This window comes from Ahaetulla prasina, chromosome 9, assembly GCF_028640845.1.
Source record: "Ahaetulla prasina isolate Xishuangbanna chromosome 9, ASM2864084v1, whole genome shotgun sequence".
Lineage (NCBI taxonomy): Eukaryota > Metazoa > Chordata > Lepidosauria > Squamata > Colubridae > Ahaetulla > Ahaetulla prasina.
The window spans coordinates 12677650-12820866 of NC_080547.1; the positions used below are offsets into that span (position 1 = coordinate 12677650).

General features: G+C 41.9%; 5 protein-coding genes across 12 annotated transcripts in view; all 5 read left to right on the forward strand.

The window, feature by feature from the left end:
• The window catches only part of POU2F3 (POU class 2 homeobox 3), an 89428-nt gene extending 86465 nt beyond the window's left edge, over positions 1-2963 (forward strand). For both annotated transcript variants that reach the window (XM_058194781.1, XM_058194782.1), the window contains one exon: positions 1-2963. This exon is cut by the window's left edge and continues 1058 nt beyond it. The gene's annotated coding sequence lies outside the window, so the exon portion shown is untranslated.
• A 6615-nt stretch (positions 2964-9578) lies between these two features.
• Positions 9579-23909, forward strand: TLCD5 (TLC domain containing 5). Its single transcript, XM_058194666.1, has 3 exons — positions 9579-9788; positions 13795-13994; positions 23329-23909. Exons 2-3 carry the CDS (start codon positions 13799-13801, stop codon positions 23907-23909), a joined length of 777 nt encoding a protein of 258 aa, XP_058050649.1. The 5' UTR covers positions 9579-9788; positions 13795-13798.
• A 4222-nt stretch (positions 23910-28131) lies between these two features.
• Positions 28132-33750, forward strand: LOC131203999 (TLC domain-containing protein 5-like). 2 transcript variants are annotated; one of them, XM_058194783.1, is made up of 3 exons: positions 28132-28837; positions 30563-30762; positions 31570-33750. In XM_058194783.1, the coding sequence occupies exons 2-3, from the start codon at positions 30567-30569 to the stop codon at positions 32106-32108; spliced, it is 735 nt and encodes a 244-aa protein (XP_058050766.1). In that variant the 5' UTR covers positions 28132-28837; positions 30563-30566; the 3' UTR covers positions 32109-33750. The 2 variants fall into 2 exon arrangements, 1 of the variants encoding a protein (XP_058050766.1); XR_009156507.1 differs by lacking the exon at positions 28132-28837 and having other exon boundaries at positions 29583-30762; positions 31570-32200; positions 32728-33750.
• A 10206-nt stretch (positions 33751-43956) lies between these two features.
• Positions 43957-113338, forward strand: ARHGEF12 (Rho guanine nucleotide exchange factor 12). Of its 6 annotated transcripts, XR_009156506.1 has the most exons (42): positions 60746-62929; positions 69012-69035; positions 69363-69451; positions 71745-71801; positions 77023-77121; positions 77516-77565; positions 78985-79042; positions 80073-80251; positions 80693-80770; positions 81232-81351; positions 81877-82008; positions 83826-83897; positions 85652-85744; positions 86444-86554; positions 86974-87072; positions 87829-87871; positions 88407-88512; positions 88987-89124; positions 89718-89750; positions 90332-90446; positions 91470-91572; positions 91716-91925; positions 92186-92318; positions 92578-92613; positions 93209-93363; positions 93780-93926; positions 94750-94835; positions 96013-96138; positions 97466-97580; positions 98062-98162; positions 98345-98422; positions 99534-99609; positions 99908-100075; positions 102072-102159; positions 102867-102956; positions 103105-103184; positions 103571-103783; positions 104217-104684; positions 105405-105712; positions 107916-107985; positions 108784-112294; positions 112386-113338. XR_009156506.1 is itself a non-coding variant. In XM_058194779.1 (41 exons), the coding sequence occupies exons 1-41, from the start codon at positions 45548-45550 to the stop codon at positions 113091-113093; spliced, it is 4617 nt and encodes a 1538-aa protein (XP_058050762.1). In that variant the 5' UTR covers positions 45442-45547; the 3' UTR covers positions 113094-113338. The 6 variants fall into 6 exon arrangements, 5 of the variants coding, with proteins under 5 accessions (XP_058050763.1, XP_058050762.1, XP_058050760.1 ...); XM_058194779.1 differs by lacking the exons at positions 60746-62929; positions 108784-112294 and adding an exon at positions 45442-45579 and having other exon boundaries at positions 113056-113338; XM_058194777.1 differs by lacking the exon at positions 108784-112294 and having other exon boundaries at positions 60738-62929; positions 91719-91925; positions 113056-113338.
• A 15338-nt stretch (positions 113339-128676) lies between these two features.
• Positions 128677-143217, forward strand: part of GRIK4 (glutamate ionotropic receptor kainate type subunit 4) — a 494843-nt gene continuing 480302 nt past the window's right edge. Inside the window, exon 1 of the mRNA XM_058194562.1 lies at positions 128677-128808. The gene's annotated coding sequence lies outside the window, so the exon portion shown is untranslated. The remainder of the gene's footprint in view (positions 128809-143217) is intronic.

A 143217-nucleotide genomic window follows, 5' to 3' on the forward strand; every position in this document is an offset into this window, starting at 1 on the left:
TGGGGTGTGGCTCCATGACTCAGCACTTATCCAGGCCTGCCCCTCCCTTCCTTCTGTTGCCTCCGCCTATCAAGTCTTCTGACGCGAGGGTCACTCCAGTCTGCAGCTGTTGGCAATTGACCTCCCTCAGGCTCACATGCTGTGGAGGAGGGGGAGGGGTCTAGTTGCTCCGTTTGCCTGGGCATGGAGCCAGAGCTGGGGGCTGGAGATACTTCCTCCTCTTCAGCCTGTCTGGGCATGGAGCCAGGGCTGGGGCCGGGAGGCATACTAGGACATTCCTCCGTGTTCGGAAGCAGATAAGAAGGCCCCGGCTGTGGTGAGATCGGACGAGACACAACACATGCGTGCATTGGGAACAGGCTCCTCCTGTTCCTCTGCCTCACTACTATCAGTCTCTGGAGGCTCTGGAGTCCGCACCTCACTCTCCGATGGCCCTGGCCCCACCGCTGCCTCATCACTGTCCGACTCCGTTGCCAGCTCCGCAGGCTGCTGGCGGACCACAACAATGTAGACATCTCCCTTTTTTCCTTGTGCACATGGATAGCCCTCGACTAACAGTCATAATTGGGATCGCTGCTAAGCAAGGGGAGGGGGGTTGGTAAGTGAGCTGTGCCTGATTGTACAAGCCTTTTTGCCATGGTCGTTAAGTGAATTGTGCAGTCATTAAGCAAATCCCGCTTCCCCTATTGACTTTGCCTGTGGGAAACTGACCGGGAAGGTTGCAAAATGGCACAACCCTGAGACACGGCAACCTATGGGCTGCCAAACGCCCTGATTTTGATCAGGTGACCGTGGGGATGTTGCAGCGGTCGTAAGTGTGAGGACTAGTCATAGGTCACTTTTCTCAGTGCTGTCGTAACTCTGAGCAGTCGCTAAACGAATGATTGTAAGTCAAGGGCTGCCTATGGTTTCTTTTTTTAGTACCTTTCCAGGAGAAGTTGCAGTTGACTGGATGTCCGGTCTCAAAGGGTCTGGTCAGTTTCACCACTTCCTTTGTGAGGGAAGGAAAACTTTACTCTCCAGGTGTAGCTTCATTTAGAGCCATGTGTCTCTGCTCCAGTTACGTTCCTCCGGTTTCCAAGCTTTGCAGCGCTACGTGGTGGGGAAGAACAGGAATGGGCGACTATGGCAACTTTACAATCTGTGGACTTCAACTCCCAGAATTCCTGATCCAGCCATGCTGGCTCAGGAATTCTGGGAGCTGAAGTCCATGCTGATTCAGGAATTCTGAGAGCTGAAGTTCATGCTAGTTCAGGAATTCTGGGAATTGAAATACATGCTGGCTCATAAATTCTGGGAGTGGAACTCCATGTTTGTTCAGAAATTCTGGGAGTTGAACACTATGTTGGCTCAGAAACTCTTTGAGTTGAAGTCCATGCTGGCTCAGGCATTCTGGGAGTTGAAATAAAGTTGTGAAGCCAACCAGAAGTTGATCTGGAGGATCTCCTTGGAATGCTAATTTCTTTCCTTGCAGGGTCCCTCAACCTTTGCAAGTTTGCAAAGAGTGAGATGCTGCAGGTGAGGTCTTGAAGACTGGAAAAGAAGTGGGGGAAGCTGCAGGAAGGCGGGGTGGGGAGAGGAAGGAGAGAAGGAACATGAAGTCTTTAAAAATAGCCGAAGGGAAAGACTTAAGCAGCTGCTTATCTTCGTGTCTCCTGTAGCTGCTATTCATCAAAATTTCATGCGTGTGCCCCCTGCCGTATCAGCCTAGCAGGAGAGACTGCTAAAAGCAAGCCTTCTTCTCACTTCATAACTTTCAAACATCTCGGCCTTGCGTTGCTGTTTCTGGAAAGTCGGACGTTGGCTCCAGTGGTGGGATTCCAAAACTTTTACTACTACTACTGTGGGCATGGCTTGGTGGGCGTGGCAGGGGAAGGGTACTGCAAAATCCCCATTCCCTCCCCACTCCAGGGGAAGGGTACTGCAAAATCCCCATTCCCTCCCCACCCCACTAACCTACTTTCCAGCTCCGTTCTCCTCTGCAGGGCAACAAAAGAAGACCCAGCTGATCAGCTGGAAGGCAGCAATCGACCAACCACGCCCATCAGCTGGGAAGGTGGGAGGCAGCAAACAGATTGATTGGGTGCCCCAGCCTTACAGGCTAAGCCTCCCTGCAGCCCCCTGGGAGCAAAAACGGGCTGCGGGGGGACTCATGGAAGGGGCGGGGCGGTTGGGGGTGGGGCCAATCAGAGGTGGTACTTGCCGGTTTGCCAAACTACTCAAAATTTCCACTAGTGGTTCGTCAGAATCAGTCTGAATCAGCTGAATACCACATCTGGTTGGCTCCTCTGTAGGGTGACTGGGAGGAGGGGAAGAGGGGTCCCCACCCCACCCCAAAAATTGTCTTGCTTGCTTCTTGAAAAATTAAGCTGACTTGGATGATTCTCACGCTAGAAGGGTTGTTGTTGTTGTTGTTGTTGTTGTTTTTATTTGAGCTAGCTCATTGCCAGGGAGGGAAATGAGGGTGGGCTGGAAAATTCTGCATACTTCCCACCCGCCCTCAAAAAATTGTTGATAGATTCAGATGGCTTTTCAGCCCTGCTTTCAGGACTTCTTTTAAAGGAGGGGGAAAAACTTTGGATACCTAAAATTTTAGGTAGAGTGTGAAGTTGAGGCATCCTGGTTTGCAAATGAGGGAGCCAGATGTGTGTGTGTGTGTGTGTTTGTGTGTGTGTGTGTGTGTGTGTGTGTGACTGGGTGTGAATGCCCTGCCTTTCGGCACACAGATCCTTAACCAGTGCTCTGCACCCTTCCTGTCACTGCAGTGCCACTATTTTGCTGCCAATATCCAGTGGCGCAATCTCAGAGTGTTGGGAGAGGTGTAAATGGGAAGACTGGGACCTGCGAGGATCCACAGGTTGCCTTCTTTTGATTCACAAGAAAGCTTTGCAAGAGGTCTCAATTCAACGCTACCAATCCCTGTAATGTTAACATAAGCAGATTAATAAATTTCTGCACTTGCATTTAATGCAGTCCTTGGACTATTTTATCAACACTTCCAATTGAAGTCTTCCTCTTTTTTTTTTTTCTTTTATTTATGGAGGGCAGACCATGAACAAGGGTGTCATATTTGGGCTAGGAAAAAATCCCAGCAATCACACTAGAGGGCAGCAAAGAGCTACCAAGAACTCTAACCCTTTCTGCTTTCTAAACAACGATGCAGATCAATAGGAGAGAATATTTACAGTTCAGGACTGAAATGCGAAGTCATTGGCGATCTTGTTAAAGTTGGCTGTTTTCCTGCAGACATTTCATGACCCAGCTAGGGAACACCATCAGTGCTAATAGAGAGTGGGGACTATGGGGGTTGCCCCAGGACAGGGAGGATAAAATTCACCATAGGACAATTGCTTTGAGCTCCAAATGCAGAAGGGGTTCCAGATTCCAAAGTATAGCTGAAATCAGTCAATAATTTGACTTCAAATTAGTAACTCGGATTAAAATATAAACCTGAAGAATCATTTCAGTATTTCTTTACAACGTGTAACTGAGTGAATCACTTAATTCAATAGGTTAAAGTGGGGGATGGATATAACCACATAGGAACAAGGGTAACAAAATGAATCACAGATCTACTCATGCTATGGTCCAAACCTATTTTCCATTTTGCTTAAAAAATATTGCAAAGGTATTTTAGGGCTACGTTCTAGGGTTACGTTCTAGGAATGACCTGCACTCATTCTGGTGTCCACAATGCAGTGGTTCGTCCAAGTTTTGAAAGCCCAAAGTGACGAGAGACGGAATTAAAAATTCATCTAAGCTAAACCTACATCCTGCAAAATCTTCCCCTCCCACACATCTACCAAATAGAATAGAATAGAATAGAATAGAATAGAATAGAATAGAATAGAATAGAATAGAATAGAATAGAATAGAATAGAATAGAATTTTTATTGGCCAAGTGTGATTGGACACACAAGGAATTTGTCTTGGTGCATACGCTCTCAGTGTACATAAACGAAAAGATACCTTCATCAAGAATTATAAGGTACAACACTTAACGATAGTCATAGGGTACAAATAAGCAATCAGGAAACAATATCAATATAAATCGTAAGGATACAAGCAACAAAGTTACTGTCGTCATAAGTAAAAGGAGATGGGTGATGGGAACGATGAGAAGATTAATAGTAGTGCAGATTTAGTAAATAGTAAGACTTGAGGATGGAGCAAGTGGCAAGGTGACCTGTACCAGGTGGATCAGGACGTGAGCTATATACATTCCTGCAATGTGACACGATGTTGCCTCGATCACCAGAAGTCTCTACGCTCGCTTTTGAAGGTGTACAAATACTTTGTATAGGAGTGGGTATGAGTTTAGCCATGGGTTAGTGGGATATGTGAGCCCACCAAGACTGTTGAGTGGACCCTCCAAGTTCTAAACATCACTGAGCTGCAAAGCATGTTGGCTGGGGAATTCTGGGAGTTGAAGGCCACACATCTTAAGTTGCCAAGTTTGAAAACTACTTATTTAGAGCCTGGAGAGAATCAGACATGGGTGCTAAGCCTAATTAGTAGATGCAACGATAGTCTGGTTTTGACAGCAAGTCTGTAAATTACCATATTTTTCGGAGTATAAGATGCATCTTTTTTTCCCCAAAAAAGAGGGTAAAATTATGGGTGTGTCTTATACTCCGAATGTAGCCCCGCCCAGCTTCTCAAATGGAAGTTTCAGAGGCTGAAAAAAGCATCAGAAATGAAGCTGCAGAAAAGAAGCCCCCAAATAGAGCTTCAGAAAAAAAATCCTTCAAACAGAGCTTCAGAAAAGAAGCCCCCAAACAGAGCTTCAGAGACTTTTTTTTCTGAAGCGGTTTCAGAGGCTTTCAGAGGCAGAAAAAAAAGTTTTTTTCTGAAGCGGTTTCAGAGGCTTTTTTTTTCTGAAGCGGTTTCAGAGGCAGAAAAAAAAGCAAGGCACAGAGCTCACAACCAAGGAATCGTTGCTAAAATTCACCTCTGGGAACAGCTGATTGGGGGTATTCCGGGAGGCCGATCCACCTGCCAATCAGCTTTTTTCTTATTTTCCTCCCCAAAAACTAAGATGCGTCTTATATTCCAGTGCGTCTTATACTCCGAAAAATACGGTAGTGAAGTAGGTGGAGCTCACCCTACACCAGTAATGGCAAACCTTTTTGGCACCAAGTGACCAAACTGGAAAGCACATGCATGCCGGAGAACCGGAGCACCAGAAACCCGAAGACCAGCTGACCGATGCGCATGCGCGCCAGCCAGCTGGTCTTTGCACACTCCGGAGCATGCCCACACCAGCCAGGTTATTGGCGCTCTGCCCAGTGCGTATATGAGTGCTGGAAGCCCAAAGAGCAGCTGGCGACAGGACCCGTGCCATAGGTTCGAACATCATGGCCCTACATTTTATTTATTTTATTTATTTATTATATTTGTATACCGCCCTTCTCAGGGCGGTTCACAGCCAATAAAAACAAAACACATATAATACAAATTAAAAACAATATAAAAAACTAATTTGATGAATGGCCTAAATTTTTTTAAATACAATTAAAACCCCCAATTTAAAACCCCGATTTAAAACTATGTTCAAGCTAGTCCTGCACGTCGAAACAGCAATGTCTTCAGCTCGCGGCGGAAGGTCCGGAGGTCGGGGAGTTGACGAAGCCCCGGAGGTAGCCCGTTCCAGAGGGCGGGAGCCCCCACAGAGAAGGCCCTCCCCCTGGAGGTCGCCAGCCGACATTGTTTGGCTGACGGTATCCGGAGGAGGCCCTCTCTTTCTTCCTACATACTTTCTTCCATCTCAACCAAGTCTAACACAATACATTTAGGCAATGTAGCCACTGGTTTTGGTGGAGCATTGTGTGATTACAGCCAAAGAAGGTGAAGGAAGAAGATGAAATGGACAATGGACATTCAAGAGAAGATGGTAAACGAATTGATCCTCTAGAACAGGGGTTGGCAACCTTAAACACACAAAGAGCCACAAAGGCCGTAACCGGGAAGCCCCCCATTCAATTCTGGAGCCAACTGGAAGTCCGGTTCCCCCCACCATAGTGTCTCCTCCTAGCACGGCATCCCTTTTCCTCTACCTATCCTAACTGAAAGCCCCCTATCAATTGTGGAGCTGACTGGTGACAGGGAGCCGCAGCAGAGGCATGAAAGAGCCACATGTTGCTGACCCCTGATGTAGAAGAAAAGATCAATGCGGTGTCTAGAATGATTCAACGTGTCTAATTTTGGTTTAGTATTCATGTGAAGCTTAGTCTTACATTGCCTGCTGTCTTCTCACAATATACTGACATGCAAACATTAGCCAACTAGATTTAAGTGTACTAGTTAACTAGCGTGCTGTAAACCTAGCCCGTGTGACTTATTAACGGCTCATTGGATCATGCAAATGCAGAAAATTGGGTTAATTGAGTAAACTTTGGCCGGGTGTTTACAATCCATTAAATCTGGATTAACGAACCACCATTATTACACTGTAGAAAGTGATTATCCCTTTGATCACATGCTCTGATTTTCACAACAGGCAGAGATGATGGTTGACGGTCCACAACAAATCAAAGACCACACATGGTAGCTCCAGGCAGTCAATCCAATCCGTGATTCAATTAATCGGGGCTGTACATCCTTCAGACCTGCTTTCTTCTCTTTTTTGCAGACCAAAGCAATCCAAGTTCTTTCAGCTTTCTCTGTAGTAGCTTTTGATATCATGAATGAACCCACATCTGAAATATTTTTCTACGTAAAATTTAGAATAGGAATTTATTTCTCATTTGTTAAAGAAAATGTATAAGGCCACCTAACTCATTCATGAGAACTCTGGGTCACTTGCAAAAGATAAAATTTCAGTACAAAAGTCAATAATCCCCCCATCCCCTGGTGACAATAATCTGGCCAACCACTTGATGGGGTCCATATCACTCTAGGGTCCCCAGGTCCATTGACAAAGCCATGTCTCCAAGGCCCTTCAAAAGAGTGTCAAGGTGGAAGCTATTGTGACCCAGGCCCATGTAGGTAGTAGGAAACTCAGTCGGTGTAAAAACAAACAAACTTTATTCAAACAGCTGAGAATTACTTCATTCTCAGTGTAGTTCAACTAAATTAAAGCAAAGTCCTCCCAACACAATTCCTCAGTCCTGTCACCAACCTTGGTCCAATTAGGCAAACTGCCAAAGGCCTTTCTTAGCAAAAGTTCAGAAGACACCGATACAAAACAAATGCAAGAAGACAAAGCTATCAACGTTGCTTTCCAGCAAAGAGCCCAAATGCCATTGCTGGTCTTTTAAGCCTTATGGGAGGGGCCAATCATCTCTTGGCCCTACTCCTGAGTCGTCCTCTTTGCTTGAGCTGCTCTTGCCTTCTGGCAGCTCTTCTCATGCGTGCATTAGGAACAGGCTCCTCCTGTTCCTCTGCCTCACTACTGTCAGCCTCTGGAAGCTCCGGAGTCCGCACATCACTCCCCGATGGCCCTGGCCCCACCTCTACCTCCGATGCAGAGCCCTCATCCGGGCTTTCCCCAACCTCCAGGACTGGCCCGTGTTCTTCCTCAGCCTCTTTGGCCGAAGAGGTTGTAGAAAAAATGCTTTTAAAAGTTAAAAAAAAAAAAGTTGGCCACATTACCCCACACCAAGCCACACCCACAGAAGCGGGTGGTAACAAATTTCACATTTCACCCCTCGTGTGTGTGAAAAAACAATCACAAGTCATTTATTTCAGTGCTGTTGTAACTTTGAACGGTCACTAAAGGAACTGTTGAAAATCAAAGGCCACCAGTATTTACTAAATATATCTAAAGCATAATGTATCTAAAATAAAACCAAAAAAGTTGGAAATTATACTGGGGGGTGGTCTTTCTCTTTTACCCCTTTCCTCTTCTTTACCTTATCTTTCTATCCCTGCATTATCTTGGGTTCTCTTTGTATTTTATATTATTTTTTTTATTTTTATTTTTTTTATTTGCATTTATATCCCGCCCTTCTCCGAAGACTCAGGGCGGCTTACACTGTGTTAAGCAATAGTCTTCATCCTATTTGTATATTATATGCAAAGTCAACTTTTATTGCCCCCAACAATCTGGGTCCTCATTTTACCTACCTTATAAAGGATGGAAGGCTGAGTCAACCTTGGGCCTGGTGGGACTTGAACCTGCAGTAATTGCAAGCAGCTGCTGTTAATAACAGACTGTCTTAACAGTCTGAGCCACAGAGGCCCTTCGTATATATTATAGGAAACTTCAATAAAATTGAAAAAAAAAAGAAATTGCAGGTCGCACTAGAATCTTTGTCTGCTTCAAAAGCATCTTGCCTTTTATCTGGATGCAAATCTGGTCCTTTGAATCTGATGCATCTCAGTTAATCCACAAGACACAACTTCACAACATGTTTGCAAGTTACTGTTTTTGACTGTACTATAACTACCTCTGACAGAGTCAAATTGAGCAATGTGAAGGTTGATTATCTGCACTGCACAATGGTAGCATTATTAAGGATGACATTATCCGTACAAAGATAACACTAATTAAGGGCTATTATACATATTGCTCAGTATGAAGTCCAGCCGTTTAAGAAGCTCGGCTTGCTTTCTTGTAGTTTCACTGTCGTAGAAAGAAAAGAAAGATGGATGGATAGATGGATGGAAGGAAGGAAGGAAGGAAGGGGATGAGGGAGAGGGAGGGAGAGAGGGAGGGAGAGAGGAAGGAAGGAAGGAAGGAAGGAAGGAAGGAAGGAAGGAAGGAAGGAGGGAAGGAAAGAAAGAAGGAAGGAAGAAAACCAGATAAAGGGGAGGGAGGAAGGGAGGAAAGAAGGAAGGAAGGAAGGAAGGAAGGAAGGAAGGAAGGAAGGAAGAAAGGAAGGAAGGAAGGAAGGAAGGAAGGAAGGAAGGAAGGAAGGAGGGAAACCAGATAAAGGCAAGGAAGTAGGGAGGAGGGAGGAAGGAAGGAAGGAAGGAAGGAAGGAAGGAAGGAAGGAAGGAAGGAAGGAAGGAAGGAAGGAAGGAAACCAGATGAAGGGGAGGGAGGAAGAGAAGGGAAGAGAAGAGAAGGGAAGGGAAGGGAAGGGAAGGGAAGGAAGGAAGGAAGGAAGGAAGAAAACCAGATGAAGGGGAGGGAGGAAGAGAAGGAAGAGAAGGAAGGAAGGAAGGAAGGAAGGAAGGAAGGAAGGAAGGAAGGAAGGAAGGAAGGAAGGAAGGAAGGAAGGAAGGAAGGAAGGAAGGAAGGAAAGAAAGAAACCAGATATCAAGATGGAACAGCTGTGCCATAACCATCTCAGAACAGCTACAGTTCTAGCTAGACATCCTCCCTTTTCTCGAAGTATTTGGGGCATTCAGCACCTGTTCCTGCGCCACTTTGGCAAAGTGCTGGCCCAGTTGTGTCATGAGACAGCTATGGTGCTACTAATTCCTCAGTAGAAGAAGGAAGGAAACTCCTATCACCAGAGAAACAGTCACAGCCAATCTGAAGAGCTCCACTCGGATGCTTCTGAAGTGTCATTACCAAAGAATCTGGTTGGTTTGGACCGGGTGATTGAGAGAGATAATCATTATATAAAGAAAAACAAGACAGCAGAGATACCAACCATCCAGTTGTCTCATTTCCAGAAGCTGACATCCTCCTCGGGAAGGCACCTTCGTATTGATAGATTTGGAGGTTCAGCTGTTCTTAGGGTTGTAGAAGAAGATTTGCAGATAGACAGGTGTTGGGGGATTCCAAAACTTCGTTAACAATCGGTGACCGAGGAGACCACTAATAGCTGACTGCTACATTATTTCCTGGATTTGTCCTCTTTTTTTTTCTGTTTCAAGAATTTGGGGCTTTGCTGGTGAGTACCTGGAGACAGGGGCAGTGGTGGGATTCAAGTAATTTAACAACCGGTTCTCTGCCCTAATGATTTCTTCCAACAACCAGTTTGCCAAACTACTCAGAAAGTTAACAACCGGTTCTCCCGAAGTGGTGCGAACCGGCTGAATCCAACCACTGGACAGGGGTCAACTCCCCATACCTGTTATTGTGTATAACATTTGTTAAACAATAATGAAGGTTTTAGAAATGAAGAAATTAAAGTCATAGACAGGAAGACTTAGAACCGAGGACCTAGAGTAAAGTCATTGAATAGAAGAGAGTAAAGTCGTTGAACAGAATAGAGTAAAGTCGTTGAATGGCTACAGAGATTTGGGGGAGTTGATTGCTGACTTAACTAGTTTCTAGCTGATGGACTGAAGTTCCAGGAGGCTTGCATTTCTAGCAAAAAAAACCAAAAACTTGTCATGTGGACCAGTTCTTCTTAATTCCTCTCTGGACAAGGAAAGGATTTGATATTGCCCACTATGCTCTGTGCAGTTGCTACTCTGGAAGAGACTGCAAGACAAGAGTTTTCCCGATGGGTTTAGCGTTCCGGGAGATAATAACTATCTTGCTCACCCCATCTTTAAGGATATTTGGATTGCATAACTTCCTTACTAACCGCTTTTGGAAATTGCTTGTTAATTGCTTTCCAGCCATTAGGAGCCTTTGAGTCGAAACGTTTTACAGCCCTGGCTGAGTTTCTTTCAAGCCTTGGCGAAAGATATTTAAAATACAAAGCTTACAGACTTAAAAAAAATACTTCTGGAATGAAGACGAAAAAAGGATTTCGAATTTTGATTTTGGAATTGTACAAACAGCCAAAGGGCCCTGGTGGATTAGAAATACATTTTTGCAATTAATTAGAATAAACTTCCTGTGGGATTTTTTATTATTATTATTAAATCTCTTTAAATAAAGATAGGATAAATCCAGGGGTGAAATGCTTCCGGTTCGCACCGGATCGCCCAATCCAGTTGCGATGGCGGCAGGTGATTCAGAGAACCAGTAGCAAAAATCCCTGCCCCCCCCACAACCATGCCCACCCAATCGCCCGATCTCCCATTAGCCCACTTGCTGCTTCTTTTAAAAATGCTTTTAAAAGGTAAAAAAAGGCTCTGACGATCACAGCTGAGCCGCGCGATCGTCAGAGCCTTTTTTTTACTTTTAAAAGCATTTTTTTACACTATTCAGCTGAATAGGTTGTAAAAAAATGCTTTTAAAAGTAAAAAAAAAAAGATTGCATGCCGCAGCTGATCACCCCCCTCGCGCGCTGTTCTACTTACCCCATGCCTCCTTTTGGCATGCACTGTGCCCACACACGTCACATTTGGTGCATGGTGCGCACTGCACATGTGCCCTGCAGTGCACATGTGCAGCTAGAGAACCAGTAATAAACGGTTCAGATTTCACCACTAGATGAGTCTTTGAAGGCTGGATATTAAGGGGAACCACAAGGAACTAAATATTATAATCGAAGGAGAACAACACTTAAATGTTGCTAGATGTTATAAAAGAAGAACACATGGTACTGGGCAAGACTGACACAGAACTGAAAATGGATTTTAAAATGACAGGTTACAAGAACGTTACGGAAGAAGATGCTACACTGGGCATACAAAACAAATAATAATTAAAATGGATGTACAAATAACAAAAGAAAGTAACCTCAATGTTTTTTTCTATATTGGATTTACAGAAGAGGCTTACTAAAGTTTTGAAGAATTTGGTAATAGGGGACAAAGAAAAAAATGGAGGAAAAAAACCCAAGTTCTAGGACATTATTTGAAGGGACTAATGATCAAGATTGTTAAAAGTGAACGGACATAATATAAAATTGATTTATTTGATCAAGGTTAAATTAGATCGATTCTTAACCTGTAATGGACTTCTGCCGATCAGGACCGAACAAGGAGATTTTAAGACTTTGTTTATAGATAAGATATGGAAAGAAGAGATCACTTGTTTTAATTTAAGAGAAGGAGATAAGTTAATTGTTTATACTTTTTGTGATGAAGGAGGAAATGATTTCTTTCTATATTTCTTTTTCCTTACTGAATTCTTATTTTCTTTTCTGTTCTTGTTCTGTTTCTCCTTGCTCCGCTTCCTACTTTTACTATTACTGTATTTTTCAGAGTATAAGATGCACCGGAGTATAAGACACAGCTTAGGTTTTGGGGAGGAAAATAGGGGGTGGGGAATCTGCCTACCAGGTATTCATCTGGCTAGCATCCTTAGTCTGGTCAGTTTCAGCACATTAATTTGCTGTTTTTTATCCCCTGCTTGGGGATAAAAAGCAGCTTCTAAAGCACAGCTGATCTTTGGAGAGTGAAGCAATGAGAAAAGCAGGCAAACCACGGAGATCGCTTCACTCGCTAGCGCCTCCTTAGGGCTGAAAAAAACTTCACAGCTGAGAGTCGGAGAGACCGGGAAAATCACTTCACTGAAAAAAAAAAGCTTCTAAAGCACAGCTGAGAGCTAGAGGTAGATCTAACACCTCCTTAGGGCTGAAAAAAAGCTTCGAGAAAGCTACGTTCGGAGTATAAGACACACCCTAATTTTCAGCCTCTTTTAGGAAGGAAAAAAGTACGTCTTATACTCTGAAAAATACGGTAATTCTTCTTTTGTTTAGTTTGCATTAGGTTTTACCTTTTTAATTGTAACTTTTTTATCAAAGTACCATAAAACCTTGCTATCTTGCTATCTATCCAGTGGTGGGATTCAGCCAGTTCGCACCACTTCGGGAGAACCGGTTGTTAACTTTCTGAGCAGTTTGGTGAACTGGTTGTTGGAAGAAATCATTAGGGCAGAGAACTGGTTGTTAAATTATTTCAATCCCACCACTGTATCTATCTATCTATCATCTAACTCGGGGGGGTGGGGGTGTCAAACTCAATTTCATTGAGGGCCACATCAGGGTTGTGTTTGGCCTTGCAGGGGTGGGGGGATGACATGGCCAGGGTGGGCCTGGCCAGTTCAACGTCACTCATGTCAGTTGGCCTGAGCACTCTGCCAGCAAAAACGGGCTCCCGAGCTCTGTTTTCAGTTGCAACAGCCTCCTGCAACCCTCTGCCAGTGAAAACATAGCTTGAGAGGGCTTCCATTGGCTCTTGGGAGCTCCATTTTTGTTGGCAGAGATGCTGCGGGCTAATCCTTTGCTGTTTCCAGGGTGGCCCTGGGAAGCCAGATCTAAGCACCCCGTGGTCCAGATCCAGCCCCAGGCCTTGAGTCTGACAACTCTGATCTAACTACTTCGGCTAAGTTATGCAGAGAAAAAAGAGGGAGAAGATGAGAGAAATAGGAGGGAGAGAAGGACAATGGGAAGAAAGCAGGAAGACAGAACTGTCTAGATCAGTGCTTCATAACGTTGGCCATTTTAAGATGTGTGGACGTCAACTCCCAGAATTCCCCAGCCAGTAGGCTTCATATTGTCATTGGGCTAATGTCGGGGTGAAATCCAGCAGGTTCTGACAGGTTCTGGAGAACCGGTAGCGGAAATTTTGAGCAGTTCGGAGAACAGGCAAATACCATCTCTGGCTGGCCCCAGAATGTGGTGGGAATGGAGATTTTGCAATATCCTTCCCCCAGGAGTGGGGTGGGAATGGGGAGTTTGCAGTATCCTTCCCCTGGAGTGGCGTGGGAATGGAGATTTTGCAATATCCTTCCCGCGGGAGTGGGGTGGGAATAGGTAGTTTGCAATATCCTTCTCCCTGGAGTGTGGTGGGAATGGAGATTTTGCAATATCCTTCCCCCGAGAGTGGGGAGGAAATGGGGATTTTGCAATATCCTTCCCCCTGGAGTGGGGTGGGAATGGGTAGTTTGCAGTATCCTTTGTGTGCCACGCCCACCAAGCCACACCATGCCCACCAAGCCACACCCACAGAACCGGAAGTAAAAAACTTTGGATTTCATCACCGGCTAATGTGCATATTATTTCTCTCTCTCTCTCTCTCTCTCTCTCTCTCTCTCTCTCTCTCTAGCTACAGGAACATGTCGCCCATCCTTCTCCAAGTCATCGGTAGCACCCTGGCTTGGCTTTTTCTCTACTGGGGGTTTTGGTACCAAAACAGGCATCGTGGCGCAGAATGGAGCTGTCGAATGGTCACTTTTCTACACGGCTTGATGGTCACTTTCCTTTCCGGCTACATTGTCTTCATTGATGGTCCCTGGCCGCTGACTCATACAGGTAGGAAGGCATGGGTGAAACTCCACCAGCATATATGGAAGAAGCAAGTGGTATCAGACTGGCATAATAGATCAGTGTCGTCCACACTGCCAGTGGGTGACCTAAAATTTCCACTGTCTCAGCCTTGGAACCAGGACTAGGCAAAGTTAGACTAGCAAAGGAGAAATAGCAGCTGGGCTATTTGTAGCTCAGGGTTGAAATATCAGTAGCACTTAGACTTATATACCGCTTCACAGTTCTTTACAGCTTTCTCTAAGCGGTTTATAAAGTCAGCATATTTGCACCCAACAATCTAGGTCTTCATTTTACCCGCCTTGGAAGGATGAAAGGCTGAGTCAACCTTGAGATGGTCAAGATCGAACTCCCGGCTGTGGGCATAGTTAGCCTGCAATATTGCATTCTAAGCACTGGGAAGGAAGGAAGGAAGGAAGGAAGGAAGGAAGGAAGGAAGGAAAGAAAGGAAAGGAAAGGAAAGGAAAGGAAAGGAAAGGAAAGGAAAGGAAAGGAAAGGAAAGGAAAGGAAAGGAAAATAGCAAATAGCAATAGTACTTAGACTTATATACTGCTTCAAAGTGCTTCACAGCCTTCTCTAAGCAGTTTACAGAGTTTGCCTCTTGCCCCCAACAATCTGGGTCCTCATTTTACCTGCCTCGGAAGGATGAAAGGCTGAGTCAACCTTGAGTTGGTCAGGATCAAACTGCTGGCAGTCTGCAGATGTGAAACAATAGCACTTAGACTTCTATACCACTTCACAGTGCTTTTACAGCCCTCTCTAAGCAAGTTTACAGAGTCAGCATATTTGTCCCCAACAATCTGGGCCCTCATTTTACCCACCTCGGAAGGATAGAAGGCTGAGTCAGCCTTGAGCCTGGTAAGATTCAAACTGCCAAATTGCAGTCAACCGGCAGTCAGCAGAAGTTGCCTGCAATACTGCACTCTAACCACTGCGCCACCGGCGGCTAATGGGTCCTTGATGCTCTCTGAGCTGGATTGTTTTCTTGCAGATGTTTCATTACCCAGATTAGATAACATCATGATGAGGATATCTAGTTTGGGTAATGAAATATCTGCAAGAAAAATAAAAACTAGCTCAGAGGGTGCCAAGGACCCGTCAAATCTGGTCCTTGAAGCGTTGAGACCACTGGTCTTCTCTAGGGCTCAATGTGGCATGCAGAGATATCACTCTTGCAACCCAACCTGACAGATGTGTCTTGTTAGCATGTTCAGAAGATGTGGGGAAGCCCCAAAGCAGCTGGGCTAAGCCTTCCAGAAGATACAACGCCTCTATGCTTCAAGCCACAGATTCAAGTGGAGGCTTCCCAACCTGGCCCTCCAGTTTGGCACACCTGAAGGTGTTCTGTCCCCCCCTCGCCTCCGTCCGAGCGATGGCTTAATTAGCCGGCACTGTCAGCTCTGGCAGCAAACTAGCGAGCGTCTGCCAAGTGTCTCTGTTATCTCCCTCGACGCCGATGAGTCACCCAGGAACAAACAGTACTTCAGCTCTTAGTTAAGCAGTTAATTTGCCTGCTACGAAGAGACACAGCAGTTCTTGCTGCTTTTATATCCTGTGGGGTGTGGCTCCATGACTCAGCACTTACAAGGCCTGCCCCACCCCTGCTTCTGTTGTTCCCGCCTCTCCTGCCTACGAAACCTAGGGTCCAACCAGGCCTGATTGCCATCAGCTGGGTCTGGAGGCATGGCCTTGGAGGGGGGGAAAGAGTCAGGGGACGGAGGCCTCGTTATCTCCTCCACCTGGCCTGCCTCTGGCTCCTGGAGCTGAGCCAGGGAAGCCGGTGCTCCCGAGGTAAGTCCTGACGGCCCTTCCCCCTCACTTTCCAAGTCACTTTCTGGCAGGGGGCCCAACTCGGGGGGGCGCAGACACAACAGAAGGTTTCATTGGGTTCTCAAACATCATATGACTCTTGTGCTCAGAAGTTGGCCTATGTTATTACCCTGGGGTGAGGGAAGAAGGAAGGGGGAAGGAGAGGAATGGCTGATGATCCTAAGCTTTAAATTATGGACTTCCTAACCTAAGGATCACGCTCTTAGCCTTCTTGCCCATTTGTCACTGCTTCTCCTAATCCAGGTGACCTTTGTGATCGCCACAAGTTCTCCTCCTGCACATTATCGGCTGTCAATGCGCCACCTTCCATTTTAGTTTCATCTTCCACCCAGCTCACATGACTTCTCCAGCAACGATCCACCAACATGGCTCCACCTGGTATAGAGAAACTTCCCACTTTTGCCTTTCCTTTCTTCCTCAACAACTACTCACCTCTTCCCATAATTAACACGCTCCATGGTTGGTGCAAAACAGTCAGTTAGAAGTCCTTTAGGTCCACGTCATCTGCTGGCGACTCCATGGTGGTCTCTGCAGCCCATCTTAAATGGCTCGATGTTGCCTTGTTCTACAAGTTGAGGTCCATGCGCCTTAAAGAGGACAAGGTTGGGACATCCTGGTTTGGAGCATGCAGTGCTCTCAAACATTGGAAGGGACCTTGGGGGTCTTCTAGTCCAACCCCCTTCTCAAGCAGGAGATCCTATACCAGGGGTGAAATCCAGCAGGTTCTGACAGGTTCTGGAGAACCGCTAGCAGATATTTTGAGCAGTTGAGAGAACAGGCAAATACCACCTCTGGCTGGCCCCAGAGGGGGGTGGGAATGCAGATTTTGCAATATCCTTCCCCCTGGAGTGGGGAGGGAATGGGGATTTTGCAGTAGCCTTCCCCTGCCACGCCCACCAAGCCACACCACATCCACAAAGCCACGCCCACAGAACTGGTAGTAAAAAAAAAAATCGGATTTCACCACTGCCTTAGGCCCATGATGGCGAACCTATGGCACATGTGCCAGGGGTGGCACACAGAACTCTCTCTGTGGGCACTTTCACTGTCTCCGGTTGCTCTTCTGAAATCTGGTGTGCCAGCCAGCTGGTCTTCGCACCAAAAATGCCCCCAAAACCCCCTGAACACTGTCCAAAAAACTGCCTGGAAGTGGCCCAAAAACAGCCTGAAAACAGCCCAAAAAATGGCCAAAAAACAGGCCTTCTTTCAGGCCATTTTCTGGGCCATTTGGGGGGCTTTTTCAGGATGTTTTTCAGGATGTTTTTCAGGCCATTTTCTGGGCCATTTGGGGGGCTTTTTCAGGATATTTTTCAGGCCATTTTCAGGGCCATTTTTTGCCTGAAAACAGCCTGAAAAATAGCCTGAAAACGGCCCTAAACAGCCCAAAACGTGGCTTCAAAATGGCCTGAAAAACAGCCAAAAAACAGGCATTTTATTATTTAAATTTTTATACCGCCCTTCTCCCGAAGGACTCAGGGCGGTGTACAGCCAAGATTAAAACAATTAAATATACAGAATTAAAATATCAATTAAAATACATATTCAATAATGGCCAAATTAAAACCGTCAAATTGACCCAGACTAAAATACCCCATATAAAATTACTAAAAATTCAAAATTTGAAAATTTAAAAATCAAGCCAGTCCCGCTTGGATAAATAACTAAGTTTTCAATTCACGGCGAAAGGTCCGAAGGTCAGGTAGTTGCACATGCACATGCCGGCCAATTGGTCTTTGGGTTTCCGGCGCTCCGGCGCGAGCACATGCACACACAATGCCCACACATTCCGGTTTGGGCACTTGGTGCCGAAAAAGGTTCACCATCACGGCCCTAGACCATTTCAAACCAATCGTTGTCTAACCTCTTTTTAAAAACCTGCCGTGTTGGAGCACCCACAACTTCTGGAGGCAAGTCGTTCCATCGATTAATTATTCTCGGTGTCAGGAAATTTCAGGGTGTTCCTGCTCTATCCCCCCCACACGCCAGAAATCTCTCGCCGCGCCTCAGCCTCGCAGGGTGGGGAAGACCGAGAGATCACAAGTGATCTTAGGCTCCTCAGCAAGCTGGATTGTAAACAGGGATTTGAATGTTGCATTCGGCGCTCTTAAGCCCTGTTACTCCCTGCATTGTACAGGCCCTGGTGACCCAATTAAATACTGAGGTTGCAGGTGGGCAGTGCACAGCCAGGGACAAGTTGGACTTGCCCTGCTAGGATATTTCTGTCACTTCTGAAGCATGAATCCCAGGAGTTGTTAGAGAAGACAGGGGCTCTGCGAGGTCACTATTTGACACACCGTTTTTTGGTGGCGACAATAAGCAACATGCTGGCAGGTATAAAGTCAGCCACCAGCTAAGAGCTCTTAGCTTTATCCAACCCTTTGTATATATGTTGTTTGAGGGAGGCGGTGATTGTTCATGGCATTCCGAGCCTTTCGCTAACCGAGCGGCCAACCCAGTTTCAGTCGTGAGGACTAGAAACTTCCTTCTGTAAGTGAAAACAGTGAACTCCAGGACATACCAAAAGCACGTGAGGCAAACTGAGGGAGTAACATGCTTATTTTTTTTTTTTGTCTTTTCTTCCTTTCTCCCTCCGTCCCTCCCTCCCTGCTCTGTTCTTTCCTTCCTTCTCTTTTTCCTCCCTCCCTCTTCTTCCTCCCTCCCTTCTGTCTGTCCTTTCATTCTTTCTTTTTTCTCCTTCCCTCCCTCCCTTCTGTGTTCTTTCCTTCCGCCTCTTTCTCCCTCCCTCCCTTTTCTTCTTTCCTCCCTTCTCTCTGTTTTTTCTTTTTTTCTCCTTCCCTCCCTTCTCTTTCTTCTCTTCCTCCCGTTTCTTTCTTTCTTTCTTTCTTTCTTTCTTTCTTTCTTTCTTTCTTTCTTTCTTTCTCTCTCTCTCTCTCTCTTTCTCTTTTTTCTCTTTCCTTTCCTTTCTTTCTTTCAAAAATCATCCATCTTTCATCTCTCTCTTTGTCTCTGTCTCGTTCCCTGCTTCCTGCCTTCATCACTTACTTGGTCTTAGTTATGGATTCAGTTTTGCTAGCCTGCATGTTGCCTCCTGCGTTGTGTCCTCACAAGCCCTCTCTCCTGCCTTTAGTTTAGCTCTCCTTTGCTGGGATTAGATCTTGAACCCTTTCCACGCAACACCTGCCAGCCTTGTGGGTCAAATAATTCCTTGGAGGAAAATCTTACTCTAAGCTCTTGGCTCCCTGCCCTATACAACAGGGGCAGCCTTTACAAGCCCTGTTCATTATTTGCAACGGGGGAGCCCTGCAATTACTCCAAGCGCGATAAGAACTAAACAGCAGCACCAAAAATAATATCCTGTATTTTGAGGAGTATTAAATTAATAGTAAGCTGTAGCATTTTGCCCTTTCACCATAGAAGAACCTGGTCTGTTTACACTGGGAGAATTAAGAGTGAGAAAGGGGAGGAGAATCAGGAATGCGAAGCCAGCTGGAGGAGTCGTGATCTGCAAGGTTTCTGCAGAAAGAGAATTTTTGAGTTTCAGCGTTCACCCTTCCATAAACATCCTTCAGTTGCTGTGGGGACAGTTTTCAATGTGTAGGAGTGATGATTAACTTTAGGTTCGAGGTCTCATGGGTGCTTTTTTTTTCTTTTCTTTTCTTCAAAAGGCAACTGGGCTTTGTTTTTCCTTGAAGGGGTTTCGCTTCTCATCCGAGAAGCTTCTTCAGTTCTGATGGAAGGGTGGAGGGTGGAAGGGTTTATATTCCTTGCAATCATCTGGTCATTAGTACTCTTTCTGAGAGTCTTTGAAGCCACTTGGAGGTTTATTTGTGCCCTCGGGGTCACCTGAATAGCACAAATGGGTGCGGAGCCCTTTGAAAAAGCACATTTAAGACAACCATGACCTGGATGATTGAGAAACTCCCTAGGCATTTAGGATCAAGGATGAAGGTTTAGGGTTTGTTGTCTTAAAACGTGCCTTTACAACACATGTCCAACTCTAAAGGAGCTGCAAAGGAAAGGCAGAACACTGGTGAAGCATGGAGAACCCCCAGCAGCCCACCTCTCCCCAGATCTAAGCACCCCAGGGGCCAGATCCAGCCCCTGGGGCCTTGAGTTTGACACTCCTGCCTTAGATCTTCTTGGTAGCTTACAACAAGCAGTAATAATGTTGGCTTGGCTCTGACTTGGCACGCTGCAGTAATATGAAGCCAATAGTTATGGACTGCAAAACATGGTTTTCCCCTCTTGATACGCTGTTTAAAGCCGAACGCTGCAATTTGTAAAATTATAAGTTACCGCTCAGCAAGCCGGTCAAACTCAGCCAGTTATGGCTTGTACAACCAATGATTAAAACAAACCTTTTCTTAGCGCAGTTAATGTTAAGGAAAGTGGCGGTGGGGGGGGGGGAGAAACGTCAACTCCCACTAAGAATGGAACTAAATGTATGGCAAACTCACTCGCTTAGACGCGTTACTCGCTGCCCTGATGTCATGTTTAAAAGAGAGATTTTAAAGTCTAGACAAAAACATTTTGATTCCTAGATGTGAGGTTTGATGCCGTTCCCCCCATAATTTTCTTTGAGCAACGCAGGGTAATTTTCTTGGCAGAAGGTCGATTCGGGTGACGGTGAGGGAGGTAAAAGGAACGCATATCAAACCTTAACTGGCAAATGTATTAAAGCTTCAGGATGTCAGAGGATGATCAACATTAAACCAGCTTTAAAATCTATCATTTCACTGCTTTGGAATGGGACAACTTCCAATATTTGAGGGGCTGTCACAGAGAGGAAGGGAGGTCAAGCTATTTTCCAAAGCAAAAGGAAGGAAGGAAGGAAGGAGGAAGGAAGGAGGGAGGAAAGTGGAAGGGAAAGGAAGGAAGGAAGGAAGGAAGGAAGGAAGGAAGGAAGGAAGGAAGGAGGAAGAGAGGGAGGGAGGAAAGTGGAAGGGAAGGGAAGGAAGGAAGAAGGAAGGAAGGAAGGAAGGAAGGAAGAGGAGGGAGGAAGGAAGGAAGGAAGGAAGGAAGGAAGGAAGGAAGGAAGGAAGGAAGGAAGGAAGGAGGAAGGAGGAAGGAAGGAAGGAAGAAGGAAGGAAGGAGGAAGGAAGGAAGGAGGAAGAGAGGAGGAAGGAAGGAAGGAAGGAAGGAAGGAAGGAAGGAAGGAAGGAAGGAAGGAAGGAAGGAAGGAAGGAAGGAAGGAAGGAAGGAAGGAAGGAGGAAGAGAGGGAGGGAGGAAAGTGGAAGGGAAGGGAAGGAAGGAAGAAGGAAGGAAGGAAGGAGGAAGAGAGGGAGGGAGGAAAGTGGAAGGGAAGGGAAGGAAGGAAGGAAGGAAGGAAGGAAGGAAGGAAGGAAGGAAGGAAGGAAGGGAGGAAGGAAGGAAGGAGGAAGAGAGGAGGGAGGAAGAGAGGAAGGAGGAAGAAGGAAGAAGGAAGGAAGGAGGAAGAGAGGGAGGGAGGAAAGGGGAAGGGAAGGAAGGAAGGAAGGAAGGAAGGAAAGAAAGAAAGAAAGAAAGAAAGAAAGAAAGAAAGAAAGAAAGAAAGAAAGAAAGAAAGAAAGAAAGAAAGAAATCTGAGTGAACCATGGATGGACAGAAGACACAGCTAGTCCAGTGAAGAGAAGGACCAGGGGATAGCAGTCTTCCAATATTTGAGGGGCTGCCACAGAGAGGAGGGGGTCAAGCTATTTTCCAAAGCAAAAGGAAGGAAGGAAGGAAGAAGGAAGGAAGGAAGGAGAAAGAGAGGGAGGGAGGAAAGTGGAAGGGAAGGAAGGAAGGAAGGAAGGAAGGAAGGAAGGAAGGAAGGAAGGAAGGAAAGAAAGAAAGAAAGAAAGAAAGAAAGAAAGAAAGAAAGAAAGAAAGAAAGAAAGAAAGAAATCTGAGTGAACCATGGATGGACGGAAGACATGGCTAGTCCAGTGAAGAGAAGGACCAGGGGGGACGTGATAGCAGTCTTCCAATATTTGAGGGGCTGCCACAGAGAGGAAGGGGGTCAAGCTATTTTCCAAAGCAAAAGGAAGGAAGGAAGGAGGAAGAGAGGGAGGGAGGAAAGTGGAAGGGAAGGGAAGGAGGGAGGGAAGGAAGGAAGGAAGGAAGGAAGGAAGGAAGGAAGGAAGGAAGGAAGGAAGGAAGAAAGAAATCTGAGTGAACCATGGATGGACAGAAGACATGGCTAGTCCAGTGAAGAGAAGGACCAGGGGGGACGTGATAGCAGCCTTCCAATATTTGAGGGGCTGCCACAGAGAGGAAGGGAGGTCAAGCTATTTTCCAAAGCACCCAAAGGCCAGACAAGGAATAATGGATGGAAACTGATCAAGGAGAGATTCAACCTGGAAATAAGGAGAAATTTCCTGACAGTGAGAACAATCAACCCATGGAACAGAAGTTGCCTTCGGAGGTTGAGGGAGCTTCATCACTGGAGGCTTTCAAGAAGAGACTGGACTGCCATTAGTCAGAAATGGTGTAGAGCAGGGGTGGGTTCTACTTATCTTTACTACCGGTTCACAACGGGACTGCGCGCAGAAGCTGCAGTCTTCTGAAGGTTGGTGAGCGGAGCCTCCCGCCGTTTTACGTTTTACTACTGGTTCTTGCAAACCGGTCCGAACCAGGTGTAGGGTCTCCTGCTTGGGCAGGGGAATAGGACTAGATGAGTTACAAGGTCCCTTCCAACTCTGTTAACCTGTATCTGTAACTTGCCGCGGCCAACAGTGGGAAGGGACTTTGGAGGTCTTCTAGTCGAATCCCCTGCTTAGACAAAATGGTTATCCAATCTCTTCTTAAAAACTTCCAGTGTTGGAGCATTCACAACTTCTGGAGGCAAGCCGTTCCACCGATTAACTGTTCTAACTGTCAGGAAATTTCTCCTTAGTTCTAGGTTGCTTCTCTCCTTGATTCGTTTCCATCGATTGCTTCTTGTCACCAAGAATAAAAGTAATTGAATGAAACGATTAATGGAGCGTTGAATTGTCCCATGGCAAGTTGACTGCAGCGAGTTGGCTGAGAGCTGGCCGTGGTGAGTTGTCCTAAACCAGGGATATCAAATTCAATTTCATTGAGAGCCACATCAGGGTGGTATTTGTCCTTGGGGGTGCCGGGGGTGTGTGGGCGTGGATGAGTGGTTGTGGCCAGCTCAATGTCACTCATCGAGGCTCTGTTTTCGGCCACGACTGACTCTTGTAGCCCTTTGCGAGCAAAAACAGAACTCGGGGATGGGTCATCTCTGGCAGAGGCCTGCAGGAGGCCCTTGTGGCGGAAAACAGAGCTTCGGAGGGCCATATATGGCTTTCCCTAGCTCCATTTTTGCTGGCGGAGGTACCGCGGGCCGGTCCTTCGCTGTTTCCAGGGCGGCCCTGCTTTGCCAGATCTAAGCACCCTGCGGGTTGGATTCGGCCCGCAGGCCTTGAGTTTGACCCCCCCTGTCCTAGACCCTCACTGCTTTGGAATCTTCAGAAGGGAGAAAATGCAAAAACAGGGGAACACAAAACTAAATTGTTTTTCTTCTTTTCTTTTTTTTTAAAAAAACAAAACTACCCCGTTTCTAGGCCATCCGAACACGCCGCTCCAAGAGTTTGTCCTCTGCCTGTCGATGGGCTACTTCATCTTCGACTTCTGCTGGTGCCTCCTTTTGGACAGCGAGGGCGACCTGATGCTGTATCACCACCTGCTGAGCATGAGCGGCATGTCGCTGGTCTTGGACACCGGCAAGTCGGGCCCCGAAATCTGCGCCATCATCTTCGTGAGCGAGATCACCAACCCCTTCTTGCAAATGCGCTGGTTCCTGCGGGACAGCGGGGGCTACCACAGCTTTGTCGGCGACGTGGTGGACGCCTTGTTCGTGGCTCTCTTCCTGGGGCTGAGGATCGTCGGGGGTGCCTGGATTATGCACTCCGTGATGAGGTCCCCCAAGACGTACGGGACACTCAAGGGTGGGATCCTAGCGATGTACGGGGTGTCCTTCCTGTTTTTGATGGAGATCTTCAGTTTCGCCAGGAGGAAAATCAGCAAGAAACTCCAGGCTTGGAAAAATGAAAGAACCCGAGGAGATCGCGCCAAGCGTGGCCGACATCTTCCGAACTTGGGTATCCGGGGGTCTGTTGAACCCAACCTACAAAGGAGCAAATAGATCCTGCTGAATTTGGAATCTGTTTTCCACGCCAGATCTAGATTCATGACCCAGCTCCAGAGAGCCACGCCTAGAATTCAAGATGATGTTCAAAATGTGGCCCAGATCACTGGGAAATGGCCTGTGAAAAGAGGTTTTGCGTGGCGGAAGAGGTCTACTTCTGAAATCAGTCAATCCAGTGTCAAAGGCCACTTGCCCAAGGGGGCTGCTAAAATGGATTACAGTGACGGATTACAGATCCACAGATTTGTGACAAGAAATGTTGGGTCCTTCTGTTTCGGTGATCAAGCCAGAGTCCTACCTGATTTAAAAGGATCACTGCAGGTAACTCAGGTGCTAAACAGCAGATGCTTCTCAGTTGGTCAAGGATAGGATATAATTAAACCAGATTTCTGGTTATCCCAAAGATGCTTTTTAATTCCCCACCCCCCCCAAAAAAAGCAACCGGACTTTCTTGGGTTTTTTTTTCCTTGAAGATGTTTTGCTTCTCATCCAAGGAGAATGGAAGGATTTATATATATATATATTCCTTGCAGTTGTCTGGTTTTAGCACTCTGAAGGCCGGTCACTCGCTTTCTGAGGGTCGTTGAGGCCGCTTGGGGCTTCTTTGCACCCCTCAGGCTCACCTGATTCAGGGTGCAAATGGGCGTGGAAACTTCACCAAGGACTTTGTTGTAAACAGGAGATAGGCATGGATGTGGACTTTCTCCAGAATGTGTTTTTTAATCAAGTTTTTTATTTTATTTTACATATTCATATCAGTGGGTGAACTGTGTGACATCTGGGTGCCCTATATTTCAGTACAGATAAAATAATATTATTAATCATCACATTCATCCAGTTTATATATTTCTAATATTAATACTTTGCTAATGTGATTTGATTGCTTATTGGTAACCTACGACTATCATTAAGTGTTGTACCTTAGAATTCTTGACGAACGTATCTTTTCTTTTATGTACATTGAGAGTGTATGCACCAAAGACAAATTCCTTGTGTGTCCAATCACACTTGGCCAATAAATAATTCTATTCTATTCTATTCTATTCTATTCTATTCTATTCTATTCTACTCTACTCTACTCTATTCTTTTTTAAAACCATATTTTATTAATTTTTAAACAAAAACAAAAAAACAAATACAGCAATACAAAAATTCAAAAAAGATTTTTTTTTGTGTGCAGAACTGTGCCCATTTACACGACATAGCACTAGAAAGTTTTTATACTCTATACATTTTACTTCATCAAATTTTACTATGTCTGAGTCTGTTTTATTTTTCTGTTTTCAATCCATTTGTACCATTTCTCCCATGATACATAATACTCCAAATCTGTCATTTCTTTCAATTCCAATGATAGTTTGTCCATTTCAGCACTATGCTATTCTATTCTTCATTCCAATATTCTATTCTGTTCTGTTTTGTTTTGTTTTGTTCTGTTCTATTCTATTTCATTCTACACATTTATATCAAATTATAACCTTTCATTATTTCAGGTTGTTTAAACAGACGTAATACTACCGCCATTCAGTTTCTAAACCTCCCTCTGATTATTGAACTTAACTCATTTTATAAAAATGTGTCTACCAATATATCCCCTTTCTCTTATTTCTGTCTTTATTCTAATGTTTATTCATGTCACCATTATATTAAAAGACGTTCCCTTTGTATTGCAATACTGTCCTCCATTATTTCATTGTTCAATATTTAAATACACAGTTCGAATACCAATCAAAATAGTATTTAAACATGCAAATTAATTATATTCATATTCTTTACATTCATCCAATCTATATATAATTCCACTATTGATACACCTGTTTATATTAAAATATATTCTTTCATCATTTTATGACTCGTTATTTCACTTTATTATTCCACTGCAAATCATAATATTATTTAAACGTTACTCAATAATACCATTGTTCCATCTCTAATTTTCCCATTTTTAATATTTAATTATTTATTTTAATTTACTACTTAATTCTTATTCATATTTCCCACATTTCACTCTTTGAATCTATTTATATTAAAATACTATCCTTCATTGTTTCATTATTCAAATGTTTCAATATACTTTCCACAAAATGTGAGAATGTCCATTGACACATTTCTAGCACCGTTATCTTACCTGGGTAAGCTAGAAGCTGGGTACCTACCCTACCAATCACAGGTTGTCAATTTTGGGTAAATCTATACAATGTTTGAAAGGACATGGTGGCTCAGTGGCTAAGACACTGAGCTTGTCGATCAAAAGGTCGGCAGTTCAGCAGTTCGAGTCCCTAACGCTGCGTAACTGGGTGAGCTGCTGTTACTTGTCCCAGCTTCTGCCAACCTAGCAGTTCGAAAGCACGTAAAAAATGCAAGTAGAAAAAATAGGGACCACCTTTGGTGGAAAGGGAACAGCGTTCCGTGCGCCTTTGGCATTTAGTGATGCCGGCCACATGACCACGGAGACGTCTTCGGACAGCACTGGCTCTTCAGCTTTGAAACGGAGATGAGCACCGCCCCCTAGAGTCGGGAATGACTAGCACAGATGTGCGAGGGGAACCTTTACCTTTTATACAAAATTTGTGCCTCCAGAGGGTGCAATTTCACAACTCACTCAGCCAGATTCTGGAAGCGATCATTCTATTCAAACGTTCTCACTACTACGACATCCTACTATATGGTCTCCCTCGGTCTATTTCTTCCCAGCACAAATCCCAAGGGATTCAAACCGTTTTTGAACTCCCTGCTCCAGAGTGGATTTGAGGATCTGGAAAAAACAACAGCATTCCAGCTCTTAAGTTTGCTTGCAGCCACAAATGAAAATATTTTTAAGGACTTGCAAACACAAGTTAAACAAACAAACATGTGACATAAAATGAAGAGGACAGGCAAGGGAACAACCTTCTCGGTGGTGGTTGGTTGTTTTTTTCTACTTTTTTTTTTTTGCAATATGTTGAAGTTATCCTCCTGTACTCAGGGTAATTATTAGAGCTAACCTCACAATGCTCCAGAAAGCTGCCCTTAATCCTTCTCTTCAAAACGTCCCACGGGATTCCTTGCAGAGTTTAACTGGGTCATATTTGCGGCAAGGAAAACTCGAACTAAGCCATGTTCTAACCAATTTGTGCGAATACAACAAACGTGTGAATCAAGTCATGGTGATTCGCAGAAATGATTTCTTGATATCTGTCCGTGGGAATCTGTGGAAAGGGAGAAGGTTCAAGGATTTGTTCAATTATATTCTAAGATATTTGGAATTTGTCCATCAATAATAGGTTTGCTAAGTGGGAACAGACCTATTTGATGGGGTTTAGCCTGAATGAATGTGAATTAATAAATGTACTTATTCGGTTATGAATTATTCTGTGTTTACTGATTCATAAACAGGCAACTTTCTTTTTGTATAAAACTATTTGGAGGGGGTGGGAAGGGGTTATAATATTTGGGCCCAGTGGGAATTTCCAAGCAACTAGAATAGAATAGAATTTTTATTGGCCAAGTGTGATTGGACACACAAGGAATTTGTCTTTGGTGCATATGCTCTCAGTGTACATAAAAGAAAAGTTCATCAAGAATCATAAGGTACAACACTTAATGATAGTCATAAGGTACAAATAAGCAATCAGAAAACAATCAATATCAATACAAATCATAAGGATACAAGCAACAGTCATACAGCAATAAGTGGAAGGAAATGGGTGATGGGAATGATAAAAAAAAGAAGATTAATAGCAGTGCAGATTTAGTAAATAGTTTGAAGTATTGAGGGAATTATTTGTTTAGCAGAGTGATGACGTTCGGGTAAAAACTGCCATTGTGTCTAGTTGTTCTGGTGTGCAATGCTCTATAGTGTCATTTTGAGGGTAGGAGTTGAAACAGTTTATGTCCAGGATGTGAGGAGTCTGTAAATATTTTCACAGCCCTTTTTTTGACTAATGAAGACCTCTGAAAGGCAACAAGAAAGTATCAGATTAAAAAAGCTAGGATTTCTGGTCGGGGTGAAGATGCAGGCTGCTTGCTGGAAAAAAATCAAAGGTTACAAAAGCAATTCTATCTGTCTGTCTGTCTGTCTGTCTGTCTGTCTGTCTGTCTATCTATCTATCTTTTCTAACCTTTGATTTCTTCCAGCAATTAGTCAGCATCTTTGTCGCTGAAGATTTATACAGACAGAGAGAGAGAGAGATACATATATCTGTAACATAGAGGAGTCCAGTAGTCTTAACCCATTAAAACTTGTCCTATTGCCTGTCCTTAAATGGACGTGAGCCTTCCAAAATATTTTAACTGGCCATCTACATCTTCTTTATACCCAACAAGATTTTGAAACAATTGCATTCTAACCAGGGACTGGCACAGCTGCATTGCCAGCTATAACTCAACAGCGGATGGCCCTTGGATCGGATTTCTGGCTGCTTCCTGCCCTGTTGAACTGGCCAAGCTGCAGATAGTTGTTACAGGTACTTAACTTCAGCGTTACTTGTTTGCAAGCTAAGTACAGGTGCCTCCTTCAATCTATGGCATTTACTTTACCTGCGGGACCGACGCGCTCCTTCGCCTTCTCAGTTTCGCTGCTTTTCTCCAACGACCGTCGGAAAACGGTTCTCCGCACTTGGCCCGGGACGCCTTAAACCTAGTTTAATTTAACCGTGGTCTGCCTGCCAAGTAAGCCCCCGGCCACCTTCTCCCAGCAAGCCGATCCAGCAAGGCGCCTCCTTTCCCCCGTTGCGCGCTGGACTCCTGCGCGCAATTGGCGGGCGGCGCGGTGCCCGCGGGCGCTGCCATCCGTCCTCCCCACCAGCAGGTGACCCTAAACTGGCTTCCGTTCTTCGCCTTGCCATCGTCGCTGCCCGGACGAAGCTCAGTGATCTCGGTCACCGGGAGACGCCTCGCCGCCGGGGGCGACCGGGACAAGAAAGCCCGGGGCCTGGCTTGGCCAGGTGAGCTCCGACAGGTGCGCCCGCTCGCGCGCTCTCCTCGGCCGGCGAGGCTGACTGGCTTGGCTTGGCTTGGGTTGGGTGGGGTTGGTTTGGGTGGGGCGGTGGGCGAAGAATCCGGGCGATCTCAGTCGGGAGCGCTCCAGCTCATCGGGGACGCGCTTCGGCCGGCCGCCGGAGCGCGATGCTGCGGGGGTCTTTCGGGAAAAAAAAGGCTGGCGGCGGGGGCGCGCAAGGAACGCGCCATAGGTTGCGCTTGGCTATAAGCGAGGTTGGGGCTCCGCGCGGAATTGCAACTCCCATGCACGGGATTGCCCGTGCACGGGATTGCAACTCCCGTGCGCCGCGGCCGGGGGTGGGGAGGAGGAGGCGGAGGAGAGAGGGTCTCCGCAGAGTTAGTTCCCGCGGTGGGTTTGCTCTCTAAGGGATATGCTTGGTTGGGGAAGGACCAGAAAACGCAACTCTAGTGTTGCGTTTTCAATCTTTGGCAGCTTTAAGATGGGTGGGCTTCAAATCCAGTTTTGAGTGTTGAAGTACTGCCATGTGGGAACACGTGAAAGACCAGGATTGGGACAATCTAGGTAGTTGCTAAAATTGAACAATGATGCACATCATCCATCCATCCATCCACCCATCCATCCAATAATCCATCCATCCATCCATCCACCCATCCACCCACCCACCCACCTACCCATCCATCCATCCATGCATTCATCCATCCATGTATCCATCCATCTATCCATGCATTCATCCATCCATCCATACAATCATCCATCCATCCATCTATCCATGCATTCATCCATCCATCCTTTTATTCATTGCCATTGGCTTCTCTGCATCTCCATCATGGTGTCTTCTCTGATCTGAAACAAGCCTTCAAAGAATCTCATTCCATGTGTAGGGTCCTCCAGTTCCATATTTTCTCTTTTCTTCTCAGATTGACCCTTGTGGCTCCTGACTGCTGGACCTTTGGGTCTTCTGGTTTGGGGACTGTTGGGGTTGGGTTTGTTCTAACTTCTGATGGGTTGAAGCGTATCCATGGTGTTGCTGGAAGGGCCAGCTCAATATAAGCGATATTATCAGTCAACAGACTTAGGCATTTGAAGCAGGAGTTAGCTGAGCCTTGTGGGTTGGTTGTTTTACTGTTTTCTTTTAAATGACTGTAAAATCAGATTATTTCTTTGGGCTACTAACCCATGAAATATTGATGGATTGTGGTTGTAATTCCTGGCTTCATTCATTGAATTGTTCTGCTGTTTTTGGTTCTAAATTCTTGTTTGCTGCCCAGATTTGCAGGAGTGAGACAGGCAGCTGTATAAATTGCTTATTGTTATTTTTTTTAAATTACTTCTTTTCCTTAGAATGGTGATGCAATCCATGATTTATCCATTTATCCAGAGATGTCAGGAATGTTGGCCTCCTGAGGTCTTTGTGGCTTGTTAATGGCTATCTTTGTGTGTGTTTGTTGGTTGTAGATGCTTATATTGGTTGTCAGTTATACAACTATTTGTAACATTTATGATCCATCCATGCATCCATCCATCCATCCATGTATCCATCCATCCATTCATCCATCCATCCACGTATTCATCCATCCATCCATGTATCCATGTATCCATCCATCCACGCATTCATCCATCCATCTATGTATCCATCCATCCATCCATCCACGCATTCATCCATCCATCCATCCATCTCTTTCCACATTTCCCTTCTGTTCCACTGCAGAAGGATGGTGGCCATGATGCTGTGGGTGGCCCTAAGCCTATGTGGCTGGCTCTCCCTCTACACCTGGTCCTGTCATCACTACCGAGAGCGCGCCTGTGAATGGAGCTGCCGATTGGTCACGTTGACTCATGGCGTCTTCGCCACCTGCCTCTCTGGCTACATTGGGTTTATCGACGGTCCCTGGCCAATGACTTACCCAGGTATGTCCGGTCCATTTCCATAGAAGCATACCAGGTGTGGCTGTTCTGTCCCACTCGCCTCAGTCCAAGCGATGGCTTAATTAGCCGGCACTATCAGCTCTGGCAGCAAACTAGCGAGCGTCTGCCAAGTGTCTCTGTTATCTCCCTCGATGCCGATGAGTCAACAAACAGTACTTCAGCTCTAGTCAAGCAGTTGATTTGCCTGCTATGAAGAGACATAGCAGCCCTCGCTGCTTTTATATCCTGTGGGGTGTGGCTCCATGACTCAGCACTTACAAGGCCTGCCCCACCCCTGCTTCTGTTGTTCCCGCCTCTCCTGCCTACGAAACCTAGGGTCCAGCCAGGCCTGATTGCCATCATCTGGGTCTGGAGGCGTGGCCTGGGGGGGGAAAGAGTCAGGGGACGGAGCCCTCATTATCTCCTCCACCTGGCCTGCCTCTGGCTCCTGGAGCTGAGCCAGGGAAGCCGGTGCTCCCGAGGTAAGTCCTGATGGCCCTTCCCCCTCACTTTTCAAGTCACTTTCTGGCAGGGGGCCCGGCTCGGGGGAAACAGACACAACAGTGGCCTTACCAAGGCTTTATAAAGTGATACTAATTCTTCACTTGATTTTGATTCTATGCCTCTGTTTATACAACCAGGATTGTATTCAATTTCTTGGCTGCTGCCACGCACAGCTGGCTCGTGTTTAAGTGACCGTCTGCTAGGACTCCAAGGTCTCTCTCCCAGAGACTGTTTTTGAGCCAGGTTTCGCCTAATCTGTACTTGTACCTTTGATTTTCCTCTCTTCCTTTTCTTGTCCTCCTCTAGGGTACCCAAACACGGTGCTTCAGGTCCATGCGTTGTGCATCAGTTTGGGTTACTTCCTGTTTGACCTGGGATGGTGCGTCTACTTTAAGGCTGAAGGACCTTTGATGTTGGTCCACCATTCTGTCAGCATCCTGGGCATCAGCGCCTCCCTGGCCTTGGGCGAGTCTGCCGGTGAGGTCAACGCCGTCATCTTTGGGAGCGAACTCACCAACCCCTTCCTGCAGGCCCGCTGGTTTCTGCGGGAGAAGGGGTTGTACCCCAGCCTGATAGGAGACGTGGTGGACTTCCTCTTCGTGGTGCTCTTCGCAGGCGTGAGGATCGGCGTCGGGGCTTGGCTGATGTACTGTGTGTTGTTGTCGCCCAGGCCCAGGGTCTTCATCAAAGTTGGAGGCTTCATCATGTACGCAGTGTCTTGCGTCTTCATGGTCAGCATTTTTAGGTTCGCCCGGCGCAAAACCATGAAGAAATATCAGGCCTGGAGAGCTTGGTGGAACAAAGACGTGGACTTGAACGCTAATGGATATCTCAAGAGTCACTGACCTGATCGTGGGTTGTTCTCTAAGATTTAGCATCGATAATTAGTCTGGGCTGTAACTCCAAGGCAGGGGTGAAATCCGGCAGATTGTGACAGGTTCTGTCGTGTCCCACTCCTCCGCTGACGGCTGGGTCCGGGAAATCCGAATCAGGCTTGCCTCTGCAGCTCTGCCCAAAGTCCTAGCAAAGTCCTCAGAGCAGGCAGGAGACCAGTAAGTGACTTCAGCAAGATAAGTTTGACTTTTGCCTGACTCAGAGAATGCCAGAAAGCAGATCCTTTATATAGGCCATGGGGTGTGGCTCCATGACTCAGCACTCATTAAGGCCTGCCCCTCCCTTCCCTCTGTTGCCTCCGCCTCTCCAATCTTCTGATGCGAGGGTCACTCCAATCAGCTGTTCTTGGGAGTAAACCCTCCTCAGGCTCACCTGCTGTGGAGGAGGGGGAGGGGTCTAGCTGCTCCGTTTGCCTGGGCATGGAGTCAGGGCTGGGGCAGGGAGATGCTCCTTCTTCTGCAGTTTGTGGGGGCATGGAGCCAGGACTTGGGCCGGAAGGCATACATTCCTCAGTGTTGGGGAGCAGGTAAGAAGGCCCCGGCTGCTCTGAGGGCGGGCAAGACACAACAGGTTCTGGAGAACCGGTAGCGGAAATTTTGAGTAGTTTGGAGAACCGGCAAATACCACCTCTGGCTGGGCCCAGAGTGGGGTGGGAATGGAGATTTTGCGGTATCCTTCCCCCGGAGTGGGGTAGGAATGGGGATTTTGCAGTATCCTTCCCCTGCCACGCCCACCAAGCCACGCCCACAGAACCGGTAGTTAAAAAAAAAACCTTTGGATTTCACCCACTGCGCCAAGGTCTTGTTTGAATCACCAACAGAGTGAAGGGGCCAAGGCAGAGTTGTAGGTAGATCACAGGACTACGTCTGGAGAAATCCAGGGTCCACCTCTCTGCTCAACCGTGAAACGCAATTGGATGAGGGTGGACTTGCTGCTACCGGTACTCCGAGACAGCCCTACTTCTCAGAACTGTTGGAGGAAGAAATGAGACAACTGCCGCCGCTGATGTCCTAAGCAATGTGTGGAAAGGTGGAAGATAAGTATGATGCATGGAAGGTGCATCAGATGCTGCAAGCCAGAATAGAGTCGATCCCAGTAACCCAGGAGTATTTCTAAAGAGTCTCCTGGTTGGGTTGGTTGCCACTACCAAACTCTTCCTGGTTTGGAATTTTCTCTCTCTCGTTTGCTGTCCCTGAACTAGGGGGACTAGATGAAACGTGGGTAAGATATAGAAGAGCATAGTCCATGCTGTTAAATAATTTAGAATGGGTTCTTCCTAGGTCTTCTTTGGAATACAGTGAAGTTATTGTCCATCAAGCCTTAGCTTCCGTGACAGTAAATAGATAGAAATCTGTCTGTCTGTCTCTGTCTCCCAATATATCCATCCATCCATCATCTATCTATCTATCTATCTGTCTGTCTGTCTGTCTGTCTATCTATCTGTCTATCTATATCTAATCTATTTTTCCATCCATCCATCCATTTTTCATCCATCCATCCATCTTTTCATCCAGCTATAGCTTCCATCTATCCATCCAATCTTCTATCAATCCTTCCACCCACCCACCCAATCTTCTATCCATCCATCCATTTACTCACCCACCCACCCACCCATCCATCCATCCATCTATCCATCCATCCATCCACTCATCCACTCATCCATCCATCTATTCATCCATCGCCTGTCACCTTCCAGATACCCTCCAGATCCCCTTCTCCATAGCTGCCCCCTTCCAGAAGACAAACGGGGAGCTCTTCTGCATTATCTTTTCCTTGCCAATCCTATTGCTGAATCACCATAAAACATTTTCCGTTATCATCTGTACTAAGCAAAGGAAAGTCAACTAAGGCTAACCAAAAAAAGAAAAAGAAAAAAAAAAGAAACCAGTTTAGAGACCAGTCTGGATTCCCACGGGGAGGTCGCAGAATTTAAGAGTCATCACCTCTTCAGAAAATGCAACCTGATTCCCCTTTCCATGCCGGGCTGATTTGCCTGTGGGGGAGAAAACAAACCTAAGGAGTCTTCTTGGTGTGCTAGATTTTCCACAATCAAGGAATCTACTTTGGTTTTCAAATGGAGGAACCTGCGAATATTCATCTCAGGTGCGCATTCCAGGTTTCCGAAGTAGATTTGTTTCCTTGGTTCACCTGGCCTCTCATCCATTTCTTCCAGGCGTGGTGTTCACTTACATTCGCTACCGGTTCGCAAATGTGAGCATGCGCATGCGCAGAGCGTCAAAAACAGGACGTGATGACGTCTGGGCGGGTGGCCGGAGCCTCCCACAGCCGCCGCTACTGGTTCGCGCGAACCAGATGGAACCGGTTGAATCGCACCTCTGATCGGTTGAATCGCACCTGCAAAAGGGCCAGGTTTGAGAGAAAGGGAAGCAAGAGAGTCCATCTTTAAAGAGATGACCTATTTATTTATTTTATTTATTGATTGCCTCCCGCAGCCGCTACTGGTTCGCCCGAACCGGATGGAACTGGCTGAATCGCACCTCTGATCTCTTCCTTGCAAAAGGGCCAGGTCTGAGAGACAGGGAAGCAAGAGAGTCCATCTTTAAAGAGATGACCTATTTATTTATTTTATTGATTGATTGCCTCCCGCAGCCGCTACTGGTTCGCCCGAACCGGATGGAACCGGCTGAATTGCACCTCTGATCTCTTCCCTGTGAAAGGGCCAGGTCTGAGAGACAGGGAAGCAAGAGAGTCCATCTTTAAAGAGATGATCTATTTATTTATTTTATTTATTGATTGCCTCCTGCAGCCGCTACTGGTTCGCCCGAACCGGATGGAACCGGCTGAATTGCACCTCTGATCTCTTCCCTGTGAAAGGGCCAGGTCTGAGAGACAGGGAAGCAAGAGAGTCCATCTTTAAAGAGGTGACCTATTTATTTATTTTATTGATTGATTGCCTCCTGCAGCCGCTACTGGTTCGCCCGAACTGGATGGAACCGGCTGAATCGCACTTCTGATCTCTTCCCTGTGAAAGGGCCAGGTCTGAGAGACAGGGAAGCACGAGAGTCCATCTTTAAAGAGATGATCTATTTATTTATTTTATTTATTGACAGACAGATTGACAAATGGTTTCCTTTACCACAGTTTCTATGTTGCTCTGTTCCCCAAAACTCTTCTTTTCCAGAGGGCGAAGGGCTTTGCTCTTTGAAAAGGCACTAAGAATTGTCACTAAGAGGTCAACATGCATACGTCTTCGGCATTACCACGTAACAGTGATTCCAATGTCCTACCAATGATGGGCGCAGCAAAACTGTATTGTGTTTTCTAACAAATAATAATAATAATAAAAAAGATTTTATGGACATAAAATTGACAGAGTGGTACATCTGGGGCGGGCATAACGATGTCACATGTAGAAGAGGTAGCCGGGACGGTCATGATGTAGAAAAAAAATCAGGCAACTCAGCTGGGATCATCTTTTAAAAGCATTTTTTAACAATCTCTTCAGCCGAAGAGGTTGTAGAAAAAAATGCTTTTAAAAGTTAAAAAAAAAAAAGTTGGCCACGCCCACCCAGTCACATTACCACCATCCCAGCAAGCCACGCCCACAGAACCGGTAGTAACATATTTTACATTTCACTACTGGTCTCAGGGGACAATTATTTCTAAGGCAGAAAGGGAAGGGGAGTTTGGAAGAAAGTTCCGGGAAGAAAAATTGGAAAGCTGCTGCCTTCTGGAAAGCCAAGAAAGACACATCAGTACCTCCCGTCTGTTAAGGTCAAGTTTTGTACCAAAACGTGTTTCACTTAACTATCTATTGCTATGGATTTAGTTTGCTAAAAGTGCACATCCCTCTAAGCCAAAATTGAACAAGCCACGCGGGTGAAGGGGGAAACCAAGCATCATGGTTTATGGTTTGATAGATAAATCAAACCTAGCCTGGGGTTTTATTTAGTGTAATAAATTTGTGGCTTTGTGCGGTGCGTGAAGGAGGTCGTTGTTTCTGGAGCAAATTCATTTTCCACAAACCCAGGCGCTGTGCATAATAATAATCCTAATTGTTTCTTGAAACGCGGCTATCGAAATGCTCCGTTTTCATGGCCTTTGTGGTTTCATAACCTGCCACAGTTACACTATTTTTCTCCCGCCAGTTCTCTCTACAAGAGACGCAATAATTTAAAAAGGAGGCTTTTGCAAGCTTTATTATTTTTTTTATTAAAAGCAACAACAGCTGCCTAATAATGGCTTGCAAAAATCCAGTTTTTCTTCCTGTTCGTCTGTGGCCTGGATGTTGATTAGCAAACTAAATCTTCTTACTCTGGGGTCTCTATAAAAATTGTAGCAGTTTCTATAAACTATAAAAAAATGAGAGAATATTTAAAATCCCAGAAAACCATCTATTTTGTATAGCTCGTTATACTGCAGCACTGGAATAGTGTTTCTCAACCTTAGCAGTTGGCTTCAGCCCACAATTCCCAGCCTTCCTCCCAGGGAATTCTGGGAGTTGAAGTCCACCCATCTTAAAGCGATCGGGGTTGAGAAACACCGCGCTAAAGGAGCCTGCTTATTTTGTAGGAGTGTGTAAATCGTATTTATTACAAAATAAGTGTGCTGCTTCAGTCATGCAACGCAGCCGCCTTTAATTTTAATTGCTATTTTTTATCTTTCTGTTCTCCTTCTGAGAACGTTTCTTGGAAATTTAGAGCTGCTTCCAAATGTTCCTGACATCCCAGCGGATGTTGTGCAGGCTGTTCATTTTGGACCCGAATGCTGTGAATTAAAAGAAACTCGTGGGACAATGAAGCTTTAATGGTGACAGATTGCAGCAGGAGAGAATGAACCAAACTCAGGTTGCCCATGGATTTCCTGGCAAGGGGAAATAAATGAGACAGGAGTCCTGCCATAGAAACCTTGCTGAGCCAAGCCAAAGCGTTTTCCCCTGATGGCTGTGGATCTAAAAGAGAGCTGCAAAAGTCAATAAAAGTTTGCAGTCCTTTTATTCCGAGTCGACAGTTTCTCAGAAACCGTTTGGATCCTGGACTTTTAGCTCAGCTATTCTTTTTCCCTGAGTCAATACATCGAGCGGTGTTGCCTTCGGTGAAGTATATATAGGGGAGTCGTTGCCATGCAAATGTAAGAAAATAAGCCCCCCCCAAAAAAAAATCCACTCTCTTTTTTTAGATTCATTCTTAAAAGTCTAAACCAGTGTTTTTCAGCCTTAGCAACTTTAAGATGTATGGACTTCAACTCCCAGAATTCCCCAGCCAGCTTGCTCCAACCTTGACCACTTGTGGACTTCAATTCCCAGAATCCCCCAACCAACATAGCTGGGGAATTCTGAGAGTTAAAGTCCTCACATCTTAAAGTTGTACGGTTGAGAAACAGTGGTTTAAACCAGTGGTCTCCAACCTTGGCCATTTTAAGACTTGTGGACTTCAATTCCCAGAATTCTCCAGCTATGCTATGCTATGCTGGCTGGGGAATTCTGGGAATTGAAGTCCACAAGTCTTAAAGTGGCCAACGTTGGAGACCCCTGGTCTAAACTACCATGTTTTTATTTTTGAAAACCTTCATACAGTAGAACCTCTGGTCACGAACACTTCTGATCACGACCAAATCGGGTTCCGATCAAAAAATTCATATATTTTTTTTCACAGGCAATTTCCTCTTCCGCACCATTTTTTTTTTTTGTAAGTGCCAAATTTCTAAAATTGGGTTCGGGTCATGACCAAATCGGGTTGTGGCCAAAGTTATGGAATGAATTACGGTCGTGACCAGAGGTTCTACTGTATTTTAATGCCACAAACGGAAAAGAAGATAACTTGTGTTTCAGTACTTAATTTTGCTTTTCATTTGTGAAAAACACCGCCCACAGTTAGAGCTTGAAGAAATGTCTCGCTTCTGATATATAACTTTGGATTTTTTCCTATCATTTATATTACCAAGCCATAAGGGAAATGGCATAAGGCAAATGGCATCAATAAATAAAGACTTAAGAGTCTTTATTGATTTGATTTGTTGCACATTGTGACTCTTGCATAATTCCAGCTCTTTAATTCTTATTTGTCGCTTAGCATTTTATGCAAACCTAGAGAACTTGAACTACTTAAAGTAAGGCTGTCAGTTTGAGCTCCGAGCTTGGCAATTTGATTGCAAATGTTTCATCACCATTCGAGGAGACATCGTCCGTGCGTTTTGAGTTGGGCTCGTCTGTCAGAGCACTGGTCTTTCAATACCTTTTCATGAAATGCAAATCAATCAGGCTCAAACCAACAGCCTAACTACCACCCCGACCTACTAAAACTGTATTCAAACACATTTCAGCCACTAAAGTAAAACTTAAATGAATTGTGGATAAACGCTATACGAGAACCAATCCAACCGCGAGGGGCTGTCTCAGAATCAACTTCGTGCCTTAAAACTGTAAGCTTCTAGTCCTCATGGTTGCAAAGGAAAGGACTTTTTTAAAAAAAAAAAGTCATGGGATAAACAAATTTAACAATCAAGAACCGAAAAGCAAGGCTTCTTTTGTCATCCATCTTTCCCTTTCTCTCTATCCCACGGCAAGCCAAATACCAGCGTGAAACCCACGCAGATACCATAGCTTCTTCGTCTTGCCTTCTGCGGCAGCTGGCTTTCATTCTGTGAGCAAGGGCAGAGACAGAAAACCCAACCCATTGTTTCCATGCCATGAATAAATCTAAACATATCCTTATTATGCCTTTCATAATCACACACACACAAAATGATACTTGCACACAGTATTGCATGCTCAACCCTGCAGAGTGTACAATAGCAATAGCACTTAGACTTATATACTGCACAGTGCTTTTACAGCCCTCTTTAAGCGGTTTTATAGAATCAGCCCATTGTCCCCCAATAATCTGGGTCCTCATTTTACCCACCTCGGAAGGATGGAAGGATGGAAGGCTAAGTCAACCTTGAGCTGGTCAGGATCGAATTGCTGGCGGTAGGCAGAGTTAGCCTGCAATACTGCATTATAGGAAGGAAGGAAGGAAGGAAGGAAGGAAGGAAGGAAGGAAGGAAGGAAGGAAGATAGCAATAGCACTTAGACTTATATACCGCTTCATAGCACTTTTACAGCCCTCTCTAAGTGGTTTACAGCCTATTTTCCCCAACAATCTGGGTCCTCATTTTACTGACCTCAGGATGGAAGGCTGAGTCAACCTTGAGCCTGGTGAGATTCAATCTCCTGGCTGTGGGCAGAGTTAGCCTGCAATACTGCAGTCTAACCACTGTGAAAGGGAAGGAAGGAAGGAAGGAAGGAAGGAAGGAAGGAAGGAAGGAAGGAAGGAAGGAAGGAAGGATGGATAGCAATAGCACTTAGACTTATATACCACTTCATAGCACTTTTACAGCCCTCTCTAAGCGGTTTACAGAGTCAGCATATTTGCCCCCAATAATCTGGGTCCTCATTTTGAAAGGTTAGAAGGCTGAGTCAACTTTAAGCCGGTCAGGATCGAACTAACAGATTGCAGACAGCTGGCAGTCAGCAGAAGTAGCCTGCAGTACTGCACACACACCCCTATCACCACAGTATAAAGTAATCCTCAACTTACAATCATTCGCTTAGTGACGGTTCAAAGTCATAAAGGGACTGAAAAAATGGAACTTACAAGTCAGATTTATGACTTTTGCAGCATTCCTGTGGTGACATGATCAAAATACAGGGACTTGGCAAACTGCAGGTATTTCCAATATCCAAGAATCATGCGATTGTTATTTGAGAACTTCCCACGGGTTCCTGACAACAGATTCGAATCCCTAGTGTCGCGTAACGGGCTGAGCTCCCGTTACTTGTCCCAGCTTCTACCAACTTAGCAGTTCGAAAGCAGGTAAAAAATGCAAGTAGAAAAATAGGGGCCACCTTTGGTGGGAAGGAAACAGCATTCCGTATGCCCTTGGTGTCGAGTCCTGCCGGCCACATGACCATGGAGATGTCTTCAGACAGCGCTGGCTCTTTGGCTTTGAAATGGATATGAGCACCGCCCCCTAGAGTCGGGAACGACTAGCACATATGTGCGAGGGGAACCTTTACCTTTAATGTTTCTCAGCCTTAGTGCCTTAAAGTTGCAATGGTTGAGAAATCACATTTTATGGGGATGGGATCTTTTGACCCTTTCTTAGCTAATTCACCCCTGGAGGGGTCCTCTTGGAGAAAATGTCTTACTTTCTCCTGGAGAGGAAGGAAGCTCATCTTTTCTTATCCCAAGGGTACTTTTTTCAAAAAGTAAGCAGGCTTTGTTTTTCCTGGAAGATGTTTCGCTTCTCATCCAGGAAGCCTCTTCAGTTCAGTTCAAAAGAAGCTTCTTGGATGAGAGGCGAAACGTCTTCAAAGAAAAACAAAAGTCTAGTTTGCCTTTTGAAAAAGCACCTTTGGGACAACCATGATCTGGATCGGGGGTCTCCAACCTTGGCAACTTTAAGCCTGGCGGGCTTCAACTCCCAGAATTCTCCAGCCAGCAAAGCAAAGAAAGTTGGCCGGGGAATTCTGGGAGTTGAAGTCCGCCAGGCTTAAAGTTGCCAAGGTTGGAGACCCCCGATCTGGATGATGGAGAACCTCTATAGACAGGTCTTCTCTAATGCAAGCCATTCTCCTCGTGTCCACTTTGTGTAACGATCACAGGACTTAAGACACCAACAGGATAAAACCTACCTAGAAGACACTGTAGAATGACCTCACTTACTCAGAGGGGGCAAAATTTTTGATTCACATCAAATATCTTCTTATCGTTGGGTTGCATACCCGGTGGTCTTCCGGGTGCGCTTCAAGGTGTTGGTTATCATCTTTAAAGCGCTCCCTGGCATTGGACCGGGATATTTACGGGACTGCCTGCTGCCGACAGTTACCTCCCATTGTCCGATACGTCCAGTGCGCGCCCACAGGGAGGGTCTTCTTAGGGTGCCGTTGGCTAGTCAATGTCGGCTGGCGGCCCCCAGGGGAAGGGCGTTCTCTGTGGGGGCCCCGGCTTTATGGAATGAGCTGCCGGTGGGACTCCGTCTCCTCCCTGATCTCCGGACCTTTAAGCGCGAGCTCAAGACTTTCTTTTTTCACCAAGCGGGGCTGGCCTGATTGATTTTAGTGTGGGGATTTTAGTGGGTTTTTTATAGGGTTTTACCTAGGTTTTAGTTTTGATAAATTTTAGCTAATATTTTAATGTTACAGCGATTGAATCAGTTTTTTAAATTTGATAGTATATTTTAAATTTTGGGGGATTCTTGTCGTTTTATTAGCTGTACACCGCCCTGAGTCTTCGGAGAAGGGCGGTATAAAAATATGAATAAATAAATAAATAAATAAATAAATAAATAAACAAACACTGGAATCCATGCTGGAAAAAAAATCTTGGGAGAGAGCTTCAGGGTTTCCAAGCAACCTTTCGCTTTTATTCCTCCTGGTCTTTCAAGTTTTAATTTTCTTAAAAGACTGCAGAATTGTTAACTGATCTTATTCAAACATGGCCAAGCCAAAAACACCGAGAAGGGGCAGAGGGGGAGAGGGGGGGAGAAAAGTCTCAGACATTTTAAAAATTCTGTATTTGTGAGCAAGATGGTTCTCCTGATGCATCATTTGTTTTGCCAGCCCTGCTTCCCATTTCTCGACGTTTTGCATATCATGTATGTACACGATGTATATCTGTATTTAAAGAACCAGTTTTGTGGCAGCACAGGCTGGTTAAATACACTCTGCTTAAAACGCATTAAAGGCTGGGCCACATTTGGTCTCTCTCTCTCTCTCCTTTTTTCCACTCTCTGGAAAGAAGTCCATAGGAAGGGAAAATAATAAATAGCATTCACCTTGGCTGCATGCAGAGCTCCCAAAAAGCAGTTAGCAAACAAAAAGACATTTCACACAGTTGGAAATGTGTGTTAGGGCCAAAACTTTCCCTGGGGGTCTTAGCTGCAGGAGATTCTGAGCAGTTATTACAAGACAGACAAAGACTTCAACGGATAGTAAGAACTGCAGAAAAAACAATGGCTACCAACCTGCCTTCCATGGAGGACCTTCATACTGTACGAGTCAAAAAGAGGGCTGGGAAAATATCTACAGACCCTTCACATCCAGGACATAAACTGTTCCAACTCCTACACTCAAAACAACGCTATAGAGCACTGCACACCAGAACAACTAGACACAAGAAGAGTTTTTTCCCAAACGGCATCACTCTGCTAAACAAATAATTCCCTCAACATTGTCAAACTATTCACTAAGTCTGCACTACTATTAATCTTCTCATCGTACCCATCACCCATCTCCTTCCACTTATGACTGTATCTTTGTTGCTCGTATCCTTACGATTTATATTGATATTGTTTCCTGATTGCTTATTTGTACCCTTTGACTACCATTAAGTGTTGTACTTTATGATTCTTGATGATTGTATCTTTTCTTTTATGTACACTGAAAGCCTATGCACCAAGACAAATTCCTTGTGTGTCCAATCACACTTGGCCAATAAAAAATTCTATTCTATTCTATTCTGTTCTATTCTGTATTTCTTTTCTTTTCTATATTCTGTTCTACTATTCTATTCTATTTCTACTCTACTCTATTCTATTCTTCATTCCAATATGTATTCTATTCTATTCTATTCTATTTCTATTCTTCATTCCAATATCTATTCTATTCTATTCTATTCTATTCTATTCTATTCTATTCTATTCTATTCTATTCTATTTCTACTCTATTCTAACTGCAGAAAAAATAATTGCTACCAACTTGCCTTCCATTGAGGACCTGTATACTGCACGAATCAAGAAGAGGGCCGTGAAAATATTTGCAGATCCCTCACATCCTGGACATAAACTGTTTCAACTCCTACCCTCAAAACGACGTTATAGAGCACTGCACACCAGAACAACTAGACACAAGAACAGTTTTTCCCCGAAGGCCATCACTCTGCTAAACAAATAATTCCCTCAACACTGTCAGACTATTTACTGAATCTGCACTACTATTAATCTTCTCATAGTTCCCATCACCAATCTCTTTCCACTTATGACTGTATGACTGTAACTTGTTGCTGGCAATCCTTATGATTTATATTGATATATTGACCATCAATTGTGTTGTAAATGTTGTACCTTGATGAACGTATCTTTTCTTTTATGTACACTGAGAGCAGATGCACCAAGACAAATTCCTTGTGTGTCCAATCACACTTGGCCAATAAAATTCTATTCTATTCTATTCTATTCTATTCTATTCTATTCTATTCTATTCTATTCTATTCTATTCTATTCTTCATTCCAATATCTAATCTGTTCTACTCTACTCTACTCTACTCTACTCTTGTCTTTGTCTGCATCCTAACTCTGAAACCTCTCTTAAAAAGGAAAGAGGCGAGCTTCCTTTTTACAAAAGTGGAAGCAACTTTGCAACTTGGTCCCAACTTCGCTTTTGTGGTTCTTTGCAAGGCCTTTCCAAACAAACAAACCACCCCGCTGCACTTATAAAACTCTCCTCTTTGGAAGCCCTGCACTTCTTTCCCCCCCCCTACCCGCCCCAACCCCCTTGATTCGTAAAACAACGCGGCTCCTGCCTTCCAGCCTCCCCATCCTTCCGAGGGACTCCTTTTCCTCGCATCCCTTTTCCTTATTTATTTTTTTCCCCCATACCACGGCGGAGGCGACAAGATTACGGAGGGGAAGGGGGGGGAGAAAAAAAAAAAAACTCCAACACACACAACCACGTCAGGCGGAGTCCCGGCGGAGGGATCTCGCGAGGTCGGGTGGAGGGAACGAGAAAAAAAAAAAAAAAGCTGGAGCGCGGAGGGAGGGGGGAAGAGCGGAGGCGGCGGCGGCCAACGTCGCAAAGGGAAGCGGGAGCCGAGGCGAAGGAAAAACGAGTCCCGGGAGTGCCGGAAAAGGCCGAAGGTTGCCGAGGGGGAGCCGAGGCCTGGCTGAGGGAAGCCGGCGGGGACCGTTGGCCTGAGGTAAAAAAAAAAAAGAAAAAAAAAGAAAGATCTCCTCAGGAGCGGCGGCGGCGGCGGCGGGAGGAAAGGCGGACGGCGGACGAAGCAAAGCAGCGGCTCGCCAGGCACCGGAGAGCCGCTTCTTCCCCCTCCCCCCCTCACCGGCCGCGGCTGGGCTTCGCCGTTTCCAAATCTCCTCAGGCGGGACGACGGGCCGAGTCGGGGCCGGAAAAGGCCGCCGGTGGACGGGAGGGGAAAGCGGGGGGGGGGCTGGGGGCTCTCCCGCCTCAAGCCGCCCTGTCAGCAGCTCCGAAGGCGGGATGAAGCCCGCCGAGGCCTAGGAAGCGGGCCGGGGGCCAAGGTGGGCTCCTCCTCCGACCCGGCCCGGCCCGGCTTCGCGGAGGGGGGGGGCCGCCTCTGCAAGCCCCCCTCCCCCTTCCCACCCGCCTATGTAGGAATCCGTCTTTTATTTTATTATTATTATTATTATTTATCTCTCTCTCTCTCTCAAGGTATGGTGTGAGCTTTTCCCCCCCTCCCACACTCCCCGCTGTGTCCCCCCCCTCTTTTTTTTTTTTTGGACCCCCCTCTTAAGGAAAAAGGCCTGCCTGCCTTCTTGGTTTTTTTTGGGGGGGGGGGTGCTGCTTTCCATGGAGGTTTGAAAAGGCCGCCCTATAAAGGCATTTTTTTTCCTTTTTTTTTTTTTGAGGTGGGGGGGGCGGTTTGGCTTCTCGGCCACCCCCCCAGTCCTTGGAGAGAGAGAGAGAGACCCTGGAAGAAATCTTCTTAAAAGAGTTGGAGGGAAGAAGCTAGAAAGCGAAACACCCCTGCCACCCACACACAAACTTTCCTAGTTCCCTGCCCTGCTGAATATATATAGATATAGATATACATCAAAAAAAAACCCCTCCTGCACCCCCTCCCCCCCCCCCAGTTCCTTTTCTGTTGTTTTTCTTTGGGTCTTTTCTGGAAGGGGACCAAGCCTATGGAGGACTCCTGGCTTTGACCTACCTGGCTGTCTCTCGGATGCCGTGAAAGACTTGGAGAAGAGCCTGGGATTGTAATGAGGGAACTAAGGGCTGGGAAGGAGGAATTGAACCAGAGGCACCGTCTTCGTCTTCTTCATCATCATCATCATCTTCTTCTTCTTCTTTGGCTGATGAACTGCCCTTCGACCGAGATGGGTCTTCCTTTCGAACCGAGGCGACGGCTGGGTTTCCAGAGGAGGGCATCATGGCTGTGATGGCCTTCCTTGCTTCCTGGCAGAAGATCCCGGTGGCTTTTCCCTGAGTGTCGTGGGAGGTGGATCTTTTGGAAGATTGAAAACAAACCCAACAAACCAGCCAACAAACCCTGTGTGGCTTTGAATTCTGCTCTCCTTTGGAATACGGCTGGATTCTGAACTCGGGTGTGGAGTGTGGGAAAGTGACAGTCGCCTAAGAATCGCCCGTAAGATGCAGATTGGCTAAAAAATCGTCCTGTTGCCGGGGGCTCCAATGAGTGGCACACAGTCCGCAATCACGGACAGGTCAGTGGGACCGTCTGCTGCTGCTGCTGCTGCTGCTGTTGTTGTTGTTTGCTTGGGATTTGGGTAAAAAAAAGGGTTCAACCTGGTGGCTTAAACGCAGAAAACACAAAGGTGGTTTATGAGTGAAGCTGGGCTGCATTTCTGGAATTAGCTTTGGATCTGCTGATCGAACGATCTGGATTTGCCTTTCCAAAATGGGTTAGCTTGGTAGTTTTCTAGGCCACCGGACTGGCATGATAGGAATTCCAATTGAAAACTTGATATGAATGCAATGAAGGTTTTGGCTGTGCAGAAGGTCCTTGCGTCTTAGGTGATAACTGTACCACTAGCAGCAAAGGTCATTCAGGGTGACGTTAGGTTGCCTACCTATGTCCCAAATGGTTTAGTGGCACTTCAAATAGAATAGAATAAGAGCTGGAAGGGACCTTGGAGGTCTTCTAGTCCAGCCCCCTGCTCAAGTAGGAGAACCTATACAATCTCAGACAAGTGACTGTCCAGTCTCTTCTTAAAAACCTCCGGTGATGGAGCACTTTTTAGTGGTTTGTTTATGTCTACCTTTGGAGTCATTTTAGTAGCTGGACTTATTTGGCTCTCCAGGATTAAATACTAAAACGTTTGTTCTTGTAATAGAAGAGAGATGTTATGGTTGGCCTATGGCCATGTTGTTTCCCCTCCCTTACCAATTTATATTTCTACCCACCCCATTTCCTCTCAGCAGTTGAAGACGTGCAGTCTTGGAATCTATAAGATACTCTTCCCCTGTAGAAAAAGGAATCTGTAACAACTTTGGTCTGGACTGCATTTCTCATTCTACATTATTGATTAAGCTTACTGGAACTGATGGGAATTGAACTACAATCAACTTCCATTCTGTGGTAGTTGGGGATGGAACCAATTAGCTGGGTCTCCTAGTATATTGGATGTTGATCAGTGTCGTGTGTTAGTTTTAAAGCATGAACTTTTCATCTAATATTACATAAGTGGAAAATCTAGGGCTACCACAAGCCTGTATGATGATGATGAGCTGCAATAATCATAAATAGAAAACGTGCACTAGTCATTTTTTCCCCTAGCAGATAACTGATAACATTTTAGTTTGCCATCCAGGTACTTAGATGTTACAAGAAATAAATATTTGGTTTGGGGATCACTGCAACAGTGCTGAAGAATACATATTGTAAAAGAGTCATGGAGTCAGCAGGAACATAGATTATTTATGATCTATGGGATCATTTTCTGGATTCCCAAGCTGACTACAAAATAAGCTGAATATGGTAAATTCTTACGATTCTAAAATACTGAATCTGTTTGTGGGATGGGAAACGTTAGTTGAACTGAGGATAGATATCTAGTTCCTTTTAATATAATTTCATTGTGAATATTAGGAATTCTGGATGTTTTTCCTAATTAGATTCATATTTTAAAATATAGTATAGAATAATACAGATGTTTTTATTCTGTAGAGAACGTGCTGAAGCATTGATCATTCTTCATAAAGAATCATTTTGAAGGTTGCAATATAAAAATGTGTATTTCTGTAGCTCAGCAGGAGATCTGCAGGACTATTTATGTTATGCTTTAATGCAACCAATAGTTAATATCAAAATAGGTGGGAAGTATGCTGTAATAGTGGAATACATTTTTTCCTGATTCCTTTTATAGTCTTTTTACTCTAAGTCATTTCTAAAATATTGCTAGTGATGGTGGTAACAACTCAGATGTTATAGCAACAGTGAACGTATAGGAAGCTGATAACTTTCCTTGGTATTGTCCTTGACTATCCTAGTGGAGCTTCCTTTTCTAAGGTAAATATTTTGCTACTCTCTCTTTTGTAAGCCTTAATTAGAATATCAAGCTGTATATAATGGTCTCTGTAATGCAATGACAAGATTACCTAATTGCTACTTTTGGCAATTCGATATTTCTTCAGTTGCGGATTGAGTCAATGTGCAATAGATAAAATTGTACCTGCCCAAACTACTTGCAGCTGTTCCAGATAACTTTGTAGTAGTGGCTTTGTGTTAAAATCAATAATTTCTCTGTGCCTTGAAGTCTTCCAGAAACTTAGTTTAGAAGTCAGATTAGTAGGATTGCATAAGAGTGCTTTTGCAGTTGCAGTACTTCTAGTAGACTCTCTCCATCCCTTAACATCATTTTCAGGGAAATAGGTCCAGTTTGTTTCAGTAAAAGAGTATATTCACTAAAGCAAATGTTGTTTAACCAAACTGTGGTTCAAAAGTGCATGTTTTTATTCTATAATTTTAATGAGGCTGATTGGATTCTGATTTTGTAAATTGCTGAAGTTCTGTTTTAAGCAGTGTGTCTTGAGAGGAGTAAAAAAGAAAGTGCAAATGAAAAGTTTATTTTGCTGTAGTATAGCCTTTACTGTTATTGTACATCATATATACAAATAAAACAAAATTGGTTAATTTTATATTTTATGTATGGTTTAGGCATATGTAGATATGGCTTGAACTGCTCAGAAATGGGTTGTGGCACATTTTTACTGATAACTGGAATAGCCTCATAAATGATCTTCATCCAGTTCCGTCCAGTTCCTTCCATCCATTTCATCCAGTTCATTGGGATTTTTCAGTATGCCTTTAATTTTTATGTAGTTGAAATCATAATCGTCCCTCTAATTTTATTGATCTTTTTAGCAATAGGAAGGATGACTATTTTGGACATTACTGCTGTCATTAATATGAAGTGAGTTTAATAGCCTTTATATGTTAAGGCAGGGTATTTGCTATTTCAGTGACTTTAAAATATATAATCTTATTGCCTCTTGAGCTACACTTAATAAATTTCCTGCTTGATATTTCTCAAGAGTATGAAATTTGTCTCCCTCTATTAGCTTCATTATCAATATCTGTATGATCTCATACAACTCATTCAGAACACTTGAATGACTTGCTTCTTTTAAAATATTTTATTCTCAGATTAAATAATAATACGCAATAATGCAAAATAGTTCTTTAAACATTTATCTGGTAATAAGGCCTACTGAAGTCAGTGTGACTTATGCTTGAGTAGATGTGTTGAATTGAATTAAAATTGAATTGAAATATAACAATAAAATATTTCTTTAGCACCAAGTAACCAGATAAAAAGAGTGTTTCTGTTCCGGCCTGATTGCAGACAAGCTTTGGACATTTTCTGTCTCGTGTCATTTGTGATAGGGAATACATAGCTGAGCTGAATTAGATACAAGTTTTTATTCTTCCTTGCTGGGCAAGCTGGGGCTCGGATGGAATTTAGAAAAATCTTAAAATGTGAACTCTGGCATATTATGTTGCTGCAGCCTAGAAACATTGAATGTGCCTGCCTTTTTAAAATTTGCAACCTAGACATTCTTTTCATGCATTTTCCAAACTATGCTCTTTTAAAACTTTTTATAGACATGGCATATCTTTATGTTTTTTTATTTTATAGAAATAAAGACTAATCCTGGAATACATTTATGGGTACTTTTTTAAAAAAAACGATACCCATTCTCTTGGGTATTTTCTGTGAAGTCTACTTGAATGGGAAAGGATTCATATAATGACTTCCAGTGGATTTTTTAATTGTTGCTTTCTCCCCCCTGCCTAGATGCTGAAATTGATTGAAGTTGCAGCCATCCTCATATTCTGAATGAGCTCCGCTGAGTTCTAGGGACTTTTTTCATAACAGACATGTATATAGAATTATAGTGGAATTGTTATTAATTTACTTGATTAACTTCTGTTGTCTTCTGAGTGTATGTCCATACACCATATATCATTTCTGATACTCAGCTGCACAGGACACCTCTCAGACAAGATAATTAAACAGGCCTGCATTGGCTTCCATGGGAAAGGGACACTTGAAGTGCGTAATAAGTTACGTTGCCTTAGAGCCACTTTTTAAAATTTAGGGAAGCATCAAGCTGGTTTGGAAACCAATTGTCAAGAAGAAATCTAAAGATTTCAATATAGCTTTTTTGGTACAAAACTTAGGGTGAATATCTACATAATTAGTTTTAGTGGGGCATCAGATATTACAGAAAAGTTTGTTTTTATCTAATGAATAGTTCACTTTTCTTTAGCAAAGTTTCAGGAACGCCATATGTGATGGGAAACAAATACCAGGGATATGAACATAACTTTAATTTTTGCTTAGTTCTTCGTTTCCCTTTCCCTTTCCCTTCCCCTTCCCCTTCCCCTTCCCTTCTTAGTAGATGTTTAAAGTTTTCTGTTGGTTACAACTAGATGGTTATGTTTTGTCTGAGCTTCTGTCAGTAGCTGATGCTAGATCTTGCTTTTCTGGTTTTGAAGAAAGCTGAGATAATTACTTGGGTGGAGACACGATACTTGCTGACCCAATATGTGTAATTGTTTGGTTGCATTGAACTTATGACATAAATTATTAATATCTACAGAGAACTAAAAGATTCAGAGAAATGATACACTCAGTTATTTTCATTGCATTCAGAACATCCTTTTCGGATATACCACCATATGAAGGAAATTTATTCAACCTTCATATTTCAGATTGGCTGCCAAATACCAGAGGGACAGATTTTTGAATGGAAACCTGTATGTGAGAGCTGCTTTATGATTTTTTTCAGAGTTGCATTAAAATCTGTAGTTATTCAGATATACCTATTATCTTGAATCCCTCTAGTTTATCACTAACAGCTTTGTAGATACAGGGAAATTGGAGGTGATTAAGTTTGTATTGATATTAACAACTTGCTGTGGATTTAATGTTTGATTAAAACAAAAAAAATAGCCGTAGACATTTCTTTATTTAAAAGTTAGGGTTATAGGATTGGAAGGCATCTTGGAGGTCATATAGTTCAACCCACTGCCCAGGAAAGGAATGCTGATCCCATCCCAGACAAATGGCTGTCCACTTGAAAAGCACCTTTGGCTGTCCAGTCTTAAATAACTTTATAGTAAATATGCTAGCAAGGAAGTTATATCTATAAAGTATTTATAAGTAGTGATGTAGGAGTGATTCTTGTTAAAGGATTGTATAATGAAATTAAGAACATTTCCCCACTAGCCCCGGTGGCAGAAAATGTGCCTTGTGTGATACTCTGTTCCTGCAACTCAGAATTGCAAGATCATACTGCACATTTTAGCAAAAAATCATTGAATTTCAGTGTGGATGAAAAAATGGCTTTTGGTGAAGATTAAACAGGGTTAATTTCCTATTAATGTTAAAAATAATCCCAAGGACATACGTCTTCTCAAGTAAATGTGAACCAAAACTTCTGAACTTGTCCTTTCCAAACTTCCCTGATATGTTGGCTGAGGATTCCAGGACTTGAGATCATAACGTATTTCAAGATACCAGATTACCAGATTTCATGATATCAAAATACCAGATTAAGTAAAACTCTTCGGAGATAGTGATAACTGAGGCTATTCTATAACATATTTTTGAATGCTGGGACTTTCACTGTTCATAACCTCAGGGTGTTAGTTTTACATTTTTACAAAACTTTACTACACTTTTATGAACTATAATTCTCCTGATGCCTTGACTGTTTGCTTAGTGTGTTTTGTTAACAATACTACAAAAATACTTTATATGCTATGAAGCAATCTACAGTTGCTTTATAGCTGCTCCTTCCTGATTGATGTGGGTTTTAATTTTGAAGTTAGCATTTGTTGAACGTATCTTGTGATATGTGATGAATAATCTTATGTTTTTTAAAAAAACATGAAAATCAGTATTAATAATAAAATACACAGCACACCCAGCCTACTTATTAACAGCCTCAGCATTGTTCAGATGAATTTAAAGGGGAGATTATATTAATTTTTTTTCTCCCTCTAACCCAGCACTTTTTCCCCATGAAATTGTAGAGGATGTTGCATAAATAAACAATACATGTTTGTTTATGGGAAGCAGCCAGAGGTTAAATAAAAAGATAGGAAGTTGTATATTCACTGTTTAAAGAATAAAATACAATGTATGAAAATGTGTATGCATCTGGTGGAGGATGGTTTTCAAGATTAGAAAAGGGTATGGAAAGGTTATAATTTAACCTCAGATTTAACAAGTCTTTTTAAAAAAATCTCATGCCTTTAATTTCTTTAGCTTGTTATTTGTGTTTACTTACCCTAAGGGTTAAGCCTAATTAGTATGTATATATGTACATTCATTACTTTTGTTTTGAAAGCCCAATCTTTAATTAAAGTGGCAGAAGGAGGAGCAAATCCAGAGCAAGTCAAGGAAAATACAAGCTTTATATGGGACAAATTTCGGTAAAAAAAATAGATACTGTTTAAAATTACTAAGGGAAAACAAGCAGGATTTTCATAATGTGTATTGTGAATACACATAAAAAAAAGAAAACAGGAAAAGGAAGTGGACTGTCTGATCTTAGGGTTGCTTTTTTGTTTGGAGTTTTTTTTTTATCCTTTGGAAATATCTTACAAGAATTTGGCATCCTGTAAAGAAAAGAGCTTACAGGAGTATGTTCTTGCAGACTTTTTGAGATCTTGGCCAAACTATTGATCTTTATATGGCATTAGTAGCCTATAATGCCCCCGTGGATTTGTAATAAAAATAAAATAGTCTTAGTATCCTAATTTCTGACAGCAGTTTCATGCACTCATTTCCACTACAAGGATAAACACCCTCCATTTATAGGCAGATAATTTTATATTTCCCATTGTGTTTTTGAATGCTGGGACTTTCACTGTTCATAACCTCAGGGTGTTAGTTTTACATTTTTACAAAACTTTACTACACTTTTATGAACTATAATTCTCCTGATGCCTTGACTGTTTGCTTAGTGTGTTTTGTTAACAATACTACAAAAATACTTTATATGCTATGAAGCAATCTACAGTTGCTTTATAGCTGCTCCTTCCTGATTGATGTGGGTTTTAATTTTGAAGTTAGCATTTGTTGAACGTATCTTGTGATATGTGATGAATAATCTTATGTTTTTTAAAAAAACATGAAAATCAGTATTAATAATAAAATACACAGCACACCCAGCCTACTTATTAACAGCCTCAGCATTGTTCAGATGAATTTAAAGGGGAGATTATATTAATTTTTTTTCTCCCTCTAACCCAGCACTTTTTCCCCATGAAATTGTAGAGGATGTTGCATAAATAAACAATACATGTTTGTTTATGGGAAGCAGCCAGAGGTTAAATAAAAAGATAGGAAGTTGTATATTCACTGTTTAAAGAATAAAATACAATGTATGAAAATGTGTATGCATCTGGTGGAGGATGGTTTTCAAGATTAGAAAAGGGTATGGAAAGGTTATAATTTAACCTCAGATTTAACAAGTCTTTTTAAAAAAATCTCATGCCTTTAATTTCTTTAGCTTGTTATTTGTGTTTACTTACCCTAAGGGTTAAGCCTAATTAGTATGTATATATGTACATTCATTACTTTTGTTTTGAAAGCCCAATCTTTAATTAAAGTGGCAGAAGGAGGAGCAAATCCAGAGCAAGTCAAGGAAAATACAAGCTTTATATGGGACAAATTTCGGTAAAAAAAATAGATACTGTTTAAAATTACTAAGGGAAAACAAGCAGGATTTTCATAATGTGTATTGTGAATACACATAAAAAAAAGAAAACAGGAAAAGGAAGTGGACTGTCTGATCTTAGGGTTGCTTTTTTGTTTGGAGTTTTTTTTTTATCCTTTGGAAATATCTTACAAGAACTTGGCATCCTGTAAAGAAAAGAGCTTACAGGAGTATGTTCTTGCAGACTTTTTGAGATCTTGGCCAAACTATTGATCTTTATATGGCATTAGTAGCCTATAATGCCCCCGTGGATTTGTAATAAAAATAAAATAGTCTTAGTATCCTAATTTCTGACAGCAGTTTCATGCACTCATTTCCACTACAAGGATAAACACCCTCCATTTATAGGCAGATAATTTTATATTTCCCATTGTGTTTTTTGAATTGACTCCCTCACATATGCTTCCCCTTCACATGTAAGTTTCTATCCAGTAGGTCAGAGGGACAGAAAATGAGTTGAGGACCATATATAGCCTGTCAAGAATCTTTTTTGTGACTCACAGGGCCCCTTAGGATATGCAGGGGGTTTTTCTTCCTACATTTTGGGGGATTGGGAAACAAAATACATAGATTGTGATTTGCGTATACATGTGACATCCAGTTTATCTCTTTAAAACTCATCACTCCCACAACCTTGCAAAATGGCTGTGGTCCTACTGACATTTGAAGTACAGGCAGTCCTTGACTTACAACCACAATTGAGCCCAAAATTTTGGTTGCTAAGTGAAACAGTTATTAAGTGAATTTTGCTCCATTTTACAAGCTTTCTTGTCATAGTTGTTAAGTGAAGCACTGCAGCTGTTACATTAGTAACACGGTTGTTAAGTGAATCTGGCTTCCCCATTGACTTTGCTTGTCAGAATATTGCAAAAGAGGATCACATGACCCCGGGACACTGCAACTGTCTTAAATATGAACCAGCTGCCAAGCATCTGAATATAGATCACGTGACCATGGGAATGCTGCGATGGTCCTAAGTGTGAATAAAGGTCATAGGTCACTGTTTTCAGTGTCGTTATAACTTTGAATGGTCACTAAGTGGACTGTTTTAAGTCAAGGATTACCTGTATAAGATTTTTATTTTTATCTTTAGGCTTGCAACAGGATGTGCTGATTTTGGGATATGCATTTTAAACCTCTGCTTGTTTAAACAACTCAGCAAAATTATTCTGTCTTTTTTATGATCTCATTGGGCGATGTGGCATGAAGCACAAGGTGTGAATTAACAATATGGGCCTCTCAATAAAGAAGCGACATATGCAAATTGCCAAGGGGAAAACTACTTTGTTGTGTGCTTGTATCCACATGAATGAGGTGTGTCTTTGCAAGGGCAGTGTATTTGGAATAATTTAATTTGCTGCTTAGGAAAATGACTACAAAGACGTGACTGACTTATTTGAACAAATTCATTGTCATTCTGTACTGATTTGACCAAAAATTGAAGTACTTTATCATTAAAAGAATATGCAACTCTCAAACGTGATACTACGCTTCTACAATTTGATGAAAAAATGCAAACAAAAACCGTTGTGGTTAGTTTTGTGCAAGCCATTGTGGTTTCAGAAGCGGAAGTGATTAACTAGAGCTGGGTTTTATAAAACCAAGTTCACAAAGTCATTAGTCTACTCTTGCTTAAACTGTTTTGCCCATTCTTAACCTATGCTAGTGTCCAAAACTGTTTTTTCTTGGAGGGGAATATACATCAAATATTTGTTGGCATTTCAGTTTATGAGGTAATTATTTGTAAATTTTTTATTTTTAGAACAGAATTTTTTTAGCTTATTTGAAATGCTTTCATTTGGGAGATGAGAAATAGCAAAAGATAGCAGCTTTCCCGAACCCTGAGAAGGAGCATATCAGGTAGGACCAACGACCCTTCCCAGCTATCACAACTTAGTGATCTCCCATGTAGTGTGAGAATTTTAGAGTTATCTGACACTTTGTATTATTTATTATTCATTACTGGGGTTTGCCAATTGTTGTTGGCAGATGTTAAGTAAAAGGAGCAGCTGATAATCCTTTTAAATATTTTTATATATGTAGTTAATGCACTGCCTCAATCCAACTGGACCCAACACAATTTACAGTAATAAATACTGTAATAATATAACTGTACAACTGTAGCAATATAGATCATAATAATAATGTCAACATAGGATAGAAAAGTACTGATGCTTTTGAAATTTGGTGTTGGAGAAAACACCTGAGAATACTGTGGACAGCCAAGAAAACAAACAAATAGATCCTCAGACAAATCAACCCAAAATTTTCATTTGAAGCACAGATGAACATCGGATACATCAAGTATTTGATGTACATTCCCCTGCATTGCTCCTACATGTTATGCTCCTTTGTGGTGGATAAATGGAGGCTTAAGTCTGTACCCTGCCCTCTGTTGGCCAGATGTATCTGCCTCATTGATCACAACTGCATCTCAGGCCAAAGGTTCTTTCTGTGTGCATAGGTCTATGACCCTGGAATGCTTGTGCAATTATTCAACAGATTGTTGATTAAAAGATGACGTTAAATAAAGCAACATAGAAATGCTAGCAATAAAATGTATGATTGTTTTATTTCCCCAGAGGTATGTGTAGCTTTCCATTTTACCTTCTGTCACACTGATCTGTGTGTGAGGCATGACGGACTAAAATACCCATGGATTCCCAATTCATGGATGAGTAGAAAACTTTGACAGTGTTACCACAAATAAACTATTTTTAGGTATCTTGTTTCTCTCCTTTGAAAGAGTGACTGATTCTTGAACATTTGTACAATGTATTTTAAAAACGGTATCTTTGCTAGAAATCTGAGGTTTGCCCATTTGTTCATATTGCCAAAATATTTTCCCCTGATGTTGATTCCTTGACACTAAAAACTTCCTGACGTGAACTTGAATAGTTTTTACTAATGTTCTGAAGTGTGTCTGATTTATGTTGCACTCAGTATTTAAAAGATATAGGATTGTGTCCATTAATATTGAAAAAGTATAGATATGCCAGATGCTAATGAAAATGGTTAGAATTAAGATTATTAGTATATGCACATGTACATTTGTATATCTGGACATTTTTTAAAATAACAATGTATGATCATTTTGCAAGGCGAACGTAATGCAGTAATAGAAGAAAATAAAATATATATTTGAAGTACTATTATTTTTAATCTTTTTCATTTGGGAATCCTTGCAATAGGATATAAGGGGATGATATGAGCATCAATGTGACTTGGATTGTAATTGACTTAGAAGATAAATAGAATTTGTGCCCATGAGCACTGGCCTTTAAAAAGTATATGGATATAATGTCAGGAAAGTTTCAATATCTCTTGAAAGTCATTGCAATTGAAAGCAGCCCTTTAAAATATTTTCTGTTTTTTCTGTTTCTGGAGTTTGTGTATGGTTACTAGTTGCAAGGGAGAAGGGATAGAGTAAGCAGGGTTACATAAATACTCTGGAAATTTTACTAATATTAAGATGAAAATAACTGAAAAGATGACCAAGACTAGAAAAGTGTATATTAATTTTTCCATACTACGAAATAAAATATTATTTATTAAATAGCAAATTGTTGGAATAAACACAACTGTTACTGCTGGGCTTAGAGATGTTTTAAAAGTATTCAGTCACTAGAGTAAAACCGCAAACTTTCTTCTCAAACATTCCATTACTGTTCTTTTTTTCCTTTTGCTATATAGACATTAACTTCAATTTGATTACTGTGTATGAATTTGTTTGTATGTCAGTGTATTTGCAATAAACTGTAGACCAGTTAACTACCATAGCAGCAGAGTATTTAACTTTAGAAATCTCTGAGAAATTGAGAAACATTTAGAAATCCATAATGTATATACTGATTCCAAATCATTTGTATCCTTTCCTTAAAATAATTTTGTAAATTTTTGTGCAGAGAAACCTTGTAAACTAGAAGTTCATATATTATTCTATAGTGTATCATTTACATTCTTATCACATAACTACTGTATAATGAAGTACATCAAGATTAATAGTTATCAAGTGACCAGCTGACTTTTGTTTAATGTTAGACCTGAGTGTCCTTTGTTTAAGAAATTATATAATTAATAGTACTTAGATCTTATGTTTTTATTTGCCACAATATTTGTTTTAACTGTTATGTGGAAAAAGAATTCCACTTACCAGAATTAATGAGGCAATATTGCAGAATTATACTCTGGTAACAGTGCAACTTTGTAAAAAAAGATAGGAGATGGAGTCCATTTTATTTGTACCTTCCAGACTCTTTTTTAAAAAAAATATAGATATATACTTTTCACACAGAAATTGGTTCTTTTTGCACATCCACAATATGTTTTCCCCCCCCTTCTGGGTGAATATGTTCACCACCTCCTCTAGTAATAAATTGTATTGAATGTTAGCATTTAAACTCTTAGCCATAAACTTTATTGTCAACACCAAGTTATTGTTTTGCATTTCTCATTAAGAAATTGAATTTCTGTGAGCTGTTTGGTATTCTCAGGGTGTTCATATAGTATCACTGATAATAAATCTTGCCTAAGGGAAATCTAAGGCTGTTTAGTAGCACTCTATGTATTCATTGCCATTCAACTCCCATTAGTAATGAGGCCTCTGTTCCTTAGAGATTTGTCCATATCTGCTGTGCACAGCTCTGAGAATCTGCTCATTTCCCATGCCTGACTTTTCATTTAGGGTAAAGGTCTGTGAATTCCGTATAAATATTTACAGCTACTTTGTTGTTATGTCAGAAAGCTCTGATTAGTGAGTTCTTACAAAGAATAATGTCTCTATTAAATGGAAACAGAAAAAAATAAAGTAAGATTTAAAAACTTAACGTGCATAGGCACCTCTGTAGCCATCTATACCAGTGTTCTTCAAGCTCGGCCTGATTTAAAAAAATAAAATAAACAAAAGGATATTAATTGTGTGACTAACACTCTAAAAACCTATAATATAAAAGCAAGGTAACGCTGGATTTCTTATTAATAGACAACATATATTTTCTGAAAGTCTGAAGCAATGAAGCAAAATGAATTGAGAGGGTTTGGGAAGGGAAGCCATTTTGAGAAAACTTGAAATACATGCAATATTGATTTTAGCACACCTTAGTGATGTTGTTACTTTGTGGCATTGTAAAATGAATTGGTTGCTCACAAAGTTATGTTTGATTTATAAAATTTCAAAGTATGGTTTCTTCAATCTTAACTAATTGATACAATTTATTTCCAAATATTCTTTATAAATGGAGATACAAGCTGTTGAACTAAGAATATAGCAATTCCTATTTAGCTTAAATAGGCAGGCAAAATTAAGCGAAAAATAAAATAAAACATGGCAATAAAACTAAAATTATTTATTCATAAATTTGCATCAAAGAATACTTTTTCAAGTTTCTTAAGATCTTATTTATTATGTTCATAAACTCATGAAAATTGAAGATTTGTTTATGTATTAATCTAAGTATGAATTCATTTCTGCAAATTTAGAACTTGATTGTTTCTCTGTAATAATTGCTTGATAGGTGGCCTGGCTGGTAAATGCAGTAATTCAGGTGTGTTCAGATTTCTCCTAGCTTTGTTTTTAGAGCTGCAGAATATTTTATGTATCGTTTGCTTTATAGCAAAATCAGTATTAAAAACCAATAGTATTGGTTAACCCAAATCAGTCTTAATCAATAACTTAAAATTTACAAGAGATTTTAATGTTCTGTTAGTTTAATTATTATTTATAGGGTCATTGTTTTAAATTGTTTTGCATTATGTCGCATGTTAAATCTATTGTTAGTATATTTTAAATAATATTTGATTCTGGAAAGACAAGAGGTAAGCTACCTTATCTCTTCTAAAAATTTATGTGCTGCCTATTCCCATTTAAATATCTCAATTTAAAAGGCAGAGAAACAAATATTGGGCAAACCTCTGTAATGTCAGGTTCAACAAAAGTTAAGTAACACCATATTTGTTTATGGAGAGGGACCTAAGGTGAACGGGGTTACTTAACACTTAAGATAAATTTAAAGAATGAGGAACAGCTGTTCCAGAATTGGTTCGTGTTTTTCTTCCTCATCGCAGTATCTGTGTCATTCCACGCATTGAAGTCCTGAACAATATGCTCACACATATTGACGTATTTTCCGGTGAACTGAAATATAAACAAAAATCCATTATACTGTATAGTCATTCTTTCTAATATCATTTTGGTAATATTGCTGGAACAAATTGGATCTTCTACCTTAGCTTGGCACTGATTATGGAAATTGATATTTCTGTTCAAAATGAAATTATATTCTCCCTTAAATTACATCTTGTGAAATATATGAACATTGCAACAGACAGTGTCTATCTTTTTTTTGCATTTGCTAATGATTATTTCTGTGGGTTTTCTTTTTTAGTTTTCTTATTCCTGATAGAAATGTCTAGTTTAGGATTGTGACAAAGTGACATTCACTCAAGCAACATTCGAAGCCCATTGTTGAAACTGCGTCACCAGAACAGATTAAGGGAGAATCTTGAGAAGGTTCCTTTTCTGCCCTGTGTTTTACTTTCTTCAGTTGCATAGATGCTGGTTAACAGAACTGCAGCCATCATATTGCCTAGGGCATGGTTAGAGTCTTGAGAAGATTTACATTAATCAAACACAAACAGACAGTGTAGCGTGAAGAAATTTCTCTCCTGCCAGCACTGCTCACAATCCTAATTAGGTTTATTGGGGCAGAAAAAGAAAACATGTCCCTCCACTGCTCTCTGTCTTCCCCACGTTGGTTAAGTTGCTAACTCCTCTTTGAACTGATCCCTTAACCTTTATTCGTTCCCTCTTGCGAGAGGAAGGCCCTGATTCCTGAATATTGTTCCTAATGTGGTTTATAGTTGGCAGGCGTTAATTTCTGAAAGACCTGGCAGACAGGAGGAAAGCAGCAGTAGGCAAACAAATAAAATGTTCTCAACTGGGAAGCCATGTAAAAATATTCACCAGGGATAAATGAGAGAAATTGGGGGGAAAGCAGCATTGGGAGCCTGGCAAAAGTCTAGTTGAACATACAGTAGAATTGGAGTTATAACCAGGGACAATGAAAAGAAAACATTGTGAAAATAATATAGTACTGGAAGGTGAGCTAGAGCATTAATTGTCATCTTAGTAAAGGAGCCTTATAGAAAGATAATTAGGAACCCTTTTAAAATAGAATAAAGCCTTTAGTGGTGAAAGAATTGTATGTTTATATAATGACAACCAGTTGCTGGAGACACGATAATAGATTCTCTTTCCTACACATCATTTTGTTCTCTGTTCATGGATCAAGAAAATTAAAAACTAAGGTGGTGAGGGATAAAACCTTTAATGTGAAATTTGTTAAAGTGTTCGTGAAAGTAATACTTTCAGTTTTGATGAAGTGGCAATATATCCATCTTGTGTCAGAAAATGGAGAAGTAGCCAGATCTAAAACTATTATGACCACCGCACAGTCAATTATAATAGATAAATTCCATTTTATCTAAAAAAAATAAGATATCAGAATGCCTGATTTTTCTTTAAAAAGAGAACACATAAAAATACTATAAAGCAAAAAAATCTGTTATTCGGTATTCCCTGTTCTAGTGCCTTCTGCTTCTACATTTTGGGATGATGGCTGTGATACTTCAGTACTCTGGAGACAATTTGAGATAAGTTGTTTCATACCATTTCATTGCTTTTATATCAGTTATTTTCATGTTTACCTTTTGCTTTTTGCTGAAGCTTCTTTATTTTGATTTTTAATTTGCTGACCGTTCAGGATGAATGGATGCCCAGCAATAAAGCATACTAATTCTTTCTGGTAGGAATATTTCCGGAAGAGCAATATAAATAACTATACTATAATCCATTTTGCTGCTCTGCTAACACCACAGTACAGTAAATACTGGGAGGGAAAACTGATGAAACTCCACCTCCTTTTTCCTGTCTCCCGACTGATTAAAAGCCTTCATTGATTTTAAAGCATCTCTTTAAAGAAACCATCAAAACCAGATAGATAGCAGGTTTTTGTTTTGTTTTTTTAAAGATTTTGAGTGGAATGACTTTTCCTGGATAATTTTTTTAAAACCCCAGGTAAACTCCAAGTCTTCGTTTCCTTATATCAGATGCAGTTTTTTAAAAAAAGGCTGGGAAATAGCTTATCTTGAAAGTATATGGCAAGCAATGTATATAACAGTAGTTAGTATATGTATTCTGTGTAGCTAGGTTATCATTGTGCATTCGCTTTTCTGAGAGATGGTTTCTATTTTGTGAAAGCATATTTTGCTCTTGGTAGCCTCTGTTTGAGAACAAAGCTTTTGACAGCCAAGAAAGATGTCTTGCATGGAGGAAGCAGGCAGCAATACTGTTTTCTTGATCAGAGATTCTGAGCTGAATGCAAACCTTTATCCTGCTTTGTAAGAACTCGCTTGCCAGCTTTTGTGATTTAGCCATACGCAAGGCTGGTTAATGTCTCTGTGGTAGTTATTGTTCAGTGTTAGTAAATGATTATAATGGTATTGAATATCGTATTTGTCTTTAACAACGTTGTAAGAGGGAAACACTGTGCTTAGTAATCAAAGCGGCTAATTTAATAGGAATGAACCAGGGACTATGGGGATTTTTGGAAAACAAATGTTATATAGTCTGTAATCTATTTTAATTTGACAATTTCAAAATTGGATCAGTGGAGTTTTGCAAGTAAACCCCTTTGAGATATGATTACTGGCTGGGTTAATTATTGTTGCTTTAAAAAAAACAGTCTGCAAATTAGGTTGCCAGTTTGTATATTTTATTAGGTTGTCAGTTTGTAGATTTAATAATATTACTGGTCCAGAATTTGAACAGCTAATTTGAAAGATTCTATTGTCAATATGTGTCATAATACTGCTGATGCAAGGCTCTGTGATGCTTTGTGACAGCATGGGAAGTATCTGTATCCATTTGCAATTATCACAGTTAATGCATGTCTCAGCAGGTGGCAACACCTCACTCACCTTAGCTCAGAAATATTGGACCTGGTAGTATGTGGATAGGAGACCACCAGCGAGTACATTCAAGGCTAGACAGGGAAATTGAAAAAACTTCCTGTAAGTAGACAGTAGCGAACCACACCTATACTGTTGCCATTACTTAATGTTTCTACTAAGTTACCAGCAATCAACCTGACTTAAAAGAGACTTCACTTTTATCTTTGCCTGTTAAAGCATCGAAGTGAATTACTGTAGATACACTGAGTAGTAGAGGGATGCTGTGAACTAATTTGATTTAAAGTAATTTTTTTTTAGAAGAAACAGAGGAAGCATATTCTTTCCTAGAAAAACACCATTCCAGTTACTCTTGTCTTTAAAATCGTTCACTAGATAAGGCATTATAAATCTTCCACTTTCTTTCAATTAGTAACAGCAAAGATTTTTGTATTGCATAAGATGATCTTTTTTTAGCTTTAGAAGCTTTAGAGCTCAAATAAATTTGAGCTGAGTTAGAGATCATATGCTTTTTAAATGTCAGTTCCAGTATCTTCAGGCAAAACTAGATAGGGTGTCTGTGTCGGATTTTAGAGAAGTGCCACTCAGGGCAGAAAATACTGATCTAAATAGACCCATGATCTGACTTGATAGGAGCAAGATCTTGGCTATTATTCAAATGAAATAATATGCTCTTTACATCCTACATTTTATGGTTTATTTGGGCATTAGTGTAGTGTCTTGCTTCTCTTACCTTATCCTCTGTCTTCAAAATCCTCTTTTTATTTTATTCATAGGTTATTCAACAGGACACTATATACTATGCAATAAAATAGGTAGACTTCAAAACAAGAAAAATCAATCTATATTATGGTAAAATTTATTTTTTAAAGAAATATCCTTTTTGAAAAGAATTGCTCAGTTTTAAAATTAAGTTTACCAAAGCACATATGTAATAAATATATTAGGGTTAAATGAAAATATAAATGTTTTAATTAAATCCTGTTCCTATATCACAAAACAGTTGACTATCCAGAAATTCTTAGCAGATCTTTTTTCCTTAGGAGTTACTGTAGTAGATCCTGTAGTACAGCTGATTATAGCAACTAAATTGAAGATGAATAAAATAATCAGTAGAATTTTATACTTCATTGATGTAAAGGTTCAGGCTGTTGGTCAAACCATAAAGATTATAAGAATAATTTATAAAATTATTCTATGGAGAAGGGTCAGTAATTGTGGTTTATCCTTTGCTTTTAACAGGGTTTTGGATTCTAATTCTCAGTCATACATTTTAAACTATGGAGGGCCAATCCTTATTGCTATATTCCTCTATTTGATTGATGGAATATGTTGGGAGAATCATATCTAGTGTTCTCTGTATGCCAATGTGTATTTCATGTATTTTAGCAAATGTACTCTTATTCCTTACAATGTAGGGCAGCTTTCTGTGCTTATACAACAGGAAGTATAGTAAAAATAAGACTAGGAGTCTCTGAAATTTATTCTGTGAACTTCTAGTCATATTTGTTGGATTTTAATTTTCAGTACCATCTTACATAGAAGATGAAAATATTTTGGGTACCAGGGAAATCTAATTGTTCAACTGCTTCAAGTACAGTCTAAAATTATCTTAAATGTTCCTTGCACAGATTTGAAGTAGAAGATCTTAATAGCTGTTTAATGATGCAAAGCATGTGAAATGCAGCTAATAGATACAACAATTAAAATTGCTGTAAGCTTATTGGGCTTACTGTAGTTATGACTGTGGTAGGTAAAATAAACAGGTGCTTTATATGAAAACCAACGCTTGATCCACCTAACTGAGTGTTGCCTATTTTTAGGCACTGTTCTTCAAAGATGCTCGAAATTTTGAATCTCCTGCATCAAACATAGGTTTTCAGTCATTGAGATATAAAGCCTTCCCTTGATTATTTAGATTATCTCTGCATGGAAGTTTATATAGTTTTGTTGTTTTGAAACAAAAGATTCTAGGTAGATCTTACATTAATCATACTTGAGTTTCAAATTATGAAATGTAATTGATATATTTATATTCTTTACTTTGTCTTCCAGTTTCTCAAAGTCATAATTACAGAGCCAAACTTGTAGAATTATTTGATTTGTTTAAAGTTATTAATAAAATGTTGTTTGCTTCCCAGCGTAGTTGTTTGTGCCACCCATAGTTATCTTCAGTGAGATGGGCAACTATACAAATTTTATATATAAATAAGAACGTACTTTATAAACTCAGTTTATCAAATTGTATTCTCTGTTAGTAGAAGAGGGATTTTTCTCAACTTAACTTTATTTTATTGGTTCAGAATTTCAGGTTTTGCCCAATGCAGCCGCATCTTAGTGTCTAGAAATCTATAAAATGGAACTTGTCAATGCCATGGTGTTTACCAGTAATTATTTGCTAATTAAGAATAACTAGGAAAATGGAAGCCAGTTCTGTTTGGTAGGTTCATTATGACTAAAGTAGTTTACTACCCTGTTTGTAGAATGAATGAATTATCAATGGTAAAAAAAACAACGAATACCTTTGGGAAGAACAGTATTTGGTAGAAGAAATGTTTGTCATTTTTTGTTGTATTTGAAAATCCTAAGCGAGCACAAGTTCGGCAGCAAGTTAAGCTTTTGACAACACTCTGGCTCCCACTTACAGTGCAGCACAATGGCTACATTGAGTATAGCTGCTAGGGAAGCCCTCCTTTCCTGCTGATTTTGTAAATGCAGTTCTTTCTCTGTGAAATATCCTGACATCAGCTTTTGGAAAAATCCAAGGACCAGTGTCATGGAACAGTGCTAAAGAGCTTGCTTGAACGAGGACTGAATGGCTAGACTATAGCTGAACCTTTAGTAACTAAACTCTTACAGTTTCACTGTATTTATACTTCAGTTGAGAACCACTTCAGGGTAGTGATTAAAGACACAAGGCTAGAAACTGGGAAGCAGTGAGTTTCAGTCCTGAAACCAGCTTTGTGAATTTGGTCGGTCTCGCTCTCTCAGTTCTAGTAAGGTACTGGCAAAAACCACTTCTGGAAATGCCACCAAGATAGTCCTTGCTTAGTGGCCCTTGCTTAGTGACCAGTCACTTAACTACTATTTGAAGTTTACAACAGACTAAAAAAAAAAACAACCTACAACCCATCCTTGAAGTTATCGAGGTACTGTCCTGGTGTCTGGAAGCCGTACGGGTCTGGATGGGGAGAAACAGGCTCAAGCTCAATCCCTCCAAGACGGAGTGGCTGTGGATGCCGGCATCCAGGTACAGTCAGCTGCAGCCGCGGCTGACTGTTGGGGGCGAGTCACTGGCCCCGATGGAAAGGGTGCGCAACTTGGGCGTTCTCCTGGATGGGCGGTTGTCTTTTGAAGACCACCTGACAACCGTATCCAGGAGAGTTTTTTATCAGGTTTGCCTGATTCGCTAGTTGCACCCCTTCCTTGACCGGGATGCCCTATGCATGGTCACTCATGCTCTTGTTACCTCTCGCTTGGATTACTGCAATGCTCTCTATATGGGGCTCCCCTTGAAGAGCACTCAGAGGCTCCAGTTGGTTCAGAATGCAGCTGCGCGGGTGATAGAGGGAGCCACTCGTGGCTCCCATGTGACAGCACTCCTGCGCAGGCTGCACTGGCTACCTGTGATCTTCCGGGTGCACTTCAAGGTGCTGGCTACTACCTTTAAAGCGCTCCATGGCTTAGGACCAGGTTACTTACAGGACCGCCTACTGCTACGATTGCCTCTCACCGACCCGTGCGCTCTCATTAAAACCACTCATTAAGGAAAATGGATTTGCTTAACAACCACATTCACTTAACAGCCATGAGATTTCCTTAATGACTGTTGCGACTCTGATTGTTGCAAAAATGGTTCCAAAATCAGGTAAAATGGCATGGTTACCCACTTAATAACTGTAATATCTTGACCAGAATTACAGGCCCAACTGCAGTCATTAACTGCTACTTACCGTATTTTTCAGACTATAAGGTGTACTTTTGTCTCCCAAAAGGGGGTGAAAATGTCTGTGCGTCTTATAAACCGAATATTGCTGAAGCCCCACCCACCAGCCATTTTTTTGCCTCTGCATGCCCCATTTTTGGGCCATTTTTCAGCCTTTTTCAAGCTTTTTTTTGGCCCATTTTCGGGGCTTTTTTCTGCCCATTTTTGAGGCCTTTTTCAGCCCATTTTCAAGGCTTTTTTTTGGGTGGGGGGCTATTTTCAATGCTTTTTTCGGCTTGTTTTTGAGGCTTTTTTTTTTTTTTGTCATTATTTCCCGGAAAAAACAGCCTGAAAAAAATCTCAAAAATCGGCCAAAAAAAAAAAAAAGGCTCAAAAACAGGCTGAAAAAAGCCTTGAAAATGGGCCAAAAAAAGCCTCAAAAACGGGGCGTGTGGAGGCCAAATTTTTTTTTTGTTGATTTCCTCTTTTAAATTTAGCTGCATCTTATAGTCAGGTGCGTCTTATAGTCTGAAAAATACGATATATGTTCAGGAGTCAAGACTGGCTCAAAGTTTCAAAATAAAACCAAAAAAACTTGCATAAATCTTTTTCTAATATAGACATTAATCCGTTACTTAAGGGTTGGTTGTTGCATTTGATATGGCATTCAATGTATGATAGCGTGGTATATGTTTGAAAAACATACTGTCTTTATAATTTGCTGAGTAAGACCAGATGTTTGAAATGGGCTGAAAAGTTAATGGAATATGTTGTGCCAGTTTTGAACCCCTTTCAGACATCATACAATAATGCCTCCAGTGTTAGTCCTCCCTGAAGAAAAGATAAATGCTGTACATGTACTTTGGATGATTCATACAGTATCATCTGATGTGGTCATCTCAAAATAATTTGTAAGGATTGTCAGTTGGCTGCCCCCCTCTGATTTCCTGTTTTGATAGTCCTGACTAACTCTGCCTCTTTAGTTCATTGTTATAAGCAATACAATAGCTGTTGTGATTTTTAACTTAGTGCAGTATGAAGAACCTTTTTTACTTTTTGTAAGAATCGCATAATTTCAGTGCAATAGAGTTTATGTTGTAGATCTTCCCTTGAATAAATACAAAGCCTCTTTCTAAGGGGAGTGGGATGATAGAGTGTTCATTCAGGTGTAGTGTAGTTTTAAAATAAGACAGGCCTCTTGTTTCTGCCTGATATAACAGTTATTGAAAAGAAGAAAGTCTGGTTCGGCCTTGTTGATATACCAGATGATGCTACTGTTGAGTCATTGGAAAAAAATTACGAAATACTGAGGCTTGAGGTTGATCTTGAACACTTATGGAAAAAGAAATCTGTTGTTATACCGATTGTTATTTAAGCCCTGCAGTGATATCTAAAGGATTTCCTTGATATCTGGAACTATTTAATTTATTGAACCCGAACACCCTAATTTTACATAAAAACACGCGGTATGGAACTGCCTATATTCTTAGATGCTGCCTAAATAATTCTTAGTGTGGTATCTTGTTGGAAAGATAGTTTTACCTCCATGGTAATTTTGGTATTAAACCATGTATTCAGCATATAATCATGTTCTGTTAAACATGATTATGAGTAAAAATATTCCCCTTGTATATATGCTTTGTTTGTGTGATGGCATATTAAAGTTAGTGTTGGCTTTTATTGAATTATACAGAAGAGAGCAGGATTCTAATAAAGACAGGACATTTCTCTAAATTAATTTGTTACCTTGATCTTTTCCGCCTACTACCAGTAAGAGACAACATTTCACAGTGGAAGGGAAAGACTAACATTCTAAGGTCCCAGCCTCTAAGGAGTGGCAGTGCATAACAGCAATATATCAGATTATTTGTGGTTTTCTCTGTTTTGCTATCATTGCTCTATTTGCTCCTCCCTCCCCTTCAGGATGGATGAAGGGAGAGGGGAAAAAACGGGATTGGGGAATCTGACTTGGAGCCGATAAGGTTCTGAGTATCTATCCCAGAAGCCCTTTGTAAAATTTGTCCTCTTGACATATGCACAGTGGTGGGTTGCCCCTGATTCGGACCAGTTCGCAAGAACTGGTAGTAAAACTGGTGGGAGGCTTCGCCTACCGACCTGGACATAATCATCAACAATCTGCGCATGTGCAGAAGCACGCGTGCTCCCATTGCAAACCGGTAGTAAAGGTAAAGGTCTCGCTTGGAAGCTAGATTTTCATGTAAAAAGATGAAGGCAAAGAGAGAATAAGTATGGAATTCTCAGTAATGCATTTCTGAGTGTTTACCGCTAAACCTAGAAGCACATTTGCCTTAAGTTTTAGTAACAGAATTGAAAAATACTGTAAATGCTAATGCTGGTTTTATTAATAAAGTTTTTAAAGCTTTGAAACAAAGCTGCTTAATTGCTTTATAATGCTATACAGTTATAGCCAATTTTCAGTTGAGAGTTTTGTGTAGAGTGAAATGAGTTACTCAATTGTTTTTGTGTGCAACAAATTCTTAAATACTTTTCTAATAGATGCTTTAAATAGCTTAGGATACAGTGTATATTTGTTAAAATCTATTATGTTTAATTTAGGAGTAAATCAAATTATTTTGTAGTTGTTTGAACGAATGACTGAACTATATACTAGAATATTAGTTGTCCTGATGAATTTAACCATGCATCTCATTTTAGGTATTCCGATAATTTTATCATAATGAATTATTTCAATTAGGTGAAATCGTGTGGAAGAAAGGAATAGAATATTTATGTAACAGAAGCACTACTTGAAAGACACCTTTACAATTGTTGTGTAATAGAATAGAATCCCATGAGCAGATCATGGTGTTAAAATCTTCCATCTTTCTTTAGTTTCTTTAGTAGCAATTCAGAATTGTGCATCTTAAAAACAAAGAAATAAAAGTGATTATCCTTAAATCTATTACATGGAGGCTAACATTGATTTCTTGTAACCTGAAAACAACTTATATGATGCTAACTATTTTTATTTGTTATTTTGCTTTTCAGGTTTCCCCTCAAAAAACCTACAAGGTACGTTTCTAAGTGTTTGACTTTCTGTATCTACTAAGAAAGTTCCGGTCATCTCCCAGCTTCCAGTAAGCTAATATGGAAGGTTCTGGATATATTTAGCTGCACCCCACTAAGCAGATTGAATTATCTGAGACATAGGAAATGAACCATGGATTCCTGCCTTTGGATAGATTGCTTTCTCAAATAGAAATAATATGGAAAATGGGCATATATCATATTAATATATTAAACATATTTATGAAATCTATTAATAGGGTTCTTAAAATTAGCTCAGTTTATGTAATGCAGTAAAAAAATGATTCTGTTCCCCTTTCTGTTTGGCTCCAGGCATGGCAGCATTCTGAGCAGAGAGTCTCCAGCAGACAAGAAGCAGAAGGTCGAACGCTGCATTAGTGCCCATGATTTTGACCCAACAGGTAGAATTACCTTCACATCCCAAAGAACACCCAGATCTTCCTGTTGTCCAGCTTTGGAATTAAAAAGTTGCCTAACCTCTTTTGCCAATATTATATTTAAGGGCAATAACAGGTTTTCTGCATTTTTTATTTTCCACTTTAATGGCATAATTTTTGTCAGAGGGGTTGCGCACTGTTCCTCATCCTTATGTTTTTGAGTTGCATACTTCTGGTGTTGCATCATAGATGGGACTTTCGTTTCTTTTTAAATCTACCTAGAAAGTTGAAGACCAAGGTAGAAAACTACACATTAAAGAAGAGATATTTTTGAACCCTTATGTTCAGATTATATAACAGATAATGTTTTAGTTTTCCCCTGTGTTCTTATTTTGATTCAGTTTGAGACTCTGTGACTGTTCTTCTCTGTTTATTTTAGTTGGAAAACTAGTGTTGTGAATGTAGCATCCTGTAGTACACTTTCTGCACTTACAAACAGAGTCCATTGTGACTTCTTTAAGCATTAGAAACTCCAGCTTTGTTTGAGTGTATAGCTTCGGGAAACAGATGTATTAAGCCTATCCAACAGTGTTAAACTGCATTAAATTTTACTCATTTGCCTGTGAATTATAGTCATCTGTATATACATTGCCTTCGAATTAATAGGGATGCATTGATATGGTAGTGTTATTGCCTCTCAAGGCCATTGCTGGGAAACTGTTGAGATGAGGCTGCTGGAGTAGACAAGCCAGAGGTCTGATCCAGCAGAACATTCTTATCTTCTTAAAGAAAAAGCCGTATTACTAGCAATTAGCCCATGTGGGCCAATGTAAATGAGGAACTGCAAAAATTTATATTTATTTTGCAGGCTTTTTCTTGATTATGGTGCAGCAATTTAAAAAGTACACTGTTGTTCAGTTCACCTGTCTCTGGGAATTCTTTTGGGTGGGTCTTGTAATCCATTTTCTCTTCAGTACTCGATCTTGCTCTATAGATAATGAAGCTAGATGGATTGTACTGTCTGCTAGTTTGCTTGTCTATGGAGCAAATGCTTAACGTTCCTCAGCTCTGGAGCTGAGGAGTGTTTTCTTCTGAGTGAAATTGCGCTCAATTATTTTATATTTCTATCAACTTTAACTGGACACATTCATTTTCTTTCTTTTGTTTCCCTGTACTTGTAGACCATCTGTATTGCATTCAGAGTCTAATGCTGTCTTGGAAATTAGTCTGCATGTGAAGGTTCCACCCACCCCAACCTACTAACCCAGACTGACTGCTGTATGCTCCTAACTGTGTGACTGGCTTGCGGGTGAGCCTCTTGGCCCCACATGGTGTGTTGCTTTTCATTTGTGCAATTTAGCTGTTCTGTCTGTTATTCTCCAAGAATTTACCACAGATGAGAATAACTTTGAAGATCGCAGTGTGTGATACAGGAAGATGTATAACTACAGAGAAAAAAAAAACCATACTATGTTGGGATGAAATGTTTATTCCTTCTCTTTGCTAATACTTTAAAAAATGAGATCTTGGAGGTAGCTCTAAGGCTTGAATTTTGGAGAATTGGCTATTCCCTACATAACATAATGTAGCATTTCCCCATCTATAACATAAAAAGAATATTTCTTTAGAGTTTGACTGTGAGGGTGAATGAAGTGTGATCTTTTTAAGAGTTGGGCTTTTAATATAAAAGTAGCTGACATTTCCAAATTTTGCCAAATTAGTACAAATGGACATTAAAAATAATTGAAATAAGAATAGCTGAAGAAATGAAAGTATTTGTATACTTTCGTATGTCCCTACAGCATTGTGATTGGGCATATTCAGGATCCTTTGAAGTATATCTCCTATGAAGAGATATCCATGAAGCAACACATCATCCCTAGCTATTTCAAGGATGGAGGAAAAAAATATTTTCAAACTAACCAAGGCTTTCTCCCTTTCCCATTGTGGTTGGGATACTTCAAATATTAATTATTTTCTGTGCACAATTGGCAAATATAGGGCTTTGCATAAAAGGCTGTGCATTATATTTTTATATTTATAAAACGTATTTTCCAATTACTCTTTACTATAGAAAGGAGGGAGCTTGATTACGATGCCTTCTTTTTTTCTGGAACTTTACATTTGATGTTATCTATACAGTCAACTACTATTATTTCACATTCTGATTTCAGATGTTATCATCTCTGTATGCTCATATCTTGTTTGTGTTTTGCATGAATTAACCCGATTGTAGAAATCATTTTTAATGAAGTTTTTCCATGTTGGTCTCCATATTTCCTATATCTCTTTCTCCTTTTCTCCTGCTTTCGTGCAGATAGCTCCTCCAGGAAGACAAAGTATAGCTCAGAGGAGAGTAGATCCGAGACATATGGTAAGCTGAAGCAGCCACTGTAGCCTTGTGCCTTTGTTCGGTGTGTTCTGTTCCAATTGTTCTGTGTGCTCAAGGCCTCTCTGCCTTTTCCCTGCTATGCATGGCTAACTTTGCATCAGGGGAAAGGACTGAGCTTTTAATGTGGCTTAAATGTGCAAGCTTGCTGGTGGATACTAACCTTTGTAGCGAATATTAGATGTTTTTTTATATTGTCTTCCAGGATCTAAATGACAACTTTTCTTTGGGTTGGAAAGTTTGAGGAATTGGCACTAACCATTATGTAGGTAAAACAATTTTCTGAAAATGTGGAGTTGTACTCTGTGGAATATGATAGCAGTTTGCTTGAAAAAAAGGGACAGTCTTTTTATTTTATTTTTTTAGCTTCTCGACTATTACTTGTGGTGTAGGTACCTCTTTGTTATATGAAATATTTTTAAAATTCCATAGAACTGTAGCATGGAATGGAGGATGGCTTTTTAACTACAATGACATTTCAGTTAATTGCACGATAGAAACCTTTATAGCCTGCCTTAATTTTTTGTCTGCTGCTCTTTAACCCTGTGAATAGTTGGATATAGCTTAAATTGAAACACCCAAAGCTGTTAAAATTATTACTCATAACCAGTTCCCAAAGATTTCCTTGGATTCTAGCCCCCATCCCCACCCCCCAAAAAACACACCCTATCTCTTCTTTGTGGAGACAGAAAGTTTTATAAAATAGATATTTCTGTCCCTTTGATTGATAGGTAAGAAGCACCTTTAGTGGAGGCTGCAGATATACCCCTAAAAGAAATCTTAGCCATCTCTTTTAAAACATTTAAAAAAAATAAAAACTGTGTTTGCAACAATGGGTGAGTCTGGTTTTATCAAATTAAAATCCCTTTATGGGGATTTTATATAGTTCCTTTGCAGCTATTTGCACATTTTCTACATTCAGAAAAAAACATTTATATAACAATTTAAAAACACAGCTTGGAACTGTGTTGTAGATCTCTTTCTACATTCTCCATTTATTCGTACCCATTTCCTGTATTCATATCCATGTTTATACTTAGTCCTGTTATCTCGTACATGTTTGACAAACTAAATAACTAAATTAAAATAAATAAATAAGAAATTGTAATGCGATTGTATTGTACAGAAGTGTAACTGCTAGTTTTAGTCTTCCTTAATGTACTACTGGGAGAAACCACTGCATAGCAAAGGTGTTTTTTTTTGTGTGTGAAATAACTAATCTACCTTGTTTGTGGGAATATTTAGTATGCATATTAGAATTATTTATCTATAGTTTGTTTTCTCTGTTGCATGCTATATCTTGACTTTTCATAAACATGTATAATAAAGCATGACTTCATAACACAACCCATTTCCTCTCAGACTTCCTGCAAAAATTCTATGTTCAGTTACAATTTAACTGTGAAAGCTCCTCTCCTTTCTTTGCAGTAGTCATTGGCTTTCCTAGGTTGCTTCCTTTTCTCCCTCTTTTTTCTAGTCCTGAAATCTGTGTGGAAAGTTTGCAATATTTGTTTTGGATGGGAGAAGCTATTTAAGAACCTTCCAGCAGAAAATGCTCTGCTTTATATTGCTGATGACTGCAGTCTTTCTGCTTGCTTTTGGGCATTGGGAAAAAAATATCTAAAAGTGTCAAAGGAGATTAAAGGTGTGGCAGTTACCTTTTTTGAGGTGAAAACTATTGAAATTCCTTTTCTGAATGAAAGGTCCGTAGACCTTGATTGCTGTATGGAAAGATGTAAAGTAAGTAAGGATTACCATTTTAGCCAGGATCAAATATTTTTTTCAGTCTTTCTGTTTCTTAACACCTGAAAGGATGTTTGCTATAGAATGGTTAAGTGTTATATTCCTTTATATTCCGAAGAAAGAGATCGACATAGCACAGTTCCAAGCTGTGTTCTGGTTCGTTCGCACCTCAAGAAAAGTAATTTTAAACATTTAAATGCTTCTAAGAAGGCATGTCGAAATCAAGTTATTTACAGAAATTGTAGTTTCCTAACAAAAAAAGATAACAGCTCTTGAGTTAAATACAAACAATTTTGACATAAGTATGACTTTGTTTTACTTTTTAGTTATTAAGGAACTCTATAAACACCCAGCCATTAAGATTATTATGTATTTCAATCAACTTTACAGCTTTTAAAACACACTATTGCATATGCTAGACACCATGAAAACAAAAACTGAGGGTTCATAAATCTCTTATACATTTGCTTGCATTACTTTCCAGATGGATACTTTGTGCTATTCCATTTCATTTACTTAGGTCTTTCTATATCATAGCTATAAGCAAAAACTATAAGCAAAAACCATACTTTAAAATTCTTGGTTCTGCTTTATAACTACAGTATAACATAATATCAAGGCTTATGAATGAGTAATTTCAGCCGATAGAAGATCTTCATCTGGATCAATACCAGTTCCTTTTTTTTAAAGCCTTCTTTTGAATATTCTCTTAAACTATACTTGTGAAATTTTCTAGAAAGTGTCACAAGGCATCTATTCCAAAACATTTAATCAATAGCAGTTTTGGAAACAAAATTAGGAAGATATTTACAGAAAAATAAACTATTCATGACCATGACTGAAATTGCCAAAGTTTTTTTTCTTTTAGGAAGATATGCTCTTACTCTAAGATTTGTCTGCTAGGCAATTTTATATGAGTAGTGGTTCATTTATTTGGCTCTACTTCTTCACTACACCTTACCTTCAACACCATGTTTTGAGTCAAGGCTAATAATATTTAATTCCTTAAAATTGGAGGTGAAGTGATACTCAAGATTTCTTTTGGTTTTGGATTTTTAAAAATCAGAAATATAACCAGTTCTATTCTGTATTGGGCAACTTTGACATTACGTTGATAGCATGGTTAAACCAAGAATACAAACCAGAATAGACTATACAATTAGCTTTCTTTGGGAAATAGTCCGTAGATAGCTTGTGCTTGCATTTTTATTCCCTGTATTTTGTTAGAGGGTTTTTAAAAAAAATGAAATTAGTACATAGGCAGAGAAAAAAAATGTTGCAGTTCTTCATTATGTGTGAGCAATTACTTACATAATGAATTTGAAAGCTGCTGTATTTATCAAGAATTATTGCTGTATCAAAATTTATTCTTATTAAAAGTTGTTTTACTCATCACATATGTGCTCTAAATAGCTGAATTGATAGAGCTCCATCCAGTGATGTTTGGATGAACGCTTTAACTTTGCTCTAGTATTACATAATTTTGTACTTGAAGTTAATTAGCCAATTATCTGAGCAATTGGATGCTTTTGCACTTTTCTCCCCCACTTTCTTATTCAGGTCAATTAGTTGTCTTAGTTATGAAGCAGCTTCATACGGCCACATTTTAATAAAAAAAAATCAATCTGTATCTATTCTACTTCATTATCCATGTATCAGTGGACTGTTACATAGGGTTTACCCAGAGCAAGAGACAAAACATTAAAGTTAATCTTCACTGAGTTTACATAGTATTTACCTCATTAAATAGAGAAATCCCCTTTACAATTATTACAGCCTTCAGCTATTTTATGCCTATGACAAAAGAAGCTACACAGTGAGCAATTTGGACACCATATCTAATAAAAAAATATCCTCAGTAGAATCTAGGCAATAAGAGCCTATTACCTTGACAATCTTTTCCCACACAGTGGGAAGAGACAGTGAAATAGGCAATTTTCAATCTCGGATTGGCAATATCTTTAGAGAATCTTTGCATTATAGAGATGCGATGATATTACCCTGTGATAAGCCTGGCACGGTTTATAAGAAGTGCTATTAATTAAATGACCAGCTGTTTTGGTAGTTTGTTGCCAAGGTAACACCCCGTGGAACAAATCTAGACTTTGACGATTGGATTGTCTATTTTAAAGTCATACCAAAACAAAAAACAGCCCAGGCCCTCAGCTCCATAGTGTGATTCAACACAATTGTATCCATAAATGGGAGAGAATATGAGTGGAATCAATCACTGTGTGCTGAGTCTCATAATTTGTGATTCCCAAATGCATCAAAGTATTGCTTAATGAGGAGCTTACTATCAATTAGTGAGATACATCCTTGATAATTAAGATTTTTGAATCTGAGCTGTCACTGAACATAAACACAACGAAAGGTATTTGGAGTTAGATACACCAAAGAAGTCCTGATGCTCTTTCATTGGTGTAGCCCACATCTGATTGAAATGATCGGCTTCTCTTTGAGGAAAAAAAAAGATACAGATTGCGTCCCTTGTAATTAAGGTTTTGTTGAAATATAGGTCATATTTTAAAGATGCAAATATCTGAATGAGTACAAAATGGATCTTCATGGCATTTAATAGATTAACAACTTGAGTGATCATTCCTCGCAGTTGAGTGTGCAAGGCTGTAATTTACTTTGTAGTAATGAGTTCAAAGCATGATCAGCTTCCACTCCCTGAGAATTTAAATGGCTTATTAGTGGTTACTTTCCTGCTAGTGGAAAGATGTATGAGTCATGCCCATTTGAGTGAATCTTTAGTCATTTTTGAGAATAAGACATTTCATCCATTTTATTCGGAGAGGTTATACGTATGGAATGATTTAAGAGCAATAGCATTTAGATGCACATACTGCTCCACGGTGCTTTACAGCATTCTCTGAGCACTTTATAAATATCAGCCTATTGCCCCCAACAATCTGCATCCTCATTTTATCGACCTCGGAAGGATGGAAGGCTGAGTCAACTTTGAGCCAGCCTGGACTGAACTCCTGGCAGTGGGTAGAGTTTATCTGCAATATTGAATTTTAACCACTGTGCCAAACTATGGATTTAAGGAACAATTTTGAAAAGATTTATATTTAGAATATGATCAATGAGGGGGACTTGGTTCTCTCTGAGCTTGGTTGTTTTCTTGCAGACGTTTCATTACCCAAACTAGGTAACATAGGTAACAACCAAGCTCTGAGAGCACCAAGGACCCCCTCATATCAACCCTGGGCTACAAATATTCTCCTTTATTAATATGATCAATGTACAAAGCAAACTTTTCCTTGCTATCTCTATTTCATATAATCAGAACTTGAAAGGCAATTGACTTACTATCTTCTCCCTTCTATCCAAATCTTTCATGTTTGGTTTTCTTCCATTTGGTGGACTTTGAGAAACTTCCATCATCATATGATTTTTCTCTGATGCCTACACTGATGTCTCGTTGTAATTTTTTAAATTTTTTCTTCTCCAGGTCTAGTTCAACGATGCGTTATTATTCAGCGGGATGAAAATGGATTTGGGTTAACAGTCAGTGGTGACAATCCAGTCTTTGTACAATCTGTCAAGGAAGGTAAGTAGGCTGATAAAGGATCACTATAACTGTGCCTGTTATAGTTCTATCACACAAATCTTGCAGTATGCAACTGCAATTCACGAAATATAAATGTACTGTGTGCTGTAAAAACATGCTTAAGTCATTATTCATTCAGTGTGGCCCTTGCACAACAGGAAGGAATCTGGCGGAACATATTCCAACCAATACGTTTTATTAAAAGGGATGAGTTTTTGTGAGCTGAAGTTCCCCCAAAAGCTTATGCCTTTTAGTAAAACATGCTAATTGGAAAAGATGCAACCGCACCCTTTCTAATTTTTTGCTAACAAGACTCTTTTTCTACAGTACCTTGCATAACTGGAAATGCTAGAAATAGTGTATTGAATTCTAAGTAGCTGATTCTTCTCTCTAGATGGAGCAGCCATGCGGGCTGGGGTTCAAACTGGTGACCGAATCATTAAGGTAGGATCATTAAGTGCTGGAAGAATAAATTGAAGGAGGAGAGAACTAGGAATGCTCCAGTAGTTTTCATCCCTGTATATATTTTGCTAAACCTAACCTCTCGGGAACAGTTTGAAATGCAGGCTGTCTGTCTATATTTAGAATTAGCAATACAAATAAACCCTTCTTTTGATGTACAGGTGCGGTGAGGAGTGCTCATTAAAGCTGAATATTAAGTGGCAAATTATTATTTTTTCAAACAACCCCCTCCCCTCCAGGCCTATACCAAATGGGGGTTTGAATTAGACACAAAAGAGACAGTCTAAGCATAGGTAATGGAGCATCTGAAGTCCATTGAACTTAAGTTAGTGCTTTACGGTGAGCAGTAAGTGCCTGTTTCCAGCTGCTTTTTAAAAAAGATTTGCTTTGTAGGCTGATATAAATGGTACTCGGTTCCAACTTCATGACCTAGGCCCGTGATGGCGAACCTATGGCACGCGTAGTGGCATGCGGAGCCCGCTCTGCACGCATAGCCCGCGTAGTGGCACGCGGAGCCCGCTCTGCACGCTCTGCACGCATGCGAGCCGTCACCCAGCTCAGCTCCACTACGCGTGCACGCACGCTTCCCACCGGCCAGCTGATTTTTGGGTCTGCCCTGCAAGCGGGAGAGTTGTGCACATTCTCCTCACTTTCTGCTGCCTATGCTTCCCCAGATCTCCGGAGATTCCCCTCCCAGCACTGTTTTGGGAGGCAAGTTTTTCTCCCCCCCCCCCAGCTGTTTTGGGAAGCAAGGTTCCCCCCCCAAGCATTGTTTTGAGATGTGAGGCCAAAAGGAGGGTGGTCATGCGCACATGCACAAGGGGGAGGGAGGGGGGATCACATGCGCATGCGCAGTGGGGTGTGGCATGCAGGAGGGGCATTGCATTATGGGTGTGGGCATGTGTGCGCGCACAATAGCGCGCACACACACACTTTTGGTACCCAAGGATAAAAGGATTAGCCATCACTGCCCTAGGCCTTAAAACCTGAATGACATATACATGGAAGCAAAGCCAGAATTCCTGCTTCCATGTATATGTCATTCAGGTTTTAAGGCCTAGGGCAGTGATGGCTAATCCTTTTTTCCTTGGGTACCAAAAGTATCCTGTGCAGTTGATTTTTTTTCTTAGCTAGCCCTCAGAATTCCTAAAATTTAGCTGCAGAGTACTAAAAAAATAGTCTTTTTCTGTTGTTTTACAAATATATGCTCTGTATGCCGATTTTGTTTTTTAAAAGAGGTGGCTGAATCATGGACGGTACTTTCATTCACCGTGATATTGGAACAGATTTCCTAATAAAGAGCATGGTGGACGTTAAATCAGTTTAGCTCTGTAGATTAGGAGTTCAGTCATCTAACAGAAGCTGAAAATCAAAATAAGCTCCTTTGTTATCTTTTGGTAGGTGAATGGAACTCTGGTAACACATTCCAACCATTTAGAGGTGGTTAAGCTGATAAAGTGTAAGTAGTTGCTTTTCAAGCTGCTTTATGTTATGCTACGCTACACTACATTGTGTATATTCTTTAAAGAGATTTCAGCAAGAGATTATGAAAGTCAAACTGTCATGATATTTCCAAGGATTTGATTTAACAATAGTATTGAAATATCCCATATTTGAAAAACTAAAGAGTGTAGTTTTGAAAAACATTTTCAAGAAACCTTCAAGCCTAGTGAATGAATTTTGATTGACAGTTGACTTCCACTACATACTGTATTATCCCACTTCCTATTTTTGTTGTGTTGATTGTCCACAATTGATCCAGTTGCCCGTCTTTATTGAGTCCATATTAGGGCTTTGCTGTTCTGATTCATTGTTCCAGTCTTCTCCATTCTACTTCTTTCCAGAAGTGTTAGTGTCCTTCTTCCTCAGCTTCTTTTAAAGAAGATGAAGTTTAAATAACAACAGATTGATTCAAAGCAACCCCTTTTCTGCCCCCACGATTGAAGCTCTGGGTATTGGTTCAATACCACGACTATAAACGAGCTAATGAGAACTCAATGGAGGAGAGCCGAATGCTGGGAAAGATTGAGGGCAAAAGAAGAAGGGGACAACAGAGAACGAGGTGGCTGGATGGAGTCACTGAAGCAGTTGGCAGGAGCTTAAATGGACTCCAGAGGATGGTAGAGGACAGGAAGGCCTGGAGGAATGTTGTCCATGGGGTCGCGACTAACCACAACAATAAACAAGCTGAATAAATTTGACCTACTTGAGTTCATGATCAGGCAGGCAGATTGGCTCACTGACACATCTCAGTGTTTGTACTGAATTAATCTATTTAAGCAAAACAACTATTTGCCCTTTCTCAAATACCTATACAATTCTGCTTCCTTGTGGGGGAAAAACTGGCCTTTGTATGTTGCGCTTGATGTCAAGCCATAGTAGCGCTTCCGTGAACTCCATTCTTTTATTTTGAAACAAATAGGAAGTCTAGATTCAGCCTTCCTTGTCCCTCGTCTCTCAAATAATGGTGTTTCCTCTTCCGTCTGCAGCGGGTTCCTATGTAGCGCTCACTGTGCAGGGGCGCCCACCTGGGTCGCCCCAGATTCCACTGGCCGATTCTGAGGTGGACTCAGCTGCCTTTGGGCATATGTCTCCCATCATGACCTCACCTCACTCCCATGGATCCTATGGAAACACAGAGAGAATTACCAGTCCAGTGCTGATGGGGGTAAGATATTCATTGATTTTGATTGGACTGTATGGCTGGAAAAGATTCTTCGCCCTACTTTCCTTGTGTTTAAGAGACCCACTCTGGAACTCATCACTCTGTTGACTGTATCGCAGCAGAATAATTTATATGAAAGTGTGAGAGGAAGATGGAACTAGGACAGCACTAGAGTGGGTATTTGCAATTGGTCTGATCTGCTGCTCTGGATATTTATATATCCAGCCCATAAACCTTTCATGTTCACGATTTTCTGTTGCAGTAGGAGAGAGAAGACCATGTGGGAATGAAATTGAATTAATAGTAGAATCTGATTAAAACTTAGTTAAGATTTGTTGTTGTTATGCTTAATAAGGTTGTTAAGACTTATATGTTGTAGGAAATCTGTTCAAGTTTAGGCAGACTGTGTTTGTAAATGGCAACTGGCCATCTTTTCTTTTTTAGGAGGAAAATAACATTGTTCACAACCAGAAAGTAGAGATTTTGAGGAAGATGCTGCAGAAAGAACAGGAACGACTTCAGGTACCAAAAAGGAAATTTATGAAAAAGGTCAGGCGTGGCCGTTTAACCTAACGTAACATTATGTGTTCTGGTTGCAAAATAGACAGTGCTCCTGGTAAGAAACCAGAAAAGCTTGGGAGATGGAATGACTTTGTGAAATTCCTTGTACAAATTGGTAGAATGGCTGTTCCCTTTAAGCCAAGATTGGGGAGTCTACGACCTAAATAACATAGTTGTAATCGGTCCGATTTAGAAACCCCTCTCCCATCCCAGTCTTAGATGATAACATCCCAGCAGTACTCCTTGGGAGGCTGAATTCTGATTTCACAGGCGGTGGCGGGGGGGCAGCCATTGTATGAAAGCTAATAGGGTTTTCCTAGGACTTGCTTGCTTGGGCCAATAGCTGGTCTAACCTGGTCTTCAAAACCATGAAGCAGGGAACCATGACGACAATGGTTCCTCTTATCCTCGAACCCTTTCAGTTCCTGCAGGAAGACTACAGCCGCGCTCCGGCTCCCCGACTGCTCAAAGAAATCCAGGAAGCCAAGAAGCATATTCCTCAATTGCAGGAGCAGTTGTCCAAAGCAACAGGCTCTGCTCAGGTAACAGGAACCGGAAGGCTTTTACAGTCCGGATGGATCTGGGCTGCCTTAGCTGGGAATGCCGGGTGAGAGCGAGCTGTTCCCATCCACACGCCTTGCAGCAATTCCCGCAAGCCCATTTTGGTCCTCCAGGGATAGCAAATCAAAGGCCGAGCAGACAAATGCCAGCACTGACTTCTAATTTAGCTCATAGAAACTGGTTTTGATAGGGAGAGCATTATATGCAGAAATTAAAGCCTTGCGATAACAAATTACACACTTGCCACTTTTGCTAAGAGAGACTGTTTGGGGGTGTTTATGCTATAGCTGCAGGCAAGGATGTCTCCGCTTTTATCTGTTGGTGCATCCCTTAAATTATGAAGAAGCTGAGGGGTGGTTATTTGTTTTGCTGGCTTGTTTACAGATAATTAAATCGTTCTCTAAGCAGGTGGCCCTGCTAAATATCTTGCATGATCACCTGCAGCAGGCTGTTTAAATGTTTTTTAATGTCTGCTGTTTCTTAGACTTCTTTTTGTCCGTTTGCAGGATGTCGTTTTGTCTTCCAAATCTATATCCGAATCTTTGCAGATCACTGAGGTGGAAGCTGAGAGGGGGGATGGGCCAAACAAAGGAGATTGTCATTTTGGTGATGGCCCCCAGGTGAATGACACAGCGGAGGTGAGCTCTTAACTGAGGAAAAAAACCCCAGATGTTTTATTAACTCAGTGTCTCTCCTCAGCTAAGAGGAGGGAGATTCCAGTACAGGTAATCCTCCACTTAACATGACAATTGGGACCAGAGTTTCCATTGCTAAACAAGGCTGTTATTAAATGAGTCACACCTAGTTTTACAACCGGCTTTGTCATGGTTACTAAGCAGATAATTGCAGTTAGGGGAATCATGCAGTCATTAAGTGAATCCGGGCTTCCCCTATTGACTTCGCTTGTCAGAAGCCAGCTGGGAAGATCGCAAATGGCAGTCACATGACCCTGGTGTGCTCTAGTCATTGTAAATACATGCTGGTTGCCAGGCATCCAAATTTTGATCACATGACATGGGAATACTGAAACAATTGTTAAGTGCGAAGACCAGTTGTAGGTTATTTTTTGGGATGGGGGGAGACGAGTGCTAAATGACTGGCTGGGGACTATCTGTATATGCAGAATACTGTAATTTTAATTTATTTTGTTATATTCTCTGTCCTTATAGTAAGAAAGTAGAAATGTTTACAGGTAGCAAAACAGCTTCCTGATTGAGCTGGAATTTCCTGTTTATCCTTGCAACAGCAACCCTATATTTGTGACATTTTATTCTCATCCTCCTCCTCCTTCTCAGTTACTACATTTAAAAAAAAAACATTTGGCAACTTTGTATCTCCAGATGTAATTATTAGTAGTCAACAGGGCTCAAAGTAATTCAGAAAAACCTGGATTTATACAGTCTTTGTCAGAAAGCGTTTTTGGTGGATTGAAAATTGAGTTTTGCTTTGCCCCATTCCTCCTTTACCAAGGGATTTTTGTAACGCACTGGTTAATATTTGAAAATTTTAGCTGTCAGAAAATTGTATCCTCCTAAAAAGATCTGAATAAACGAATCTAACATAGTTTCCTATCTTTGGACATTCCTTCTGACTGGAGTGAGGCAAACATTTGACCTGGGTTCAGGGTCAAAAGCTGCTAACCTGATCCTGCAAATGTCGGAGATAACTGACAAGACTAAAGTGCGGTAGTCAGATTCTGTGCACAAGTAAAATCCCACGTTAGTTCTATGAAGCTTTGAGACACAAGAATTTATGACCTCCCCAAAATATGAACTGTGGAATGAGCATGACATAAGCTCACATTGGTTAAATTCCTGCTCTCTTTGTGTGTGTGCTTCCTGTCATTACAATTGGCTGGTTAACTTAGTGTGGTCTTCCAACTGGCCCCACCAATGAATTGCAGTGGTTCTGTTGTGGGGTAATTATTCTTGTAAACCAAAACTGTTTATTGCCACGGTGAAGATTAAAATCGGCATTCTGGTACTTACTGACAGCGTCAAATGGGACGCTGACTTACAGATCTTGAATCCACTGTGGCAAAAGAAAATACAATTCCAGGTATTTTGTAAGCTGGTTTTGGAAATTGGTTATTTTTATTCCCTTAAAGAAACATTGACCCTTATTGAGGCTGATTTGAGATTATGTTTCAAAAGGGACTGGAATATTATTAGAATGTGCTATATTTTAATGCCTCGTACAGAATTAAAAGCCGTCAGAGAAGACATTGAAATTAGAATTATCAACATTTGGCATGTATATAATGGAACATGCAAAAGCAAAGTTAAATGAAAGCACCTAACAATATGTATCCCAAATCTGTTGTGTTTTTTTTTTACTAGTCTCATACATCCTCTTTAAATTGTAGCTGCTAGACTTGATAGGATCTTTTATTGCTTTTACTGCTTTTTAACATAGTAAACACTGAGTGGAGCTTTCTTTCACTTCTCCTCCTCAGAGTCCTCGCAGTGTCTTGAAAGAGCACAGCTATCTGGATGACAGCCCAGAGAAGACTGAGACTCATGAAACAGTAAGAGTACCATGACAATTCAGATAAAAAATTCTGCACTAGCCACGGACAAGCTTTGTATCCTTTCTTCCTCTTTCTCTTCTTGAGGTGCCACTGGATTTTTGACCTTGTAGATACATGCTCAACTTTTAATTAGTTTTTTTTAATATAAATTTAGACTGCTCAGAGATTTTAGAAATCCACATTGCTTGTTTCTTCTTGATTGGATACTTCCTTCTGTTAATATTTTGTAGTTGGCAGTGCAACTTTCCCATTACAATTTATGGAGAATGGCTCCTTGACATTTGCTTATCTGCAGGCATTTTCAGGTTCTGTTTCTAGCACTTCTGTCCCTGGTGACAAAGCTGGGAGAGATGTCTGCCTCTTACCCTCCATAGGGTCTCCCAGTCTGTTCATTTTAAGTGTACGTGAGAGATAGAATAATGCTCTTAGTCTGTATGTACACTTGACAAGCAACTATTCCATTATATCTGTGATCTGAGTTCCTAACTTGGTAGGCAGGCAGGCATTTTTAAAACAATGCACAAAGTTTTTCAGGCTCCAATTCAGGGGTGTCCAACCTTGGCAGCACAGCTGGCTGGGGAATTCTGGGAGTTGAAGTCCACAAGTCTTAAAAGTTGCCAAGGTTGGAAATCCCTGCTCTAATCTATTTTCTCTGGAGTGCCCTTGACCTGAAGAGGTGAAGGCAGTAGCCATGCTCAACTAGTTCTGCCTTGACATTACGGAAGCAACTGTGTATCTTTCCTCTGAGGAAAGAGAACCCGCAATCCTGGAGGCTTTAAAGACATGCAGATACTGACCTCACAGCATTATGTCAAGAAGCAACAGTTGTAATAGAAACACGGCATGTAATTCTGTCTTGAGAACATTCATGGAACAGGCCTTTTAGCTCAATTTTTCACCTTCTAAAAGTCCACCACGTCTGGCCAAAATCTAGTGGCAGAACACCCGTTTTTCTTCAGCAAAGAAAGTTTGTTTTTCCCATGGTTCTGCATTTTGTTGGGGAGGGTTTATTACTGGACTGGCATGGCGGTGTTCCACATACCAGTTTTTAATTTACTTAGCAGATGTGTATCCTGTTTTCCAAAGTCCTCAAAATCAGATGACAATGTTTATAAGCGTATAACAGATTCAGCAAGAATCACACACTGCAAACACAACAAAGCAGCCAGCTCCATTAAAACGGGACCTGACATCTGACTTTTTTTCTTCCTTACAGGGCAGTTTGGGTTAATGGCTCCACGGTAGGGAGGGAGCAATCCAGCTGGAAAGGATGTAGGCCCCCAGTGTTTTCTTTGCCTCCTCCCTCCCTCAAATTCCACTGCCTTTTTTCCCCCCCTTTCTGCACTCTACACTCCTCCATATAACAGTACTTCAGTGAAAGTACCAGCTTCTGTAGTGGCTCAAATATTTGGTTTAAGGGCAGGCTGTGCAGCTGTTTAACAAAAGCTATCTTTACTTTCAGCAGCTGGTTGCGTCATTTGGTTTAATGAACAATAGCAGTATATATAGAAGACTTCATTTTTATTTGATCGGATTATTTTATATAGGTGCTCACAATATGTACAATGTATTGGAACCAAGAAGTATAATGCATATCCACACACACACACAAAAATTCCTATGATTTCTAAAAAAAATATATCTTTTTTTTCCCTTTCTAGTGTATAGAGCTGTCAGGGGAAAATGCCCTTGTAATATTCACACACACTGAAATAGAAACTACACTGATTTCTTTTCTCTGACCATGCCAGGATTCTCCATCCAGCCTTGGAAGCCCTTCCTCTCGTGTGGCACCTCCAATCATAGGAGCAGAAGATGATGACTTCGATGGTGAACAAGAACAGGTAGGATCTTAGCCTGCCAACCATCACTGCAAAGCTGTCGTGTGATTATTTTCTTCAGCTTAATTTATCTGACCTTACTACCACTATTGCCACCACCACTCACCCCAAAATTTGGATAGAGCAAGGATAGTGTCAAAATGGCGGCCTGCGGGCCAGATGCGTCACGCGTAGGCCACACCCGCCCCAGCTCCGCGAATGGGAAAAGTCACGAAACGTTACATGACGGCAACATGATGCAGCGAGTTTGACACTGGTAGGATAGAGGATTCATTTTAAGGAAGTTCTGTTGACATTCGTTGAAAGATATACTGATACGTTTCCAGTAACAACTTCAATTTTCTAAAGGATTTGTGAAAGCAGTTTTGTGTACTCATTTGTAATCTTAGTACTTTACACTGATTACAAAGTATAAGTATGTAATTATAAGATTTATAAATAAAAAGTACCTTACCTTAGTTTACTACCTAAACTGTCTTATCTGGTTTGAATTTTGGCGGCAGCATATAAGAACTCCTTTCTCATTATATATGCTTTTGGTTCGCTGGAGATTCATAAGGGAGTCTCAGGGAAAGAGGTTTGTAGTTTAAAAATATCAAAGATGCATATTAGGATGAAAATAATAGGATGAAGGTTTTATGTTGAGTTTATGATGGAAGAAATATGAGTGCTCATTCTGAAAATCTCCATGTTTCTCTACAGATCAACGGGCAATGTAGCTGTTTCCAGAATATTGAGTTACTGAAATCACGACCCGCTCACCTGGCTGTCTTTTTGCATCACGTTATTTCCCAGTTTGACCCGGCTTCTTTGGTAAGATGCCAGTTTACAACCCATTTCTGTATTACGGATCAGATGGGTTTGAATTCCCACTCAGCCTAAATATATCTTTCCCCATTTGTCACCTCCCAGCTGTGTTGAACCAATTCCAATTACACCTCAGCCCCTACAATCTGTCAGGCAATTCAGCAGATGTGGAGGGTATCAGTTTGAGGAAGGCTGATATCGATTTGAGTGGGGGATAACTCTGTTTTATTCTGATACTGTAAATGTTGTGCAAAGCTTGGTCACAGAAGTGAATGCCCAAGGGAAAAATGTCATTTTCTAACCCTTTGAGAAGAGTTCATCCCTGTGAAAACTCTCTCTAATACCCGAAAGAAACATTTGTAGGTAGAATTAAGTTTTCACTCAGTTTTTATCATTTACTGTATTCTCGTTTTCTGTTCATGTAGCTCTGTTACCTGTTTGCGGACCTGTACAAACAAACAAATTCCAAAGAGACTCGCCGAGTGTTTGCTGAATTTAATCAATTTTTTCTGGATCGAGCTGCAGTAAGTTCCAAACACATACAGAAAAGCTACAGAATGCACATTCTTATTTTACTCTTCTGTTCCTTGTTTTGATGGGCTTGGAGCCTTTGAAATTAGATCATCCGCAGTGCTTTGTAACTCATTTTTTGGGGGGGACCAAATCACTCATGTTTTGAAGGTAGATTACATTTTATTTTCACATCCAGAGAAATGGGATACAGGTAATCCTTGACTTTAACCAAACTCATTTAATGACCGTTTGAAGTTACCATGGTACTGGAAAAAGTGACTTATGACCTGTTTTCACACTTATGACTATTGCAACATCCCCATGGCCTCATGATCAAAAACTGGACGCTTAACAACTGGCATGTACTTAATGACAGTTGCACTGTCCTGGGGTCATGTGATCACCATTTTTAACCTTCCCAGCTGTCTTCTAAGAGGCAAAAAGTGAAGGAAGCAGGATTTGCTTAATGGCCACATGATTCACTAAACAACCTCAGTGATTCGCTTAGCAACTGTGACAAAAAAAGGTCATTAAATGGGACAACTCACTTAAGAACTGCCTTGCCTGACAGTGGAAATTTTGGGCTCAATTATGGACGTAAGTCAAGGACTACCTATATGGGAAAAGGTTCTAGGTGTGTTACTATGTATGTACATGAATCTTGGAATGATGTACACTCAGTGGATATCAGGAGGTAGGAGTATATTAATTCTCAGAATTAGAGAAAGGAAGAATTTTCCTTACGTTTTAACCTTTCATTTCTGCAGAATCTAAAAGTCCCAGTTCCAGATGAAATTGCAAGTGATTTAGGTAAGATTATTGAAAATAATCTAGATAAGATTGTTTTAGAACTTGGACATGTAATGCTTTTTGAGAAATTCCGATAAATTTTGTATCCATGTAAGCATTTTTTGATATCAACAGGTGTAACTTGGGAGGCAGGAAAAATTGTATTAGCAATAGTCCTTAAGACTTATAAAGCACTTTACAGTGCTTTTACAGCCCTTTCTAAGCGTCAGAGTCAGCATATTTGCCCCCAACAATCCAGGTCCTCATTTTACCCACCTCGGAAGGATGGAAGGCTGAGTCAACCTTGAGCCTGGTGAGATTCGAACTGCCAAACAGCTGGCAGCCAGTGATCAGCAGAAGTAGCCTGCAGTACTGCACTCTAACCACTGCACCAGTGCTGTATTTGAGTAACATCAGCCCCAGTGGGGAGATAAAGCTTCCAATCTTTAGACAGAAAAAAAATCTGTGCTGCAGAAGTAAAGGGAAAAAATAAATAAAATAAAACTCAGCTAAATACTTGGTTCTGAATAAAATGGATTTCCCCCTTTATCTGCAGAAAAGAGAAGGCTGGAATTAATTCCTGAAGAATTGCACCGCCACTGTATTCAAGCTATGCAAGAAAAAGTGTTTCTCGAAGTACAAAAGCACCTTGAAGATTTTAGGTACATGTTGTTTATTGGTTGAATTTTGTGCAAACTTTGAAGTTTAGTTATTGTTTATTTGTAGTGTTTTAGGGAATACTTCCTGCAAAGTATCCATCTTCATATTGAGGATTTGGGTTGTTGTTTTTTTTGGGAAATTAATCTAAGTCAGTACATGCTGCAGTCTTAAATGTAGTCAGGCTTTGAAGCACCGAAACTCAGATTATGTGACTATAGGGGTACTACAGTGGCTGTTACTTTGAGGACTGGTTCATCCTAACTTCAGTCACTGAACAAATAGTTATTAAGTGAGAACTGCCTGTCTTCTTTACACATAATGCATAATGTGTTCTTTTTAACTGATTGGATTCATTGAGGTCTCAAAGGCGTATTTAAGAAAAGCCTGCTGCATCGGTGGCCCACTTGAAGGTGAGCCCCCCTGGCTTCCCTTCTTGTGTCCACAAGGGTTTCTCGCTCTTTATTCTGTGCCTTTAGACAGAAACGCAGCATGGGTCTCACGCTGGCAGAAGGAGAGCTGACCAGGCTGGATGCAGAACGTGTTCGGGACCGGATGACCTTAGAGAAGGAGAGAGCGTGCGCAGAGCAAATCCTGACTAAAATTGAAGACGTGCTGTAAGTATGCCTGAGGCAGACACAACCTTCTAGCTGTCCTGTGCAGAGGAGGGAACTTGGTGAGGAAAGAAATTACAGCATCTTTCCTCAGAGATGAAATTGATAATAGGTAGATGCTGCCCTCAGATCATTGCGTTCTGTTGTAGCTGTTAGTCCGGCTCTTAAAAATGGAGCTGGGGCCCAGCAATATTTAATTATTTCTGCTGATGAATTGTCATAAAGCAGAGCCTATCTTTTGCAGAGGAAAAGAGGGCTTGACAAACCCTAGGATTAGAGGTATGACTGTTAATTACACCTAAGCGCTGGTAGTTGCATTCACGTGCAAGATATACCTTAGATTATCCAATCTTGGTTCCTTTTTGTCACGACCTGAGACTTCTTGCTGACAACTTTCAACAACAAAATGTAGAATTTATATGCACTCTACCTCTGATAGCTGTTCCATTTATCATTTAACCCCCTGGCCATATCACTATATTAGTATAACAGTTTGGGTTGAAGGACAAGCCAGTCTTTGCCAGTCTAAATGAAAGTGAATATTGAACATTGAAACTGTCATTTTTTAAATTAATTTCTGCCTCTTTCTTCTGCAGGATGTCATCTCAGCCTATAGAAGAGGATAAGAGGTAATTAAACCCTGGTTATAATCACACTAAATTTTTCCATTCTGGTTTATTATATGTGCTGAACTGGTGGAGTCCTCTGTTGGCTGTTTAGGCAAATTACAGTTACTTTCTGTGTATTCTTCTCTCTTAACACTCTTTTACACCAATACATTATAATCCGACAGGACTTCGGTCTATATAATAACAGGCAAGGGACCTTTCACAGCCATTTTATCCCACATCCAACTTTAAGAGAAATGGCAGTGACTGAATTTAAAACTACATACCTCCCTGCAGTTTGGGCTTACGAGTATTATAATTGCTAGCATTCAATGAAGTTGTAGTTCAATACTTTTTGGATCACATTTTCTTTCAATTATCATTAATTCCTACTTAAATCAACAATTTCAGGATAATAACGGTGTTGATTATTTCACTAATAATAGAAATAATCATTTGTAGGCAGCTCTTCATATCTTCCTATGGGTCGTAACAATATAAATTGCTGTCAGTGTCAGAAAAATATATTGCAAAAGAGGGAAGCCCATCATTGAAGTAACTTGACGTTGTTTTCCCGTTCTTCTGTTTGGTCTCATCTACAGTTCAGCTATACAGTATGTTGTTCTCACCTACATGAAGCACCTTGGTGTACGTGTTAAAGAACCCCGGAACCTCGACCAAAAACGGGGACGGATTGGATTCCTGCCAAAGATAAAGGTAAGGTGGATACCTTTTAAAAACCAGAATCTCTGCCCAGGTGCCTGTTTGGCAAATTGATATGTAGCCATTTGAATAACTTGCTGTTAGCAAAGCACAACGGTGGTGTTAAGTAGCACCGTGTGTCTCGGACACTTTGCGCCTTCTGCAAAAGCCTTTTTCCTTCAATAGAAGGAAAATTTTATCTAGTAGAGAATAAGAGTTTCTGAATCTGATGTTGGACGACAGAGTGAATCCTATGTACAGCCACTTTAATTAGCCACATTGGTAGAGAATCAGAATTAAGCCTTATGTACATCTTCATTGCGTGGACTGAAAGTGCATTAGGTCTTGTACCAGAAACTGAATTCCTTACGAGCAGTCGCAAAAGAGTGAAAAGTGCCCGTTTTGAAACTTAATTAAGGACATCTATACAACATTGTAAAGCAGCTCCCTTTTAATAGGGTCAGCTGAGGGAATTTCAGTGAATTGTTCCCTTTCATTGGAACTGTGCAGTTTTCTGCTTTGAGCACTAAACCAGGGGTCTCCATCCTTGGCAACTTTAAGACTTGTGGACTTCAACTATCAGAGTTCCTCAGCCAGCAAAGCTGCCAAAGATGGAGACCTCTGCACTAAACTTTCTAAGAGACCATGCATCTACTTGCGTTGGTCTCTTGTTAGTCTTCACACAACCGTTTGTTTCCATCTTGAAGGTGTAAGATCATTGGGTAAATCTGAATTGCGAAATAACTAAAACTTTCCTTTTAAATCGAACTATGTCCAACCCAGGGCCAAAGGCTGCATGCCGTTTGGACAGCTAGCGATGTGACCGACAGGATCGTAAACCTTTAACGTTGTTATATGATTCTTAGCGATGATAATAATACACATTAATTATTATTTTTTTTACATGTGGCCCAAGACAATTCCTTTTCACTCAGTGTGGCCTAGGCAAGCCAAAAAGCTGGACGCCCATGTTTTAAATGATTTCACGAGAAGACAGTTTTGACCACAATTATTTCTTTGGTTCTTTTTCAACTGCAGCAAAGTATGAAGAAAGATAAGGAAGGGGATGAAAAGAAGAGGAGAGTCTTCTCAAATATCCTGGGACCTCCAAGGAGGCCGAGCCGCCATGACAGTTATGCAAGTATGTCAGCTGAAGATAGGCGTATTTTGTTCTCCTAGTTAATTTGATCATAGTGTCCTGAAGCTAGACTACAGTGGATGTATTTTTCAGATTTCAGTGTAGAGTAAATTTTCTGCATTGCTGATTGCTCCTTATTCACCCAGTAGGCAGAGCCATGGAGATACAAAAACTACGCCATCCAAAGCACTTATCTTCCTCGTCTTCGGTCAGCCCGGAACCGCCAGATGTGGTCAAGTTGCGTCAAAGTGGGATCAGTGATGGCATGGATTCAGCCTTCCAGCCTGCTAACTTGGTATCTCCAGCAGTTTCCGGAACGTTCCCATCTCAGGAAGGGAGCAAAGATGGCGAAACGGGTAAATTGACATCATTGTCAAAAACTGCAGTACAGTCTCTCTTCACTTTCCAGTTGCAAGGGAAAAACTATTCCATTGTCATGGAGGACACTGTCATTTTATAGGTTTCTGACTGCTGAAAGGCCACTTATCTCATTCGAGAGATGATGTGGTCCTAGGAAAAATAGGTGGAGAAATAGTGGGGAAGACTTTAGAAAGCGGGTGGCTTTAGATGTTTAATACAGCTCTGCCTTACTGATTTGTTGTGTACTTATATTTAGGGCCAAAACAAGTTGGAGAAGCAATTAATCCTGGTGATTCTGTGGACGGCACACCTTGTACACCTAGCGTCATATTTGATTTCCCATCTCCTCCCCTGGATCATTTGCAAGAAGAAGAAGGAGAAGTTGATAGGCAAGTCTTAGCTTCAAACTTAAGCCATAATTTAGAGATACGAGAATTAAGTATGGCATATCTTTTTAGGACAACAGAGTTGACAGCCTAGATGTTCAATTCAATTGTCGACCGCTGTTTCTAGTTTTTTATTACTCTGCTCCTCATTGGTATGAATTTTATCTTGAACTACTATTGAACTCTCTGTCTAAAGTGATCAATTTTTTAAAAAATCACTTTCTCAAGTAACGTTTTCATAAAAGTTTGGTTTTCTTTCTAGGTTAGGAGAATCAGGGACTCCAAAACCTTTCCGCAAGTGAGTACAAATATACATGTGCTTAAAATAGATTTGGCAAGTTTTTTATATTAGTCTGACTATAATGGAAGAAAGAAAAGGCCCATAAACTATCAGCATCTTTATTGACTTTGGATAGAGACAACTAGAAATCTAAATACATTCATATAAAGTTTTCCCGTGAAACCTAGATATGGTATAGAGCAGGGGTCCCCAAACTTGGCAACTTTAAGGCTTGCGGACTTCAACTCCCAGCAAAACTGGCTGAGGAATTCTGGGAATTGAAGTCCACAAGTCTTCAAGTTGCCAAGTTTGGAGACCCCTGGTATAGAGCAAGCAGATCCTCATTAAAATTTAATTAGCTGTTATGTTGTCTTTGGGAAATGTGCCTTTCCCCTTTTCGCTGAGCTACAACCATGTGGCTCTCTCCACCTAAAATATAAAAAGAAAATACTGAGGATACGATACAAAGCTTGATTAGACATCATTTCTAACCCTAAGGCAAGCATGAGTCACCAAGGACCCAGGCTACATTATTATTCCTTTGTTTTTCTTACTCTTCCCACAAAGGGCCTTGCTAAAGTTAAAGAGGCCTCTTTCCTTTCCCTCTTCCTAGGGTGGACAGTGTGAGTGCTGGGGATGTCCACAGTGAAGATGAGCTCTTCGATTTCGACATGGAGACCGACCAGCCCAACTGGCAGCAGCTGGTGAGCCGTGAAGTGTTGCTTGGCTTGAAACCATCTGAAATTAAACGCCAGGAAGTGATTAATGGTGAGTTTATGGAGGAGGGAGAGGGGGGAAGAGAACCAGAGGAATTCTGTGCTTGGTTGTTCTATGTTTTCTGTAGCCGAGGTGCTGTGTCCACCCTCAAAATTGCAACGTTGGCTTTCAGTCACATTGTCCAGAGGAAGATTCCTAGGAAGATGAGTAAGGGAGGTTGGCCTGCCATAGCTCTGAAGGCAGCGCCAATTGTGACATATTTGGGGCAGCTAGAGTATGTCATTTGGATTATTCTTTATCTAAAAGAGTTTGTTTCTTCTATGGTTCAGCAATTGTCACCTTCAGGGAATACCTCCTAATATTATTCTGAAGGTGTTCTTTCTTTATCTGCACATTCTTCATCTAATCTCCTCTCTCCCTTACGAAGATTATCACAATCACTCTTTCTTTGTTGCCCTTCTTTCCAGAATTATTCTACACTGAACGTGCTCATGTCCGTAAGCTGAAAGTCCTGGATCACTTGTTCTATCAGCGTGTGTCTCGCGAAGGGATTCTGACAGCTCCTGACCTGCGGAAAATATTTTCGAACCTGGAGGATATCCTCCAGCTTCATAGTGAGTGAGGCTGCCTGACTGCTGGGTTAATAAAGCAGTTATCCGAGTGACTAACCCAGAAGGTTTCACCCAGAAGGAGGGGGTCACATCTAAGGCATGAGGGGCTGCCTGGGGTTTGAGGGCCTCAGATGGTGGTGCATAGCTGTGTTTGTATGTGTGAGAAAGGGTTCTGTTAGGCCACTAGAGTAGAGCAATGCTTGAATATGTGCTTACTACAAGCTTCTTATCCTGTCTCAGACTTTAACTTAATTCACTGTGTGAGTCAATCGCTTATAAAAGCTATTGGACAAAAAGGGTGTATATGAAATAGAGGAGGAGGAGGAGGAGGAGGAAGATTTTATGGGGCTGATTATTTTTGATTCCTCATAAATATTTTCCAAGAAAATAACCCTGCAGAAGACTGTTCCCTTCTACCACACTAAACAGCAACACAACTTAATACATATTGCGTTGTATTATATTATAGCATTCTATCCTGGTCGAATTGTTAAAATTCCAGGCTAGAAATCAGGAGACAGAGTTTTATCCTGCCTTAGGCATGAAAGCCAGCTGGTTGTCTTTGGGGCAGTCATTTTCTCAGCTCGCAATGTCAGGTTCGCCTGCCAAGCTGATCAGTCAATTTCTGTCCCAACCAATGAATCAACCAAATGTTGTTCTGAAAACAAAGGGGACCCTGCATTGCAGAAAAATGCAGGAAGAAAAACAAAACCACTCAGAAGTTGATCCTGAAATAACCATGGGGTGGTTAAGTATGATTGGTTTCAGGCAATTGCTTTGGTTTTTCCCAAATCTCTCTCCTTCTTTCTTTTTCTTTGCTACTTAGCTGGACTGAATGAGCAGATGAAAGCAGTGAGGAAAAGAAACGAGACATCTGTAATTGATCAAATTGGAGAAGATTTGTTAACTTGGGTAAACTAAATGTTTGTGTGTGTACATATGAGAAACAACACAAGCTTAGGGGGCTTTTCCCCCCCTGAGAATTGAAATGTTTGAGAAATAAAAGATCAGCTGAGCAACAAATGCTTATCTTGTCTAGAAATCTATTATCTAACTTCCATTCTGAGAGAATTCTATAAAAGGGGCAGTATTAAAATAGGAAGGTTGAGCAGCATGAGGCATGTATTTGCTTCTGCTAAGAAATATCTAGCAGAGTGATTTTCTTATATAATTAACATGTGAATAAGATAATTTAGCTTAAAGGTCACTATACCTCCTAAAGAAAAAAGAGGATTTCTTATCCTCTAAAAGTTGTTCACAAAGTCAAGAGAGTGCAAAACTTGGAAGTGATAGGAAGACTAAGTTATTAAGGATCTTGGAGAGTTTCAGGCTATAACTTCTCACTTTAGGCTTTCGGAGTCAAGTAAGAACATTTTAATAAGGGACGTGGTGGCTCAGTGGCTAAGACGCTGAGCTTGTTGATCGAAAGGTCGGCAGTTCGAATCCCTCGTGCTGTGTAACGGGGTGAGCTCCTGTTACCTGTCCCAGCTTCTGCCAACCTAGCAGTTCGAAAGCACGTAAAAAATGCAAGTAGAAAAATAGGGGCCACCTTTGGTGGGAAGGTAACAGCTTTCCATGCACCTTTGGCCTTTAGTCATGTCGGCCACATGACCACGGAGACGTCTTTGGACAGTCCTGGCTCTTCGGCTTTGAAATGGAGATGAGCAGCGCCCCCTAGAGTCAGGAACGACTAGCACATATGTGGGAGGGGAACCTTTACCCAAGAACATTTAAAATACAAAAGTGCAGCAAGTATTAATGCATTCATCAAGACATTGAAGAATTAATCAGGATTCACTAAAAATGAGGCTTGCTGGTATTTGGTAGCAATATATTTTATGATAATTATCATTTAATCTTGAGAGTTGTACATTAAAGTTGGTAATAGGAACCCCTATTTTCCAAAGTTTGTGTAGAAGAATAGAAAGAAAGAGGTACATGGATCTTCCCATGAGCTAATACAGAAACATGTTTTGTCCCCAGGCATTCATTCATCTGCTGTATAAATAATTGTTCATGTTAGCATTATACCTGCAGTTCATTATTTACATTTTTTTTTACCTTTTGCACCTGTGGATTCTCATCCCAGTTCAGTGGAGCAGGCGAGGAGAAATTGAAGCAAGCCACGGCTACCTTCTGTAGCAACCAACCTTTTGCTCTTGAGGTGATCAAGTCACGGCAAAAGAAGGACTCTCGCTTCCAGACTTTTGTCCAGGTAAATATTTGGGGGTTTGGCATCTAGATGATCCTTGCTTTAGGACTGCTGGAGATTGGGGATGAGGACAAAGCCATCCATTCGTTCGTTCATTCATTCATTCATTCATTCATTCATTCATTCATTCATTCAACTTACATGCTGCCTTTCGCAGCTCAAGGCAGCCCTAGATGACTTATAATAATTAAAATTATACTTTTTTATACAGGTAATCCTTACAGCTGTTCATTTAGTGACCGTTCAACGTTACAATGGCCCTGAAAAAAAGTGACTTATGACCATTTTTCACACTTACGACCATTGCAGCATCCCCATGATCATGTGATCAGAATTCAGACACTTGGCAACAGACTCATATTTATGAGGGTTGCAGTGTCCCTGGATCATGTAATCACTTTTTGCAACCTTCTGACAACGTCCCTAGGGAAACCAGATTCACTAAACAACCATATTACTAACTTAAGAACAACAGTGATTCACTTCACAATTGTGTCAAAAAAAAAGTTGTAAAATGGCACAAAACTCACTTAACAAATGTCTTGCTTAGCCACAGAAATTTTGGGCTCAATTGTGATTGTAAGTTGAGGACCACCTGTAATTTATAAATTAGAACTGTACTTGATCTGTTCGGGCATGAGCTATTTTTTTGCTATGAATCTTCAATATACCAATCCAGCGAAGGTGGCATTTGCTCCATTTCAGATAGCCCCCCACCCCCTTTAGTTCAGCTCTGTGATGAGCTGGTATCTCATTCAGATTCATGTTAGCTTCATGAGCTTTCTGGGAGTCAGTTTATAGGCTGGAAGACAACCTCTCACATCTAGGCCTCTGCAGGAATAGCTCTCCATTTCCAAAGTTGAGCTTTTTAAAAGAAAAAGGAAAGAAACCTTACTGAGGCTGTGTCCTGATTTTTAAAAAAAAAAACCCGAAGGAGAGAAAAAAATGTCAAGTATCTCACTTGATTTATGAAAGATCTTTGCTAATTTTCTTGGCTCGGTGGCTGGGATTCTAAAATATTATGTACTCTTTACACGAGGCAAAAAACTAAGCTACCGTCTCCCGTGAGCCTGTGACTGAGATTGATTGCTGGTCATATTAAGTCTGAAATAATGAGCCGCGGAAGCTGTTCCCAGATTTCACGCTGGACCTTTCCTCTAATTGCCTACTAAAATAGGATTGTTTGCATTTCTGCTTAATCTTGGTTGTTCCTTAACTTGTATTTTCTAGCCTGAAACGTGAACCGCTAAAACGTTTATAGAGCAATATCAATTCAGGTAATTATGGTCTTAATAAAAATTAGAAATGCACTTCCACTTTTTCCATTTAGGAAGCTGAGAGCAATCCGCTGTGTCGCCGATTACAGCTAAAAGATATCATTCCCACTGAGATGCAACGGCTCACCAAGTATCCCCTCTTGCTGGATAATATTGCAAAGTACTCAGGTACCACATAGCCCATTTTGTTTGTGGCTGGATTGGGATGTGGCAGTTACAGAGAGCAGTTTGGGTTCAAAATGAAATTCAAATTAACAAATTCTGTTGAAAAATAATTTGTCCTCATTTCAGTACTGCTTCATCTTTCTGAAATTCCCTTATTCTTCTCCAGATGAAGGAGCAAAGTGATGAGTCAGTGATTAAAAAAATTAGATTGTTAATTATGAGAGTATTCATTTTTGCCATTCCTCTCTTTTTGCACTCTTATTACCTACAACATTAATGCATGAATTTCACAAAGCATTGATACAAAGTTCAGCTTCCTAACTTGCTTTTTAAAAGAAGCTTCAAAATGTGGGGCGTTCACCTTTTGCCTTAACCGTTTTGTCTTGGTAGACAAAAGAATGCATTTTGTCTTGAGAATGAGTATGTGTGTGCAGTTATGTGTTTCATTGTTATGGTTTCACATTTCACCCGTTCCGTTTTTTAGAGCAACCTTTAGAGAAGGAAAAAGTGAAGAAAGCAGCAGATCATTGTCGGCAGATTCTCAATTTTGTGAACCAAGCTGTCAAAGAAGCCGAGAACAAGCAGGTAAGAAGAGGCAGGTGTAACTCAGTTTTCAAAAACTGAAGGGGATTAATGGCTGCAAAGGAGGGGTGTTTATGGTTTTATAAATGAGAAGGCGTCTCTGTCTATGCTTCGTTTTAAATGGATCCCAGAGTGACTAATTGTTGCTTGCCTTCAACTGACTTCAGTTTGTCTTTTCTCAACAGCATTTGGAGGACTACCAGCGGCGGCTTGATTTGTCCTACCTGAAGCAGGTGGAGGGCCCTTTGCTGGATGAATTCAGGGTGAGTGGAAGAAAGAAGAGAGGGATCCTGAAATCTGATAAATGTACTTTGTCATTCTTTTTGCTTCTGTTTCTATCCAATTTTATTGCCTCCGGTATTTGGACTTTAAAATGCTGCAAAGCAAAAAAAAAAAAAAAAAAGGAGAATTTTACATATCTCACCATATTTGGGGCCAGTTCTGCTCAGGAAACAGACGGACCTGGATTTACCAGCAAGTTGGATCAGGCTATATAAAATGAGAATTGTTGTCTAGAAAGGGAGGCTTGAAAGAGAAATATGAGGTCTCTTCTTGTCCCTCTCCTCAGGTTAGAATTCTTTGGTGCAAAATGACCTCCCTATGATAATTACTGTATTTTTCGGAGTATAAGACATTCCGGACTATAAGACGCACCTTTTTTGATGAGGAAAAGAAGAAAAAGAAATCTGCCTCTACCTCCCAGCAATTTTGCCTCTTTGCAGCAAACAGCCTGCTTTACTTTCATTTTTGTCTTCAGCATAGCTTGCTTAGCACAAGAAAAAAAAATCTGCTCCCAGCAATTTACCTCCTTGCAGCAAGCAGCAGAGGCCCCCTCAGCAATAGGCCATGGCCATCCCTGCAGCCTGAAACAGCTGAGAGTCCGGAGGCTGATCCAATGGACAATCAACTTGTGCTAATTAGGCTGTGCTGAAGCTGAAATGGGCTGTTTGTTCTTGCTGCTTTCTGCAAGGAGGTAAATTCCTGAGAGGCAGAGGCCAAAGGGTGGGGCCCAGTGGATGGGCGGGGCCACATTTGGTATATAAGACGCACCCAAATTTTCACCCACTTTTGGGGGGAAAGGGTGCATCATACTCCGAAAAATACAGTACCAAGTGAACTAATCAGAATCACTCTGCCTTTTTCTATGAACAAATAAGATGACGAACAGATATTAAAAGATATCTGATATTGGTTCCTCAAATTTGCAATGGTGGTCCTTCTGATAAATATTTTGAATTTTACAAGCAGTGACTAGAAAAGTAATTACAACACTAAAACACCTAGTAGGAAGTAAAATATAATAAAAGCAGCAAAACACCAAGAACTTATCAATCAAAATGGATAATTATTATTTTTTTTGCTCTTTTTTGATAGAATTTAGATCTAACGAAGAAGAAAATGATTCATGAAGGGCCTCTGACTTGGAAGGTGAATCGTGACAAAACTATTGGTACGTTGTTACCTGTTCTTTTCATTGAGACTTGTAGGACATCAGGGGAAATTACACGAGGATGATATGTAATTTCCTTAGAGCTAATTAAGCAATGAGTATTTTGAAATGAGTTGGAAGATAATAAAGACCACAGCAGTTTTCAAGCTGGTTCTCAGAATTACAGATGGGTCTAAAATGCTTTGTATGCCTGGCTGAGAAATTTTATGGCTTATTATTGCTTCTGCTTGGGGTGCAGCCTTTGATAACTACAAGGTAGAAATAATAGCCCATTTCCGTTTTTCTCCTACCACTGCAGATCTCTATACATTGCTCTTGGAAGATATTCTGGTATTGTTGCAGAAGCAAGATGACAGACTGGTGTTGAGATGTCACAGCAAGATCCTGGCTAATACAGCTGATAGCAAGCACACATTTAGCCCTGTTATTAAATTAAACACCGTCTTGGTTCGCCAAGTGGCTACAGGTTAGTAGGGCTGAGAAGGTTAAGCGGTTCTAACACTGTTTCGGGGAAAAAAAGGGGTTCTGTCTAATCTAATCATTACCCTTGGGTCTAAGGATGGGATTCAGGGAAGAATAGCAGGTTGAAAACCTTTGCTCATTAAGAAGAACCTTGACGCTTCTCTCAAGCAGCTAGCTGACCCTCAATTTTCCAACAGAACGCTCTCTGAGCAGTTGAGTCGAAATTGGAACTTTTCAGGCTGTATGATGTCATGATGATGTCTGGTCGATCCAGAGATGTGTATGCTCCAGTAACAGCCTCATATCAGTGGGTGGAGATAATATAATGGACTGCTGTTTCCATCCCCTGAATGGAAGGGAGCATATCAGGCCAAGTATCTGTTACCAGTAAAGGAAAATATTTGTAGCTCAGGGTTGAAATGAGGGTCATCGGTGTTCTCTCTGAGCTTGGTTGTTTTCTTGTAGACATTTCATTACCCAAACTAGGTAACATCAGAACACTGATAATATTATCTGGTTTGGGGTAATGAAACCCAAGGACAGCCCCCCCCCCAAGTGTCTGTTAATTGAAGTTGAAACACAAATAGGTAACACAACAAAACAATGGTTCAACCCATACACACAGGGCTGCAAACAGGGCTATAGGAAAATCTATGTAGTTTGGTTACCATCTTGTTGGTTATCTGTATCTTCAGTCTGCTGCACTTCAGATTTTTCTGGGGAAAAGGTCCTAGGAGGGTAATATTCTTGTGGCATTCTGCTACCCAGCAGATTTATACTTGATAGAAGGAGCCCTGTGTGAACCCAGTTAAATAAAAGTGCCTGCCAGAATTGATACTCTTAAAAAGCTGGCTTTTAGTCTCTAACCTTCATTTAAGTATATATATTCCTAATTGCTCTCCTTTATAAGGACCCAGTTTGGGAAAAGAGCCTAATTAGGTTCCATACAGAAGTCGTATAATTGATTTCCCAGCAAATAGCCTAATAGATGCTGTAATTAAACCTCTGATCTGCGAGAGGTAAAGTGTGAGAATTGCTGCTGCATTCCTTTGGGCTAAGATTGAAGCAATGGCTAATTTCAGCTATTTGGTTTTTAGTGGATTAAAACATAATCAGTCTTAGATATTTGAAGAACTTAATTTATATTAGTAGCATCCATAAGGAGCTCTCATATTGACTAGTGACAAAAATGGAAGGACTAACTTTTTCATAGAACTTTATACGAATAGAAGTGAACTGTACTGCCCTTCCTATTCACTTGTTCGACGATCCTTCATCAAAATGGCCCACGTCAGTCATGCTACACCTGTGCTAGTGTTTACTCGACCAAGGATTGATGCAGGAAATACAACATTAAGTGTCACACTTGAGCAAAGAAGTATATTGAAGGAATATAGAGCTACATAACTTCTTCCCAATTTAAGAAACCAGAATTAAAAAAAAAACCAGGATTATTAAACTTAAATTAATTAGTTGAATAGTTACGGCAGAGGTCCTCAAACTTGGCAACTTTAAGACTTGTGGACTTCAACACTCAGAATTCTCCAGCCAGCATAGCTGGCTGGAGAATTCTGGGAGTTGAAGTCCACAAGACTTAAAGCTGCCAAGTTTGAGGACCTCTGAGTTATGGCATGGCTGCTTTTCTGTGTGGAATTATTTCTTGTAACCTATCTATACTATATTCTTGAGTGAAGTGAATAGGTTACATGACATTTCTTACATTTCTTTATCTGCATATTTTACCCGGTGGATAAGAACTAGTTAAGAGCATTTTACTAAACAGTCTGGACACGCCGACTGTTGGAAAAGTTGATTGGGGGAAAAGTGGAATTGTGTTCTGTCGGATCAACCTGTGCAACTGAAGTCCATTCTAAACTCACGTAGTTTTTGCAACAATTACTGTCTTCACCTCAGCCGTATCTGATACACAAAGCTGAATTCTAGTAAATCAAAAGAAGATAGAGGTTCTATCAGCTTTAACTTGATCTTTGTTTCTCCAGATAATAAAGCATTCTTTGTCATTTCCATGTCGGAGAATGGAGCCCAGATTTATGAACTGGTGGCACAGACAGTTTCTGAAAAGACAGTGTAAGTCGGCTTGGGAAAATGCAGACTATTTATCACTTGTTAAGGGGGAAAATAAATCTTGTGTTCCAAATCTGTGAAGGAGCTTCCCTCTAGAAGTTGTAAGGTTGTGGCTTTTTTACAGAATTCTTTGAGGATTCTTTCTCCCATTATGGCATATAAAGTCATCTTTTTCTCCTGCTGATAAAAATGGAGCATAGATTATCATTAGAGAGAGATTTAACCAAGAAACAAAATTGAAGTCCATGTAGTATTCCACATTTAAAGTCAACCTGAATTAATAACAGAATAATCAACATCAAAGCTGCTCAAAACATGTCATAGGAAATATTTGTAGTCTTTAGTAAGTTACATTGGGCCATCTTATCGATTAGGCAAAATGTTGGACAATTTGTGTTTCTGCTGTCGTTTGAGAAGCAGGACAGAAAGAATGTCCTTGCCCTATGTTCTGCTAAAGTTTTTAATCTCAGTTAGTTCAAGAAGACCACCCAAAGTATGAAAATTCAGGATACGGCCCTATTCAGTTTCAAGCAGAAAAGGTACTTCAAAGTGACGTAAGCACCTTCATTACACCAAGGCCACACTTATGTAGAAAAAGACACAATGCCTTAAATGGAGCACTGGACAGGAGTAGAGCTTATGTTCATCTCTCAGGAGACCGAGAAGAAGATGTATTTTGGACAAATTTCTTTATATTTGCATTATTATAGATGGCAGGACCTCATAGTACGGATGGCAGGAACCGTCAAAGTTGGAAGAGGCAGAAATGTAATTCCATTGCCACAATCGGGACCATGCGAGTAAGTTGGGGGGAGAAAACGTATGTGTTGATTGGTGTTTAATTCCATAGATAGCCTGTAACTAAGCAGGGTCTTCCTTTTAAACAGACACCAACTTATGAATGGGGATTCCAGAGTGGTTGATATGTTTTCCTTCTTTGGCTTTCAGGGAGGACCATGAGGAAGAAGATGACCAGCATAAATTGAAGGAAGAACAGACGAGCCCAGATAGCAGCAAACAAAGTCCAGGTAAAAACTAAGGGCAGATTTCAATGCACTGCTGATTATGCTGGAGAGCTTGAAGACTTTCTTGATTGAAATGAGCCTTTCTGGAAAATTACCTTAGATGGGGTATGGTACAGAATTCTGCAGATATGTTTCACTTCTTTCTTCAGTAGTCGATGGTACATTAATAATTTTTTGTATTCTGTTTGAGAACATTCCCTGCCTCCAAAGTTTTGGAAGTCCATAAATAGGTAGCTGTCTAATCGTAAGTTCTGCTGTTTGAGCTCTTACTCCAAAAGAAGAGCTAATAAGATTTAAACTATGAGACAAAGAGAATGTCATGTACTTTTTCTTGTTTATGCTTTCTTTCAAACTCTCACATTCATTTTGGCATTTGGTTTGTTTGTTAGATAAAGATTTGGGGCTGAAGACTCCGTCTCCTTCAGTGACCATGTCTGAGAAGTCAGAAGAGGAAGAACTTCTGGAAGCCAACAAGCAGTTTGGAGAAAAACTACCAACAGACTTACTGATCAAAGAGTCACCGGAACATTACAGCCAAAGTAGTCCAGAGCTCTTATTCCAAACATCAGAAAATCGATGGGCGTTGGATGCACTAAGAAACTGTAAGTAATTGAAAGTACCTGAATCTGAAAGGCCAAGGTAGAAATTTTGTCTGATGGATGTAGAGGTATCTGTTGCCCCTTGAACAAAGGAAGATAACCTGCCTTTCAAACACAGGGTAAAAGAAAACCAGATTATCAGCCCATGACTATATTCCAATAATAACACCGGAGTTGTGCTTAGACTGTTTTCCAGTTTGGCTTAGCTTTCCTTAAATTAAGTGAAAGGTGACTTGGACTGTAGCTTCTCTGACCCCTGGCCATTTGACTGATGGCAGTTAGTGCCAGATTGGAGAAATCTGACTTTTGTCTTCCAGCTTCTAGGGCAAAAGCAGTGAGAGCCAGTGGCTCCTTCCTTCTGCCTCTTGACTGATGCCTTCAAAAAGAGAGAATACTTGCCAGGACTTTACTCTGATGCTCTCGCATTTCCTTTCAGTGGGTTTATTGAAGAAATTACTGATGCAGCAGCTTGGCATGTCTGAACAAGCGTCCCTTGAAGACTGGCATCCTTTTTCTGACCATAGAAGAGATCTGCCAGGGGCCCCTGAGGAGAACATTGTCAAGAGAGGACTTCAGTACTCGGATAACGATGACACTACCCTGTCTGGGCCTGAAAGGACACCCACGGGGACAAAAACAAATGACTTTGAACTTAGTTGTGATAAATGGCCTTCGAACGAATTGGTATCACCAGGGGACCCTGCGTTGCATAGCAGGCAGTTGATGGACCCCTTGAGAACAAATCCAGAGCCCACAGCCAAGGAACTGGAAGGAGGAACCAGTGCTGCGGATGATGGTGGGGAGCACTTTTTTGATGCTCAGGAAGCTCACGGTGAAGAGAACCCATCAGAAGGTGACGTGGTAGATGGGAAGGAGGTAGAAGAGGTGCAGCTACGGATCTCAGGTGGGTACAAATTTGAAATAGAACAACTGAGTTATAAAAGCTACTGGGTGTTGTTGGGAAGGATGATGGAGTGCTTCTGAGCCATGACAATACCTAGAGTATCTGCTAAATGCCGAATTCTCTCATTAAGCACGTTCCTAGTAATCAAAGTTTCTCTGGATATGCTTGAAATGCATTGGGAGAGAAATAAGAAATAGGATTTGGAGGTGTAGTGTCGGGTTCCAGCCGTTGGCTGTCTTACCATGGCTGGACCTTTTCCCTCTGATCTTTCGGAGCAGTTAAATTAAATCCAATTAGAGCTTCATCACTGGAAGCTTTCAAGAAGAGAGTGGACTGCCATATGTCAGAAATGTTGTAGGGTCTGCTTGGGTGGGGGGTTGGACCGGATGACCTACAATGTCCTTTAATCTGTATATATATATATTAATCTGTATACTCCCCTTCTGTCCACGCGAGATCCCATTCAGATTGCCACTTCCTGTACTTGGCACACAATTTTAAGAAACTGCCCATTTTTTCCATCTAGCACAAGTAGTGCCTATCTTTCCTTCCAGACCAAGGCGGGGTAAAATGCTCCCAGTTTGGACCGGATCGCCCGATCTGGTAGTGATGATGGCAGGTGGTTCGGAGAACTGGTAGCAAAAATCCCTGCCCCCTCCCCGGCCCATGTCCAACTGAACCGTGCGATCATCTAAAAGTTTAAAGTTGTTCTCTTTCCAGGAAATTATTTGATCCTTGATGGATATGGCACAGTACAGGAGAGCTCCACCGACGAAGAGGTACCTTCGCTCGTTCTACAGTGCACTGCAGACAAAAGCACAATGGACTCTGCCCACCAGCAACCCAGGTCTCGGGATGGCCAGCCAGTGACAGCCAGCTCACCCTTGGCAGAGGAATTGCTGGCCTCCCACTGGCAAGCCGCCAAGGAATCCAGTTCAGATGCGTTACGGGCTTCCTTCTCCGTCGAGTCGCGTACCCTGATGATGCGTTATATCCAGAACATAGAGGCCAGCCTTCAGCGTTTGAAGGTAGCGTGTTCTCGTGTAAATGGAGGATCTTTGGGCTGTATATAACTTCTCTTTTTTTTTAAAAAAAAAAGGAATTGGAGATTAAGAGGCTTGTGGGGAGTATGTCATCCCCAGAGAGGTGTGTTTATCTTGACTGATTTTTTCACAGTATCTTTTCAAACTGATGTTCAGCAATATCCTTCCTCCAGGAGTGGGGAGGGAATGGAGATTTTGCAGTATCCTTTCCTTGCCTTCCCCTGGGATATTTTGCAGTATCCAACCCAGCCAATATATATATACTGCATATATATTGGCTGGGTTGCCAATATTAAAGATTTGCCCTAGATTTTAGAGACAGAGATGAAAAATGAAAACCTTGGAATAACCCTGAGGAAGAGGAAGTTTTCATGTCTGGAGAATGTGAATGAATGTTAGGAACGGCTTATAGAAAAACTGCATTGTACAGTTTAAAGCTTAGAAGACTGAAATGTAAAGGTTGAAATTGATGTTGATTTATCAAAGCCAAGGGGCTGAAACCTCTTGAGCCAAAATTAAAACAAAACCCTATTCAAATCTCAGAGGCTCAAAAAGAGAAAATATTTTGTTTAGAGGAATCTAACACAGCCGACAGTGCTAAGACCTGTCGTGTCCCACTCCTCCGCTGGTCAGGGAAATCCGAATCAGGCTTGCCTCTGCAGCTCTGCCCAAAGTCCTAGCAAAGTCCTCAGAGCAGGCAGGAGACCAGTAAGTGACTTCAGCAAGATAAGTTCGACTTTTGCCTGACTCAGAGACTGCCAGAAAGCAGATCCTTTATATAGGCCATGGGGTGTGGCTCCATGACTCAGCACTCATTAAGGCCTGCCCCTCCCTTCCTTCTGTTGCCTCCGCCTATCCAGTCTTCTGATGCGAGGGTCACTCCAATCAGCAGCTGTTGGAAATAGACCCTCCTCAGGCTCACATGCTGTGGAGGAGGGGGAGGGGTCTAGCTGCTCCGTTTGCCTGGGCATGGAGCCAGGGCTGGGGCCGGGAGGTGCTCCTTCCTCTGCAGCTTGTCTGGGCATGGAGCCAGGACTGGGGCCGGGAGGCATACATTCCTCCGTGTTTGGGAGCAGGTAAGAAGGCCCTGGCTGCTGTGAGAGCGGGCAAGACACAACAAGACCAGACAGAAAGATTTGATGTGAGCATAGTGTCCTAAATGGAAGAGTTGGTTGCCACCTTATAAACAGATTCTTGCCTAACTTTGGCTTTAAGAATTTGTGTTGTGCACTCAATAGAATAGAATAGAATAGAATAGAATAGAATAGAATAGAATAGAATAGAATAGAATAGAATAGAATAGAATAGAATAGAATAGAATTCATTAGCCAAGTGTGGTTGGACACACAAGGAATTTGTCTTGGTGCATATGCTCTCAGTGTACATAAAAGATAAGATACCTTCATCAAGGTACTGATAAAGGACAACACAAATGATGGTCATAGGGTATACTTTAACACTTAATGATAAGCAACAAAAGTTACAGTCATACATCAAACATCAAACATTTGTTTTAAGATAGCCATTTGGTGCTCTCTAGTGTCCAATCTTCAAAGTTGTCTCTATTAGTTTTCGCAGAATATAAACAAAGGATTTTCCCCTGACAAAGGATCTTTTTCAATTAGCTTCAGAGGTTTAAATCGAGCCCCTCTGAGCAACGATAATCATCTTTTTCCTGCATATTCTCCCCATTTTATTTTTATTTTTTGGATACAAATCTTTAAACTTGGGAAGGTAAACATTTTTTAAAGGATTGAAGGAAACTCACCCAGTGATTTCAATAAACTTGCCAATCTGAAAGTTTTCAGTCTTTTTAAAAAAAAAGTCATAGGGGAAAAATTGAATCCAAAATGATGAAAAGATGAGCTTTGGTTGAATTTAAAATCCATGTAGGCAATATTAGCTACTATAAGCACAATGAGATCCTGATTCCCAGCCAGTGACCAAAAAAAAAAAAAAATTGCAGTTCCCGCTATCTGCTCACAAAGAGAGAGAGAAGGAGAGAGAATATGTTGCACAAAGTAATGTGGGTAACCTTGCAATCTCTCTTTACTCTGGAGAGTTTTTGGCAGTTTGCATCCCCTTTCAAGCAGCGTTTTTGGCCACAAATGTGTTTTCTCTAGAGTAGTTCCCCATGTTAGTTCATCACAATCTGTTTCAAGTGTATATGATGAATTGTGTTTTTCAGGAAGTGGAGGAAAACTACGCTGCTCTTCAGCATCGGCTGTCTGGCTCCATCACCACAGATGAGCATTCGGGTATGCCTGTCCTATTCCTCTGATAGCTGATCTGATAATAAAGTAACGTGTTAATAATTTGTGGGATTTAGCTCCCAAGGGAAGCTACTGTGTGGTGCTTGTTGAATTCTTCAGTTTCCATGACACTTCTTATTTATTTATTTTTTTAAAACGGGTTACAAAACATTATGAATCAATGTCTAGTTGTGCTGATTGCACATTTCTGGCCTGGCGTCCTCTCTGCTCAGCATTTTCCCTTTTACTAATGTCTTCTTGTGTCCCTGTCTAAACAAAGAAGGCCAGTCTAGGACTCTCAAAAGTCTTTGTTGCCACATCTTTATATGGTGCATTATTAAATACATTGCGTCAGGGGTAAACATGGTGGCAACATTTAATCTTATTTAAATGTTAATCAAACAAAATTTAATTTAATTTGTGGAGAGATGTCCTTGGCGTGCCATTTAAAGGCCAAGTGTAATCCCTCAGCCTGGAAAAAGTTGTGCACCCCTTAATTAATGGAACAATTGCATCTAAAGAACCAGTTTGGGGGGGGGGAATAGTTCCAAATTCTTTCCAGAATTTTGACACAAGTTTGGAAATCAGTAAAAATGATTTTATCTATTCAGTTCTCAGAACTGAAGAAGCTTCTTGGATGAGAAGGGAAATGCTTTCAAAGGGGAGGGGGAAAAACCCCCAAGAAAGTCCAGTTGCCTGTTGGTAAAACACCTTTGGGACAACCTGCATGATTGAGAATCTTCACAGACATCTGTGGTGGTTTTCTTTTCAGCACTTCTTTTCTGTTTCTATTTTTGTCCTCAGATAAAAGTTAATCACCTTCTTGCCAATCGCTGGAGATTGGACGGAGCCTTCTGCCTTGAGTCAGCCTCTGCTAGCCTCAGCCGGCCTCTGCCTGGACTCTCTTGGCCTTAGGCCTCTTTCAATGGACCCTTAATCGGGAGGGGGCTCCACATAGTGGAGAAGGGGGCAGTTTTTTTCCTTTGAGGTGTCTGCACTAGCCTTTCAGGGAGAGGGGGGGTGATTTTAGTTCCCCTCCTCTTGCTACCAGAAATTCTTTTTGATTCCAAACAGAGGAAAAAAGAGGAACAGAAAGAAGAAACCAAATGTATAAAGTTCTGGGTGTAGGATATATAAAAAAAAATGTATCTATACATTAAAAAAAATCAATGTATTTATTTGACTTCATTCCGTGTACTGAAAGCACACTTTAACTTGTATTTTATTTTGCTTTAAAAAAAAAAAAAGATAGTGCCAGTTTGCTAGGTTCCCAGCATCTTTCTTCTTCTCCTGAACCCCTTACTCTGAACTGAGGTGTGTGTGTGTGTATGTGTGTGTCTGTCTTGATTTTCCCACTGGATTCTGCCAACAATAAGTCTGTTCCTCAGAAAGGTCTTTTTGTGTGTGTGTGTGGAGCGAAATCTAGCAGCAGGCAGGTGGCCTTTCTTGTGCACTACGTAGCCAGGGAAGGATTTCAAACTGGCAACCAAATTTCTCTTTGGGTGGGGAATGCCTCTATTTTTCCTGTATTGAATTAAAGAGAGAGAAGGATCAGAATTTGGGAGCTGTGTTCCCTGCCCAGGTACTGATTTTATGGTGATTTCCCTTGGAAAGCAACAGCTCGATATTTGTAGCTTGGGATGGGAGGGTAAAGCAGCAATACACTTGTCAGAAATTCCTGAGGCCCCCATGTTTCTAATGAACTGCGAGGAGGAACTGCTGCAGAAGTTAGCCACTACGTTTGGAAAGTAAGCGCCAGAATTGTTCAGTATCCAGAAGTGTGCCTTACTGACCGGTGTGGGGTAGTAGACCGAGCGAGACCTAGCTTAGAATAGTGCTATTTTGTTTTTCCTTTTTATGCAAAAAAATGCTCTGAAATCACACCAGGAACATCTACAGTAGGAAGAATCATAGGAACAGACACCAACTCTGGTATAATAATCTCAACGCAGGGCTGATATCCTGATGGAGCTCTCCCTTTTCAAGCTTTATGGCATTGAGGTAGAAAATGAAGACACTGGGTGGGTTGTCTGCTTTGGGCAGTTTTTCCATTCAGGATACATCTCACTTGGGGGAAAAAAGTTTCTCCCAGTAGCAGCTGTGCAATCCTTGGGCCCTTTCTTTTTCCTGGCAAGCCAGCTCTAAATGTGCCAAATTCTAGCAATCCCTTTCATGTTTTAAAACCATGCTGAATGCACTGTAGAGTGTGGAGTATCTTCCTCCTCCTCCTCCTCCTCCTCCTCCTCCTCCTCCTCCTCCTCCTCCTCCTCCTCCTCCTCCTCCTCCTCCTCCTCCTCCTCCTCCTCCTCCTCTCCACCACGAGTGTCATAGAATATGCTCCATTAATGCAGAAAAACATTTCCCCCCCCCATTGCCAGGAATCCAGATTCATTTCCACTTACAGGGAAGAGCTGTAAGAGCAGGAACTATTTTTGAATTTCCCCCCACCCCACCTCCTTTCCCTAATCTTTCCAATCAAAAGTACTGGCGCATATCGAAAGCAGGAACTTCCTACTTGTCTGGGTCACAAAGTATTTGGGTCTGAAGCCACCAAACACTCAAAAGGAATTCTTTTCGGTTTCTTGCTATCGGGGCCCAGCCTGCTGATTCTCGGTTCTAAATCCCTCCCTCCTAAAATTCCAAGCAATTTCCCAAATGGAAAATTTATGTTCAGAAGATCAGACCTATAAAAATATTCCCCTATTTTTCAAAGGTGTTTTTAGTCACTTCTGAGCGAGATGGGCAGCAAAGACTTCTAGCAAATGCTTTTTCTCCTTGATCCCAGAACACACGTTCCCACCTTCCCATGCTTCAGTTCCACATCCGTGAAGCCATGGGAAGTCGGATCCAGATGTAGACCTTTCCCTAATACAGGGAAGTAGGTGAAGGAGCCAGAAATCGGTAAATTCTTGTTGACACTTGGATGCCACTCTTTACAGATATTGTGGCAAGACCAGTATCTGATCCTCTGCCATACCTCGGCCACAGGGTGCTTCAGCATCCTGAAAAAGAGATATCAGGTCAGGATATGCCAAAGGGTTTGCCAAGCAGCTGAAGGGCCTGTTTGACCTCTAAAGAGGACAGATCATTTGCCTTTCTCCCACCCCCCACCCCCCTTCCTGGAGAGCAAAGCAGAGTATCATGTTCTTGTCTTCCTAGCGGTTTCTTTGTATCGTATGAGTGTGTGTGTGTGTGTTTTGTCCAGGCTTCTCTAGGCCACCTATTATACAATCTCCTGTTAAGGGCATTATTATTTTATGATAAGAAAGAGAAAGTAGTGAGAAATGGGGATTACCAACTGCTATAGCATCATAACTATATGCGATAGTAGACTATCGCAGGAGATGTCCCTTGCACATCTACTGTACAACAGGCCCCGAACACCGATCCGTTTTTATGAAAAGGGTCAACCCTAAAAAATGCACTTTGTGGGATTCCCATTGGTGTTCAACTTTTGGATCCTTAATGTTCTAGAACAGCCATGAGGAATTCCAGCCAAAGAGACCTTCCCTGTCCTTCCCTACTGGCTGTGATCATGTCTTCCTTGGGCCCATCTTTTTTCTTTCCTTCCTTCCCTTCCCTTCCCTTCCCTTCCTTCCTTTTCTCATTCTCACCACCCACCCACCCTTGGCTAGCTGAAAATAATATAAGCAATGAAAGGCTTTTTTTTAAACCAGAGAATATTATGTTGTTTATGCTACCATCATATTTAGAACGTCTTTGTTTTTAACTTGGATTTATTGGACTAGCATATTAGAATTTGGGCTCAAGAAGGCAAACTCTGAATCTAAAGACAGCTTCCTTCCTTCTTGGTTTGCATGTCCTTTGACTGTACACCCAAGACTAGGTTTATAACTTTGGCGAGTTTAAGACATGTGGATTTTTAACTCCCAGAATTCCCCAGCTGGCATTGCTGCTGGGGGATTCTGGGAGTTGAAGTCCACACGTCTTAAAAGTGGCCAAGGTTCAGAAACATTGCCCAAGATGAAGAGAGTTGGAGGATTCTGATGGGATGGTGGATTGCTTGGCCTTAGGGTTGTCCCGAGCCATCAGAAGTTATACAATTCATTAAAAGGATTCTGCTTTCCAATCCTTCCATCTTTTGCAGCAATGGTGCTTTAATCTGCCAGAGGCCGCTCATTAGCTCTGACTTCTCCACTTCTTACTTTCCAGTTGACTAAATCAGCACTGAACAGCCACGTCTCAAGGCCTGGCAGACTGTGAAGCCCGTGTTCCATTCTTTAAATGTTTCTCCCATGGCCCTGCCGATGGTTGAAAGAGGCTGAAAATAAGGATTCCCAGTCCTGCCTTGGAGGTCTGCTTAGAATGACCCAGGTCAGGGGTCTCCAACCTTGGCAACTTTTAAGACTTGTGGACTTCAACTCTTCAAGTTGCCAAGGTTGGAGACCCCTGACCTGGGTCATTCTAACCCCTCAACGCTCTACCAGCTCCTCTGTGTCTTCCTTTGGTGGCTATGTAGATGCTATCTCGTCACTGATTCACTACGTGACGAATCAAAGTCAGATTGTCTTCCCTCGTTTTTTTTTGGGGGGGGCATTTATGTTTTGCATAATAGTCCTGACTGTTGTGCCCGAGTTCCTCCCAGAAAATATTGATAGCTTCTGAGAAAAAGGAGACCCTGAACAACTAAAGTGCAAAGAGAGGTTGCCTAGGTGAAAGACCCATACAGTATTATCTTTTACTCTGCCATATGTCAGGAGAACTTTTTTTGGTTTCAGTAGAAAAAAACCCTACTTTATTGATGCTCTTTCCTCATTTAGAATCTCAATGCCGGTTGTACATTTGATGAGTGACTTGCATCTCCCTCTTCCTCTCTCTCTTCCATTCCAAAGAAATCCCTACTTGCTCTTGTTCCCCTCTTCACACACACACACACACACACACACATCGCACCAATTTATAGGCAGATGCTGTGGAAAAGGATTCTGCAGCTGGAATGTTACTCTGCTCTTCTGTTTTTTTTTTCTTTTTTAAAAAATGGAATTGTTTGTTGTAATGCTCTAACTGCTAGAACTGTATTTTATTTGCTTGCCATGCATTTACTCCTTTTAACAGATTCTGCTTTTAAGGAAAAACACAAGACACCAATCTGAAAATACTCTTTGAAAGGAAAATGCAAAAACCAACCAACCAACCAACCAACAAAAGGACAACAACAATAAGACAGATCGAATATCCTGTATTTTTAACTGATCATGTTTGAATGTCTAAGGAAAAAAAAAAGAATTTATTGTTCTAATTATCCAGATGTATGTATGTTTGTAAAATAGCTCTTATTAGCTGATAAGGTTGTATGTTTTTGGAACAAAATATTGATCATTAAAAAAGTATTGAGTTTTGTGGGTGTTTTTTGGATTTTGAGAAACCTAAAATTAAAGCATTCAGATATCAATGAATAAGGTCAAAAGAGCCAACATTTGACTTTGTTCTTCACGTGGTTTAGAATTTGACAACAGCAGCTGTCATGGGAGTTATTGACAGGCAAATAAATTGGTTGTAACTCGGTACAATTTACCTTTCTGAGTCAGCAATACAATTATGAAAGATGGTGTGTTTTTTTTCCTCCCAGGGTCAGGGCTTAATATAACACATGGAATAGCTGTAAAGCTGGATGGTGCAGCACATTTCCCAAGTCTCAAGGTCACTTCTCTGCATTTTGATCTTGAAAGTTCCTTGTTGCATTGTAAACTGAGAAGACTTGAGTCTCAAGAACTGCTGACCCTCAAGAACAGACGGCAGTTTGAATAAATGAAGGTTTCCAAACTAGGCTGACAAGGTCATTCTATTCTGGTGCATTTGGTATCATCTTCGGTTTTGTGGGCCACCATTTCCACAAAGAGACCGGGAGATAACAATTTGAGTTGGATTCTCAGGTTCTTTTTAAGGCGAAGAACTTGTCAGAATACTTTATTCTGGCTTCCCTATTTATGGGGAGTGAGTGGGGTGAACACATTCGAATTAGGAACTGGGCCACAACAACCCATATGGCTAATTATTTTTTCCTGAAGAACCTTCTGTGGTCATTTTGGAGTCCAGAGGTATTCTGGCCACTTAAAATTGACGCGGGAGTTTTGCAGCATTTTTTTTTAAATTTTTCCAGTTCTAATTGCTACTTCAAGCAGAAAACCAAGCAATAAGATTAATTGGACTAATAAAACATGCCTATTTTATTCACTTTGTGTATTAGTTGTGCAAATCATTTTATTTACACATATCAATAGATGGCTAATGTGATGCTATATTCGTCGAAACAGGATGTTCAGAAGAGAGGAAAAAAGATTCCCAGAAGAAATTGTTTTCCCCTCTCTCCACTCCCACCCTTTCAAAAGAAAGAGTAGCACAACTATGGAGAAAGGACAGAATTAGGTACGTATGACAAACAAGGGACACCATGGATTCAAGGACAGTCTAGCAGTTTGCTTGCAAGCACAGCACGTTGCCCTGAAACGCAAGGAATGACAGTCCTCTAAGATTTGCAAGACCTGGGTGTCGCTTTGTACATAACGTTGCCACAAAGTCAAGGTCCTTTGTCGACTTACTAAAACACAGCCTCACTTTTTCTGCTTTTAAAAAGTCCCACGTAGCTTTTCGCAGCACGGAAAAACTGTAAATATCAGCAGTAATAATAATAATCACTGTAATTGGAAAAGGAAGCGACGCTGCAACTGGTAAAAATCCAGAAACCTTTAGGCGTGCCGGCTCAGTAACAATTAGAGCCTCCCCCAAGTTCATCCATGTGCCGATTTGATGCTCGGCCTCCCATTGACCGTTTCTTTGGGCCCCAGGTTAGAACTGGAATTTTTAAGAATCATCTGATCTGCACTTCACGGATCAGAGAATTCACCAAGGATGGCTTTGCAACTGGTCACCAAATAAGCTAAGTTTAAGCCAGTAGTTTTTCCTCTCTTGCTTCAAGGTCATCTAAGGCAGGAATGCCAAATCTTGGCAACTTTTAAGATGTGTGGACTTAAAACCCCCGGAATTCCAAAGCCTGGGGAATTCTGGGTGTTTGTCCACACATCTTAAAGTTGCCACAGTTGGATACCCCGATCTAGGCCGTAAGGAAACTGTCACAATGAAAACACGCCATGACACAAATGGAGCCTTCAGCAGTTTTCCATTTTCCCAGACTCGGTATTTATTGGACATTGTAATTTTTTTTTCCACGCTTCTTCTATCTTTCCCTGCCCTTATTTATTTATCTGGGTGTTTTTATGCCACCGTTATTATTTTTTTATAAATGATACAAATTCAAAAGTTCTGATGAGATTCAGGGAAAAGGGCGCCACGTTTAACATTTGCAGTCAGTTTCTGGTGCCCGCCTAGATTGTTTCGCCGTTACTTTCTGTTTGTTTATTTGAAGGGGAAAAAACCCAAAAGGTTTCAGGACACTAGGTCTAGTTTTATCTTTCCATTAGTCTGAATGTGAGTTTTCTATTGAGCTGAATCGCGGCTTCCGATATACTCAATTGTCTGGGGCTATTGAAACATTTGTAAGCTTTCTCTGTATCCCTCTCACCCTTCCTCATAATCTCCGTATAAAAAAGTGCCATTTATTTCTACGTAATTGTTCATTTAAGCTCTATTTGGTGTTTCTGATGATAAGCATTTTCTGTTATTTGGACTTTTTTTTTCTTGCGTGGTTACTCGTTAGGATAGCGAAAATAATAACCGATGTAAGACAGACTCCATTGTCACCTCCTGTGTTTTCCTAAAGCTGCTACTCTCGAAGCTTAGCAGGAAGATGAATGGGGGACAAACAATTTATTCATTTCTCGTGGCAGGAAAAAAAAAAAGCCATTTTCCTACTTCCCCGCTCCCTTTCATGGAGCTTTATTTATATTGGAGGAAAGTGGCTACAACTTATTGCAAAAAAGAATTAAAAAAAAAAAACCACACACACACACACACACACACAAAACTAAAATCTTTTAACAGAAGGTGACTTTCTCTCAGCTTCCAGGTCTTATTAATTTGGAGCCATCTTCCAAAATTAATGAACTTGCATTCATTTCTGTTCCACCCCATTAGAATTGAACATGTTCAGTCATTCTGAATTGGGTGGCTGTATAAATCCAACAACTAAATTAAATGTGGGGTCTCTTCCAGCAAGGTTGAACAGTGGGAAAGACACAACAAAAAGCATTTCTCCTATGGCGTCTTCCTAAAACAATGGAATTGGAAGAGGCGACGGTGGCCACCAACTTAGAAAGCTTTAGAGCAGGGGTGAAATGCTCCCAGATAGGACCAGATCGTGCGATCCGGTAGCGATCGTGGCCGTTAGTTCAACGATCCAGTAGCGATCCTGGTTTTAATCAGGAAGTAAATGTGTTTTTTACCTTCTGTGCATACGCAGAAGGTTTTGCACATGTGCAGAACAATCAGCTGTTGGGCTTCTTGGAACATTAAATAGAATAGAATAGAATTTTTTATTGGCCAAGTGTGATTGGACACACAAGGAATTTGTCTTGGTGCATAAACTCTCAGTGTACATAAAAGAAAAGATACCTTCATCAAGGTACAACACTTAATCATAGTCAATCCTTATTTCTGGGTGATAAATTTCAATCTAAATAAATAAATGTATTTGGTCACTGCTCAATGCTCCAGGGCTGCACTAGATAGGGCATCTAAAGGAAAGGAGATCCTTTTTGTGTTCTCCAGAATCTTTCCTTTCTGCTTGTGCTGATCAATATTTTAACCCATTTAAGAGGGTCTCCATAGGCCTCAAATGGGGTGAGGTAATGATGGGTAACCGGCCAATTTGTTACAAGCTTTCATGCTTTTCACCTGCCAAATGCACAACACCCGTTCAGCCCCATATCGGTAGAAGATTGATTCAAAAATCTCTACTTGGGTTCAGCTGTAAAATACTGTACTTTCTAAAACTGGTGAGATGCACAGCAATTGCGCTTAGACTTCTATCCTGCCCTTTAGTGCCTTACAGCACCCTCTGGGCGGTTTACAACATCAGCCTATTGCCCCCAATAATCTGGGTCCTCATTTGACCAATTTCAGAAGGATGGAAGGCTGAGTCAACCTTGAGTCGATCAGGATCGAACTCCTGGCAGTGAGCCTGCAATGATGCATTCCAATTACAGCGTCACCTGGGCTCAAATATTAGTCCTTGGCTTGACAAAAAGTCCTTGACTTAGTAACACACCCAACGGAATCAAAACTCCAAGGCATGCAAATATAGATTTATTATGAATGTCATATTGGCACGTCTGGAGAAACCTGACTCTAAACACCCCCCTTTCGGTTTCCCCCCAGTTAAAAGTAAGGTTTTATTTCCCCTGCCCATGCAGCCCATCCCATGGTCCAATCAGGTCACAGTCCAAGGGTCAGTTGGTCTCAGATCCCATCTCTTTGCCCCGGATGGGAAAATCCTTGGTTCTCAGAGGAAGGAATTTTATTTTGGCTACAATCCCCCAGCTAAATCTACCTCCCCACTCCCACCTCGACTCTTCCCACACCTCGACTCTTCTCTGCTGTGGCAGCCCTGAAGGTGCCAGGAGAAAATGGCTTTAGTGCTGACACTTACAATCATAATTCCATCGCTAAGTATCTTGAATTTATGAACTTCTCTGCTGTGGATGTACAGTGAATCTGTTTTCCCTCCCTGGACTTTTGCTTGTCAGAAACCAGCTGGGGAAGTCACTAATAGGGATCATATAACCCCAGAATACAGCAACCCTCATAAATGCATTCTAGGTTGTTAAACGGATAGTTGTAAGTTGAGGACTATATATATATATATATGCAGACAGCTAGTCGTAATGCGAAGCTTCCTTTGCTTTAAATGCAGGGTTTCACTTCGCTGCCAAAGAGGTTTTAAAAAAAATGACCGTTTTCCTCCTTGCACATTACATAAATAAGGCAGGCAGAAGTAAAATATCTTGATGGAGATAATTACACGTTTGCCAATATCAATCTAATGAAGTTTCGTGCAGACTTGGCCAGAGAATAGTGTTTATGGGCAACTATCAAAAAGAGAAGAGCTGATGCTATTTTTTTTTCCCCTGTAAGAGATCTTCGGCGTTTCCGCAATTGAAGGTGGTTGTTTTCCTGTGCAATTCTGAGCGATCCTTGTTTAGCGTTAGAATCAAGTCTCTGATGTAACAGCTGAAGAGGACTGTGCCCACAATTAAGGTGCTCCCAGCCTCCCTTAATTAAACAATGTCATCTATCCGAATCTTGAAAGGGTGCCTTCCCTGTTGGAGCACCTGCCCTCTGGAATAGCTTCCTTCAATAGCCCCGTGGGGTCTCTCCATGATGATGTTCCCAAAATCTGGCTCTTCTCCCAGGTCTTAGGGCAGAGAGTCTCCAAACTTGGCAGCCTTAAGACTTGTGGACTTCAACTCCCAGAATTCCTCACCCAGTCATGGGAATTCTGGGAGTTGAAGTCCAGAAGTTGTAAAAGTCGCCGAGTTTGAAGACACCTCCTGCCTTAGGGGTAAGATGGTTGATCAGATTTTCCTTGCTGGAATAGGGTGGCCTTTCTTGAAAGTTCGTGAGCAGGTTTTTAATGTTTTATTTTAAGTAATTTCCCTTTGGTTGGAGTTCATGCTCAATGAAATATATATATAAAAGTCACAGAAGGTGTGGTTGTCCCATGGTGTTGTGGCCTGCCAACTGCCAGCAGAGTTGGTGGCAGACTCAGATGATGAAGAGGTTGGGGAGGAACTTGGGCCAGTGCTGGAGTCTGGGGAAGGCGCTGATGGATGCTGTGCGTCAGACGCAGAGATAGAACCAGGGCCATCTGACATTTCCCAGCCACCGGAGAGGCAGCTGCAGTGAGGAGGAAGAAGAACAGCTGGGGCCTGTTCCAGATGCACGTATATGCAGAGCAGTTAGGAGAGGTGAACAACGGAGGACAAGGAGTCGACTCGGGAAGCAAAGCAAACATGGACGCTGAATGGCCCCTCCCTGGCTGGGGAATAAATAGAAGGAAAGGGGAGTGGTTGTCGTAGGAGACAACCGTTCGTATTTCTGGAGATTTTGCTCATCATGTTTCGTGCCACAAATACTGCTTGCCAGAGCTTATTTTGCAACCTTTCGGCTGGGAGGTCACGGCCTGAATTATCAGGAACTGATAAGGTCTGTTACTCTTTTCGGTGGGTGAATGGAATTAATTCACAACAGGTAAATAAAGAGGGGGTTTTTTGTGACAAGGAGTCTGTTTCTTGCTTCTGCTAAGGCTGGGTCAGAACACATGGAGGTGTCAATCAAATGTTGTCTCTTAGAGGTTTGGTGCGGTGTAATTTAGTAGACTTAATAAAAGTGTAATAAACCTGTTATATCTCCTCTTTTCAATACAGAATATTATGCCTCTGAAAAATCCCTTATCTGCTGTTAAATTTCAGCCGCATATTTCTCAAGACTCCAAACACTGCCGAAACGGATTTAGGATTCACATAGGTGTTCAAGAGATGGTCCTTTTTTTCACTGCTGATGAAAAAAAAAAAATACACCCCATGTTGTCATGCTTAAAATTACAAGGGTCACCTTGCTTGCTTAAAGCCGCTTTATCTGAGCAGCAGCAGGAATCTTACAGGGAATAGCAGGAAATAAGTTTTCCCCGAGTTCAAAGCAACTCAAATCCAGGAGACACACTGCGTTATTTGCACAATTTCAGTCTGCACATAAATCAATGAAGGGGTTCTGTTGTTCTGAAGCCCAGCTCCTTTTAATTATGCGCAGGAACGTGTATGTGAAACGCAAGCCAACACAACTGAAGTGAATCTGACTACCAGGCTTGCATTTAAATAAAACACTGCTACTACTTTTTTAAGCGATATGGTAGAAATTGGACTTAAAGAGCATCTGTTTAATGAATTCCAGCAGGATTATCTATTTGTCACTTGGATGTTGACACGCTACAAATAATGAATTTGGATCTTGGAAACAAAAGTGATTTGGGGTTCCTTTCTTGACTCTTTTTGACCACATCCCCAAACCTCTGGAAACTTTGGTTAATATAAGTTGTTCTCTCTCTCTCTCTCTCTCTCTCTCTCTCTCTCTCTCTCTCTCTCATTCTTCCTTTTTCTCTCTCTCTCTGTCTGTCTCTCTCTCTGTGTCTCTTTCTCCCTCTGTCTCTGTTTCTGTGTGTGTTTCTGTTTCTCTCTGTGTGTCTCTCTTTCTGTGTGTCTCTGTCTCTTTCTCTCTCTTTCTCTGTCTCTCTCTCTTTCTCTCTCTCAGTCTCTTTCTGTCTCTGTCTCTCTTTGTTTGTCTCTTTCTGTTTCTCTCTCTCTCTCTCTCACACACACACACACACACCTCCCTTGGATGGCAACCATCCAACCATTTTCTTTCCCCAAACACCGTTTCATTCATGCAACTATGTCTTTCTACTTCATTTGAGTCAGCTAACACTCTCTGAGAAATGTGTATAATTAGATATGGGAGGGCGGAGAGAGGAGAAAGGGATGGTTTACAATGGCTATTATATACTTCACTGCACCACAATAGTTTCCTCAGATCTGTTCTTGCCTATAAAACTGTTCATTTGGATGCACTAGCAAGAAATCGCTATGGATATTAGGATTCGGGAGGCGGGAAGCAGGGTGCCAAAACTCACTTGCAGCGTTGTTTAACCGGACGAATAATTCCGGTTTATTTTTCCAGGCCTTGCCTTTCTCGAAAGTGGCTACCAGAAACATCCAGTGGTGGGATTCAGCCAGTTCGCACCACTATGGGAGAACCGATTGTTAACTTTCTGAGCAGTTTGGTGAACTGGTTGTTGGAAGAAATCATTAGGGCAGAGAACTGGTTGTTAAATTACTTGAATCCCACCACTGGAAACGTCTGATTTTTATCCTAAATGGGTGCATGGCCAAAATGCATGGATCACGAGAGGCTGAAGGGACAGAGGCTACCTTGAACCAAGCAAACCTATCTTGGATCTATCCCAAAGGTGCTTTTTCCAAGTGTCAACCTTGGGCGGTTGTTTTTTTTTTCTTTGAAAATATTTTGGTTTTTTGCTCTGAAAATATTTTGCTTCTCACCCAAAACTGAAGAAGTTTCTTCAATGAGAAGCAAAATGTTTTCAAAGAAAAGAAAAAAAAACACCCCAAAAAAGTCCCAACTGCCTTTTGACAAAAAGCACCTTTGGAACAAGCATGACCTCAATGATTGAGAATATTTATAGAAATTAGATCTAGTGGATACTCTTTTTTTCCAGCAATGTATCTCTTTCCTGAATTGGTCTACCTAGAAAGGCTGACACCCAGATTCCTCCCTCCCCCGCCCCCTGAATCAGGGGTGGGTTCTACTTATCTTTACTACCAGTTCGTAACGGGATCGCGCACACCGAGCTGTGCAGATCGCCTATGATGACATCCGGGTCAGTGGGCGGAGCCTCCCGCCAGTTTTACTACCGGTTCTATAAAACCGGTCCGAACCAGGGGCAACACACCACTGCCCTGAATCCATGCCCTGTGTTGTGAATCCAGACTTCCGGTACAGAGACCGAGCGTGAGAACATTATACTTCTGCAGAGATGCTATTCTAAGAAAAAACAGGGGGGCAAATCTGCCGTTATTCCTTCCTCTTTTCCCCCACCTATCTATCTTCTAGTGTCTGCAGTCCAGGTACCTAACCACCGTCTTTCACTGGCAGAAGGAAACTCGCAAAATAGCTCGTTAATTGAAGGTTTAAAAGCTTTTATTTTTCCTGCTGTTCGAGATCAAGCGAGAAGAAAAACAACAATAGACCATGGAAATATACTAAAGGCTGGATCTTATCCAGGGGTGTAAAAAAACCAAACCAAACAGATTTGATGTACCAGGGACAGGTGAGGGGAGAATACTAACGAGAGAAAGGGATCCCTCCGCCTGAGTCTTACAGAAATAAAGCCTGATTGCTGAAGTTTTTTTATGCAACTAGGTAAGGAAGGTAAGCTGAGCTTGGCTGATGTGGAAGAGGTTGGAGCCTGGTTCAGTTTGGATGGGGCACCAACAGGAAATCCAGAAGCCACCGTACCATGGGGACTGCTTCCCCCAATTACATCCAGAGGCCTGGCAGAAGAATCTGGCATGGTTCACCCATATGAATGGAAATAATAAATACATACATCGTAGTCCTAGAAGAAGCTGATGTCACTTTTTTAATTGTTAGAAAACAATAAGTAAGATTTTTCTTATTCTAACGATCAAAAATTACACTGATGTTTTTGGATAAAGTGGGACTAAACTTAAAAACAGATTAAAGATTCCTGTTTTTCTATTTTCACAGGGTGCAGTTCCCTGCCCTCCCTCCCATCCAGGGCTGCTATTCAGCAGGTTCTGACAGGTAGCGGAAATTTTGAGTTGTTTGGCTGGCCCCAGAGTGGGGTGGGAATGGAGATTTTGCAATATCTTTCCCCCAGAAGTGGGGAGGGAATGGGGATTTTGCAGTATCCTTCCCCTGCCACACCCACCAAGTCACGTCCACAGAACCGGTAGTTAAAAAAAAATTGAATTCCATCACTGCTCCCATCTCATAACTTCATTTAATGGCCAAACTTCGGTGACCTTCCCTCTTCACCAGCAGTGAAATGCACTTAACTTCGCTGCAGAAAAAACAATGCCTTCCTTCCATTGAGGACCTGTATACTGCACGAGTCAAAAAGAGGGCTGTGAAAATATTTACAGACCCCTCGTATCCTGGACATAAATTATTTCAACTTCTACCCTCAAAACGGCTATAGAGCACTGCACACCAGAACAACTAGACACAAGAACAGTTTTTTCCCGAACGCCATCACTCTGCTAAACAAATAACTCCCTCAACACTGTCAAACTATTTACTAAGTCTGCACTACTATTAATCTTCTCATCGTTCCCATCACCCATCTCCTTCCACTTATGACTGTATGACTGTAACTTTGTTGTTTGTATCCTTACAATTTATATTGATATCGATTGTTTCCTGATTGCTTATTTGTACCCCATGACTATCATTAAGTGTTGTACCTTAGAATTCTTGATGAATATATCTTTTCTTTTAGGTACACTGAGAGCAGATGCACCAAGACAAATTCCTTCGGTGTCCAATCACACTTGGCCAATAAAAAAATCTATTCTATTCTATTCTATTCTATTCTATTCTATTCTATTCTATTCTATTCCATTCCATTCCATTCCATTCCATTCCATTCTACTGGTTCGGAAATGTGAGCACGCGCACCTCTTCTGCATATGCGCAGAGGGTCAAAAACTGAATGTAAGGGGTCTACCGATTCGCGCAAGCCGGATAGAATCGGCTGGATTTCATCGCTGCCCTGCACCCTCTTGCTAATTTTTGAAATAGGCCAAAATGCCAAGTAGGGGCATCATTCCTCTCCCTCAACGAAGACATTACACCTTCTGGGGACACACACACCCCACCCCACCCCGAGAACAAAATGCAGGTGTTTCTGCCAACGGAGCAGGGGCTGGCGTTCCTGAGTGGTGCTGCAAAATCCCGGTGAGCCGTTTTGAGGGGGGAAAAGCCATATTGTACTTGGCTGGAAATCAAGCCAAGCCAAAGCGGTGTTTTTTGTTTTTTTGTTTAGTGCTAGGGGGAGATTTTTTTATTAATGCATTTTTCCCTTAGCATGACTGAGCCATCAATTGCAGGGGACGGAGTCATTGGCAGTGAGAGCCTGAGTCATTTTAGCAACCAAGCTGTTCTTACGCAGGCTCTGTTTATGCCGAGGAATAAAAAGGTCGGATAATCTCAAGGTGGCAGCATGAAGGGTACAATTTTAAACCCTGAGTGGGAAAATAACCTTTTCCCCCCCAACACTATCCCATATTCCAAACCAACCAACCTGCACACAGTATACACAATTTACAACTACAACCGGGATTAGAATTTTTCTTGGTAAGCAAGGGCATTGCAAGTAACCTGATTTTAACCATCTTTTTCGCCACTTCGCAAATCACCGACCCCGATAAATATTATCCACCCATAGAAGAGAAACTCCTACACTCCCTCCCTCACACTGATGACGTTACCTAGTGGGGTAATGAAACGTTTACAAGTAATCTTCATTAGGGACCCAAATTAGGACCGGCGATGTGGTCACTAAACGAAGAAGTTACGAAGTGAAGGTAAAGGTAAAGATTCCCCTCACACATATGTGCTAGTCGTTCCCGACTCTAGGGGGCGATGCTCATCTCCATTTCAAAGCCGAAGAGCCAGCGCTATCCAAAGACGTCTCCGTGGTCATGTGGTCAGCATGACTCAACACTGAAGGTGCACAAAATGCTGTTCCCTTCCCACCAAAGGTGGTCCCTATTTTTCTACTTGCATTTTTTACGTGCTTTCGAACTGCTAGGTTGGCAGAAGCTGGGACAGGTAACGGGAGCTCACCCCATTACGCGGCACTAGGGATTCGAACTGCTGAACTTTTAATGTGTGAGTGGTCACTAAATGCGACAGACACCAAACAAGGACTACCTAGACAATCTGCCGACGATGATCAGAGGCTACCAAGAATGCCACATCATCATCAATCATTGCCTAACTTTTATCAACCCTTGCTCTGTCAAAATTGGAGAAACTATAGTAGCTAAAAATGCATCCATCTTCCATCCATCACCCCTGTTCAATTCTACCCACCCTTAGGCAGAAATGCATTTTCCTTGAACTTAGGTGAGTTCATTCTTCAAAGAAAATAAAGTGCTGAATTTTGCTGTTAAAAGGCTGTGTGGGAAGTTCTGGAGCCATTAGACGGAGCAAATGCAATTGCCAAAGATAGACTGGGCTATAATGCCTTAATCATAAAATTCTATTTGAATTACAATCACTGAATATCTGTTAATTGGAAAAAAAAAAAGATTCTTCCTGGTTCGATCAGATGTGGCTGATTTCAATTTTCAGTTTTCTGACCATAACAAATATCAGAAGAAAAAGTATCAAGGAGAAGTGCAGGAGAAAAAAAAACAGTAGAGCAAAAGAAAAGATAATTAAAGGGGGGAAAAACACACCTAAAACAATCAGCAATTCCCAATCTTCTTTTCAACTTAGAAACAAACCCATTGTTTGCTTATAATAAATAAGCAAATATAATAAGCATTGTTTGCTTATTTGCTTCTAGGTTCTATCATATCGCAAGATCTCAAATGGACAGTTAACATCAAAAACATCATTAAAAAAGGACAACAAAGAATGTTCTTTCTGTGCCAACTCAGTAAGCTCAAACTGCCCAAGGAGCTGCTGATTCAGTTCTACAGAGGAATTATTGAGTCTGTGATTTGCACCTCTATAACTGTCTGGTTCGGTTCTGCAACCCAACAAGAAAGACACAGACTTCAGAGGATCATTAGAACTGCAGAAAAAATAATTGCTACCAACCTGCCTTCCATTGAGGATCTGCATACTGCACGAATCAAGAAGAGGGCTGTGAAAATATTTGCAGATCCCTCGCATTCTGGACATAAACTGTTTCAACTCCTTCCCTCAAAACGACACTACAGAGCACCGCACACCAGAACAATTAGACACAAGAACAGTTTTTTCCCGAAGGCCATCACTCTGCTAAACAAATAATTCCCTCAACACTGTCAAACTATTCACTAAATCTGCACTACTATTAATCGTTTCATAGTTCCCATCACCCATCTCTTTCCACTTATGACTGTATGACTATAACTTGTTGCTGGCAATCCTTATGATTTACATTGATATATTGATCATCGATTGTGTTGTAAATGTTGTACCTTGATGAACGTATCTTTTCTTTTATGTACACTGAGAGCATATGCACCAAGACAAATTCCTTGTGTGTCCAATCACACTTGGCCAATAAAATTCTATTCTATTCTAAACTGTTTCAACTCCTTCCCTCAAAACGACGCTACAGAGCACTGCACACCAGAACTAGACACAAGAACAGTTTTTTCCCGAAGGCCATCACTCTGCTAAACAAATAATTCCCTCAACACCGTCAAACTATTTACTAAATCTGCACCACTATTAATCTTCTCATCATTCCCATCACCAATCTCTTTCCACTTATGACTGTATGATTGTAACTTTGTTGCTGGCAATCCTTATGATTTATATTGATATATTGACCATCAATTGTGTTGTAAATGTTGTACCTTGATGAAGGTATCTTTTCTTTTATGTACACTGAGAGCATATGCACCAAGACAAATTCCTTGTTTGTCCAATCACACTTGGCCAATAAAAGTGCTATTCTATTCTATTCTATTCTATTCTATTCTATTCTATTCTATTCTATTCTATTCTATTCTACTCTATTCTACTCTACTCTACTCTTCATTCCAATATTCTATTCTATTCTATTCTATTCTGTTCTGTTCTGTTCTGTTCTGTTCTGTTCTGTTCTATTCTATTCTATTCTATTCTATTCTATTCTTTTCTTTTCTTTTATGTACACTAAGAGCCTATGCACCAAAGACAAATTCCTTGTGTGTCCAATCACACTTGGCCAATAAAAAATTCTATTCTATTCTGTTCTATTCTATTCTATTCTATTCTATTATAATTCTTTAATTACAAACTTTAATTATAAACAAACTAATTATAAACAAAGTCTTCTTTAATATTCCAGAAAGAAAGAAAGAAAAAGAAAAGAAAGAAAAGAAAGAAAGAAAATCCTTCCAGCCTCTTATTCAACCTTTTTTCAGTTGAAATCGTCATTTCGTTCTTTTTCATTTTCAGGAAAAGGTCCATAAAAGATCTCCAGTTTTTTTTATAAAAACACTTATTGTTTAGTTCCTGACCAAACCTGTCAATTTTGCCATTTCTGCAAACTTCACATTTTTTTCCTTTATTGTCAGTGTTTATTGTCAGCATTTCTCCATCGTTGTGCATTTATAACAACCTTACTGCAGTTGTTGCACATAAAATCAATGGAAAAAGTTCTCAATATGGATCTTTCAAATTATTCGTGTCATCGTGTGCATGTGAATCCTAATACGGTTTGTCCCAAAGCCGCTTTTTTTTTCAGCTGAAGAAGCTTCTTGGATGAGAAGCAAAACATCTTCAAAGAAAAAAACCAGAAAGTCCAGTTGCCTCTTGAAAAAGCACCTTTGGGTTTCTAAACAAAGTTTAGAAGGTCACTGCTTTAGGAAAGTCTGAGGATCCTTCTTCTGAGGGGGGGGGGACAGTGTGTGTGTGTGTGTGTGTGTGTGTGTGTGTGTGTGTCAGGCTAGAAGACCTCCAAGGTCCCTTCCCATTCTATGAGTCTGTCAACGGTAGCTTCTCCATGTTTGAAAAAACGTAAATTTATATTTACAAAGTGCGCACCAAAATGAATTGGCTTGGCATACTGCACTGTGCTTCCTTCCTGACCACACAGTGGCGCCCACCCTGCTCTGCGCCCAATCTCGTCTGGTCAGCTGGTCCTAGGGAGGAGGTCAGTCGCCCAAACGAGGGATCCCCCTAGAGGTTGGGTCCCCACCATCCTTCCCACTTGGTGACCGGCCAGCCTCCTTCCCAACTGGACCACCAAGTCCAGCTACTTGGCTGCAGCATCCCTGTGCTCTCCAGCTGGTCATTGCCACGGAAGTTTGACATGAGTTTAGTATTGTCTCTTCCTTCCTTCCTCCCTTCCTTCCTCCCTCCCTCCCTTCTTTCTTTCCTCCCTCTTCCTTCCTTCCTCCCCTTCCTTCCCCTTCCCTGCCTTCCCGTCCCTCCCTCCCCTTCCCGTTCCTCCCTCCCCTCCCCTTCCCTTCCTTCCTCCCTCCCTCCCTCCTCCTCCCTTCCCCTCCCCTTCTCTTCCTTCCCTCCCTCCTTCCCTTCGTTCCCCTCCCCTTCCTTTCTCCCTCCTTCTCTCCCTCCCTCCACCTGTTGCTCCTTTTTCTTGCACCAGATGTCCTGACTACTTTCCAGCAGTGCCGCCGCTTCCTCGCCCTTCGCTTTGATCTTTGCCGGGCCGAGGCTCAGAACCTCCAAAGCGACTCCAAACGTGCCCCTTACCCGGGGGCGGGCGGGGAGGGAAGAAAGAAGCGTCCCCCCCCCACGAGTCATCCACACAGCAGAGATGCCCAAAGAATTTTTTTTCACTACTGCAACCCTCCACACACACACACCCCGATCTCCCTGTGCCACGGCCCGTGGGTCGCCCCCTCCCCCCTCGGGACCCCTCCAGCCCCTCGGCGCAAGCCCCCTCTCTCCACACCCCTCCCATTCTCCCCACGTGGACCCCTCTCCAGCGCTGAAGACCCCTCCGCCTCTCCCTTCTGCCTCCCCCCCCTCCAAAGAAACATCCACGGGGTGAAGGTCACGCTTTTCCGGGGCGAGGAGGGAAGTCAAAAGGTCCCGGTTTCCCGATCGCAGCGATCCTTTGCGATCCCACCCGCCCACCCTCACCCCCCGCCGCGATGATGATGTCATCCCGCTCGGGGGGCGGGTGGGGGGCGGCGAGGTTCCCACGGATCAACAACGACCGAAGGATGATTGCAATTGCAAGCCTCTCTTCTCCCCCCGCCACCTCTCCATCACTCCCCCCTCCCCGCCCCGCATCATCATCCGCCGGTAATTCAACTGCGTGCCTGTGCAATTCCCCCCGGTAGCCACCGGGGGGCGCCCTGCCCTTCGCTCGGCCCTCTTCGCCTCTGGCGCTGGACGCGGCTTGGCTGCTACTGCCGCTGCTGCCGGTTCGCACAGCGCGTCGCTCCTCGCTCCGGTCCCCGCCAGCCAGCGCGGCCGCCCAAGCGCTCCAGCCGCGGCGCCGCTGCTGTCCTCCCCCCCTTTCCCTCCGTCCTTCCCTCCCTCCCTCTGGCCGCGCTGCCCTCCCGGCGGGAGGAGAACCGGGGGCGCCTCCGAGCCGGCCGCCCAGCTGCGCCCCAACCCCGCGGAGCCGCCCAGGTAGGACTGCCGCCGCCGCCGGCCGCTGCCAACCGCAGCCCAGCCTTGCCGCTCGGCCGAGACCCTCCGCTTCTCGAGGTCGCGTCTCGTGGGGGGGGGGGTCTCGGCTGGGCTCCTGCGCCTCTTTCTCGCGCCTCGGATTCCGGACGCCTCTTTTGGGGGAGCCCCTTCCTCAACCCTCCCATCCCCATCCCCGGAGAAGAAGAAGAAGAAGATGATGGGAAGGGGACCCCCCCCTTCTCCTCTTTGCAGGGCGCCAAGGCTTGATAGATCCTCCTGCGATCTTTTGGGGGTGAAGGGAAGGGTACCGGCTGAGGGTCGTCCGTCCCTCCCCTCCCCCGTTCGCCTTGCCAGCGGTTGGCATCCCAGCGCCCAATTTCCCCGAACCATATTGGGAGTCGGGAGCTCCGGGGTGCCCAGACGTCATGGGTCCCTTGGTTGGGCTGTTGGGAAGATCATATCTGCCCTCCTTCCCTTCAAGTTCCTTTCTGGTGTGTTTCTCCCCCCCCCCCCCATCGCTTTCCAGATGACCCCTTCTCCCCAACCTTACAGGATTAAGACAGGAGATTTGGGGGCTGGGGGGGGGAAGAGTGGGAAGAGAAAGGAAAGAGAGGATATTTAGGGGAGGAAGGGGTGTCTCTCTAACAGAAGAGGGGAGCCAAAATTGAACTGCTGCCCCCTTTCTGGATGGAAAGCCCAGAAGGGAGTCCTGGGGCGGGTTTTGTGGGGTTCCCCTCTTGCAAAGTGGGGGGCGGAGAAGGGAGCTTTGCTGGCGCTCCCTGAAGCGGGTGACATGACTAGTCTTTGAAGTGTTTCTTTGGCTCCTGTCTTGTTTTTTCTTTTTTTTCTTTTTTGAGGAACCAATTTGATATAAAATTGGGGGGGGGGAAGAGAGAGAGAGAGAGAGAGAGAGAGAAACAGCTTTGGGGTGTCTCTTGTTCTATTTTGGCCAAGTGGAGTGGTGTAAGAAAGGAAGGAACAAGTGGTTGAGATGGGAGGGGAAAAGGAAAGGAAGGAAGGAAGGAAAGAAGGAAGGATAAGGAAAGAAGGAAGGAAGGATAAGGAAGGAAGGGAAAGGAAGGAAGGATAAAGAAGGAAGGAAGGATAAGGAAAGAAGGAAAGGAAGGATGGAGAGGGAGGGAGGGAGGGAGGGAGGAAGGAAGGAAGGATAAAGAAGGAAGGAAGGATAGGGAAAGAAGGAAAGGGAGGGAGGAGAGGGAGGGAGGAAGGATAAAGAAAGAAGGAAGGATAAGGAAGGAAAGAAGGAAGAAAGAAGGAAGGAAGGAAAGGAAAGAAGGAAGGAAGGATAAAGAAGGAAGGAAGGATAAGGAAAGAAGGAAGAAAGAAGGAGAGGGAGGAAGGAAGGAGGATAAAGGAGGAAGGAAGGATAAGGAAAGAAGGAAAGGAAGGGAGGAGAGGGAGGGAGGAAGGAAGGATAAAGAAGGAAGGAGGCTGCAGAGATTAGTAGAGTGGAAGAGAAAGGGGATAGATAGAGTAAAAATATGTAGGGAAAGTGATACAGGGGAAAGCGAGTGGTGGGTGCAGGGTGGAGTGAAGTGGCCAGTGACAGGAGAAGAGGACGGCAGCCAGCGATGGGCAGGAGCAGCTTTGGGAAGGAGGAAAGAGCACTTGGCTAAGTTAGGTTCAGTTTCCTCTAACATCCCTTCAGGAACTCCCGAGTGCTTCCTTCATGTGCCAGCCAGGTTCCTGGGTGCTGTTTGGTGTCTCCCGAGTTGTGTTTGCCAGCAGGCCCTTTTGAGAAATTGTCACCTCATCTTAACTGGAGGAAAAAGCAGCCTTTTTCCTTACCGGACTTCTGTGCTGCAGGTGTAAATGCAGTAGGGCTGTCATTGCAAGGGCGCAGCTGCGGTTTCCCCACCGCTTCTACCTTTGGCAAAGGCTGCTGCGTCGCACCCACCAGGTGTGGGGCTGGACCTACTGCGATCCGGGTAAACAGTGTGTGTGTGTGTGTCTCGTATGTGTGTCTGTGTGTGTGTGTGTCCCTGTGTCCTGGTTTGACTTTTTACAGGATCTGAACTCAAAAGGAAAAGGCTAGCCAGTTGCAACGATGACACTATTTCACTTGATATTTCACTATTCCTTGATCTTTATAAAGAGTATAATGAAAGCAGTGTGATCAAGTTGCTGGGCCCAGTTACAACTGGGATGTGGTACAAAATGAGCAGCAGGGATCAAGGAAAGCCAGGGACGGTTGTTGAGATGCTAAAGGGTGATATTTCCTCTCTCATTCTCTCTCTCTCTCTCTTTCTCTTCATCCATCCATCCATCCATCCTTCTCTCTCTCTCTCTCTCTCTCTCTCCATCCATCCATCCATCCATCTCTCTCTCTCTGTCTCTCCATCCATCCATCCATCCATCCTTCTCTCTCTCCATCCATCCTTCTCTCTCTCTCTCTCTCCATCCATCCTTCTCTCTCTCTCTCTCCATCCATCCTTCTCTCTCTCTCTCTTCATCTATCCATCCTTCTCTCTCTCTCTGTCTCTATCTCACTTTCTCTCCATCCATCCTTCTCTCTCTCTCTCTCTCTCTCTCCATCCATCCATCCATCCTTCTTTCTCTCTCTCTGCATCCATCCTTCTCTCTCTCTCTCTCTCTCTCTCTCTCTCTCTCTCTCTCCATCCTTCTCTCTCTCTCTGTCTCTCTCCATCCATCCCTGAGAGCGTATGCACCAAGATAAATTCCTTGTGTGTCCAATCACACTTGGCCAATAAAAAAATTCTATTCTATTCTATTCTATTCTATTCTAGTCTAGTCTAGTCTAGTCTAGTCTAGTCTAGTCTAGTCTAGTCCTACTCTCTTTCTCTCTCTCGATCCATCCATTCATCCTTATCTTTCTCTCTCTCTCTCCATCCATCCATCCTTCTCTCTCTCTCTCTCCATCCATTCTTATCACTCTCTCTCCCTCTCCATCCATCCTTATCTATATATATATATATATCTAATCTCTCTGTCCGTCCATCTGTCCATCTATCCATTCATCTAACTCACCATCCATCCACCATTTCCTTGGAATTATTAGATCTGTTTATAAACTAGATAAAAGTCCAGATGTGTTGCTGTGAGGGAGACTTAACCTTGGACAGCAGGTTTACCCGTCCCATCGTTGTTGCTTTTCGCAGCTTTGAAATCTCGCCCAGGACACCTTATAATATGAGTTTCTCACCATGGGAACTCGTCGTTCCCCATGAGATCAACCTGGCACAATTCGTCCATTGGTCTGTCTCTTTTTCTCCTCCGTAAAGCAACGCTGCATGGGTGGGGGGATTCTGGGAGTTGAAGTCCACTCATCTTAAAGTTACCAAGGTTGAGAGACACTGTTGTGCAGTATGTAAATAGGACATGTTTGGCTCAGGAGAACAATAGAGAGAGGAATGGAAGGCAAACTCTCCAGAAAATCATAACTAAGCATCCTAGTTTCCAGAAGGTCTAATAACCAAACGCTTCCTGGGCCTAATGCAAACCGCCATACATCACTCCTTTCAACTAAGTCTTCGGTTGCTGTCTAAACCCATCACAACAGGAGAAAACTCTCAACGTCCCTTTAAATCATCCCTCCAACATTACCCCAAGGTCAGCTAGGACTCTGACCGTTCCCTTATTATAGACATCTTCGGAAGGTTGGAAAGAAGGAGATAAGTTAGCAGCTCACCTCTTGCAAAATATACTGAGTTTGAAAGGGACGGTTGGGGACGGGAGACGGGGCCATAATTAGGATTCCAAGATTTGCTCGCCCTCGGGATCTATGCAACACAACCCGCCTGTCCTGTGTAACAGATGGCGGGCAAGATCTCTTGTCCTGCCACCCTGGCTACCAACAGCGTTGGCAAGGGCCTCCTCAAATGCCTCAGATGGAGCATTTCCCCCCCAATGGGCCGCCCGGTTCGTCCTTCAAGGTCATAACCCTCCAGAGTCTTAATCTTAGAGACCGGTGGGGATATCTCTTGCTTGGCTTGCCTGCATTTTGCCTAGGTTTCTGGCATCTCAGGCTGTCTCAGAGGCCAGAAGGGACCGACGGACGTTTGCTTTTTCACAAAAAGCGTGGGTTGGGGGAGCCGAGATGACACGGAGAAGCGCGTCCTCTCTCTCTTTCTTTTTTTTATAGACAGCTGCAGTGTGACAGTTTGGGACCGGGTGGCTGAATACAGCCGCGCTGGGTGAAGCATCTGGGATATGGAGCCTTTCTGCGGAGATGCCAGGGGCGAGAATGATGGTTTTAGCGTGCGTGCGTGCAGAGTCAGTTTGAGAGGAAGAGAGGGAGAGGACGGCATGGACCTCTGCTTCGGGAGAAACCATCCTCTGGTCAGAATTTCCCGATTGAATCTTAGTGCAGTCACGCATGACTTCCATCAATCATCTCGAGTCCTGGCCCCGGCTGATCTGACTGACGTTTCTCCTATAAAGAGGTTATCCCCATCTGCTATATAACCCAGGTCTGTCAGATGAGCAACAGTTAGCTGGGCCCACTTAGGTTCCTGCCAGTTTGATGGCTCGAGCGTTCGATTTTCTTTCCGGTCTACCGTTCCACTTCCATTAATCTGGAGAAGGAGGGAGGGGGGGAAAAAAAGAAGACTTTTTTTTTTAAAAAAAATTATTATTTCTCACTTGTTCCTCGCGGATGTTTTGTTGTTAGAATGCATGAATAGGGAGGATGCATTTAAAGTCTGGTCTTCGTTGGGTTTGGAATTGGGCCTAGTGTCACGGGCTGAACAGAGCCCAAATAGATCAACCGAGGGCTTCCTTAATCTGCTGATTTGCCCTTCCCCTAAAAATAGATTTGCTCCGAGGGTATCTTCATTATGGAATAGATTTGCCCGTCCCAAAAAACCAGATTTGGTCCAAAGGTACCTTAATTTGTGAAAACTCACACGCGTTGGTGTGATGATGTTGAAGGGCACAAGGAAAATGAGGAGGGGTGAGATGGGGAGTGAGTTTCCTTGTTATGCACAGAATAAACTTGGCTAAATGCAGAGAGCTCTTTGAATAGAATAAATGAGATGAAGTTAAGTAGTTTTGCATAGATCTAATTGGATATATTTCTGGTTTTCTCTGTGATCCAACCATGCAATCAGCTTTATTTATTTGTTTAGGCAGGAGAATAGAGCAAAGGAGAGAGAGAGGGAGAGAGAGAAGGAGGGAGAGGGAGGGACGGAGGGAGGGAAGGAGAGGGAGACAGACAGGGAGAGAGGGAGAGAGCTGGACGGAGGGAGAGGGAGACAGGCAGAGAGTGAGAGGGAGGGAGAGAGGGGGAGAGGGAGGGAGAGGGAGACAGACGGAGAGAGCGGGAGAGAGCGGAACAGAGGGAGAGGGAGACAGACAGAGGGAGAGGGAGGGAGGGAGAGAGGGGGACAGAGAGGGAGGAAGAGGGAGAGAGACAGGGAGAGAGAGGGAGGGAGAGGGAGACAGACAGAGTGACAGAGGAGAGGGAGAGGGAGGGAGAGAGAGAGACAAGGAGAGACAGGGAGGGAGAGGGATAGAGGGAGTGGGAAATAGACAGATTGAAAGAGAAGGAGAGGGACAGGGAGGGAGAGAGAGGGAGGGAGGGAGGGAGGGAGAGGGGGACAGAGAGAGAGAAAGAGAGGACAGCTGTTATTCAGAACTTCTTTCTTTCTCTCCTCAAAGCTGGATTTAAGACAACCACACAGCCCTTCCTTCTTGGGGTCACAAAGCAAAGCAGTTAAAGTGGACACAGTGTCTTTCCTGGACCAATCTATCTCCATGCTACTAATTTCGGATCTGGATGGCTAATTGAGTCTCCGAGGGCTTCGGAGAGCGCATGAAAACCTTAACCTTTCTCAGTCCCTCAGCTGCCGATGGGGACAGCGGCCCAGAGCTCCCGAAATTGGTGCCTCTAAAATGCTTCGAACGCAGGTTTAAATGCTATTTAAATGCTATTATCCCTGGGAACCTTCCAGTTCTCATTCCTGCTGAGCCAGTGACTTTCAGATAGCCTATGTGGGCATGCTCCTTCTGCGTAAAACATTGAAAAAGTACCAGATTGGAGAAGTATTTTTTTTTTAAAAAAAGATAAAGGCAGGTCCTTGATTTATGACCAAAAAAAGGGGTGTGTGAAATTTTTTGTAAAAACTTTTTCAATAAAAAAGAAAGAGGTTTGGCTTAAATTTTATGGTTTTTTATAGTTTTTATTAATTTTAAATGGGGTTTTAGTTTTCTATATATTTTAAATTTTTAGGCAAAGTATAATAAGTTTTTTAATCTTGCATTTTATATAATATTGTCTTGTCTGTTTTTATTTGCCTGTACACCGCCCTGAGTCCTTCGGGAGAAGGGCGGTATAAAAATTAAAAAAAAAAAAAAAAGTGAGGCATTGCATGACCATGAACTGTGACCCCTTTTGACTTTGTGGGATGCCAGCTGGGAAAGTTACCAACAGCCACCATCTGACTGCAGGATCAAGGGTGAAATGCTCCCAGTTCGGACCGAATCGACTGATCCGGTAGCAATGACTGCGGGCGGTTTGGAGAACTGGTAGCAAAAATCCCTGCCCAGCTGAACCACGCGATCATCAGAGCCTTTTTTTTTACTTTAAAAAAAAAATTTATTAAAAAAATTTTACAAACATTTTTACCCAAATTTTCTCCCTCCAACCCTCCCCCTACCCTCCCCCTCCCTCCCTCACCCAAACCCCACTCCCCCACCCACCCCAGACTTCCCAGAGCAAAATACAAGATATAAAGCTTAACAATCATAAACCAACATAATCAAACAACCCTAAAAACTTTTATCCCTCCCCTCTTACTTTAAATTCCCCTTTTCCATTAACAAATAGAAAAAAGGAAAAACAAGCTAATACAATTAAACACTATCCAATCATAAGCTATCTTCAGTCCTTCTTCTCCGGTATATATCTTTCATGGATAGTCTTTCATCTATGTTGAAACTTCCACTGCTTCTCATAAGTCTTCAATAAACAATAGTCCATCTTCCAGTATTGTTATAACAAAACTCCTTCATCCAATAATATATTTGTCTGTCATACATAATAATAAGTAATCGATTTATCTATTAACATTTATCTTATTCTTACCTACATAACAAATTTTTATCCAAAATATTTTAATTTTTTAATAAATCCCCCATATAAAGTCAAATAGCTACCACTATCATATCTCTTACATTTAAATTTTCTACTTCTTCTCATAAATTTTAATTTAATATCCAATCTTAACAATAACCAATAATCTTATCTTCAATCATTTTTACTTTTAAAAGCATTTTTTAACAACCTCTTCGGCCAGAGTTGGCTAGCGAAGGAAATTCTGCACGCAGGTAGGTAGGTAAGTAAGTAGGTAGGATTCCATAGGGCTTCCTTCTCCCAATAACACAGGCATGTAGAAGTGATTTGTCTAACCTGATATTTGTAGGTGACTTCATGGACCATTGGAGAGGTTCTTCTGTTCCTCTTACTTCCCTTTGGAGTGATTGTTTTGCCCAAGAGGTCAAGCTGAGGATTATGACTTGAACCTCAATGATTTATGACACATACTCTAGTCCCAATTTTGGCCGTAAGTTAGAATAGAATAGCAGAGTTGGAAGGGACCTTGGAGGTCTTCTAGTCCAACCCCCTGCTCAGGCAGAAAACCTTCTACCATTACAGACAAATGGTTGTCCAAACTCTTCTTAAAAACTTCCAGTATTGGAGCATTTACAACTTCTGGAGGCAAGTCGTTCCACTGATTAATTGTTCTAAACTGTCAGGAAATTTCTCCTTAGTTCTAAGTTGCTTCTTTTCTTGATCAGTTTCTACCCATTGCTTCTTGTTCTACCCTCAGGTGTTTTGGAGAATAGTTTGACTCCCTCTTCTTTGTGGCAGCCTCTGAGATATTGGAACACTGCTATCATGTCTCTCCTAGTCCTCCTTTTCATCAAATTAGACATATCCAGTTCCTGCAACCGTTCTTCATATGTTTTAGCCTCCCATCCCCTAATCATCTCTGTTGTTCTTCTCTGCACTCTTTCAAGAGTCTCCACATCTTTTTTTACATCGTGGCGACCAAAACTGGATGCAGTATTCCAAGTGTGGCCTTACTAAGGCCTTATAAAGTGGTATTAACACTTCACGTGATCTTGATTCCATCCCTCGGTTTATGCAGCCTAGAACTGTGTTGTCTTTTTTTGGCCAACACAGTTGGGGACTATCATTGTATAGGTAAGGTCTATGAAGGCCAAGGCTATTTTTAGCTGCTCTGGACGATGGGATGCTTGACTAACCGTTGGTCCAGATGAGGTCTTTGAAATGGGTCCCACTGATTCTTTATATATATATACTGTAACTTTCAAGACACCTGAGGCCTATTTGAAAGGAAATAAAATTGAGTTGCTGGTTCCTTTGTAAGGTTCTTTCTGTGCAACGAAGAGATGACAAAGAGATGACAAAGTCCAATTTATTCGATTATAAATCCTGCTAATGAAAATATTGTACTAATTGGGGGAGTTGCACATAGAGCTCTAGACCATGCCTTAGGAAATTGGCATACTCTAAGATATTAAAGGACTTACAAATTCGGCTCACTTATAATGAGTCTTTTTTAACTGCCCTGATATTAACTTGCTTTATGCTACGTTAGGTCTGGATTGGAGCAACAATTTATGATCTTAATAAGACCTTCTTTTTTTTTAAAGAAAGACTAGCTTTGATGCCTACCTAGAGATTGGTAACCCATGATGTAGCTGGGTAGAGCAAGGTGCGGGGGTGAGGAGTACACACAATAAAATCAAGTAGAGTAGCTACACCGATGGTAACTGAAGAAGTCTCTCCTAAAGTCAAGGCAGTGAGTAGCAACCATAGAAAATTAGAATAACAGGAACATTTGGCCATGGTTACTTTACATGATGAGCTTGATGGTTTTGGAAATGTCTACTTGGGTTATTCTCTTCTATTGATTGTCAGTTGGGTTCAACCTACCCACTATATGCCTGTAGAAGTTGTGAATGCTCTAACACTGGAAATTTTAAAGAAAATGTTGGATAACCATCTGTCTGAGATGGTGTAGGGTTTCCTGCCTGGGCAGGGGGTTGGATTAGAAGGCCTCCAAGGTCCCTTCCAACTCTGTTGTTGTTGTTGTTGTTGTTGTTACATCAACAACCAAGGGTTCACAAACCACAATAGGAGAGATTCAACCTGGAAAGAAGGAGAAATTTTGTGACAGTGAGAACAATCAACCAGTGGAACAGAAGTTGCTTTCAGAAGTTGTGGGAGCTTCATCCCTGGAAGCTTTCAAGAAGAAACTGGACTGCCATCTGTCAGAAATGGTGTAGAGTTTCCTGCTTGGGCAGGGGTGGGGGTGGGTTTGGACTAGATGACCTACAAGGTCCCTTCCAACTCTGTTTGTCGGTTAATAAGTAGGTACACAGCCTAGAGTTAAAATTGTGAAATCCACTACCACCAGAGGTGGGAAAGACCGCCAGTTTAGAAGGTTTGAAAGAAGAGATGGCAAGTTCAGGTTTGGTTGTGATTGCTAGTCATTGCTCATTGTCATTGCTGGGCCTCTGGTGGCTCAGGCTGGTAAGACAGTCTGTTATAAACACAACTGCTTGCAATTACTGCAAGTTCAAGTCCCCACCAGGCCCAAGGTTGACTCAGCCTTCCATCCTTTATAAGGTAGGTAAAATGAGGACCCAGATTGTTGGGGGCAATAAGTTGACTTTGTATATAATATACAAATGGATGAAGACTATTGCTTGACATAGTGTAAGCCGCCCTGAATCTTCGGAGAAGGGCAGAATATAAATGCAAATAAAAAAAAATAGAGGAGAGACAAATCACCCCTAGATGATGAAACATTCATAAATAACCGCAGGAATCATTTTTTATACCAAGGCTGATCCGATGAAGAAGGACCTCTTTTTTCCACCACCCCCAGACCAAATGCAGACTTCATAGCCATCTCCTCCTCTTCGCCTCAACCTGTTCAACATCCCGACTTCCTATTTTATGACAAGTTGGTCTCACACTAATAGCAGTTGCTCAACTGTAGATTTTTGGAAGTGTGCCTGAATACAGATCTGGCATTATCTTGCTTTTTTTCCTGGAAAATGAGCTAAGGTTCAACGGTTTTCAGATATGTGTTTTGAGAGAGGGAGGAAAAATTTTTTGCTATCTCTTGTAGAGGCAGAGGATACAAGCCAGATTTTTGACTAATGAACAGATAGATTTTTTAAAAAAATTATCTGTCTTTCTTTCTCTCTCGCTCTTCCCACCATCCCTAAGCTCAGGGGTAAAATGCTCCTGGTTCGGACTGGATCACCCGATCCAGTAGCAATGGCAGTGGGGAACCGGTAGCAAAAATTCCTGCCACCCCCCGACCCAGCTGAGTTGCACAATCATCAGAGGTTTTTTTTTGTTTTTTTTTTACTTTTAAAAGCACTTTTTCTTCTGCCGAAAAAATGCTTTTAAAAGTAAAAAAAAAAGAGAGCCTGTGATGATCACACGGCTCAGGTGGGATCATCAGAACCCTTAAATAGCATTTTTTCTACATCCTCTTCAGCTGAAGAGGATGTAAAAAAATGCTTTTAAAAGGTTCTGGAGATCAGGCAACTCAGCTGGGATTGTCAAAACCCTTTAAAAGCATTTTTCTACATCCTCTTCAGCTGAAGAGGATGTAAAAAAATGCTTTTAAAAGGTTCTGGAGATCAGGCAACTCAGCTGGGATTGTCAAAACCCTTTAAAAGCTTTTTTTCCCTCTGGCGATTCCAACTGAGTTGCCTGATCATCACAGGCTTTTAAAGCCGAAGAGGTTGTAGAAAAAATGCTTTTAAAAGTAAAAAAAAAAAAAAAAGAAGACGGCACCAGGTGAAATGTCAAACTTTCTAGGGTATTTGGCAGGAGAGAAACACACAGAGCCTTAAGGATTATAAAAATGTAGGGCAACCCAGTTGACAAATGGGATTTCTGACTTTTCCCCGTAGACAGGGGATGGCAGGTTGTAAAGCCCAAGAGGAGCTTAGAAGGAAGGCAATCATAAGCTTTGGCAGAAGGAGAGAGTTTGGAAAAGATTAAGAAGTTGTCCATGATGTTGGCTTGCGGCAAGGGGAAAGATGCCAGACAGGAATTTGGCCCAGGTTCTACCTTGGTACCTTCAGAAGGTGCCTTCTTGGTTGATCTTCTGAAAAGGGGATTTCTGGAAATGCTGGAAGAATTTGCCGAAAAGTCCATGCCCAGTTCTCCTGTTTCGTGAACAGCTAATATTTATGAGATGCCTAAAATACACTTGTCACTCTCCAGGCGCCACAACAAAGCTGGAGTTGACTTAATTATGGTTTGTTGAATAAGCCTTCGCAGTTGGTTTGGGGTGATATACGAAGACAAAAGCCAAGCGAGAAAACACATCGTGGCTTAACACATCGTGGGTGGACCTGGCCGATGGGCTGGAGCTGGGAGATAAGAGATTTGTTTGCTTTCCGTCCCCTCCCGACCCACCTAGAAACTATTAATCTCTTTTCAGCCCCAAAGTGCTCAACAGATTTCATTCATCGTTTATTATATTCTGGTTAGGTCTTATTTTGGGGAAAATACAGTACTAAATGCACCCATCTGGCTGGGATAATCTTAACTGGGGCTTATTTTCAAGGTAGGGCTTATATTACAAACATCCTGAAAAATCATGCTAGGTCTTAATTTCCAGATGGGTCTTATTTTCGGGGAAACAGGAGATATATTTATACACATATATACACAGACATACATACCAATGGTGGGCTGCCCCGGTTCAGACCGGTTCTATAGAACCGGTAGTAAAACCAGGAGGAGGCTCCACCCACTGACGCAAACATCATCAAAACTCTTCGACTCATGCACAGAAGCTTCTGCACATGGGCACAATGTGAACCTATAGTAAAGGTAAGTGGAACCCACCCCTAATACACACACACACACACATACACACACACAGAGTAAGGAGTGCTGTTTGCTGTCAGCATGGGCACTGACTAGCACTGATGATGTTATCTAGTTGGGTAATGAAACATCTGCAAGAAAACAAGTCCCCCTCTTCGTCTTCCTCTCCATAAACCCCACTCTCTTTTCGCACTGATGATGTTACCTAGTTGGGTCATGAAACGTCTATAAGAAAACAAGGAAGCTCAGAGAGCATTCAGGACCCGTTATTCAGTGGTGAAATGTAAAATTTGTTACCACCGGTTCTGTGGGCATGGCTTGGTGGAGGGGTAATGTGACTGGGTGGGCGTGGCCAACTGTTTTTTTTTTTTTACATTTAAAAGCATTTTTTCTACAACCTTCGGCTGAGGTTTTCTTTTAAAAGCATTTTTTTTTTGCCTTTAAAAGAAAAAAAAAAGCCTCTTGACGATCAGGCAACTCAGCTGGGATCATCAGCGGAGCCTTTTAAAAGCATTTTTTTACAACCTCTTTGGCCAAAAAAATGCTTTTAAAAGGCTCTGACGATCCCAGCTGAGCCGTGTGATCATCAGAGGCTTTTTTTTTTACTTTTAAAAGCATTTTTTCGGCCGAAGAAAAAATGCTTTTAAAAGTAAAAAAAAAAACACCCTCTGATGATCACGCAGCTCAGCTGGGCATGGTGGGGGGGGGCAGGGATTTTTGCTACTGGTTCTCTGAACTACCCACCGCCATCGCTACCGGATCGGGTGATCCGGTCCGAACCAGGAGCATTTCACCCCTGCTCTTATTTCAACCCTGGGCTACAAATATTCTCCTTTACTGGTACCAGAGAAATCTGTCCACCACACCTGACGAGGCCAATGTAGGATGAATTCTGTCATATACTGCCTCCTAGTGGCCAATACTAATTTTTACAGCCAAGTATTGAAAATGCGGACCTCATCTTGGGAGAAAACATTTGCCCTGCTAGTGAGAATGAAACATTGGGGAGCAGAGAGGAAATAACAGAGGAAAATGACACATTTTGCTGCGGCTGCGGATTTTTTTAAAAAAAAAATCCATTCCCCTTTTCTCACAGTTATTACTTTATTCCAATTCTTATGGGTGTGCTTGGAAGAAATAGGATTAGAATAGCCCTGGTTAGAAAACGGCCATTTTAGCGCTTTGAATAGAACCCAGTTCAATGGGCTTTCTCTAACCCATGGTAAGGATTGTCCCATTAGTTGTAATGGATTTGCTCTGGGGTCAGCGGAAATTAGACCGAGGTGCTTTGACCATGAAAAGCACAGCTGGCGCCTGGCTTTTATCTTCTGGGCATCAAGAAAGAGCCCCATTAAAACCACAGAAGTAGTAATAGCATTTGCCTTTTTGCTGAAGTGCTATATTTCTCTGCGCTAAAAAGCCCGTGTAATGGTCTTAACCTCTGCTGAAGTTAAAGACCATCTGCTAATATTGTTAATATCTGAAGAAGCTGGTATTAACGGAGTGTTTTAACCTTTGCTTGATGCCTTGGCAAGACCACCCTTTCAGCACAGCATCCAGTTTTGGTCTCCACCAGACAAAAAAAGATGTTGAGGTGTTAGAAAGAGCCCAGAGAAGAGCAACAAGGATGATTAATGGGCTGGAGTCTAAAATATTATAAATATAAATATATAATATAAATATAAATAAAAAATAAATACGGCCTCTGGTGGCTCAGACTGGTAAGACAGTCTGTTATTAACACAGCTGCTTGCAATTACTGCAGGTTCAAGTCCCACCAAGCCCAAGGTTGACTCAGCCTTCCATCCTTTATAAGGTAGGTAAAATGAGGACCCAGATTGTTGGGGGCAATAAGTTGACTTTGTATATAATATACAAATGGATGAAGACTATTGCTTAACATAGTGTAAGCCGCCCTGAGTCTTCGGAGAAGGGCGGGATATAAATGCAAATAAAAAAATATATATGCGAAGAACAGTTGCAGGAACTGGGTATGTCTAGTTTAATAAAAAGAAGGACTAGGGGAGACATGATAGCAGTGTTCCAATATTTCAGGGGTTGCCACAAAGAAGAGGAAGTCAAACTATTCTCCAAAGCACCTGAGGGTAGAACAAGAAGCAGTGGGTGGAAACTGATCAAGGAGAGAAGCAACCTAGAACTAAAAAGAAATTTCCTGACAGTTAGAACAATGAACCAGTGGGACAACATGTCTCCAGAAGTTGTTACTACTGGTTCTTTGGGTGTGGCTTGGTGGGCATGGCATGGCTTGGTGGGCATGGCAGGGGAAGGATACTGCAAAATCCCCATTTCCTCCCAATCAACTGGGTCTCGGGAGGCAGAGAATAGATGGGGGCAGGGCCAGTCAGAATTTTTACTACTGGTTCTCCGAACGTCTCAAAATTTCCACTACCAATTCTCCAGTACTGATCAGAACTGACTGAAACCCACCTCCACCCACAATCTCCACTACTGGTTTGCCTGAACTGGTCTGAACTGGCTGGAACCCAGTTCTGCATAAGCCTTTCCTGCTGTGT

Excerpts from the sequence above, each read along its gene's own strand:
- TLCD5 (XM_058194666.1), top strand. The coding sequence starts at position 13,799 with ATGTCGCCCATCCTTCTCCAAGTCATCGGTAGCACCCTGGCTTGGCTT. Across the intron at positions 13,995-23,328 it reads CTGGCCGCTGACTCATACAG|GCCATCCGAACACGCCGCTC; the intron begins GTAGGAAGGCAT and ends CCCCGTTTCTAG.
- LOC131203999 (XM_058194783.1), top strand. The coding sequence starts at position 30,567 with ATGGTGGCCATGATGCTGTGGGTGGCCCTAAGCCTATGTGGCTGGCTC. Across the intron at positions 30,763-31,569 it reads CTGGCCAATGACTTACCCAG|GGTACCCAAACACGGTGCTT; the intron begins GTATGTCCGGTC and ends GTCCTCCTCTAG.
- ARHGEF12 (XM_058194775.1), top strand. The coding sequence starts at position 62,769 with ATGGTTTATTTGGGCATTAGTGTAGTGTCTTGCTTCTCTTACCTTATC. Across the intron at positions 82,009-83,825 it reads AGGTGAATGACACAGCGGAG|AGTCCTCGCAGTGTCTTGAA; the intron begins GTGAGCTCTTAA and ends TCTCCTCCTCAG. Across the intron at positions 93,927-94,749 it reads GGATATCCTCCAGCTTCATA|CTGGACTGAATGAGCAGATG; the intron begins GTGAGTGAGGCT and ends TTTGCTACTTAG.